At 36.0% G+C, this 120,414-nt stretch overlaps 9 protein-coding genes, 1 long non-coding RNA gene, 1 other non-coding gene and 1 pseudogene across 27 annotated transcripts; 6 read left to right on the forward strand and 6 right to left on the reverse strand.

Annotated features, from left to right (window-relative positions):
- Positions 1-15,802: 15,802 nt before the first annotated feature.
- LOC147507587 (uncharacterized) lies at positions 15,803-17,707 on the reverse strand. The gene is made up of 5 exons (XR_015216207.1): positions 17,398-17,707; positions 16,581-16,781; positions 16,420-16,482; positions 16,195-16,257; positions 15,803-16,105 (listed from the first exon to the last, which is right to left on the reverse strand). It is a non-coding gene; the product is annotated as an uncharacterized LOC147507587 (long non-coding RNA).
- An 80-nt stretch (positions 17,708-17,787) lies between these two features.
- On the reverse strand, positions 17,788-22,676 carry LOC147507588 (transcription factor PIF5-like). The gene is given in 8 exon segments (XM_086596338.1): positions 17,788-17,892; positions 18,289-18,582; positions 18,691-18,756; positions 19,121-19,178; positions 19,180-19,233; positions 19,550-19,728; positions 19,730-20,494; positions 21,885-22,676. Coding segments are annotated over 7 exon segments (1,269 nt in total). The 5' UTR covers positions 20,243-20,494; positions 21,885-22,676.
- A 7,277-nt stretch (positions 22,677-29,953) lies between these two features.
- LOC147507589 (uncharacterized) lies at positions 29,954-31,298 on the forward strand. Its single transcript, XM_086599058.1, has 5 exons — positions 29,954-30,168; positions 30,273-30,461; positions 30,566-30,917; positions 31,004-31,105; positions 31,190-31,298. Exons 3-5 carry the CDS (start codon positions 30,754-30,756, stop codon positions 31,263-31,265), a joined length of 342 nt encoding a protein of 113 aa, XP_086455184.1. The 5' UTR covers positions 29,954-30,168; positions 30,273-30,461; positions 30,566-30,753; the 3' UTR covers positions 31,266-31,298.
- A 2,467-nt stretch (positions 31,299-33,765) lies between these two features.
- Positions 33,766-35,776, reverse strand: LOC147507590 (cation/H(+) antiporter 15-like). The gene has a single exon (XM_086596339.1). It carries the CDS (start codon positions 35,774-35,776, stop codon positions 33,773-33,775), a length of 2,004 nt encoding a protein of 667 aa, XP_086452465.1. The 3' UTR covers positions 33,766-33,772.
- A 1,296-nt stretch (positions 35,777-37,072) lies between these two features.
- LOC147507591 (uncharacterized) lies at positions 37,073-41,341 on the forward strand. Of its 4 annotated transcripts, XM_086600310.1 has the most exons (9): positions 37,073-37,207; positions 37,386-37,445; positions 37,548-37,819; positions 37,910-38,567; positions 38,883-39,082; positions 39,183-39,427; positions 39,793-39,928; positions 40,007-40,589; positions 40,811-41,341. In XM_086600310.1, exons 2-8 carry the CDS (start codon positions 37,425-37,427, stop codon positions 40,482-40,484), a joined length of 2,010 nt encoding a protein of 669 aa, XP_086456436.1. In that variant the 5' UTR covers positions 37,073-37,207; positions 37,386-37,424; the 3' UTR covers positions 40,485-40,589; positions 40,811-41,341. The 4 variants fall into 4 exon arrangements, with proteins under 4 accessions (XP_086456436.1, XP_086456432.1, XP_086456435.1 ...); XM_086600306.1 differs by having other exon boundaries at positions 39,793-40,589; XM_086600309.1 differs by lacking the exon at positions 37,073-37,207 and adding an exon at positions 37,212-37,314 and having other exon boundaries at positions 39,793-40,589.
- Positions 41,342-43,324: 1,983 nt separating this feature from the next.
- On the forward strand, positions 43,325-47,376 carry LOC147507592 (Pentatricopeptide repeat (PPR-like) superfamily protein). The gene has a single exon (XM_086600311.1). The coding sequence runs from the start codon at positions 43,789-43,791 to the stop codon at positions 45,574-45,576; it is 1,788 nt and encodes a 595-aa protein (XP_086456437.1). The 5' UTR covers positions 43,325-43,788; the 3' UTR covers positions 45,577-47,376.
- On the reverse strand, positions 46,323-48,970 carry LOC147507593 (leucine-rich repeat extensin-like protein 5 pseudogene; annotated as a pseudogene). The gene has a single exon (XR_015217709.1). The product of XR_015217709.1 is annotated as a leucine-rich repeat extensin-like protein 5 pseudogene (transcript).
- A 1,770-nt stretch (positions 48,971-50,740) lies between these two features.
- On the reverse strand, positions 50,741-57,083 carry LOC147507594 (uncharacterized). Of its 6 annotated transcripts, none has more exons than XR_015217711.1 (6): positions 56,704-57,079; positions 54,383-54,499; positions 53,463-53,534; positions 51,957-52,149; positions 51,788-51,839; positions 50,741-51,042 (listed from the first exon to the last, which is right to left on the reverse strand). XR_015217711.1 is itself a non-coding variant. In XM_086600312.1 (4 exons), the coding sequence occupies exons 1-3, from the start codon at positions 57,009-57,011 to the stop codon at positions 53,480-53,482; spliced, it is 480 nt and encodes a 159-aa protein (XP_086456438.1). In that variant the 5' UTR covers positions 57,012-57,083; the 3' UTR covers positions 52,324-53,139; positions 53,463-53,479. The 6 variants fall into 6 exon arrangements, 1 of the variants encoding a protein (XP_086456438.1); XR_015217710.1 differs by having other exon boundaries at positions 51,776-51,839; XR_015217713.1 differs by lacking the exon at positions 56,704-57,079 and adding an exon at positions 54,581-55,010 and having other exon boundaries at positions 51,776-51,839.
- Positions 57,084-64,556: 7,473 nt separating this feature from the next.
- LOC147507595 (coatomer subunit beta'-1-like) lies at positions 64,557-81,763 on the reverse strand. Of its 6 annotated transcripts, none has more exons than XM_086600318.1 (26): positions 81,527-81,763; positions 81,314-81,334; positions 81,176-81,237; positions 81,030-81,084; positions 78,106-78,139; positions 77,710-78,032; positions 77,459-77,590; positions 77,237-77,385; positions 76,419-76,487; positions 75,194-75,344; positions 75,022-75,087; positions 73,928-74,116; positions 72,745-72,885; positions 72,576-72,650; positions 72,280-72,456; positions 72,085-72,176; positions 71,887-72,003; positions 70,751-70,865; positions 70,093-70,164; positions 68,712-68,908; positions 68,501-68,594; positions 68,204-68,310; positions 67,949-68,081; positions 67,462-67,597; positions 65,508-65,572; positions 64,557-64,941 (listed from the first exon to the last, which is right to left on the reverse strand). In XM_086600318.1, the coding sequence occupies exons 1-25, from the start codon at positions 81,527-81,529 to the stop codon at positions 65,553-65,555; spliced, it is 2,730 nt and encodes a 909-aa protein (XP_086456444.1). In that variant the 5' UTR covers positions 81,530-81,763; the 3' UTR covers positions 64,557-64,941; positions 65,508-65,552. The 6 variants fall into 6 exon arrangements, with proteins under 6 accessions (XP_086456444.1, XP_086456445.1, XP_086456441.1 ...); XM_086600319.1 differs by having other exon boundaries at positions 64,557-64,936; positions 81,527-81,753; XM_086600315.1 differs by having other exon boundaries at positions 67,420-67,597; positions 81,527-81,753.
- A 21,226-nt stretch (positions 81,764-102,989) lies between these two features.
- LOC147507596 (putative E3 ubiquitin-protein ligase RZFP34) lies at positions 102,990-108,982 on the forward strand. Of its 3 annotated transcripts, none has more exons than XM_086600323.1 (12): positions 102,990-103,135; positions 105,568-105,813; positions 105,896-105,983; positions 106,413-106,472; positions 106,613-106,645; positions 107,214-107,291; positions 107,407-107,450; positions 107,566-107,606; positions 107,714-107,796; positions 107,868-107,959; positions 108,047-108,158; positions 108,285-108,982. In XM_086600323.1, exons 2-12 carry the CDS (start codon positions 105,611-105,613, stop codon positions 108,396-108,398), a joined length of 948 nt encoding a protein of 315 aa, XP_086456449.1. In that variant the 5' UTR covers positions 102,990-103,135; positions 105,568-105,610; the 3' UTR covers positions 108,399-108,982. The 3 variants fall into 3 exon arrangements, with proteins under 3 accessions (XP_086456449.1, XP_086456448.1, XP_086456447.1); XM_086600322.1 differs by having other exon boundaries at positions 103,046-105,112; positions 105,200-105,813; XM_086600321.1 differs by having other exon boundaries at positions 103,046-105,813.
- A 329-nt stretch (positions 108,983-109,311) lies between these two features.
- On the forward strand, positions 109,312-109,385 carry TRNAR-UCG (transfer RNA arginine (anticodon UCG)). Its single transcript has one exon. It is a non-coding gene; the product is annotated as a tRNA-Arg (tRNA).
- A 621-nt stretch (positions 109,386-110,006) lies between these two features.
- LOC147507598 (berberine bridge enzyme-like 22) lies at positions 110,007-111,763 on the forward strand. The gene has a single exon (XM_086600320.1). It carries the CDS (start codon positions 110,123-110,125, stop codon positions 111,707-111,709), a length of 1,587 nt encoding a protein of 528 aa, XP_086456446.1. The 5' UTR covers positions 110,007-110,122; the 3' UTR covers positions 111,710-111,763.
- The last annotated feature ends 8,651 nt before the right edge of the window (positions 111,764-120,414 follow it).

Consider the following 120,414-nt stretch of genomic DNA (forward strand, 5'->3'; position numbering starts at 1 on the left):
TCAACAGTGAAAATCAATTCCTGATGAAGAGATTCTTCAGGTTGATTATATACAGGTAAAAATGCCAATCTTCCCATTTTTTCCCATTTTCGTTTTTGTGCCGTTATTTTGTTTTTCCTATTTTTTTGGACGTGTCGTTATTTTTATTTTTATTTTGTATTTCTTTTTCCACTCCCCTTGGAAATACCCCAAATTAATTTGAGAGATATTATTGGATTTAGGCAGTTATTGGAGTATGACAAATATTTATGTTAGTTATGGAGTATGGGAGTGTTTTTATGGGTATGTTCAAGATCACCCTTATTATTTTTATTATTTTTATTTATTTATTTATTTTTATGTTTTTTTTAGTTGGGTATCACCTCTCTCTATTTTAAAGTAGAGTACATCTAACGCGTGGATAGTCCTCTCCTAGGTGGCACTCTCTTAGGAGAGAGTGAAGCCCACGCGGATGTCTATTTAGAAGTTTCACACTTTCACAGTTTCATGCATAGTACAAAATATCGGGATATGGCAAAATATCGACTTCTGATTTATGGATATGTATCGTGGATATATCCCCCTGTGTGGGGATATATTACATTTTGGCATCTGTAAATATCGTGGATATATCGACAAATATCTACAGACTATGTGTGGGTATTTCTGACTGCAAATATCGTGGATATATCGCGATATATCGATAAATATCCACAAATATCAACAAATATCGACAAATATCTATATTTTCTTTAAATGTGGTCATTATAAAGGTTGAATTTGGTAAGTCCTTACATGTGTGAATAATGGAGAAGATTGTGATGGGTCGAGTTTTGACTGAGCTCGCTTTGGGACGAGCTGCCTACATATCAAGATTTTGTGATGAACTTGAATCAAGTCAGACATTGTTCCCCCCTTTCCTCTGCCAGCTCAAGTCCCTGTCTTGATGAGAATAAATGAGCTTTTAGACAGTGTATTTATAAGCGAGACTGATGCTACGACTTTAACTAACATTTACGTTGGCGTTTCTGCCGTTAAGTGTATGCATGTGCGCGAGTTGTCACCTCGTTCGGGCCGAGGTGTTATGTTGTAACGATCTATCATGAGTCACGGAGGTTATCACCTCGCGTTCTAGACAAGGTGCTATGTTATAACGATCTTCCATGAGTTTTCCGATTAAGTGTTGGACACGTGCATAATATATATAAATATATTATTCCCTCACAGTCATACTTTTAATATAAATTACTCTCTAATACTCAAAAATACACCTCAGAATTCCTACATATTACATTGACTTTTCATTATTTAACAATGAATCTTGAATTTTTTTTCTACATATTACAATACTTGTTGCACTTGCACTGAGCGTTCAATCATATAGCACATCTATTAGATCTTCTGTTGTGATTGAATCCATGATGAGAGCGTGAAGGCCTATAACCCTAATGTCCATAGATGCCTCGCCTATAGAGTCTATCCAACACTCTAACGTCTTCAGGAGACGACAAACACAACTCCAATCCACTTAATCAGTTGTCAATATGACGTGTTCAATTACACCACTTGCCAAAACTATGCTCCCACTAGTATCCTCCCCATCACTGCCATAAACCGCATCCATCATCTTGATCAGGCAATCTACAACATATTGTAGCCCTTTGGTTGAAGCCAGGATTTTACATCCTTCAATGGAGGTTGTTATTTGGGACAATAGGGGAAGCATAAATAAAACAGAATAGAATGGTCTTGGTTCGTCCTCACCCTTGATGGAAAGAAGGTACTTGAGAAGATCGAGCCTTTAGCATGAGGCAAAGGGTGATTCCGCCAAGTACTTCCCAACAAACAACACTGAATCAAGAAGATCCTCTCCTTTTCTATGATCATGATCCTTTGCCTCTTGCAAGAACTCTAGAACCTTACCCATCGTCTCGTTCAGACCATTGACCATCATTATTTCCATGCTTTTATCAATATAACTCTCATTGATTTCAGAGACGTTTTCTGCTGAGACCGATTTCATCATCTTTTACGTTGAGACTAATTTCATCATCTTTTCTTATGATGATTCCTTCAATATATGAATGAATCTTACCGGATCTTGTAAGCACACAAGAACAACTAACCCTAGCATTTCCAAAGAGATAAGAGATAAGAGAACGAAGATAACAATAAAACAGTCACTGAATACCAAAGACACGTGGCATCTTTAATTATTACAAAACTCAGGACGTGATATAGACCAACTAAGCAAAACCTAAACTACACGAGAGACAAAAAATCCTACAAAAATTAATATGCAGAGTTTCCTCTGTATTTTCGACATTTCATAAATTTAAATCTGTCATAACCTTCAAATCCAATAAAACTACACCCAACTACTAAAAAGAAATATCGATTAGCGAAGAACCCGGCTACTTAACCATCTCGACTAGTGCCAGTTAAGTCAAGTAACCAATCCTCGAATCAAAAAAATCCTACAAAAATTTCGGCAGAATTTCCTCTGTATTTTCAACATTTCATAAACTTAAATCCTGTCATAACTTGAAAATTCAATAAAACTGCACCCAACTACTAAAAGATATACTGATTCGTAGAACCGGCTACTTAACCATCTCGACTAGTACCAGTTAAGTCAAGTAACCAACCCTCAAATCAAAAGAAAACAATTTATACACAAACAAATCCCAGAAACCCTAATTTAGGTCTTATACAATACAAACTAACATACATACATCTCTACGTTATCATAACAACCTCAACAATATATATCACGTCTTCTACACTACTTATACATCAAAACCCATCTTCCAAAACAAAAGAGCACAAATATGATACAACTTCATCATAAAACAAATAAAATTGATCAAATACAATACCTTCTAGTCAGCGATTAGGTCTCCCTTTCTGTTTGTTTTGTTCTCCATCTGCGTTCCAACACGAGCGCACCCCCATGCAAAAACATATTACGAGGGGTAAGCATAAAGGCTGGTGTGAGTGATTTAGGGATAAGGCAGGTAGTTCCTCCCTCATAGGCATCGTAGTTCCTTATTACCCTTAACAAAATAATCAAAGTATCATATACGTGATTATACAAAATAACTATATTTAACTTTTCTTTTACCTTTACCCAAGTTAGTTTTTCATAGGGTGAGACCGCAGCCCGCACAAAGAGTTAGTAAGGTCACCCTCTTGCAAATCACAATTCAATCAAGTGAATATAACTAACACTTAAGACATTAAGTAACTTAACTATATCATCATATTTTATTTATAACATTGCGGACAAATATCCTTAGCCCACGACCCGATAGTCACTTCTACACACCACTTCGCGGATCGATACATATATCCGGGAATGACAATCTTTGGTGGGAATGAACATCGCCAAAGATTCCCGTGTACTTCCTCCTCTAGTGTACCTAGGGCCCGTTCTCGATTCCACTTCATAGAAGGTAGGTCGTTTCTTGGTCCTCATATTTGTCGTAGCGTTGTATGCATCTGTGCTTCCTTGGCAATGGCCTTGCATTTCTTGGCATACTTCGATTAAAGACAACCGGCTCCTCCTTCACTTGGCGTTTGCACCGCCAATGTCATCCTTTCCAACGCCTCATCATTACTCTTCTTCGGCGTTCCTCCGCCTCCCTCTTCTCCATCTCTGGATGCGCCCGTAGATTCGGCCAACTCGTCCTTCACCTTCTCCATTTCGCCACTCTCCAACTCAACGATCGTGCTATCTCGCTTCAACTTTTGATATAGTTGTCAACAAATGCATAATGACACATAACATCTAAGTTCAGATCGCTTTCATCAAAAAATAAATCAACACCTCCACGAACATCAAAGCTTACCAAGCATTGAGCGGATCCATCGCTCTTAGATTACGCCTTAAGCTCTTGGTGTCCATCTCCCCTCCTGTCCCCATCCAAGACTGAAGCGTCTAGGACCACGGCTTCAAGCGATCGGGGCCACCTTGAAGCTGCGATCTGTTTTCTTCCCGAGCACTTTCGTCCCCGGACCGCTCATCAGCGTAGACCAAGCGGCGATCCGGTTCGTCACCGAGGCGTGGTGTTACGCTTATTTACGCCTCCCTTGGTAAAAGCGGCTGCCTTCCCTTTCAAGAATGTGTCCATTCCAAAACCCGTGCTGCATCCACTCCCCTCCAAGGCGGGCATCCTCAAGTTCACCCCGCTTGGCGTTTCTCCGCTTTTTCCCCGGTTAAGCTCAAACTGAAGTTTGTACATCTAGCGACTTACAACAGCCACCTTAGCGCCCTCTCCCGAGGCAGGCCGCTTTCAAATTCGGCAATTTGAACTTCCGGGAACAAACTCCACCTCCTCCAGCTCAAAGCGGAGGCCCCTCCCTCCTATTCCCCGAGGAGCAGGCCCAAGAGTACCAGCCCCTCCTCTCCGGCTTTCGATTAAAGCGGAAATCATAATCCCCGACAACTCCGCGTCCCTCCAGTCGCCCGACGACCTCACAAATTCCACTTCAATTGCGGGGACGCTTTCTGAACTAGATGCCCCGCATCACCACGTTCTTTACCATCCTTTTCCTCTCCTCCTTGGTCACCCGGTTAGCCACCATCCTTTACAAAATCCGATATACAATACTTTTACGTTAACGTGATAGGGAAAAGAAAAGAAAAACATCGAGAATATTAAGCAAACAAATTATGTGCATCCGCCAAAAGTAGAAAAACAAAGCTTCTTTCCATAATTCGTAATACTTAATCTTGGGTGATTAATTGAACTATTCAAGGTCCAAACTCCAAACGGTGGCCCTTTAACATAAAACCACATAGCAAACATCCCCAACTAAAACCTCCCAAAAGATTTGAGTCTAGACTCTAGAGTAGTTATATGTTGTTTGTTTCAAGTAACAAGCATATTACAGTTAAATACTAATCATTTTCTAGCGTCGAGAATCATCTCCTAGATCGAAATCCTTGATTGCTATTGGATTTCCAATTTGTTTTAAACTTGACTAAAGGTTCTTGTTTTTTTTTTGCTAAATCTTAGTGATGTACACACTAACACACTAGATTGTCGACCCTAATGCATGGAGTTGCCTACTCCGGCTTCTCAAATTGGAAGAATGATTGATGGACAAAGGACTAATACTTAGAACTACTTTTCTTCCTAAACCACTTTAGTCTTTAGTCGACAAAATCAATTATAAACTTTGGATAAATTACGGGTTTGTTTCGATCATCTTCCCTCAATGAACTCATCAAAGATATCAATTTTAGAGAGAGAAAAGTTGTGAAGAAGGAAAAACTATATGACCATAAGAGCAACTATTCTGTGAGCACTAATGAAGTAATGAGTATATCTTCGAGGTATTGTGGATAAGACATTGCCTATATAGATAGAAACGAGGAGAGGAAAATATAGAATATCATCATTTTTGGCATGAAGTCACTTAATGCTTATTCATAGTTTGGCTTACAATCAAGAACCCTTATGGAATCAGCCCTCACCCCTACCTAAAAATAATATTAATAAATAAAAACAAACAAACAAATAATAATAATCATCATCGACTGAACACTATGTTCCAATTGCATCCCTCCAAAGATGACTACCTTGTAGGCATCATAGATCTGTGGGGCATAAAAATGAGAACATGTTGGTGCGCCTTGCCAACTCACTAAACTCTACGACAATTTGGGACTAAATACCCGGGCACTCCGTCTCGGACGAGGCCATCCAAAATATCCTTGGGGTTTCACAGGCCTAATTAGCAAGGAACGATATCCACATGGCTATGTACAAAAGAAAAATAACCAAATAATTCCTTTGCGGACATTGAAGAGCAAATACCAACTTAAGTAACTATTCAATTGACAAACTCAAAGGGCCATGATACTAAGTAGTAAGTACAGACCCTCATCGTCATGTGAGAACTCATGAGGTCTTGTGCCGGACTGAATTTGTCCGACTAAACTTCAGTCTTGGGGGGAACCTAACCAATGTCGGACTACACTCCGGTCTTCGTCCGGAACCTAACATTGTCGAACTAAACTCCTAGTGCAACGTCGGTTCGTCACCCTATCTATATTGGTCAAGGTGCCTTTCAAGCATACCCGAGGGGTATCATAGTTGCCCGATCTTAAAGATGAGCGGAAACCTAGCTCTATTACCGGTTTGTAAGGACCCACTCCATCACCATGTCGCCATTTTGGTAGGGGGCTGGATTATGTTAGGTAAATAACTAAATATGGGTCATGAGTCAAATTAAGTAGAGGCGGCGAAAAATAATAATAATGCTAATCGGTGATTGAAAGGAGAACATTGATCAAGCTTTCGGTGATTTAAAGTCAATCAACTTTCAACTCAACGAAATGCTTATACAATAGACCTCCTTTAAAACACATTTCACGATATAGTAATGCTCACAATTTCATCCGAAAACAAGTTATTCTAATCAATAATTATCGACACTTTTATTTGATGCTAAGCCATACCTTGGCAACACATTGAATATTCATCACCCGAGCATCCAATCTGGTCGTGTAGTCCTCTCGGCTTGTTCCTACCATTTTCGTTCCTACCATCAAAATTCGCAAGCTCTTGTGCGAGAGTGGAGAAGAAGGAGCTTTTGTGGCCATCAAAATTCGCAAGCTCGCGTGGGAGAGGTAGAGTAGCTCGTGTGGGAGAGGTAGAGTAGCTCGCGTGGGAGAGGAGGAGAGGAGGAGTAGCCTTTATTAATTTTGTTCGTCGGTTTGCAATTGTTCGTCGGTTTGCAATAATTCTCTCCTTTCAGCACCAATTATCTCCGATAATATCGGCATTAAAGCATATCGTCGATATTTCACGATATATCAACAAATATCGTCGATAAATATATTGGTATTTTTCCAAATTAGTATCGTGAAATTTATATATCCATCTCTGAAATCTCGATATTTATCGCGATATATCGCGATATTTTGTACTATGGTTTCATGTACCCTCTCTCAACTTCTCAAGTCTCAAACCCATCGTAATTCAATAAAAGTGCATTGCTTCTTTTTACTAGAGGTCGATGCACCTATTAATTAAACACTTGAATATTTATCTTGGAGCTCTTTGACTATACAAATTGCATCTGTTACAAATTCAACCACATTCTAACCATGAAGCCATTGTAGATAGAGAAATTTCATGACTATCTCTAATCTCTTTGATTTGCAACTGAGTTGTGTAGGTATGTGGGAAGCTTTGAAAAAAGATTATGCACATTTTATTACAGAAGATTTCCAATGTGTTTGATATGTAATGTAAAGACATATCTTATCATAATTATAATGTTTTTTTTGTGTGACGTGGTCTAAAGTTAAGAATTTTGATTTTGAAAGATGATTGAGAATTTGTTTAACAGAAATGAATAAAGTCTTGCCATCACGCAAAATATTTAAAAGATCCCCGCTATATGGCCAGCTAGAAAACCTTGTATATTTATTAAAGTTAAAACTGTAGTTTAGCTATGGTTAAGTTATGTGAACATGTGGCTAATTCTTATTAGAGCCACATATAATATAATGTAGAGAAAAAATGAGTTTTTTTTTCTTTCTCTTGTGTAAGGCACGCATGCGCTCGACTTTTGCCTGGCCAAGGGCGCGCCCGCGCCCCACCGTATTTCAACACGACTTCGACTGTTTTTGGAAACAATATAAATATAAAGTTTTTTCTGTAAAAACTTATCCTAACCAAAAGAAAGAAAGAGAGAGATTGTAAGAGAAAAATTTTTAGTGAGTTGAGTGTTCATTCTTGTGAGTGATCGAATTGAGAGCTCTTGTAATATATTACTCTGGACATCTAGTAAAGCTTGGAGCTTGCCAGTGTGGACGTAGGCAAATTGCTGAACCACGATATATCCTTGTTTTGTGGTTGGTTCTCTTTTGCATTATTATCTTTACTTTATATACTTGTTAAATTGTTAATGAGAAGTGTTGGGATAATACTTTGAGGGTGTTGAAGTCTTGTCTATAGAGAAAGATCAATCCTTGTGTAGGGTTGACCTATTTGTAGTGGATAACATTGTTTCTGCAATTGTTTATTCACAACAATTGGTATCAGAGCAGAGTATACGACCTAGGATTTTGAGTTTTGGTGAAGAACTATAGTCCTCAAAAATTGCGTAGACAAGGTGTTCAATAAAATTCCCGAGTGAGATTTTTTTTTTGGGTTATTGTGTGTGACTTGAAAAAAGGCTCCCAAGATATCAAATGCTAGATTTGAAGTAGAGAAGTCTGATAAAGAAGCAAAAGAAATGACGGCGAGGGTGATGTCGAATGAGATGACTTCCACAAGCAAGTGGAAAGGTAGTTTGAAGAAGCCTTTAAAACATGTACGGTGCTACAATTACAAGGAAAAGGGGCATTATCTATGTGATTTCCCTAGCCCGAAAAAGAGTAACAAGATGAGTGGTAAGTTTGAGAATGAGGATGTTAGTGAAGCAAGTCTTGCTTCCGGCTTCGATGGGGATGATGTAAGTCTTTCGGTGTCTACACAAGATGACCACATGATCCAAAAGTAGATTCTTGATTCCGGGTGTTCCTACCACATGTGTCCAAATAGGAAGTGGTTTGCTACCTATGAGAACTTGAGTGGAGGTTCCGTTTTGATAGGTAATGATGTTGTTTGTAAGACAGTAGGAATTGGAACTATACCGGTCAAGATGCATGATGGTGTAGTGAGGACTTTAACCGATGTAAGGCATGTTCCTGAGCTAATTAAAGAAGAACCTTATTTCTCTTAGTACCTTGGATTCCAAAAGCCACAAGTTTGTGGGAAATGGTGGAGTCCTAAAGATCCTTAGTGGCTTTTAGTCATTATGAAAGGTCAAAGACATGGAAACTTGTATACTTTGTTGGGTAGTACAGTGATAGGCGATGTAGCAATGGGTATATGTGGTGATGATTCTAAGTGCACAAGCAAGCAAGCACAAGATGATAGACATCCTGGATTATGTGCATACGGATGTTTGGGGACCCCTCTAGAGTGACTTCTAAGGGAGGTAACCGGTATTATGTCTCTTCCATCGATGATTATACACGCTATGTGTGAGTATATATCTTGAAGTCCAAGGATGAAGTTTTCAAGACATTTAAAAGGTAGAAAGCAATGGTTGAGAAACACACAGAAAGAAAGGTGAAGACTTTGAGGTCTGATAATGGTATTGAGTATACCTATGGTCCTTTCAAGGAGTTCTGTGCAACAGGGTATTACAAGACACTGGACAGTGAGGGGCACACCGCAACAGAATAGGTTAGCAGAAAGAATGAATCGCACGTTGCTTGAGAAAGCTAGGTGTTTGCTTTCCAATGCCAATCTTGGCAAAGAGTTATGGGCAGATGCAGTGGTCATGGCGTGTTAGTTGTATAATAGATCACCAGTTCCGACGATAGACTGCAAGACACCTTATGAGGTGTGGACAGGGAAACCAGCTAATTATGATATTTTGCGCGTGTTTGGATCTAGTGCTTACTACCACATGAGGGATAGTAAGTTTGATATTCTAAAGCCAAGAAAGCAATATTCTTGGGTTATGCAAAGGAAGGAAAGGGATACAGATTGTGGTGTCTTGAGAACCACAAGTTCTTGGTCAGTAGTGAGGTTACCTTTGATGAGACTTCGGTGTTACATTTTAGCAGGGCGGAGAAAGCTGGAAATAGTAGTGATTCTATAGAATCTCAAGTGATTGAGATGGAAGCGTCAGAGAATGCTATAGAGAGTGAGGTTCTTAATGAAAGAACTATTCAACAAGAAGTATAGCCAACCTGAGCAGCAAGCTTTGGCTATATCAAAGCCAAAGAGAAGTGTGAAACAAGTTATGAAGTATGGGCATGATAAGCCAGTGAAGCATTATGGTCAACCGGACTCGGTTGCCTATGCACTGAATATCGAGGGTGATGAACCAAACGACTTCGAAGAAGTTGTTAGAGATGGTCATTACAAATATTGGTCGGTGGATATGCATGAAATGGTGGAGGCTCGTGACAAGTTTTGTACTTGGGAATTTGTTTAATTGCCTACGGGCAAAAGGGTTTTTGGTTGTAGAAGGTTCTCTATGAAGTTGAGTTCCAACATTGGCTAGAGGTACTCCACAAATGGTGGAGGCTCATGCATTGTTGATTGATGCCTTTCGTAGGCATGACCCTTCATGGGCTTGATTGCTCTTTGTGAGCATGACTCTCTGTGAAGATGGCTTTTTGTGGGCACGACATACTCTTCGTGGGTGGCTCTTTGTGGGCAAGACACTCTTTGTGGGTGGCTCTTCATGAGCAAGACACTCTTTGTGGTGGCTCTTCACGGGCATAGCCCTTTGTGGGCATGGCCCTTCGGGTAGTTGACGGCGAGTTTCGGGACTAGTGTTTCTTGCTGGATGTGTTCGGCTCGGTTTTATGTGTTAAAACCTCACCGAGGTGGAGAATGTTGAGAAAAAAGGAGTTTTTTTTTCTTTCTCTCGTATGGCCGCGTTTATGTATGCCTGGACAAGGGCGTACCCGCGCTCCTCTCTTGGCAAACGATCAGGTCGTTAGGCGCGCACGCGCTCGACTTTTGCCTGGCCAAGGGCACACCCATGCCCCACCGTATTTTGGCACGACTTCAACTGTTTTCAAAAACAGTATAAATATAAAGTTTTTTCTGTAAAAACTTAACCTAACCAAAAGAAAGAAAGAGATAAATTAGTAAGAGAGAAATTCTTAGTGAGTTGAGTGTTCATTCTTTGTGAGTGAATTGAGAGCTCTTATAATCTGTTACTCTGGACATCTAGTAAAGCTTGAAACTCGCAGTGTAGACGTAGGCAAATTGCTGAACCACGATATATCCTTGTCTTGTACACTACACCATTTGGGCTATTTTGCAACCATTGGGATTTTTCATTACCAACACATATACATCCATTACTTAATGGACCAACATTTATTAACCGTTAGTAATACAAATATCCGTTGGTAAATACTATGTAACGTTTCTTATATTTTCTAACGCTTCTCAGATCGTTACTAAAGATAAACAAAATGGGAAAATAATTAAATTGTCAAAAACAAAAATTACTTTGCCCTAAAAATATAACGAAAACTTAAGCGGGAAATAATGAAAACTTAAGCGGGATTTTTTTTGCTCTAGCCGCTCATCTAAATCCCGATGCCCTAAAAAGGAGAAATCAATAACATGTGAATGAAAAGGAAAACAACAAGAAAAAAAGAGAAAACATTGGAGTGGTGTTGACGCGCCGGCCAAGGTTTCGATTCAGGTAAGTCGTCCTCTCTTCCTCTCTCTTCTATCCTCCCCTTTCAATAATTGATATGGGGTTCTAATTAAAAATTTATCTATGTTCAAGGTAAATTTACTCAGAGATTAAACAAGTTGTCGTTGCTTTTGTCATTCAATCTGCTCAAGGTAAATTTACTCATCAATTGTTTTTAAAAAAGTGGTGTTCTTGCTTATGTGTTGTGACTTGATTTACTTAGGCTATGTTTGGTTCGCAGAATTCTCTTTCAACAAGAAATTGCATTCCTGGAATCTGCTTAACCTAAATTTGATTTCCAAAAATTTGTTTTCCAACTGTTTTTTTCAAGTTTTCAACGATGAAAGCTATTTTTTTTTATTATAAAACTCATATGAGATGACAAGAGACTGAAGAAAAGAAAACAACTTCTATTCTATTTTTTAGGAAGTTGTTTTCACCCATTCTGAGGTACTTTGAGAATCCATTTTCCACTTTTCTGTTTTCCATGGTTCACCAAACACTCGTAAGATTTTAGATTCCATGAAAACATTTTCTTTTGCTCATCTTTCCGTGAACCAAACGCAGCCATAGTGTTAGATTGAAGTTTAGATATTTTGTCTTGTTTTAGAAAGCTAATAGATTCTCCAGAATATTCATCTTGAAATGACCAAGGAGAGGGAAAATAGAATTTTATGATTAGCTTCTCAAATTTGGAAAGAAACCATTCCAAATTCCACAATGTATTGGAATAAAAGAAACGAGAAAGAACATGAAATCTGTAAATTAAATGTGGTTGCGTCAGCCTTTCAAAATTATACTCATAACAAAAAGCGTGCCTAGGTCACAGCAGAACTCATAAACTAAAAGACCTTGCCTTCCCTGTTTGGTCTTAAAAAATGGTCATGTGGTGTTTCCCAAGTGTCTGCCAACACTTGAGAATCAAAGAAAGGACCATAAACAAACAAACGCCATAAGCAGCTAGGTTGCTCCATGATGAGAAACAAATAAAAGAAAGTGAGTCTTACGATAACAAAGATATTAAGTATCACCATTTTTGTTGAAGCAAGTAGTTTTGTTGAGTTTAAATCTGTATCATGTGCCTAAACGTATAGCCCACGTCCATGTCACAATGAAAGTCTCGCGAACAAATAAATGGTTACGACACAAGTTTTCTGTTTGACAAAAGCTTCAGAAAACAAGTAGTGATTTTAGCCTAGTCTAGCTCCCACACCTTGAATCTCGTATTGCAGACTTCAAAATGATGCAAAATCGTTCCATTCCAAAAACAAAACAACAACCAAAGCTCTTTCATGTAGGAAACCCAGGTGCCTTCAACAGATACCAGTTTGAAGGTAGACAAAAGGTGTTATCATTCAGATTTCAGACTTTATCAACATTTTGGAAAGTGCCCTTAAAATTTGAAGTACAAATTTCATGTAGGAAAGCTCAGCTAACTTGAACAGACGCGAGCTTGAAGATAGCCAATGCTTTCATCATTCGTAATGTGTATCAACATTTTGGTTGAACAGTAGCTAGACATACAGATATACTATTTAAATGGATCAGACCCTTTCCCTTTTCAACTGGTCTGCACTTCCCATTCATTTAAACCAAGATCAAGCTTTGAAACCGTTTGAAGCCAACCTCCACGAACCCATCAAGCTGATCCAGTTAATACAACTTTTCAAAATCAGATCCACTTTTCCTTCAGCCGAACCTTTGTTGTGCTTACCACACAACACAATGGAAGTAAAAAGAGAAAACAAATAAATAAACAAGTCCGATATAAGGGCTGCATCTCATGTTCAGAAAATGCTCGATCCTTTGTTAATAAAAACTGAAGATGCTTACGAATAAAAATGTCATTAGACATCGACAGGAAAAGTTGGGAAGGAAAGCTTACTAGGGATTGGGGAAACTGTTGATTTCAAGTTTCCAACCGTATTTAAGGCTTGCTACTTCGCTAGTATTAAGCTGAAGAAGCTAGAGAACAATGAGTGGAGATTAGACTTTTTTCGAGAACAATGATTGAAGAGGATGAAATTCTTTTTTTAATTAATTAATCGTGGGATATTTGAGTTTGAAGAGACCATGACTTAATGGACAGTTGGTTAGATCATGTTTTCTATTTTCTCGCTCCCGCCTATTATATCTGTCTGTTCCGAGGTATTCGAAAGATTAATTATCTCAATTGATGATGTACCTGAGATAACCGAAATTTATATTATATGCGTTACTGATGAACCGATATAACAAAATACTTTTCATCTCGGTCAAGAGTCAACCATGGTAGTATGTTAGTTGGTTTTGGCAAAAGCAGGTCTAAAAACCTATCAGGTGAGGTATCTTCTCGGTTTTGAGTACAACGGAGATAAAGCAAAATTTGGAACCGAGATAAAAACCCTTTTTTTTAGTAGTGATGAGTGTTTAAGTGTTATTTGTACATTTGCATATAATTGGATCCTTTACATCTTAAATCTTGTGTTTTCATATAATTAGGAGTAGCTTAATTGGTTTGAAAATGTCTGCTTTGAATTCTTAAAGGCCAATGCCTAATAAGCCTCAATGACCATGAAAAGGCCGTCATGTTGATTTTGAGGACAAAGCAATTGGAGAACTGCTGCGGACTCCGTTGGGAGGCACAAGGTAGAGGAGAACCGCCTGTACAAGGTGTTGATAGAGCCGCGACATCGCTATACTTGATTGCTTAGTTCCCTCTCCCCGACAGAACTCGACGACTCAATTGGCTGGTCTATCCTCCCGGGACTTCTTTATTCGTCAATATCTATACCCCCGTGACTTTCTTGCTCGAAAAGAGATTGCGGTGGAGCCTCAAAAGTTGCTATGAAAGGGCAGCGTGGCAAGCAGATATCTTGTTGGTTATTTATCCCATGGGACACCTCCCGCAACAACCCGCGAGGGAGTTCATCACCACCGGTGAGTCAACCTATCCTCGACTTTTCATTTCGAAACTCCGACCCTAATCGGGTGAAGGAGTCCTCCCGTCAATGGGCTACTAGGCTAGGAACATTATCTCTTCCTTGCTGTGAAAGCCACCTACGCCTTTGTGCAAAACAAACACTCTCGAGGGGCGAAATAAAGGGGCAGAAGGCTAAGCTCTTTTCATGGCAAAAATCCATGGAACCCTTCCAAACTTGTAGTTTCTCTACTTATGATGACGGCAAAGTGAGTTCTCATCAAGAAGGAGTGGAACACTCTCCGATTGATTAGACTACCTTATCCGCACGAAGAGTATCGAGAAAAGGTTTGGAACCCTGAGTTCTTCTAATTGCCACCCTGTTTATTCGTAACGCGCATTCGATCAGCTTCCTATGAAGCTGTACCTCAGAGGCACGGAACACGGCTTGAAGGCCGCTAAATGTAAATTTATATCCTTTCAGGAAGATTACAGATTTGATCCCAAGCTAGTAGACGAATTCAATTCAGACCCAAAGGTAGCTTCCTTCTTTGTCAATCTTTAATTGATTCTTGCTCATTGTAGCGTACTGTATCAGTGGCCCGCCCTTTACTTTGATCTTTCATTGCCGAGCATCAAGTCTTCTTTCTCTTTCTCGATCCTAGATCTCACACGAAGGCAGTCGAATCGGTCGTCTACGATCGTGAACGGGCCAAAGGATATCATCGGTCGCCACTATCCAAGCTCTCTCTTCGGTCTCCTAGGGCGTCTCGGTCTACTTGCCTCTTGGCGTGCTCCTACCTTTCCTTCTCGAGGAGTGGCTAGCTCAGTTCGTGAGTCTAGTTCTGTTGAGTAGTTCAGGAAGTCCTTTCGTAGGCTGATCTTCTTTAGTCAATAACTTCTTCCAATAGATCGAATTGGTGGAATAGGGTTGATGAGTAGCCTACCCTGACCTTCCTTAACGTTATTCCGATCCAGGCTCCTTTATCAGGCGATTCAGGTCTTATTTCGAATCACCACAAGAATCAAATTCTCCATCTAGTAGGAGGTTTTATCAAGCAAGGAATGCCCACTGAAGAGGGGATAAGCCCAGAAAACAGGTACAGAAAGATTTGACACACTGGGGAGAACGCAAGGCCGGCTTGCTTTAAGATGCTCCTCCGAGGCAAATCACTACTACAGAAAAGCTCATATACCACTGTTATTTACAGTGGTAAAAAGCCTTTAGCCACTATTTTCATACCGTGGTAACAACCACCGTGACAAATACTTCTAGCAAAACTGTGGGGAAAAGTACCTCTTATATACCACGGTTTTGACTAAAACCGTGGTATTAGGATTTCCAAACCGTGGTTAATAGTCTGAACAGTATGCTCTATTTGATGTGAACCGTGGGGAATAGTGATGCTAAATACGACGGTGGGATAAAAACCGTGGGGTATATAAACTGCTTATACCTCGGTTCTTACCAAACCGTGGTTTATAGTCATTTTAAAAAAAAATAAATAAAAAAACCCCTAATTATTTTATTCTAATCATATTCATTCAACCTGCAACCTGCCCATTTTCACCATATATGTCCACACTGGATTTAAAAACACATTGCTCAAATAAACAATTCATAGTGTAACTCGAACAAAAGAAATAAATTTAAACATCCAACACAGAGACATTGAATTGCTAAAAGAGTTTTGAACTTTTCCGAGTCATCAATAATGAAATAAACATCCAAATTTACTTGTTCTATCAAAATAATAATGACCTAACTTGTTCCATCAATCAAAAGAGCAATCTATTTGTTCTATCTAAAATATCAAAAAAATGGTGAGACCAAACACCAAACCTTAACTGGAATAGGTCAAAACCTAGCTAAGACACAATGCTTGGCTCAAACGCTCCATTATACTGGATGAATATAAGAATTTCAAGTCAAACAACATCAAGTTCCTCTTGTGTGTGTGTATCTTTGAGGGATAGATTTGTTATCTGCACGATCAAAGATCATAGAGTAATATAATAACTAAAAAATAAAGAGTAACACAAAATAGAGAATGCTAGTGTATGACGACTTATACCTTATTTTCAAAAGAATTATCTGAACAAGCTTCCATCAATTATTAAGAATTGTTTTCCTCTACCTACGGCATTAAAAACTAAGTCAGAAGTTTCTAATAAAAAATAGCAATTCTAGTGAGCTTTGTCCCCTTACATATAATCTAAGGAAAAACCAAAAAACTAATCAAGAGAAGACTTCTTCCATTCTTTTTCATATAAAATACTAGAAAGTTGCACTTTCTCACCTTCTGACCAGCACTGCACCTTCCACGCATTTCTAGCTTTGCATCACCAGTCTGCATGAGCACCTACAAAGTAGAGGGAGAAACAACACCAAAGTTCATTACAAGGAAACTAGATTAAGTCTAAAAGAGGTTTTAAGTCTAAAGAGATTTTCAGTGCGTACTCTGTAGCTATAGGATCGAGTCCCAGCACTCTCATAATCAGAATGAATGCTTATATAATCTATATATTGTCCCCTATATGTTTGCTGCCACAGTTCCCTTATAATCTTGTTTATTTCCTCCATCTTCATTGAGTGAAAACGCATTAACTGCTGAGCACTTAAACTCTTAAAAATGCACTCATGCACATAACACTCCCTCTCCTGAAAAAATCGTAACATTGGACAATTAGCATCTCTGCCCTTACGGCATTATTACACAAATAAATTTTCTAACAGTGGACCATTAAGAGGGTCCAGCTTCAGCAGAAAACATTTAGACCCAATCACACAAATTTACAACTTGTGTTGAAATCATACTACTCGCATTCTTCCACCCTTCTATTAAAACTTTAAAAAAAAAAGAAAAAAAAAAGAAAAAGGGAGAGGCAGAACTAAAGAAGAGAGTGGAGAGAGGTAGGAGAAGAAGAGAGTGGAGAGAGGCAGAACTGAAGAAGAGAGTGGAGAGAGGCAAAACTAAAGAAGAGAGTGGAGAGAGGTAGGAGAAGAAGAGAGTGGAGAGAGGCAGAACTGAAGAAGAGAGTGGAGAGAGGCAGAACTGAAGAAGAAGAGAGTGGAGAGAGGCAGGAGAAAAAAAAAAAAAAGTAGGAAAGGAGAAGTGAAGTGAAGAACAGAAGATGAGAGTGGAGAGAGGTTGGTGAAGAAAAAAAAAAAAAAAAATGGGAGAGGACTAGAGGAGAAGAAGTGAAGAACAGAAGAAGAGAGTGGAGAGAGGCTGGAGAAGAAAAGGAAAAAAAGAAGTAGGAGTGTAGGAACGTACCTTGAGAGTGGAGAGAAGACCTGGAGCGCGGGAGTGGAGGAGTGAGATAGTTGAAAGTGAGGAACAATCATCAGTAGAGCTCCCTTAGACATTACAACTAACCCAATGAACTGCTCCCATTCCTATTGAGCTCCCTTAGACATCATCAGTATGTCATCTAGCTTAGCCATCATCAGTATGTCATACAGCATATACTTACATTTTAACATAACTTAGGCATAAAACAAAAGAATATCTTGCATTTCTTTTGAAAGATACTAGAAAAATGTTATTCTGAAACAAAATGTTAAGTTTTCCCACACTTTAATTTTAGTTCGGATGCTCAAACCTGTGAAGAATGGTTGAAAAGAGGGTGACATGTCTTACCCAATTCTTTGCTTGGAGCATTATCTACAGAGGAGTGCCTCCATGGCAGGGTGCATCGCTCATGCTAGGCAGTCCTACCTTAGGACTCTGATGAGCTATTTGAGAACCATAGCCAAATGTATTCAATGACTGCAAGACAAATTGTCGACGATTCAGGCACTTGAAAAACTAAAACATAATATGTGATCATAATACAGGAATTCATATATGATAGTGATAACCCTGGTGTGCCCTTCAGTTCTTAGGCATGAGGCCTAGGCCTCCAGTGCCAACTATCAGGAACTCGCACACATCTCTCCCTGCAGGCTTTACTTCTAGGATGTATTTTCGAGATCAAATGGAAATGTCAAGCTTCCTGAGGTCCCAAATGTGAAGTTGGGGTATCAAGACTCTGCGATTGAAATTCTTCAAAAAATTTCGAGATACTAATAACCCCTTTCTTTTCCTTAATCTTTAAAGTAGTACAAGGGGCTAAAATATGAAAGTATACTCATATGGAATGAACCAGGGATAACAAGAAAGAACCTGAGGGGTTTGCATGTGATGGAAACCCATGTGATGAGCGTAGGAGAGGGAGAAATCGACATTCTCAGATCCCGCTCGAAAATTAACTCCATTTAATACTGAAGGGCAAGTTGGAGGTTGATTTAGTGAGAGAGCTGGAATAGTTTGATTAACTAATGGCAGCCTTGGTAATTGCATTGGACTGTGGATGGAAGGCATGGAATGATGTGTACCCATTCCCATACCCATTCGTGATATGTAGTGTTGGACACCTGGAAACATCATCGGCGCCATACCACTCCCCATCCACATCATCTGAAATACAGATACCAAATGTTAGTTAGCTCGATGCATTGCTTCTTAGTTTGCTCTAGGGCTTTCGTTATGCATTACACAAAAACGAAGCATTAGGGATCTTCCGACCTGAACTTGTAACTGAAGTGACTTCAAGTACTCTATAGCTTCATCTAGCATCGATGCTTTGTCTGACTGTATAATTGCCATTACTTTAGTAACAAAACAATAAATGGAAGAGTTGGCCAACGAAAGAGTATGAGACATAATATATATAATTTGCCATCTACAAGAAAACAAAATGCTTTTATGTGAATCATATCTGATCCCTAAATAAATTAAATACTGAGTTCACGATTAAGTTAAGTTCATGATACCGACCAGCTAAAATTATTTTGAACGATAAAAGATTTTAGTGGTTGATTTAAACAAACTTGATGCAACAAAGGTACATCACTATAGTTGACTCTGAAACTTAACAAACTATCGGTGAACCTTGCAATGTTGTGGGTTGTTTTGCTTTGCGAAAGTACAAAATGAGACAAGGCAAATGGCAAACCTTGTTACAATGAGGTATTAATTCTTGAAGTGCTATCATCTTCTCATTGATTCTCGTCCCTCCTCTGCATTAGTAAACAGTTCCCATAAGAAAGGTATATACATACACTAATGCTGGAAATGGTTATATTATGATTCTCACCCTCTCGACAGATTATGAACCTCAAAGAAGACGGCTTCTCGCGGGTGGATCCCGATCATGGAGGTGCCTTATTTGCATTGGCGGACTCAAACTCGGATCCTACATGATTATAACAATTACAATATTATAAACCAGTGATTGCGTTATGCAACATGCCGTAAAACAAAATATGGGAGAGATTAAAGAGTTCCCGACCTCGCTATGGTACTTTCGATTCATCGGCATCTCTTCCTTCCTTTTGTGACTATGAATGCTTGTCGATTGTGCTGTCTGTACCTATGAAACTACCCCCCAGATCCACCGAGAGGATGAAGTGATATTCGTCTCAAGAGTCTCAAGAAGCCCTCTCTCACTCGAGGAAACACCTTTCTAGTATCCTCCTTCACGGGACCTTGAAACATGCCTGTGGAACCAACCCCATTACTTGAAACCCGACTCAAATCAGTCTCATTTGGCGGTTGGTTGCTTTTGCCCGTGATGACTTGATCCAATTGTCATCACGGAAGACTTCGCCAAAGTCTCCTCCGCCACAAGGCCGGACCGACCCTCGATTCGACCATTTGATAAGCCATTTTCAGCTTTCAATGGCCTTGAAAAATGAGGAAAATTTCCTACTCTATCCAATCCCTCCAAACTAAGATCTTTCTGCGTTGCATCAGTAACTTTCGGTCTTGAAGAAGGTACTGAATTCTCTACAAAAAATGGATTCGTGGACTGTCTAAAGAGGGGCTGTTGTGGTCTTGTACTACTAGTGGTGAGAACATTGGTTTCTTCTGAAGCACCAAATTTGACATACTTCTCTCCTTCAAAATGCTTGATTGTCTTCTCTTTCTCAATTGGATGGGAGTTTGACAATTCGTATAAGAAATTGGAGCAAAACTCGGCATCTAATGAATCTTCAAGTGGGTATTGGATCCATGATGCAGTTTCATCTTCTTCAATTAAAGTACTCAAATTCATGTAAGAGTCACCATCCTTCATAGGATGAACATACTTCTTTTTTTGTTCTGAGTCATTATGCACTGAAATCTTTATGTTGCTTTGATTCTTTGCATAACAAGAAATGGGTGGTCCTCTTCTCTAGCTAGCCAAGCTCCTGCTTTCCATTTTCCTTTGTTGCTAGCTTCTCAAGCCTCATTTTCTTAGCAAAAGAAAAGATAAGTATTAAAACACCGCTTGATCTTCCTTTTCTAAAGAATGTCCCCTTTATCCAACCATAATACCTAGCAACTCCTTCATAAAAATATAAGAACAAAGAAAGTATGTATATTAGTATTTCATTAACATACTGAAAGATATGAAGGCCGGATTCATGCAAAAACAGTGAGAGCTTCATAGCTTTTCTCCAACTACTCAATACTAACACCACTTACAAATCAAGATTTCCACTACGTTATTAAAGCTACTAAAAAAAATTGATAAGACAAAATTAAGTGCATTAAAACAAATATAAACGTGTGACCCCCAGGTGAATCCCCCCTTTTTATTTTCTTAGTCCCGATCCCCCCACTTTGTTAACTCCTGCATGTATAAGTTAAGCATTAAGATGGTAGGTACAAAGTAATATTGTAATACTAGCAAGAGGGTCATACAAATTAGAATCACTATCCATTAGGTTGGGGATAACAAAAGTTGGGCTGAATAAGGAATGCATGTACTACACCCTTGTTTTACAAATCAAGCAACAGGAAGAAAAATACCATCCTCACTTCAAACAAAGTTTTTGTCAAGGAGACAACTTTGTAAGTAATCGAGTTCTACTATGAGAGAACTCTTCCCACAGAGCATCATTGCCAACTGAATTCTTTTCTAGAGTAGGACAACCATTAATTACTCCATGTGCTGGAAAACACTTATAGGTTAATGGTTAAAGAGTAAACCCTTTATCACTAAAATAAGGGTTAACTACATATCTGGTATCAATGTTGGCATGAGGATAAACTCCAAACCTACATGAAATAGTCACATGCTCCAAGGATGATGCTTAGATGACTATACAAAGAACTAGAGCTTAGCATAAACAAGCTAGGGCAACCCATTCACAAAAAATGTCATATATTCCATAAAACATGTACCAAAGAGCCTCTCTACTGACTCAAACATGTACCAATATGCAAATTGCAATAAATTATTCCTTTTTCCAAACCCTAGAGCGCGCAATTCAAGTGTATATCCACACTTTCTTTCAATTGTATGTGTGTTACGCGGATTCTCACAATTAACACTCTTTAATAGTATAATACATTCAGGATCGGCCACAGTGTTTTAGATTCGAGTGCTACTGAAAATTTATGTTCTCAAACAGAAATTTAACTAAGTACACAAGATTGTGGTAATATAAAATGAAACAAACCTGATCGAGGATCCCTTAATTGGCCTTTTAACCTAAACCAAATAATAGATAAGAATAGATTCGATTTTAGTACTTTTTAATAAGCAACCGAAACTCTTGTTCCAACTTTCTATCAAATTTACAATCTCTAGTGAAATTATATGATGTATCTCTACTGAACAATCAATCAAATAAAGACATCTATATATACAGCAACAGTTCTCGATGAAGAATTTCTTCAAACATTTCATACATACCGATGAATTCTAAGAACCTGAAATAATAGCTCACCTGAATGATTGGAATCCTGAAAAGTTCATCACCACTTCATCTTCTTTCACATCAATCTTCAAAAAGTGAACAAGGAAAGAAACCCAATCCCCAATTTCACTGTTTTAAGGAAAGCCCCCCCGCCCCAATACCGGATACCCAACTGATTAATTCCGTCGAAAATCACATCCCCAAAGGTGATTTCAGCAGTAACCTAAAATTCTTAGTTTTTTAACCTAATAAGTTGAAATCACATTAAATACTCCTGAAATCCTAACTCAACTATCCTTAAATTTCTTCTAAACCCTAAATAGCAGATGAAAACACACCGATGTTTCTGCAAAAAGAAAGGATCAAATGAGAACATGAAATAGAAGTTGAAAACGCGGTGTTGAATAATTTGGTGAAACCACCAAGTTAAGAACATGGTGGCTAGTTTACAACTACAGAAGTGAGAGAGAGAGAGTTGGAAGAGTGGGCTATAGGTGATAGAGAGATGACCAAGTTGAGCGCTAAGAGTGTTCTCTTAATTATATATTTTTTTTGTTCCCACGGTTGGGCCAAGATGGCTGAGATTTAGTTGTTTCCATTATATTGTGGAACGGGTCACAGTGGTAAATAAGAGTACTTATGTCACTGTTTCCGCAAAACGGTGGTAAGCAATAGTTCTTATGTCACTGTTTCCGCAAATTAGTGGTATATGATAGTTCCCAAAAGATTTTAAAACTTATACCGTGGCAATTTGTAATATACCACTGTTTTTGGCAAAACCGTGGGTATTGAATTGATACCAACCGTGGTATAAGTGCTTTTTTGTAGTAGCGAATACAATTGAGCAGCGGGTGATATACGACATATAGGACCAGCCCCCGTTTCTCCGTCGCTAAGGCCGAAATGTGGAAGGAAGGCGGTTGGCGTCTAAGTTTTCCCGGTAATCACTTGGCTTTCTTCCTTACTATATAGGGGTTCGATGCCTTCCGATAAGGTTTGTGTACCGAGATCCGGATGCAAGCTCTGGCCTTGTCGTTAATGGCTCGCTTTGAAAGACCCGTGGAGGCCTCGAGTAAGTGGCAGATAGTGCTACTATTCCCAAGCACCCGTGTTTAAATATCCATCAATAACATGGACCTCTTTTCCTTGCCTAAGGTAAGCTTTGCTTCTCAATAGCAAGCCCTCGTTACCAAAGCGATAACGGAGACTCTCTTTGAGGGAAAGAAATAATTTCTGTACTAAAGCTTTCACGCATAAAAAAAAATTAGTCCAATGCCTTAGTTTCACGCAAGCAAAGGAGAACAGGGAGGAACCAAGTCACGCAAGATCCAACCTCGCTTGGCTTATTCATCTTTGCCTTCGGCGAGGATACCCTAGTTCCAATCGTTTTAGGAAAGTCGGCATTCTTAGTTGAAAGGACTTATACCATGAACGGACTCTTTGCCTTGAGGCAATCGGTTCCTTGGCTTACTAATGATAATGACCACTTCGAGAAGAACCTATTTGAAAACAGTCTAATGCCACATCCGACTCAACAGCTCCTTCTTCCTTTTCTTCTTCATGTGCACAAGCCCTTCTTATATATGCAACCACTTATCTTCCTGGAGAAAGTAGCCCAAGTAAGGCAGCAAAGAGGAAGAAGAGGCTCGGACATTAAGTAAGTTGCTTTCACTAGCAGCCTTTATCCTTGCCCCCTATGTACTTGTAGGCTAAAATGGGGTAATCGGCTTGATGGAAATAGTATATGCCGTTCGCGATGCTAATGGAGGCAAATAGGATTCTCCTCCTTTTGATGGAATTCAATTTCATGTCGATGAATTGGCTTCAAGATAGGGATTACGCTTTCATGGGCGCAAAGCCCTTCCCCGCCCTTTACCTTTATTCCATCATCATTTATTCCCACGGAATTCCATCGAGAGACGAGCAACCCGGCATCGTGTTGAACATCTAGAGCCGGACCGAATGGGCAAGATGTCCGGCTCAAGTCCGGATCTCAACATCTCCCTCTTTTGTCTTTGTGGCGAGCACTATGGTTCTTTCCATAGTCCCGATATGCGGACGACTTCGACCTTGGGCTTAATCTCAAGGTCAATGGCTACATGAATTGCTCGAAACTTTAGGAATGGATCAGGGGTTACCGATCACTCATCCATTAGCGTATACTCTACAAAGCGTAAGAATCGAGGAGGAAAAGGGCAATAAAAAATGTAAAAGTCTTCTGCCCGAAAAAATGCGATATCGGGCTGCTCTGTCAACAAGAGCCTTTGTCTTGGTTCAATCCTTTGAGCTCTCCCTCATGCTTGCTTTGTGGTGCCTAGTCGATCAGTCAAAACTCATCAAGGCTCACCGATCTGGAAGTCAACCACTTTTTGTAAGTAAGAAAGCCTTTCGCTCATTGGTCGCCTTCGCTTCAAGTACTCTGGTGCACCATCAGAACAAAAGCACCTCTTGCCTAACGGCTAGAGCTATGCATAAGAATTTTTTCAAATGAAATCACATGAAAGAGCATTTCGAGAGGTCTCAATAGTAGATATTGACAACGAAAACTTTTCCAATTTCGTTCTCATTCTACCAAAGAAACTAGTATTTTGGACCTACCATAGAAAGGAAAGGGGATAATATAGTGCACTCTTCGTTTTCCTAGTCAAAGGATATCCTGCTCTGCAAACAACCCAAAAACTCTTTTTCTACCGAACATATCTCGAAGTAACATTTCCATCGACACTAGACAGACTATGGGTACCACAAAGCTCTAACCAGCCCCACCCTACCTCGTTGAAAGAAGATTTTCTTCATCCGATATTGATACCGACGCGAGCAAGGCGATGAAGTAAAGGTGTCGACGGATAGACGACTTTACTTAACCTTTTTGAGTCGATGGGACTTACCAACCTCTCAAAGGGTGGACTTCCTCGAGAAAGGCTTTCTCGCAACTAGAAAATGAGAATATGACCTTCCACCGAACGGGGTCGGCACGGAAAAAGCGATTTCACGCTTTAAAGATCGGTCCTGTCGAGAAAGTGTTCAATGCTAGGATAAGATAACCAAAGCGGGCATAGTTCCATGTAGTGAATTCTAGTAGTTTTTCTTGCAACTTCTATTGAAACCACTCCCTTTTTTGTGCTCTTTTCTTGACTAGATATCAAGATATCTCAAAGCTGCATTTCCTTTCACAGGCATAGGCTTAATGCTCAAAGAAAAGCATATGCAGAAGCGAAAGAACAGATTGACCCTCTACCAGAATAAGATCTCTAGGTTTACCAAATCCTTCTCAACAAAATGTCTTGTGAAAGATGGCATTAAGTCAGGTCAGGAATCTTGAACAGAAAGAAAGAGGTGGGTGATCCCTCCACTGGAAAGGAGACCTAAAAGTGATATCTATTATGCACAATGAAAGGTCAATTTTGATTCTCTACGACACAAGCCGATACTTGATCATCGACCAGAAATTTCCATTCTGTATCGATGACTTGTGAACAAGAATTTGTATAAAAAGTGTTTGAAGTGTATCCTGTTCCCAACTACTTAAGGTCACTGACTTTTTAGTCGATGTTACGTTCTATATATGAGACTTATAGCCTAATTTTTTTGCTGCCTAGTTTTGTTTTATTTTTTCGTCTTCTTCTTTGATCTATGGATTGTTGGTGGCAAGAATAATCTGATTTGGTAGAACCGTGGGTAGACACATAATGTGGCGTTAGCATCACAGGATTGTCTTTGTCTACGTTAGAGGTTTTTTTACTGTGTATAAGCATGTAGGCTATCTGGTTGTACCTTTTTTCCCTTCTCTTTTAACATGCCATTATGTTATCTTTAGAATGAGAAGGCAATCAACACCAACACATATATCTTAGCTTTCCCAATTTGTTATAACCAACTAATACACAATGGTGACATGTTTTAATTTACAGTAGATCTTTACGTAAGATATATTATTGATTGTGTTCTTTTAATTTTATATTTATATATTTTGGATTGATATATAATTGTTGTTATTATTGTTAGTATGGGATGTGCTTGCTTGAAGCAAAAAGAGTGCTACTTAGCCAAAATAATTTTTTTACTCGAATCTTTACTTTTTATATGGCCTTTCACTTTTGGGTTATATATGTTGTATCAATGTGCTTTCTTTGCATAGGACAGGGAATGTTAAGAACATATTGCTTTATCTTTTTTTTTTTTTTGCCGATTATTCTTCAATGATATGACATAAATTATAGGTATCGTATAATCAGGTCATTGACTAGTATGACTAAATGTGCCATTTCGTGGACTAATCTAGATAATTGGAACTTGAGTTGTTGAGTTCGGGATTGTTTGAGAACATCAAGGTTATCTTAGTAGTGTTCTTCATATGAAAACACTTGTGTCTGTTTGATAGTCGGATGATTGGAACTTATTTGCTTATTTTGTCTTAAATTTCTTAACTATAAACATGTTAGAAAGTGTTTTGTTTTATTGTAGAATGAGTGACCAAATTCAGAAAGCTTGGATGGACGAAAAAGATAGGAGGTCCACACTTTATGAAGATGGGGCTAGGGATTTTGTTTCATTTGCCAAAACAAAGTTGGGCGGGTCTGCTTGTCCTTGCCCATGTAAAAACTGTAGGAATAGGTTCCGACTAGAATATGATGTGGTCGAAGATCATTTGAACCTAAATGGTATAGATCTCTCATACCATGTATGGGTTTTACATGGTGAAAGACGCTCATAGACTTCGATGGAGCATCCGGTGGTGGGAAACATGGAAGAAAAAAACATCGAGGAAGATGGGCTTGGAATAGAGAACTTTGTTGATGCTTATATGGGCCATGGTATTGAAACAGGAGATATTGAACCACCATTTGTTCCTGAACCAGACTTGGGTAAAAGGTATCTTGACTACAAAAGAAAAGCGATAGAAAAATTGTACCCTTCTTGTGAGGGACCCGAGACGACACTTTCAACAGTTGTTGAACTTCATAATTTGAAAAAACAGTTTGGGTGGTCTGGAAATAGTGTGACAGCATTATTGTCCGTGTTGAGGAGATGGTTACCCAAAGAAAACACATTGCCAGTGAAGTATCCTGTAATGAAGCAAATGTTGAAAGACTTAGGGATGAAAGCCAAGTGCATTCATGTGTGCGAAAATAATTGTATGTTATACTGGAAACTTGATGAAGAATTGGAGCAGTGTTGTCATTGTAAAAAACCTAGATATAAAGTCCTAGCGGGCAAAGGAGGGAAGGTTTCAAAAGAGCCTAACAAAGTGTTGAGACACTTTCCTCTCATTCCGAGACTCCAGAGGTTGTATACAATACCATGGATAGCACGTGACATGACTTGGCATGCTAGATCAGAATCTTCGTGAGATTATATGAGGCATCCAGCTGATTCTGGGCAATGGAAAGTATGTAAAGAGAATTATAAAGAGTTTGCAGATGAGGAGCGCAATGTTTGGCTTGCTATTGCAACGGATGGATTTAATCCACGTGGAGTTCAATCTACCGGTTATAGTTGTTGGCCTGTTATCACGGTGCCTTATAATCTCCCACCATCATTATGTATGAAAGCAGAATTCCAAATGTTGTCTTTGTTAATTCCTGGGCTGAAGGCACCGAGTCAAGACATTGATGTTTTTCTCGAGCCACTGTATGATGAGTTGAAGCAGTTGTGGGATCATGGAGTGCCCGCTTATGACATGTATAAAAAGGAACATTTCACACTGAGAGCTATGTTGATGTGGGGGATTCACGACTTCCCTGCTTTTGGGAACTTATCCGGTTGTGTAACCCATGGATACAAAGCTTGTCCACGATGTGGTGACAACACTCCATCTCTTCATTTACCTGTCAGCAAGAAAATTGTTTATACTAACTATCGGCAGTTTCTTAGAAGTGATCACCCGTTTAGAGATGGGAAGTACTTGGGGCACAAGACAGTAGAAGATAATCTTCCTCCAGAACCGCTAAAAGGGGAAAAACTTCTACAACATTTAGATCGTATCAACTTTGTAACTTGGAAAGACAGTGATGGCAAGAGAAAAAGAGCTGATGTGAATGTCGATGATGCTGGTGATGGTGGTGAAGTTATTGCGGCATGGTATAAGAAGTCTATCTTTTTTGGTATGGGGTACTGGATAGACCACGAAGTCCGCCATGTTATTGATGTGATGCATACCGAGAAGAATGTTGCTGAACATTTACTAAACACGATCCTTTGCTTGAGTAAAACAAAAGATACTGTAAATGCACGGGAGGATATGAAGCTTCTTGGCATACATGTTGGGGCTTTGGATGCAAACTGATTTGAACACCGGGAGAACAGTTAAGCCACATGCTTCTTTTGTTTTGGATAAGAGTGAGAAAATGAATTTCTTAAAAACTTTGAAGTACTTAAAGCTCCCTTCGGGTTTTTCTTCTAACTTGAGCAACATTGTTAGTCTCAATCCACCTGATTTGCTAACAATGAAGTCACATGACTATCATGTCATCATAGAGTACTTGTTACCTGTATTGCTTCAACATGCCTTCCCAAAACACCGCGATTTAAAGAAAGTTATATACCAGATAAGCTTATTCTTTAATTTACTCTGTTCGAAGGTCTTGATCAGAAAAGATATTCAAGAAGCTAAGTACATGGTTGCCGAGGCATTGTGTGTGTTAGAGAAACACTTTCCACCATCCTTTTTTGATATAAGCATCCACCTTATGGTGCATCTAGCAGATGAGGCGTTGTTTTGTGGACCTACCCAAGATCGGTGGATGTATCCATTCGAACGGTAAATCACTTTTATTTCAATTGTCTTTGACTTTATTTGACGTGTATTTGAACTTAAAATTTACATATGCAAGTTTGGAATATTTCATTCCATTAGGTCGATGAAAGAGTGTAAAGACATTCCTAGCAACAAACGATATGTTGAAGACTCTATTGCAGAATCCTATCTTGTTGCTGAATCCGTTAGGTATGCCATGGAGTACATGTCCAATCCACGAGCCGGTAATCACAAATACAGTCAAGAAGTCTTTTTAGATGAAAATGGTGAGTATATAGTGATGAAGGGCCTATGCTAGATGGTAAGGATGTGTCATTATCCCTCATCAATTTGTACGATATCGCCGATGGGTGCTTTTTCGACTTGAAGTCAAAGAACGCGATACATTTTACAGGTCTGAATTCTTGACTATGTAGGCATGGAACATGTTGTGTTATTATGTAGATATACTTATATTAAAGCTTGAATGAATAAAATGCAGTGAGTATTGTGACTCGTTGCAATCTGGTTCACGTGCTAAAGGAAAACGGATTGCAAAAGCAGTAGAGATACAAACAAATTTCATTGATTGGTTATATAAAAGGTATTAATTCTTACAAAAACAATATAATTTAGAAATACTATGATAGTTCACTTACTAGTGATGTTTTTAAATTGTTTTCTTGTGTAATCTTGTTATAGTTGTTAGAGGACGATGCCAATTTAATTCTATGTTATGGCATTTAGTCAAAGGGCCAACTAAAGCTAAGACATACAAGAAGTACAGCGTCAATGGCTTTGTTTTCTCTCCCAAGTCTCATGATGATCTTTGTTACCACCCAAGACAAAGTGGTGTTTTTTATGAGGGCGATTTACTTTTTTTCGCAAGTAGGAAAGATAAGAATCCTATTGATGCGACAACGATGTGGTACGGGGTCATTAAACAGATAATTGAGGTAGACTATATCGACTTTCAAGAGGTGGTCTTTTATTGCGATTGGGTGAGGGTGGAGGACAAGACTAATGGCTGTAAAATTTGTCCAGACTCGGGCTTGGTGATGGTCAACCTCAACAAACTACAAGGTAATTTCTTACACTTTTACTCTTTCTTCTTTTAATCTTCTTGTTATCTAACTTCTAAGAGTGTTAAGCATGCATCTGTTCAACGAAAACCAATGAACAAACTGTGAAATACCCAGTAAGCGGATTTGGGCTAAATTTTATCTAATTTGTTGGGCTCAGACTTTATTGTTACGACCCACCCACCCAACTAAACCAAGGCATGAGCAATTCTACTGAAAAATGGTTACCCAGAACTCCCTCATTAGTGTGATCTCATTTTTACTGCAAAAAATATTGTTAATGTACACTTTCACGTATGAATTTGATTTTAATGTGAACTTGGTAAAATTTAACTCGAATTTTTGTTTATACTATTTTACCAGGATTTGAGAGGACGTTTACCCGCCAAGTCTGATTATGATGAGCTCTACCCTACTGCCCTCCTTATGAACGGAAAATGAGCTGAAGACTTGGACAAATTTAATGATCGGCACGAGTCGTTTAACGTTACACAAGGTCAGATACAATTTTCACCATCAGTTCAATATCAATTGCCTGTTAGACTCCCCAAAATACTTGATCAATTTGCTCATTTTGATGGATTTGATTTTGTCACATAGGAAAAATGTACCGATTGAGAATATCGAATGTGGGTACCTCGATGAGTTTCAATTTCAGAATTCAGGGCCATCATATGGTGTTGGTTGAAACCGAGTGATCTTACACTAATCAGCTCCTTATGAACGGAAAATGAGCTGAAGACTTGGACAAATTTAATGATCGGCACGAGTCGTTTAACGTTACACAAGGTCAGATACAATTTTCACCATCAGTTCAATATCAATTGCCTGTTAGACTCCCCAAAATACTTGATCAATTTGCTCATTTTGATGGATTTGATTTTGTCACATAGGAAAAATGTACCGATTGAGAATATCGAATGTGGGTACCTCGATGAGTTTCAATTTCAGAATTCAGGACCATCATATGGTGTTGGTTGAAACTGAGTGATCTTACACTAATCAGATCACTTTAGACTCCTTAGATGTACATATTGGCCAGTCTTATTCCGTTCTTGTCACAGCCAATCAACTCGACACTATGGACTACTTTATGGTAGCAAATCCAACACAATCAAATAGTAGTATCATTGGCGTAGGAGTGCTACATTATGCCAATTCTACAACCCCTACTTCTGGGCCATTGCCAGTTGGACCCAATCCAATGGATCGAGAGTTTTCAGTAAATCAAGCTAGATCAATCAGGTGAGACATTTTATTCTTCTACCTTCTGCTTTATTTTTCTGCCTTCTGCTTTATTCTTCATACGCTTTATTCTTCGCCTGTCACAGTTCAGCTGAAAGGTTTGATCCCCGGACAATTTCTTGGGAGAGTGTTCCTAGTATGAAGACAAGCAGGGGAGGCCATTCCGTGGCTGCTTTTAATGAAAAGATGTAAGTTCCTTAATTAGATAAATATGTTAAGTATTGGTTTGCATGTCCTCTTTGTTATAGTTATATTATGACCTTGGTTTGCAGTTGTGCACAATGGCGTAATTTCAGCTGTCGGACAATTGTAATTCAGCATAGTGTATCTTTGGGCAGATTGTATTGATTAAAGTCCAAATATCAGTGAACATGGCTATGAATGTGTGTGCTTGTTATGTTTACAAGTATTTAAACGCACACATTTACAATATTTTCATAGGCTTTGCTGTCTAGGGACCATATAATATATTCAGGAATCTGACAGTATATGATGAACAATTTGCACTGCAGATATGCCTTTGGGGGTTTTGACTGAACTAGAAATGTTTCAGAGGTCGAGGTATTGGATCCTCGCTTTGGCTCTTAGACAGATGGTGATTCGATGCATCAACCAATGGTATCTGCTGGAGCAGTTGTGATCGGTGAATCAATTTATGTAATTGGAGGGGTATAGTCAGGTTCAAACTTTATTGACACTGCAAGTTATAGCCATCAATTTCTTTTTTAAAACCTGTCTATCTGCCAAGCATCATCACAACCAGATCAATTTCTTGTCAGATGTTCTAGTGATGTTGGCTTACTTATCTCAACGGATCAAAAGGTAATCTTGTTGTACCATTTATTTGATCTTTCATAACTATTAAAGTCTAAGGAGCATGCTTTTCATGTTTTTATGGTGCTTTCGAGTTTGTCTCTGTTGTTCATCTTTTATCCTTTAGTACGAACACAAAATGCACCTTCAAATGCTTTTAGAATTAAATAATTTACCACCCAAAGCATATACCAATCAGAAAATAGTGTTACTCAAAGCATGGAGATGTTTACTAGCACATGATATTGTTCTCGATTGGCATTGCCCAAAGTAAATTCTTGTGATTATTGTTTTTTAATTGCAGGGTTCTCAATTTTAAAATGGAGCAGGAGGTGTACACAAAGGAGGAGATTGACTGGAGCTACATCGAATATCTATGAATCTAGTGTGACACTTGATTTCAGTTTAACTTAAGGAGTTTTCTTTCTTATGTGCAAATAAATTAAATTTAATGTGTTTCTCTAGGGAATGCAACTGAAGTCGCTGGTGACAATGCAACCTTGTCCATAATGCCACAACCAATGGCTGAGATTCAGAGGTAATCTCTGGGATTTACATAAACAGTTAGAAGATAGACTTCTTTATTTGAGATGCATAAGGTTTTCTCCCGTAAGCACTAGTTAGTTAGTAGTCAACGTCCAAAGTTTGGTTAAATATATGATCTCCTATATTGTTTTGTGACTCTTGTTTCTATGTAGGGTACTTATAATTTTCTGAGATGGTCTTTTTGTATTATGGGGACTTGAAGAAAGTAAGGGAATTCTTCTTATGGGTGGAAACATGCTGTCATAATCGAATGAAACAAAGAAAGTTACTTCTTCATGTTGGGCATGCCCCTTTGGAAGTAAAGTCATTGCTGGATATAGTAATGGAGAAGTATACCTTTGAAGTGTGCCACCACTTTCAAATCCAGGTGCAATAATATCAGCAAATAGGGAACTAACTTCGCCGCAAAATGTCCCTCTGTGTAAACTTTGCTATTTTACTTGGTTGGCGGGGCGGGGTGTTTAGAACATCTATGTTGTTCTTCATTACTTTTCGTTGTGGATGAATAGAAAGAATTTAATTGTTAGATCAAGTTATTGATGAATGGAAGAATTTAATTGATACATTGTAGATTGAAAAGGGTGCAGGTGGCCCCACATATAAAAGGGCCAGAAAAACCATTTTTTTTTAATAAATGAGAAATAATTAGTAACGGATAGGTAATCGTTAGGAATGTAAATAATATGTAACGGATAAGTAACCGTTAGTAATGGAAAATTAGTAACGGTTAGTAAATGTCAGAAACGGAAAATACCAACACTTTATCAGTTGCAAACAAATGTTGGGCGAAATTAATAAACGTTGGAAATGAATTGTAACGGTTTTTATATGTCACTGAAATTAATTTCAGTAACGTATATTATCCGTGACTAATTTTAGTAACGAAAAATAAACATGACTAATATCCGTTACTGTCGATTGTCATGCTTTTGTGTTAACGCAAGATAACCGTTACTAATATTTTTAGTGACGGATGCATATCCGTTACAAATCAATCCATATGGTGTAGTGGTAGTTGGTTCTCTTTTGCATTATTATATTTACTTTATATGCTTGTTAAATTGTTAATAAAAAGCGTTGAGATAGTATTTTGAGGGTGTTGAAGTCTTGTCTAGAGAGAATGATAAATTCTTGTATAGGGTTGATCTATTTGTAGTAGATAACGTTGTTTCCGGCAGTTGTTTATTCACAACATATAAAAAGACCATAACATACTAAATTTTCTGGGTTACCACCATAGTCGAAAAAATGTTTTATGGTGCACATTTTTTTTTTTTTATTATCCAAAATAATCAACGCATTCCATCAAGAACTCATATTATTATTATATTGGAATGTGGCTTTACAACATTCTAATCAGATCAGATAAATACATGCAATGATTATGTTAAACTAGACAAATACATACAATGACTGTGTTAACAAGAAAAAAACTAGAATACAAATGCAAATTAATCCTCAAAAGTTATCATTAAATTAGTATCTTCCACTACAACTTAGTAATTTCGTGATCTAGTTTCCATCTCGTCGTCTGGGAAAACTTGCTTTGAGCCTGCAGTTTGTGCTGTTTGTTGCTGCATTATCAAGATTGCTGCATTTCCTCCATAATTTGAGGTAGCAAATATGTCGCCAATAGTCCCTAGTTCTGAGCATTTGTCCCAATCTGTAAGTTCAAGGATAAGTGTTGAGTTTTCATCATGGCGTCTCCCCAGTAGTATCATTTCATATTTATCTCCCATTGCACCAATTACATTGATTACATCTAACCCATCGTTTACATCCTCCTGTATATACGTCACTCGATTACTGTATGTAGTTCTGAGCTTAAAATCTCTAACCGTCTCCTCATCAAGACTGCTCTCCAACTTTTTATTCAACAAATTACAACGCTCGAGTAATCGAATTACAATGACTTTAATGTTTGGGTGTTCTGACATTCTTTCCGCATATGCTAGTGCCTCGCGATCATCCGGACCGCCCAAGATTGCAACGTGATAAAATGACCAATTCTCTAAAACATTATTCTTAATGCTCCCAAGATGCCCCCGGTCAATGAGGATGCCAACTGAGCAAGGAGTATTTTCAAGAACATTCTTGTTGACTGTTCTTATCCCAAGGTTGACAAAGCCAGTATCCAATTCCTTGCGGAAAGGGAGTATTATGAGAGAAATAATTTTGTGGATAGCAAGCTTACATGCATCGTTGTGCATAGATGTGTAAGCTGTCACCGCAGTGTAGGACTGAACTGAAACTCTCCCTTTGTTGTTTTCTTCGTATGACTTGAACACATTGATGACTCTTTGGGATGTTGTAGTGGCAGAAGAGGACCATCTGTGCGAATTGTGGGAAATGAGTTGGGGAGTTTCATGGCCTACGATCTCTACAAAATGAATGACGCTTAAATTGAGGGGGCTAATTTTTGTGGGATTTGTGACCTTCATGAGATGGATTGTGGATAGTACATCCTGCTCATCGTGGATGCACGCAAGAACTCCAAGTTCAGTGTCGGGTTCAGAGTGTTGAATGGTCCTTCTGTTATGGAGCTTATATTTCATTGACAACTTGGAGAGATATCTTACTAGGGGTGCAGAAGCCCCTGTTATCACTAAAGATGACAAGACCAAGATTTGAAAGATTTCATAGTCAATCATCTCAGCTGGTTCCCACAACATATTGTAAATGGAAAGATCCATAAAGCCTTGAGCATTAATCGTTAGGCCGAGTAAGGTAGCATCCTTGTAGGACATGTTGTTGTAAAGAGCTGGTAAAAGTGCTCCTAAAAACTTTCCCGTGCAACTAACAAAAATAATAAAGAGAGCAAAGAGAGCTGTACGTAACTTTATGCCATATACACTCACCAGTAGCCCTGACTCTGTGTAGAACATTGGCATAACCATCCATTTAATGAAAAACTCAAGCCTGTCAACTAGAGCGGATCCTAGAGGTGGCCCTGGTGGTACAATTAGCCCAAAAATGAAGGGTCCGAACAAAATGTCAACATTAAGTTCATAACACATAAATGCTAACATCAGTACTGCCGCGCACACAACACACAGGTATCCCTCCTTTATTGTCTTTCCCTCTGGTATCTGCTTGATCATCCAATTTACTGCTGGTCGCAGTAAAAACACAATTACCATCACCACTATTCCTAAAGAAAGACACCCGTATAAAGATGCCTTTATGAAATTTCCATCACGTTGAGAGGCGGCAACACATGCCATTACTGCCAAATGAAATATACCACTGATCAATGATGAAGATAAGGCTAAGCGGCTGAACTCCGTGTTGAAAATATTGAGCTCAGCAAGAAAACAAGCAACGGAAGGGAATGTCGGCATGGATTCTACAACTCCAACCACTAGAAGATGGCGGTATAGCTTGTCGTCTACGAGCTTACTGCTTGATGATATAATGGCACAAGTAATCGATAATGCCAACGAAACTCCAATTACCAAAGTGCAAACGATTATTCCTTTTTTTCCTGTCCTTGTTATCATCATTGGGTTCACCTTAACTCCAATCAAGAAGATCTGAAAAATTAAACCAAAATATGCGTATATATCAAATGTATATATACTTGGAATGGGAAATATGTTCAGTAGACTTTGTCCGGAAATGTGATGCCCGCGATAATTTGAGCAATCGTTGTAGGTATGCCAAGAGGCTTAAGAAGAACCCAGGTGATGATCGACACAAATGAAGATATCAAGAGTTGAAATTCCAGTAGCGGGAAGGAGTATTTGAGATGATGCATAAAATTACTTATATTACCGAAGGACATGCTCCCAAAGATGTAGTCACATTCCTCTGTAATATATGGCTGGTAGGTGTACTCAGAAAATCCTGCCGCCATAGTTTCAGAGGAACCTCTCCGCTAGGCGCTAGCTATTTCTTCTTATGTCACGTAGTTGAAGGAACATAAAAACTCCTAATTAAGCTTCTTAGCTAGCCTGGCTTCCTAGCTATCTGTAGGGATACGAATAATAATAAATAAATAAAATCTAACCAACTGCAATCACCGGGCTATTATTGTCGTCGAGAGAATTTCTCCCTATAAAGGGTGTACCTGTATACTGTTTGTGACCTTATCTTCTTTCCCCACTCTATTCCTTACAAAAACATCGTGCCAGTTGGACTCCTAGTAATACTGTTCGTGGTAAATTAGATGAATCACCAATATGTATATGGCTTCTTGCGCAATAGAAAGTGACGACGTCGATGGAGTTAAATACTGCAATTAATTTTACTGTAGTAATAAGAGCATTCCCAATGCAAATCACTCGTATTCACCTCCACGTAGGCTTAATTTCCTCTTTTTTCTATCGTTTTGGTGAAAAGCAAAGTGAGGCTACCCAATTTAAAGGTGACTATTATTTTCGGATGGGATGTTTGATTCCGTCTGAATGTAAAAATCGAAAAAACGTAGCGGACGGAATGAAACATCCAGTCTGAAGTTTAAAAAAAACATGCGAAACGGAATAAAACATTCCGTCCGAAAAAAAACCGGAAAACGAAACGGAATAAAACATCCCGTCCGAAGTTTTCAACTAAGCTACTATCTCGGTCGCAAGTTTTATTCTCGTTTTGACTTAGTGAATAAGTCACCCCCATAATCATCTTTGCATTGGGCAAGGGTTTTTAAGCATATAGAGGTGAAAATTCTCAATTCCCCATCATATTGACTTGTATTGGGAATGCTCTAACAGTTCCCTTGGCTCTTTATGCCAACTTTGTACAAAAACGGACATCCCGAAATAGCGCGATATTTTCAAAGAAAAATTCCTCAGAAAATATTTTTACATATTTAATGGAAAACATTTCCAATGTGAATAAATTGTCAAACATTTGCATTTCCACAAGAAAATATTTTCCATTTTGGACAGAAAATACGCACAGTAATCAAATTGCCCAAAGTGGGAACTGTTTTGGTAAATGAACTTCTCCTTCTCCTCTAATTTTGAAAAACGACCTTCAATCCAACTGTAGTTGTTACTTTTAATGCATTGCAGTTCCAGTTGTGTTAAATTCTATCTCTGGAAGTAATTAAAATATGTGAGCTTGAGTAAATTCAAGTCTATTAGCTTGATTGGTTTTTCTTCTTTATAGGTAAATTGGATATAAGAGTCAGTTTTTATATAGGGAAGCATGAAGAGCAATGAACAAAAGGTAAACACAATCTTATTACAGTTCTAGTAGAACAAGTTCAATACTTGGAAATGATTTTTCGCAATATTTGTAATCGGTATATGCGTATATGTATTCCTGTAGATGCCAAGAATGGAGGATATTCTTAATCTTCCAGTGCAAGATCCTCCATGTGCAGAATTTTCTGCTGCTCACTTAAACTGGGTTAAAGTTGAAGGTGGTCGCCAAGGTGGCGATGACATTGCGCTAATCCCTTACAGTAGAGTGGAAAACTTTGTTAGGGGTGAATCTGCTAATTCAGAATGTCCTGCTAACTTCCGCATTGAATCGAGAAGAAAAAGATCTGAAGGGAGTGTTAGCAAGCCTAGAGTTGATGGCTATCTTGAATATACGCTGTATGCATTTGTGTATTGTTGATCCTGTGTGATTTCCATTACGTGTATACTCTTTCTGATCTCTTTGTTTGTTTGTTTGTTATTTTGTAGATATTGGTGTTCTTATGGTCCGGAAGACTATAGAGATAGTGAGGGTGATATTGGAGACGACACAAATAATAAGCCTGCATCAGGGAAGGGTAGCAGGCCAGGAAGGCGGCACATGATGAGAGGTTGCCTTTGCCATTTCACAGTGAAACGCTTATATACTCGTCCTCTACTTGCGCTCATTATCTACAATCAACAAAACCATGTAGATAAGACAGGGGTGCCATGTCATGGAGTACTTGATAGGGATGCCATGGGAACTAGAGCAATGTATGCTCCTCGGATCTCAGAGGAATTGCGCCAAAAAGTAATGTCTATGCTTTATGTTGGGATATCATTGGACAACATTATTCAGCATCACGTTGGGGAAGTAGAGAGGCATGGTGGGCCTAGCAGTCGTGATGATTTTCTTACTCGGAACGATGTTCGCAACATGGAAAGGGCAATTCGACAATCCATGTTTCAGCTGCATGCTGATGATGTATGTAGCGTACGTATGTGGGTGCAACGCCACCAGAAAAATGTTTTCTTCTTCCAGGATAAATCTGGTTCAGATTTTGTTTTGGGGATACAGACAGAGTGGCAGTTGCATCAGATGCTCCGTTATGGACACAACAGTTCTATTGCTTCTCATTCTTCTTTTGGCCTGAGCAAACTCAGGGTAACTTTTATAGCTTCTCTATGTAGTGTATCTCACTACTTGTTTCCTCATCTGCCATTATAGGCATTGACCACCATCAAGGTTTTAGGAAAGAGGCCTGTGAACTGGGAAACTTGCAGACCACCTAGTGTACAACTTAGTGACTGAAATCTTCTGATTGACCTAATGTTTCATTGCATGTCCTCTGCAAATGATTGAAGAAATATAACATCAGTTCTGTGTCACATTACGGATGGTTCTGTATTTACTATTTGTATACTTCTTCCTTGGATAGATTGTTATACAATGCCTGATGCTGTGTTTTTCTGCTGACAGTATCCATTATGTACTTTATTAGTTTTTGACTCCTACCAGAATGCAATCCCAGTTGCATGGATTATTGCATCTAGTTCTGGTGGTCAGAATATCCGTATGTGGATGGGGTCCCTTGTTGAAAGAATCAGATCCAAGGAACCTGGATGGAGACTCCATGCGTTTTTAATGGATGATCCATCTTTCGAGATTTCTGTCATCAGGTACTTGATAGTGTCCTTCCAGATTTTTTTTTTTTTTTTTTTTTTTTTAATTACTGAAATGGTTGTACAAGGTTCCTGAGATAAAGATCTTAATCTGCAGAGATATTTTCCGATGTCGGGTCCTATTATGCCTTTGGTGTATTCGCCATGCTTGGATAAGAAACCTGATAAAAAGTTGCTGCAACTTTGATGTGCAACTAGAGATGTTTAAACACCTTGGGCGCATCTTATACTGTGCAAAGAATGATCCATGTAGTCTGGATGCCGTTTTAGAATTTACTGAAATTTTTATTGATCAGTCTACATTTATGGATTATTTTAAAGGCCAATGGCTACCAAAAATAGGTACTGACCTAATCGCGTGCAAGTGCTGATTCTGTGTATGTTGATATTTTCCGTTTGAGTTGTTTGATATACTTTTCTGTACACATGAGGGCATTTCCAAATTCTAACCATAAATGGTACATGATATGTAAAAAGGATGGTTAGCTGTTTAGGTGAAAAATCGAAAGAAGAGAAGGTTAGCGTGAAGTTGTTGTAAGTGAACAAGTCATAGATCACAGACGTGCATTTTGCATTATAGTCAAAACAGAGAATAGGCTGTGCTGGGAATTGTGGTGTCTTCTACTTTGGTGCGCAGTCAAAAACCATTAATTGTGTTTTGCTTCATGTAGTAATCTGATTTTCTTTCTTGCTTTCTTATTGGACAGTGATGTGGATTAGTACAATGAGGACTCTTCCTGTGGCAAATCTAGAAATCATTGCTGCAATTGAGTCTTATCACTTCAGATTGGAATCCAAATTATTCAATGAGCTACACGCTGGATCCTGGCTAAGAGTTGACTGGTTGGTCCATTCTTTGACCTCCGAATTCCACGCTTTGTACTGGTTTGATCTGTATTCTGAAGAAACTGGGTGCTTCAGGAACATGAGGGAGTGTCCAACTAACTCCTGGTATCGAGCGTTGCACATCCCAGACATGGATGTTATATTTGATGACCAAGAACTCCGGGTTGTGAAGATTATCTCTCAATCCAACAGGACTCTGGCATATACTGTCTGGAACCCTGGTTCGGAATTTTCACTATGTGATTGCACATGGTCCAGGTTGGGAAACCTCTGTAAGCATGTGATTAAAGTGGGCATCTTGTGTAGAAATCGGCAGTTAGTAAGGCCATCATTTGCAGCTCAGATTTATCATCAGACATTGCTTAGCCTTTTGAATAACCCTCCAGATGATCCTATAGTTCTCGATCACGGCATCTTACATGCTACACGCATGCAACAAGACATCAAGGGGTTGGAAGATTTATCTAACAGTGGCTTACTCCAGCCTTTAGCGCCTCTTCAGGCAGGTGATAATGTTGCAGATAATCTTATGAACCTACCAAATTTCAGCTGATATGTGGTCTGTGTGTAAAGGCGTTTGTTACGGCTGTCATCTTTGCCTAGACTGTAATGTTTGGGATTCAACTCAGATGACGCATCTCTCTTCTAGATTTTAAAGGTTAGTGGCTTTTAAGAAAAGTTTGGAGGACATTGTCTTAGGTTCTGGCAGCACTTAAAAATAATTTTTTGTTTTAAGTTTATATCCATGCCTCCAACCTGTATGGTTATTGAATCTTCAGCTGTGGCACTGCTGCTCAGTGAAATTACATCGAATGTATTTCTAGTTATCTTCACATCATCTACTTAATAACTTGGACTGTTTTTCTCTGATTTTCTCAGTGGTGATCCAATTGATTGAATCTTGATGGCTTACAAGGTCAGTTTCAATAAGTTGCTGGATTTATCTTGAAAGCTGCAAGACAAGATTGCAAGCATATCCTTCCTCAAGAGCATCTGTTGAAGAACCATGTTCAAAAGTTCTCTTTGGCAAGACTATAACAGTATTCTCCTCCTTCACTCTTTCATACATATAAGCTGGGCAAATAGTTCCAGTTGTCTGGTACAAAGCTGGTATCAGATCATTACTTTTGAAAACAGTAAGAAATCAGCTAAAGTGTGAACCTTTGTAAGTATATCTGAGTTCACCCACCCCCTGGGAATTAGAACGTATTTTCAACCCATTTTCTGTGTCCATTGTCAACTTGACTAATCTATCAGCTGTCTGTATCTGGGGCCTGAGAAGTGATATAGGTTGTCAGTTTCCAAATTGGGGGAACTATACTTCGCTATTTTGCTAAAGGCAGCTGTGGAAGTTTGTTGTTCATGGTGTGGTATATATGGAAATTATATTGTGTGGGCTGGTTTTAAAAATGGTTCTGAGATTTTAGCCAGTTTTGTGAAAATCACCCACTGGACATCAGTAGTTTGCTCCAGAAGGCATGTATGCGGCGTCACCTGTTACTTGGCCGTTAGATGTTAGTTTTCTGTTACTTTTTACAGAAAATGTAAATATAAAATGAGTGTTTCTACAGCAACTCACACTTTTGAACCGAATTTGTGAACACACTGACTGGCAAGCAGAGAGACCTTGATTTTCAGTACTTCTTTGACCAATACACACGCACCCCCTGCCTGATGAGTGCCACGTCAGTGTGTTCACAAATTCGGTTCAAAAGATTCGGTTGCTATAGAATTTTGGATATAAAATTTGTATGAAAGAGAGACAATCAATTAGATTGTTGTAGAACGCATCATACTTCATCATACCATACGCAGTATATAAGATGCGCTGTTCTAAAAGTAGTTAGGACTTGGGACTTGGGACTTGGGACTTGGGACACATACAATGGTTATCTTCATAGTTTCGTCTACAAAAATTTCAGTATATACAAAATTACGACCAACCACTGTGACTGAAAACATTTCATCCTCAATATTTTTTTATGTGTAGTTTTGTTGAAACGTGAAATATCTATCCTCTTTCTCAAACAGTTCACGCCACGCGCAATGAAAAAAAAAATTCTGAAACTATATTAGTAATAGCATCATCAACGCGCTATATTTTTTTTAACACCTCAGCGTTTTCAGTCGACCAAAATTTCTAAAAACTAGCCAAGTACCAAGGCATTTGGACAAAATTTGGGGTTTTTATTTTGGACTGGAATAGTTGTCTCGTTTCAAATTAATATTTTTTATTTTTTGGGCCCAACAGTAGAAAAGCCCAACTATACAAAATCGAGCCATTTAAATTTTTTATTAAAAAAAAAAGAAAAAAATGATGAACTACAAAATTTGTCCCGTCCCACTCTTAGACAGGACAATTTGTCCCGTACGACTCATTTCTATTTTTTTTAGTATTTTGGTTTGGAATTTAACAATTGTTAGAATAAAAACAGTGTTTTGGTATCGCGTTGGGGGTCAAAATTGCCAAATTCATTTCCATAAATCCAAATCATTTAAATTTTTAAATGTAAAAATTTACACTCTAAAAAAAAGTTTCCAATGGGGTGTAAAAAAAAATGATGAACTCCAAATTTAAACATTTCGGACGTCGGCAAGAAATGGCCCCACTTAAAAAGAAATTCGGACGTCACTTAAACTCACGTCTGTTTTATTTATTTTTAGAATTGTAACGTTTGCGACGGGTAAAGACCGTCATTTATTGGTTGGCCCAGTTTTAATAAACTTCGGACGTTACTCAAAGTGACGTGCGGTTTTTTTTTTTTTTGTTAAACCCCTTACGACGGACTTTGACAGTCGGTTTTTCACAGTTTTTTAATTTTACAAACTCTTAAACTTTGTTGCATTGGAAACCATTTTGGATGTGGAAACTATTAATGTGTAAGAGGGGTCATAAAATCCTAATGGCATTTTTTATATGGTGTATATATACACTCTCCATTGGAGATGCCCTGACATTAGAAATGAGATTTGGCAATACGTTGATGATGCTCTAAGCATCTGAAATATCAGAAGATGACCGCAATCAAAATTGAAAATAATTAATTCACTGGTATGGGAAAACAAGTAAAAAATATCATAAATGTATTTATTGTTGTGACATTCCAATTATAGTACAAAAATATCGCAATATATTACGATATATATCTATATTTCAGCAAAGGATAAGTAAATATCGCAATATATTTAAAGATATTTACAACTACAAATATTGGTGATATTTCAACGATATTATTGATATTTTAAAATATATTACGATATTTTTTTATAATAATTTTATTTAATATTTATTATTATATTTCAAATAAATATAAATGATATATCAAAAATATCTACAATATCTATGATATTTGTTGATATTTTAGATATATTTATGATATTTGCATATAAAACAATATCAAATATCTCCGGAATATATCACGATACATATCCATAAATCAGAAATCGATATTTTGGTATATATCCTGATATTTTTTATGATTCGAATATCTCATTTCTCACATTGATATACACAGATTACTGCCTCCCCAAGTTTCCATGCTAACACTTCACTCACACTGCCCCAAAATGTATTCTCCTCCTCAAATCACTCTCTCTTCATTATCCACCACTTCACTCACACTCTCTCCCATCACCATCCTCAAAACCCACCTTCACCACCACACAATGAACAACTGCAAACCCAATCATTTATTTCCAACATCTGTAACTTAGTCCAACAATCATACCACCACCAACACCTTCACTTAACATCATCATTTAAGCACAAGCCTCTTTATTTACAACTCAATCCTTGTCTTATAACACCAGAACAAGCTGTTACTATTTTCGCTTCATTGTTTACCCATGCTGGTTCTATGGTAGCTTTAAGTTTTTTCTACTGGGCTGTTTCTTTACCTGAGTTTCGATACTTTATGCGTTTTTACATAATACCAACTACTTGTTTTATTGATTCTGGTAATTTAGAAAGAGCTCATGAAGTAATGAGGTGTTTAGTTGAGAGTTTTGCGGAAATTGGGAAAGTTAATGATGCTGTTAACCTTGTTATTGATATGGGTAATCAAGGTTTGGTTCCTAATGTTCATACTTTGAATTATATTCTTGGGGTTTTGGTAGAATTGGGTCTGGTTCATTTAGGTGAATATGCGTTTGATGAAATGTGTAAGAGAGGTGTTTCTCCTAATTCTTGTAGTTTTAACGTAATGATTGGTGGGCATTGTAGAGCCGGAAGTGGAGTTTCGGAGGTTGAAAGATGGTTGAAGGCGATGTTCGAGAAAGGCTATTTTTTGGATAATGTGGAGTGTACTTTGGTTGTTGATTTTTTCTGTAAGATGGGTTGTGCTGGTAAGGTGTTTGGGCTTTTTGAGAAGATGGTTGAGAAAGGGTATCCACCTAATGTGATCAACTACACTGCTTTCGTGAATGGGCTGTGCAAGCGGGGTAGTATTAAGCAAGCTTTTGAAGTCTTAGAGGAAATAGTAAGGAAAGGTTGGAAACCAAATGTTTATACGCATACGGCATTGATCGATGGGCTTTGCAAGAAAGGATGGACAGAGAAGGCATTTAGGCTATTTCTGAAGCTTGTACGAAGTGATAGTTACAAACCTAATGTGCATACATACACTGCGATGATCAGTGGTTATTGCAAGGAGAACAAGATGAACCGGGCTGAGATGTTGCTAACGAGAATGCAGGAACAGGGATTAGTTCCTAATACCAATACCTATACTACGCTAATTGACGGGCATTGTAAAACTGGGAATCTTGATCGAGCACATAAGCTGATGGATCAAATGGTAAAAGAAGGCTGCTCTCCCAATATATGTACATACAATACAATTGTTGATGGACTGTGCAAAAAGGGAAGAGTTCAGGAGGCTTACAGGCTGCTTCAGATGGGCTTTGGACATGGATTGAGTGCTGATCGATTCACCTACACGATTCTCATATCCGAGTACTGCAGGCGCTCCGATACTAAACAAGCCATTGTCTTGTTCAATAAGATGCTCAAAACTGGATGCCAGCCGGATATGCATACTTACACCACCTTAATTGCAGCGTTTTGTAAGCAAAGAAAAATGAAAGACAGTGAACAGCTCTTTCAGGATGCTGTCAAGCAGGGCTTGGCTCCAACTAAGCAAACTTATACATCCTTGATATGTGGGTATTGCAAGGATAGAAATGCTGACGCTGCATTGAAAGTCTTCGAGAAGATGGGCGAGCATGGTTGTTTAGCTGATTCAGTTACATATGGTGCTTTGATAAGTGGGCTTTGTAAGGAGTCACAGTTGGAGAAAGCTCGAAAGCTTTATGATTCAATGATAAACAAGGGATGTTCCCCCTGTGAGGTCACACGGCTGACACTAGCTTATGAATATTGCAGCAAGGATGACTCCATCACAGCCATAGCTATCTTGGATAGATTAGAGAAGAAGCATTGGATTCGAACAGTCAATACATTGGTTAGAAAGCTTTGCAGTGATGGCAAAGTTGAAATTGCATCTCTTTTCTTTAACAAATTGTTGGACAAAGACCCAAATGTGGATCATGTAACCTTTACAGCGTTCACAACTGCCTGCTATGACAGCCATAAGTATTCAGTTGCATCTAATCTGTCTGGAAGGATTTCTGAAGGGAGCACTTAGCAACAACCGCTGTTTCCTATGTGTGAATGAGATGAATTTTCTGGGGCAAGAAGGATACATGAACTTTATATTGTCGATAAACGTCTCCTTTGAGAAGGATTTGGCTCAAGAAGATACCTTGCAAAATCATTAATATCTTCAGTGGTTGTCTTGGGAAGGATCAGGGATCTTAAAAAAGGATAATCTTCAGAAGAGAGGTAAAATTATAATAAATTCATGTGTCATGTGTGGGAGAGAAAGTCCAATCTGCTCCGTCTCTGGGAATTTCTGTACTGGCAAAGAGATCTCAACGCACCCTTCGGACAGGCCACTCTCAAGCATCTATTGCTCAATTTGAAGTCTCACAATCTGTTGACAATTCTGTACTTCTTTGTTGTGGAGTTTATGGATTGAAAGAATGAGCATACTGCAACACGCTGGAATGATCTATTTTTGAGACGGCTCTTATTTAGGTATGCATCAATCTCCCAATAATTAAATATCTAACTAACTGATTTTTGACAGAAATGTATCTTTTAGTATATCAAAGATTTTAAGTTGTACTTCCTAATTTATTCATAGTTTTCATACACACTTAACCGAAACTTCATCATAACACATGAAGTAAGAGTTTTTTCTTCATTGCAACATGAGATAAAGACCCATAATGCGCTGGGCATTCTTGCATTCTTGCACTCTTTCGTTGTTTGTTTTTCAGTAGTATAAACATAAATGATCAACTTTGGAATGAAGTTGGAAAGTAAGTATGATATAACCATTCGATCTCATTTCTAGACATGCATTTTCTGCAACCTACACTTTATCTCTACCATTTTATTAACAACTGCTTATCTGAATAACAAATCAAATAAATAACCTTCTATCTCATTCATGCTTCTCTTCTCTTCTTTTACTTGTACCTCAAGTCTCCATTTGTAGACACTATCTTTCTTCATCCAGAGGATTGTGCATGGAGAATTGACAAGGTGGTAAAGAAGAAACAAAGAGGAGAATCCCTGGTGGACAAATTTAATGGAAATCTTTCGTTTTCATGCTACATCTGAGCTAAAAGAATCAATAGAATGGAGGTGGGGGAGGAGATGCGTAGGGTACACTGAAAATTGGGGGCAATGGGCCCTCATAGATTGGTGTAGGTGGTGGAGGTGATGAAGGAGGAGGTTCACAATGTATTGGAGGTGAAGGTGACGGTGGGGGTGGAGAATGATACCTACTTGGCGGCGTTGGAGGAGGTGGTGATGCATAGTGAATTGGAGGTGTTGGTTGGGGTGGGGAAGGCGGGGGTGGTGAGTTATGTACAATTGGTGGTGGCGGCGGTGAACTGTATATTGGTGGTGGTGGTGGTGGTGGTGAGAGTGGAGGTGGCGGGGGTGGTGAATTACGTAGAATTGGTGGTGGCGAATGGTAAACAGGCGGAGGCGGAGAATTGTACATTGGTGGTGGTGGCGGAGAATTGTACATTGGTGGTGGTGGTGGTGAGGGTGATGGAGGTGTCCAGTTGTGAACTGGTGGTGGTGGAGAGGGTTCTTCACATGGTGGAGGGGACAGAACTGGAGGCGGTGGAGATGGCTCTTCACATGGTGGAGGGGACCGAACTGGAGGCGGTGGAGATGGCTCTTCACATGGTGGAGGGGACTGAACTGGAGGCAGTGGTGGAGGTGGACTAAAATAAGTTTGCACAGGTGGTGGTGGCGAATGCGGAGGTGGAGGTGGTGGACTTGAATAATGTTGCACAGGTGGTGGTGGTGGAGAATATAAGGGTGGAGGTGGTGGAGATGGAACCCGATAAATGGGAGCTGGTGATGGAGGTAGTGAGGAAGGCGGTGGAGGTGGAGGTGGAGGGATGGGATGGTGGTGGTGGTGACAAATAGACAGGCGGTGGAGGTGGAGGTGGAGGTGGAGGTGAAGGGGATGGTGGTGGTGGTGACAAATAGACAGGTGGTGGAGGTGGAGGTGAAGGGGATGGTGGTGGAGGTGACAAATAGACAGGCGGTGGAGGCGGAGGTGAGTAAATTGACGGTGGTGGTGGTGACAAATAGACAGGCGGTGGAGGTGGAGGTGGGTAATTTGATGGTGATGGCAATGAAGGAGGTGACAGAGGTGGAGGTGAGTAAATTGGTGCTGGTGGTGGAGATAATGAGCCAACAGGCGGAGTGGGCGATACTGAGATTGGAGGTGAAGGTGGAGAAGGAGCTGAAGTAGCACATTTGAATGAATTACAATCAACAGGATGAGATGAAAACCCCTTGCATTGCTTGGCTGATCTTTGTGCTGGCCTACCAGGCAAGCAATTCTTTCTATCATCAAATTCAGACAGACGCAAACACACTGGAGGCTCACCAGTAAAAAAGTTATATGAGTATGTGAAATTCTGCAAATTTGGCAGCAAACAAATACTTGAAGGAATGGTTCCAGAGAGCATATTATTAGCCACATTCAACTGCTCCAAGCTAACCATCTCTCCAATTGTATCCGGCAATGGCCCCATTAACTGATTGAAACTCACATCCAACACTGTAAGATTCGTCAACAAACCAATCTCCTCTGGGAAACACGACCTTAGCCCATTGTTCATCAATATGATTTCATTCAAAGTACCTGCCATGTTGCCCAAACTTGCAGGCAAACATCCGTGAAACTTATTGTTTGCTAGAACAATAACAGATACAGGCGAGTTTCCAAAATTACTTGGAAGATCAAACGCAAACTGATTATTATTGATAAAAATGGCATCCAAATCTTTATCAAACAACTCACTGGGAACACTCCCTTCAAATTCATTAAACCTCAAATCCAAAAACTTCAAAGATGGTAACTGAAGAACCACTCCAGGAAATCTCCCAGCAAAACGATTATTACTAAGATCCAACTCAAATAACAGTTTCAATTTCTCAAATTTGTGAGGGACAGTACCACAAAAACGATTGGAATTGATATGAAACAATGCAAGATCAACAAGCAAACCTAATTCTTCAGGCAAGTACCCGGCGATATCGCCATGATTTAGATCAATACCAGCTACAGTTTGGATTGTTGAATCATCAGTTGCATTAGTGCAGAACACGCCTGTGTAAGAACAAACATCAGATCCGACCCAGTTTCCAGTTTGATTCAATGGATCAGAAATGATGGCTTGTTTCCAAGCTTGTAATGCAATATAAGCATTCTTGATTCTTGGGTTCTCAAAAACAAGTGAAGGGTCTGTAGAAACATTCTCTCCCCTGTCACCAAACTCATCTCTGTAGTATAAAAGTTGTCTATGACGAATGTACTTCACTTGTGCATCAGTGAGATCACTTGTGCTAGAAGTGAAAGTTTCCTGGGAAGAAATACAAGTAAGAAATATGGTCAAGTAAAGAAAGAAGAAGGTTTGCAGATAAAGATGGCTTCTCTTCATCTCACACTGAACATTGACAAGCTTTGAGAAGTCTCCTTATTTTTTCTTCTTACACTTGCCTCTTTTGATGCAAAAGTGTGTGTGAATGTATGAAGAAAGAAATGCGATGTTGGGATTGAGGGATTTGAGACTTTGAGATGAGGGTTTTGTAGGGCTTTGAGGAAGAGGCAATAAACATCACATACAGCTACAAACCAGCTAAAGCATTACCTCACACCCAAAAAAACTCGGTTCATTTCTTTACTATATTATATTTCTAATTATGATGACTTTATTCTAGTCTTGAAACTAGTTCTCACCCAACAAAACAAGCTAGAGTTTAGAATAAATATTTATAATAATTGTCATTTAGTTTGTTACAGATGGAATTGAGGCAAGGCTGGAAGACAGAGAGATTAACAAAACAAAAGAGAATTTTGAATGAGAGCGGAAAAATAAAATTGTGGGACCCATCTTCTTTTTCTAGGACAGAAAACATGAAAGAATTACATGTGAGTGGGGTCAACGTGTCACGTCGTGCACGGCTGGATAGTAGGCGCAGAGGTCACTTTTTGGTGCACCGCGTCCCGTGAGTTGGAATGTGTTGTGACACGTCAGCAGCTTAGATTTTTCGTCGACATTGAGTCAAGAAGCTTTACACCCTTGGATAGATGTTAGTGATGACATCTAGAAAATTGTATGGTATGAAAGAAAGGAGGATGAGATGCTAAGGTTTTCGCTTTCTCTTTAGCTTGCAGCATGCTAAACGCGTTTTTGTTTTGCAATCATGGGTTGACTAGTAAAATTCGAATAAAACTTGGATGATCCCTTTATCTTTTGCCACTCGGCTTTCTGTTAGCTCAAAAGCAATATTCTCAATTTTGATAAATTCTTTGTTTTCTTTTTCTTTGTGGGTTTAATATTTTGAAACCACTACTTTTCTTGTTAAAAAAAATGACTTGAAAGTTTTACTTCTTGTTAAAAAAAAATGACTTGAAAGTTGAAACTCATCAGTCAGCATAGTACAAATGCCCATTTTTTTTATTGGCTTTTGAAAAATCACTTGTCTGGAATTTAGTTCGCTGAAATTTGGTCTGCATCAATAATTCTTTGCATGATTTGTATTTTTCTGACCACCCATTCCTTGACTGTTAACTTCCCATCAAAAAAATAAGTCACTGTTTTAACCACACGGACAGATGTAAGTTCAAATATTTAGGGCAAAGTTCGGCCGACATTCCAATACAAACCAACATGGGTAGCGCCTGAGCACATATACTGTCAGTTGAGTTACGCTGTCCCAGAGTTTGCTGTCTACCTATCCAAAATAGATCACAACCGCTTATATAATGTCTCGAGATTTACACACAAAAATATCAGTGTGTATTTGAGTATTTCAATTCAAACCGACAGTGCTTGCTTTAACAAATTTTCAGGACAGCAAAACCGGACTCCAGCCCGTGCTTGCTTTAACAATTTTTCTGGAATTTTGTATTGTTTTATCCTCTTTCAGTTTGATCTTGATGTCATGGCATAAACCAAAATTATAGTTGGCGGAAACAAACAACATTTCCTGATAAATTATGGCATTTCCTGGCATCATCAACTATTCAAATAAGTGAGTTTCCTTTATTAGTCCGATACTCCGATCAAATCACCTGATGCTTATTGATTAACTGTGTGAAATCAAGAAAAGGAGGGAAAATAATCTAATTTACATTAATTTGTAACAATATCTAAACAAATAAATAACAATAAAACAAATTTGCCAGCCAAAAAAGCATAAAGAAATACAAAAATAATAAAATGGAATATGCTAACCCTGAATTGATCCCTAACACAATAATACTCAGAAGTCGCCCTCCTGGAAAAATGACATACTTGAAAAACAAAAGGAAAAACAATTTAAATAAAATAAAATAAAAGGGGGAGAAAGAAGCTTCCAAGCATCTGCTATGAACAAATTGAAGCTGGAAAATTTTATTAATACATGCTTCTTTATAAAAGAATCAGTATACACGCCTCTAATGCCACCAACTAAACAGATGGTCCTGGTAAAGTCTTCGTGGCCTCCCGAGAGTGGACAACCAAACCTGATATAAAAGCAATAAAGGAGAAAAAAGAAATAAATTAAACCATGAAGAACCTGTAGTAAACATGTATTGATTTTAGCTTTGCCTAAGGGTGGAATTTGAGCCGAGGGCTCGGAGCTCGGCTTGGGCTTGGCTAGCAAATAAATTTCTTCGTTTACTTATATGAGCCGAGCTCGAGCTCAAATAAAAGCTCGTGTAACAAATGAGCTTGATGAATTTCGTTTAGTTCAAATAGCATATCTATAGTGTAAAATAACAGAATGGCTCTCGTTTAACTATATATTTCGAGCTCAATTTAAAGCTCGTGTAATTAGCGAGACGAGTTTGAGCATGGTAAAGCTCGGCTTGTTTAGCTCGAATTCCACCCTTAGCTTTGCCACACGAGATTTGAAAGAGAGTCAGAATGGCACTAAAAATTTGCCAACCAGAAACCATTTTTCCATTGTTGCGTAATCACAGTTAGAATCAAGGGTTCCATGGTTGGGATGAATTTAAAGGAAACACAATAAATAAGGGATTCAACAGAAAACCCTGCTTGTTTGCAGTGCAGAATTATGCTCCTTAGTTGTAACTAAAACAAAGTAGTTCTAAGCAGGGGGGACAGCTGTCATTCATATATGTGCTTTCACCACCAAAAACACTATCATCTTAGCTGCAACAACTTTCAAATTTAAATGACATCAAACTTATGAATGCATTGGATGCTAGGATGATAGAGATTTTCGAGGTGCACCATCTCTGAGACCTTGCTAGGAAGATAGGAGCGCGCCATTAAAGCAGCCTCAGGTATCCGGTTGCTGCAGAATATAACTCCAGTATGACTAATATTCGCTCCAGTATGACTAAATAGTCATGAAGAACAATAGATTTAAATGAACAAACTTGTTTCGGATATACAGGATGGTAACATTTACCTCTCTATCAATAACTGGAGCCACTATTCCAATCTACCAAGCATGAAAAGACAAAGGAACGCAACATTGTTCTTCCCATGCTCCTTCGCAAGAGATGCCAGATTCGTTATTCCTTCTACATCTCCAAGAGCAGAATAGAGAAGCACAAACCATTCAAGTCTGTTGCATGAAAGCATTTCTCAGCCATATCCAACTGCATCAGGGTAAATGCTTGAATTAGATTTTCACTTTTGAGGAAACAAAAGAACTATAACCATAGGTGCCAGAAGCGTGAATTAAGACAGCACAAATATTAACTTATAAAAAAACAGGATAGAAAGAAAAAAAGGGGTATCACATTTAGGTTTATTTCAGGTGATCATTTCAATTTTGAATAAAGATCTTCTTTGATCATTTTAATAGTCTCAATTGACATAAAAGATTACCATTTGACATGTAATCATGCCACAGGAGGGGTAGAACCATGGTTGTCTACTCATGTATCCTACTGTCTACCGGTTTGCATTTTTAGGGTATTGTGTGGTATATGAGTTGGTGGTGGATGTGCATATACAGAAGTATAAAACACCTCTGAGATAATGAAATAGATCAAAAAACATATTATCTCCATCAAATATAGGATCATGTACAGATAGATCAACTTTATTTAACTTTATACACAAGTAACATTGGTGCCTTAAGCTGTAACGTGTATAACAATAGGTGTGGTGCTTATATTGGAATCATGTGGGAATCACTAGTTTTGTAATTGGGATACGCTAGTTTTGTAATTTTTTGTATTTAAGAATCATATGGGAATGTAGTTAGCTATTCTTAACTCCTTGCTAAGTGCTACCTATCCTGATAGTAACAATTTATTGGGAACGAAACATAAGTGTTGTGGACCAAAAAAAACAGGTGTGGTGGTGCTTATACTTGCATAAAAATAAAATCTACAAGTATGTCTGATATTCTGTTCACTTTTTACTTGCATAAAAATAAAATCTACTAGTATGTCTGATATTCTGTTCACTTTTTTTCTTCATTTTTCGGAAAATCTCACAGGGTATGCATAAAACCAATGAAGTCAAAATAAGAAGCACCAAGACTTTGTTCTTAATATTCACTTTTAACCTTCTCATCAACACCATCATCCATTCAAAGCAAGAAACAAACAATACTCACAACTATGGCACGTCCTTAACTGATCATAAAAAACAAAAATACACCATAAAAACTTTAAAATTTCTACAATCTCTCACATGCTAAACTCTAACAAGAATAGTTTAAGTTCAATTCCCTTTACCAATCAAAAATTGGAAGAACTTCAAACACAAACAGCATCTCGCTTCTTTTTTAACAGAATGCAAATAGCCACATACGGTCTTTTGAATGATATCCAGAGATCAAATTTTTAGAAAGATTAAAACCAGTATCTCCGTGTCAAAGGAAGAGTGAGTGTGTGTGTGTGTGTGTGGGTGGGGCGGGTGGGGTGGGATCAAAAGATATAACCAAGTAAGCAAATACCTTTCAAATGGACATAGCTAATTCTCCCAACTGCTTCCATCTGGATTCACTCTGTAATTCTGTAGCGATTTCCTAGAAAGGCAGGAGAGAAACAGGTTGAGCACGAGATTATGAACATCATGCTAAACAGGAATAAGAATAAGCTTAAGATTTCATTGCTATAGTGACACAAAAGTCTAGAACTGTAGTAAAGGGATTTCGCTGACTCCTGATGCATAGTGCAACGTTGGTTGTTACAGCGAGCTGACACCTTAAAAACATAAAAGATATTTTTTCTATTTCAACAACGGCATAGGTTTCACACCAGAGGGAGCCGATAAGCAATCCCTTTAGAGGTGCACTGTGCTGTGGTTCTCACACAAGTTAAATCGCTGTGCGGCTCCCATGCACAAAGAGCCATAGACCAACTATACAGATATGTAGGTACACTGTTTAACCACATTGTACCAGCAGAACAAAATTTGTATTTGTATACAGCGCAATACTTTTTAACTAGGTTACATTGACACCGGGACACGGATAAGTACCAGCAAAATATCAAAATTGAGATAAATTACATGCAATATTTGTATACATCCGCAATTTTTTCAAAATTGGCGTGTCCATTGTTTTTAACCATTGTCAAAGTACGATTATTTTTTGTGTTTTGAAACATTTCAGGCATATAGCTCAAAAGGCTTACAAGATACTAAAGCTCTTGATAAAGGTAGCTTAATGGCAGTCCCCAAAAAAGGAAAAACAGAAAGTGACTACACAATGCTAATTAGTTTGACATTGGTCAAAGCAGAACTCATTGCATTGACGATTTTTTTTAAATTGGTGAAGATAAACAAGTATATAACGAAGTTGAACACATCATATAATTCTTCCCCTTAACAGACACACGGAATACTGTCCAACAGATAAATTATGCAACATACCTATTATGTTGCTCCTTGGGAATTGTTGGCAAAATTTCATTTGCCTGCTCAATGTCCCCATGAATTACAAGAGTTTTGTACTCAATCAAGCTAAGAAGTAGGGTGTATCCCATAACACTGCAACAAAAGATAATTCAAGTCCTCAGCAATCTATAACTAAACTTACAACCACCAGGAAATCACAAAGAGAACACTCACTTGAACTCCTTATTTATAAGATAAACGCAACTCTGATTGGCAAGATATCCCAACAAGTACATTGGCCGATCCAAGTGAAACATTGTGGTAACTTGCAAGGTTACAATAAAGATCAAGATGACTCGTTATAACAAACTGTAAGTGGGTTGGACCACTTAGGTCTGCCCACATGGATTAAGGATCCATCCCCAATATAAGCTACTCCCTGGATCGTAGGATCGTAGTCCTACTAGATAGAATAGAATCTATCTTGAATCTCTTGTTACGCAAGAGTCGTGGGAATTAGCTAGTTGCCTGTTTGGTTTTATATACCTTACGTAGGTATTAGAAACACAACAAGTAGAAGAAAAAAAGAACAAAACAAGCTATCTCAAATTCTTACTCTCTTCTTTCTCTATTCACCAAGGAGTGGAGTTTAAGGTGTGGATTCAAAGGATTGTTACTAGAATCAACCCTTTGAATCCACACCTTAAACCCCACTCCTTGGTGAATGGAGAAAGAAGAGAGTAAGAATTTGAGATAGCTTGTTTTGTTCTTTTTCTTCTACTTGTTGTGTTTCTAATACCTACGTAAAGTATATAAAACCAAACAGGCAAATAGCTAACTCCCACGACTCTTGCGTAACAAGAGATTCAAAATAGATTCTATTCTATCTAGTAGGACTACGATCCTACGATCCAGGGAGTAGCTTATATTGGGGATGGATCCTTAATCTGTGTGGGCGGACCTAAGTGGTCCAACCCACTTACATCTCTCACTCACCCACATAGGACAAATCTTAATATCTCTCAATATCTCTATTACTCATCTTTGCATACAAGGAATAAGGTGTGCGACCTCACGAGAAAAATAAAGAGCAACAAGAGCAATATTATTAAGTTTTCACCCAACTAATAAAAACGCATCACCCATAAGCATCTCATATATGCCTTAGACATTGTTGATTACACTGGAATCAGCACTCTTAATCCCTCGTATAAAGCAGTGCTACATCCCCTCCTTATTTTGTACTAGTGACATATTAAAAATATAGTCGTGGTGTATCTCGTATATGCCTTAGACATTGTTGATTACACTGGAATCAACACTCTTAATCCCTCGTATAAAGCAGTGCTACATCCCCTCCTTGTTTTGTACTCATGACATTAAAAATATAGTCGCGGGCCCGCTATGAATCACAAAATATGATGTAATATCAAAAAACTATTTCCTAAGTATTAATACTAGTTCAATTATATTCAGTCGTTTTCCTAGAAATGCCCCGGTAAGTATCGTCGTACTTAGGAAGCATACTAAAGTAGCGTCACCAAATATTCTTTTCATGACATAACCTTAGGTTAAGAAAGGCATACTATAGGAAAAAGTTTTAATTATCCTAGTGGCTCACCCAACAATGAAGAAGGGATTCATTCATTGTTCTCACTATCTGTCGGCAAAGCACATACAGTATGTTATGTATGCTATGGCATTATCCCACTAAAATGGGTATGTCACTTGCAAAACTGTAACACCATACAAATCTTTGTCTAGTCCCTAAACAAGCGCCTAGCTTGAGTTTTATCCCAGTCACTCTCTAGCGCTTGTTAAGAAAAAACACTCATATTCGGCTTAACTACAAGCTACATAAAATTGTGGATAAATTTTATGTTCGACCTTTGTTTTATAAGGTCTCATCTTAGTTCTAACTAAGACGACATTCAAGAATTTTAAAAAATATTCTTTTCGCTCTTCTAGTGCCAAAAATATAGATATCTCATCTTGCTCGCTTTCCAAGTGCCAAGGTGAATCACCCATGTGACTAGGTCGATTCAAGCCCGGTGACAAAAACAAATCAAGAATGTGTAATTAAAAGAATATTCCAAAAAATCTGAATTAATGAAATATACCATGGTGGAGACTTGAAATTGAAAGGTTACACCGATGCAGAACAATCCTACTCAAGAGACAAGGCTAGTAACAACTCTCAAGGTTATCATTCTTTATATTCGGGTTTCTTCCCCTAGGACTAAGGTATGTTCTATAACTCGAATAGCATGTTAATGTATTATTTAACACAAACAAACTAATTTTCTTAGTTTACAGGACAAACAAACATGCAATCCCAAGACCAATATAAAGCCTACCTCACCAGTTCATTACCATAAGGATCTCCATTACCGTTAGTTGCACACAACTGGCCAAAGTTTTCAAGAGTCTGTTGTTGCGGATAACCATCTTGTCGAACCACACCAGTAGGAAGATTCGAAGGCGCTGAGTTAGGCCTATAGTGAATAGCTTGAGGTATAACAGTTTCATATATATATATATATATAGTAGGCATGTGCTTAACAGTCAATTGTTGTTGTTCAATCCACTCTTCGAAAGCCTCAACATGTCCTGCTCTTTCAACAACATTAACGATTATCGGTGCCGAACTTATTGTACGCTCCATAAAAGGTTTGACGAAAGCTTGTCAAGGAGCAGTAATTCCAACTTGGTTCAAAAAATCAGTATATATGTGAAGGAAAAGAAGAGTGGTTATGGTCTGTATTGGGCCTTTTCGATACAAGACTGAGCCTGTAGGGTACTGCTGATGAGTGATGACCAAGTGTGGACCTGATTGGGACTGAATGGGGCTGGACGTAGCTAGTTGTGGCCTGAGCATGAACTGTTGGGTGCTGGTACTGACTTGTTTGGGGTCTGGGCTGGGCTGCCACGGGCTGAACGTAGCCTGTACTGGCCTGGTACATGCCTGGAATCACGTTGACATGTTGGTAACATACTACAAAATATTAGGATATAGGTATTTATCGATACTCAATTTCTCGATATCTTTATATATATATATTATAGCTCTACCCTCTTCAATTGAGAAAGCGTTTCTAAGGTGTCCACGTGTCATGACTAATTAAGAAAAAGTAGGAGATAAAATAGAAAACAAATATTTATCTTTATCCGTAGATATATATTATAGTTATATCTTCACCGATCTATTTTTTGGAGCACTCGCAAATACTTTAGTTTTTTCTAAACTCTATTATTAATTATAAAAAAGTTGAATATAAATAAGGAAACAATCCCAAGAGTTTCACAGAGTCTCTAATTTTTCCTAAACACTATAGCTAATTACGAAAAAAACAACCCCATCTATAATTTCACAGAGTCTCCAACTTTTCATAAACAATATAGCTAATTAAGGGAAAAAAAAATGAGACAAAAAATTAAATTGCTAAAAACAATAGTTTTAACCGAATACGATTTTCCTAAAACCCTTTCGATTTGATGCGTCGTCCACTGTGGGATTTAGACATTTATTCATGGTTAAGAATTCCAAAAATCACAATTCTGACCACAAATAGGGATCGTAGCGCTGGTGTAGAAGAGATGAACAGGAAGCTGATAGATATGACAGAATTTTCGTTTAGGAACACTTCTGTAACAAGGAATGAATGGGCTATAAAGCTAGCAAAGTGGGCTAATTCTGATGGCCCTAAACAGTTTTATTTGTACTGCCCTAGGGATATTTTACCTATTTTAATATAATGTATGAAGGTTTTATAAAAAAAAATACATAATCTAGTTCACAAGTCTACAATAATTCAACAAATTGTTAACTTCCTAAAATGTTATAAGTTTATGTAATATTATATATAATGTTATATAGACTTATAAAATATTAACATTGAAAATAAAAAATTACATTGTTTTTTTTTTTTTTTTTTTTAAGTGAAAATTTTATTGATAATGAGTTTTACAAATAATTAGGACAAGCGTGCAACAAACTGCATTGCGCCGCAAGTCCTTTATGAATTTGTGTTTTTTGTTTTTTTTTTGGGTTGAGGTCTGACTGTTTGTTTAAAAATTGAGAGTGAAGTAAAGTAAGGAGAGCATACGAGTTTGTTATGGGTGATTAGAATTATATAAACTGACCGGTTGGGCTTTAGGCCTTTGGCTATTTATTTTAGTCTCATCAACCCATCAAATATTCAAAGACACATTTGTCCATCTTTAATAATTTTGAACTTAAAATAAATGATAAATGATAATTTTGTAAGGGCAAAAAGAGAAGTAAAAAAAAATTGGTTTATTAGAATGTTTTTTATTAGTTTTTTTTTTTTCATACTATTTTTTTTGTTGATAATATTCTTACTATAGTTGTAAAAAATTTGGGGGTGCGATAGTGAAAGTTTGCTAAAAACATTAGGAGTGCAAGTCCTTATAATTTGAAGATTTTTCTAGTCAGTTATGTGGTAGTGGAACTTTTCTAATCTCAGGGGTGCGACCGCCCCCACACGCACCCCCTTATATTCATCTATGGGGTGCAAGTTTCTAGGGCTGGTAATGGGTTGGATCGGTCCGGATATATGTAAATCCAAAACAGATCCACTTTTCAACCATACAGACCCAGAATCGGACCGGACCCGAATGGATATTTGAGTTAGAGAACCAAAACCGAACCGAAAACTTTTTTTTAATTCCGGATCCGATCCGTTCTGAACCAATAAGCTCAATTTCAACCCGGTGAACTGAGTTTTTTATAATTGGATCATAATTTTTGTTATATAAATATTAAATAATTTTTTTTGCTAAACACAAAAAACAAAGTACACAAATCCAAAAGGCATAATGAATGATTTGAAATCCAAATTTGTAAGAGAGGCCGATTTTCCTTTAGATATAAACCATATTTTTATTATGTAAAAAACATATCGTAATATTACATATGTATTTTGAAACTTTAAATATTGCAATGTTGCAAAAGGTAATAGAAATATATAGTGGAGGAAAATTAGGAAGAATAAGACTAAAATTTTTAATCGGATCAGGCCCATAACGGTTCGGTACATACTTAATCCAGAACCAATCCAATAAGAGTCCGGTTCTGATTTTCAAAACCCAAAACCGGTCTAATATGCTAACTATCTATTCCAAACCCGCTTTTATTGGTTCGAACCGGATCGGTATCGGTTCATCTTGACCCATTGCTAGCCCTACAAGTTCGGATCAAATGACACGGATACTAGAATCGTGACATACTCAAACTTTACGTTTTCGATAAAAATCTTCCCGTTTCTTTAGGAAAACTAATCAATGTTTAACAACTCAATCTCAACAGAAAAGAAGTTAAAATGGGGCAATCAAAATCCCTTTAACTTAAGGACCAAAACAATTGTGTAACGTAAGCACACCTTCTCTTATTGTAAACAACCATATCTTTTCAGATATACTCTTTTCGTGTTTCACTCATACTCCAATATGGGAAAAACTACTAGTTCTCCAACCACTGAATCTAGTGAAGTTGTTGAAGTTAATAGTATTGATGCTAATGAAGAGTTTCTCCAATCTTTTCCACCTGGATATCGCTTTGCTCCTCGTGATGACGAGCTCATAGAGCACTATCTTATGAACAAGCTCTCCAATCTCAACCTGCTACCAATCAATAACATTAAAGATGTAAATATTTACAAGCACAATCCTCAGGATTTGACAGGTATTTTATACTAGTTTTATCGAGTTAAATCAGTAGAAGTAAGTCTATGTTACCTTCTAGATCCTTTTTTCAGTTAAAGCACTCCCTTTACAATAATTAATTTCCATTGCAACTCACTTATTAGTATGAACTTTCAGAACTTCATAGATAATAGTTGCTTAGGTTAGTTATATATGTTATTTGACTTTATCACACTAAAAAAGGTTTATTTTTCTTAACAAATGTGTTTTGTTATTGTTGTTATGCTATTGTTCAAACTTTATACGAATGCGGTTTATATAGCTTTACCTTAAATGTTGTGTCAATTTTGGTGGAAGGTTTATACACTACCATGAATTTTAGAAGTCTTATTTTTCATGCAACTTTCTTTATTCTTAGTCTTTCAATGATCCATAGATCTTTACAAGAGATATGGTGATGGAGAGAAACAATGGTACTTCTTCACACCTAGGGATCGCAAATATCTAAATGGAAGCCATCCGAATCGCGCAGCTGGCAATGGATATTGGAAGGCCACTGGAGCTAGGGGTGGGAATTTGGCCCTAACGACCCTAACCCGGCCCTGACCGACCCGACCCTAAGCCCTATAAAGCCCTCACAACTAAAGCCCTCACAGAGTTTAGGGCCGGGCCGGCCTGGCCCTAATGCCTTCTAGGGTAGGGCTAGGGCTAAGATTCTAAAACATAGGCCCGACCCTAACCAAGCCCTAACCGGTCTTGTTTCACACTTTCACTATAAACACACATACTATAATTGTCCAACTCTTTGTTAAATATTTTCAATTAAAATAACATTGTCCTTTGTAATTTATCACTTACACCCAATGGTACTTTCAATAACTTGTCTTATATAATAAAACTTGTCAACTTAATGTACCATGAAGAACAATGAGCACTAGCCTAATAAAAATAAAACTTTATTCCTTTGATCATCAAGTCAAAGTCCATAACTTATTATTCTCAATTTCTTTTCTCACTTATTTCTTATAAATTATATTTTTATTCACATCCAAGCCAAGTCTAAAACTAAAGATTTCCTTCCACACCATTAAAAGCAAAATACTGAGGAAGACATTTGTAACATAGAAACCAAAAAACAACCTTTGTCAGAAAAATGACATTTGTAATCTCAAACCTTTCTCCATCACTTGTTCAAAAGCCAATATTTTCATTTCTATATACAAAGCTTGAATCACTTTTAAATTAGAAGAAAGGTAATATTATATTTGTTTGAATCTATTATAGAAATAATTTATGATATTACAAATAGTTTAACAACTTCCATGACCCTTAACCAAAACTATTATGTTTCTTCTTTATATCTATTACTTCTTCCTTTAAAATGATAATATAATTATTTGTCTATGTATTTCAATTTAAAATGTAATTTTAGTGAGGTTTGAGTACAAGGAAGAACAAATTCCGAACTCTCGATGTACTTGAGTTCATTAGATTGTGGATGTGCATTTTAAATTTTGGACTTATACAGATTATTACTAGATTGGTTGGACTTTGAGTTTGTAGATTATTGTACATTTTTGTAATATAAATGAGTTTTAAACTGATGTAGAAAAAAAAAAAAAAAAAAAAAAAAAATATATATATATATATATATATATATATATATATATATATATATATAAAGGCTTTTTAGGGCGGACCTATATATATATAGGTCCCGCCCTAAAGCCTTTTAAAGAGGGCTTAGGGTAGGGTAAGGGCTTGAGGTTTAGACTTGTGACCCGCCCGACCGACCCGCCCTATTTGATTTTTAGGGGGCCGACCCAATTCTAATATTTGAAGGGCTTTAAATGTTTAGGGCCGGGCTAGCCCGACCCGGCCCATTGCCCACCCCTAACTGGAGCTGACAAAGATATCACAACAACTAATACCAAAGATGCCAAAAAAATAGGAGGAAAGAGGAAAGTTTTGGTCTTTTATGTAGGGAAGGCCCCTAAAGGAGCTAAAACAAAGTGGATCATGCACGAGTACAGAGTAGATAATGAGATTCCTCGGAGTAGAGCAGGATTACATGACATGAGGGTAGTAAGACAAATAATTTTTTATCTTTGTTTAATTTTTTTTTGCTCACTCTCAAAGAAAGCAATTCACTTCACTATTCTCATTTTTCACATTTTTTTAATTTAATATTATGGGATGATCCTACTTCAAGAAGAATCTTGGGTCTGGATTCATTATTGTACCCGAACTTCACTGCCTGAGGAAGATCTCCTGGACTAGCAAGGAAGTATACGGTCTAATTCCCAGGCCTACATAACGACTTCTAACAAAAGAATCTTATTTATACTTAACTTCCTAAACAAATATATCTAATAAGAATCCTATTAATACTAAACTTCTAATGACATAATAAAACCTAAACAAACCTATATATAAAAAAAACTCACGATCCTACTAACACAAAACAAAAAACAAAGGTAAACTTTCAGTTTTTTCTTTTAGTCTGATTTACATTAGTTTTACATATATAACTGAGTTTTTTTTTCTTTTTTTCATTGCATGCAATAGAAGATATTCAATCAAGGCTTCAAAAAGAGTTAACAAAAATGGATAAGGTAAACAATTTCTTTTCCAGTATCTTATTTAATAATTTTGTTGATTTCTCTTTTATGATTCAACTGATGATAATATTAAAGTTTAAACACATGAGATATTACCGTCTTTTAATTCAAAATTATATTGAACTATATTGAACTTAAGACCTGTATTAGTGTAACAACCACTCACTATTAACTGTTCTTGGAACCCCTCTTACCCCTCCTCTTTATAATTCTTCTCGAGTTGAAGCTATTATTAATGAAATTATTGGGAGAGACAACACGACAATTATTGATGAAATTATATGAAATATAAGAGCAGACCAAAGGAGAACATATCAACTTTCAAATCATCCATATGATTAAAAATTTATTTTAAAGGGGAAAGGTGTGTGTGTATAAGGTACGGTATAGTATATATATGTAACTAGAGTATAAGAAAATGCATGTTTTTATATCAAAATTATGTAATGCTGGAACCAAGTTTAGTCGTATATATATACCTGCACTTATTCACTATAGCCCACTTTGACACACATTTGGTATCCTCCTACAAAGCCTACAAAACATGTATACTATATAAACTAATGTAATTTTTAAAATGCAGCTCATGGAGTATGAAACCAAACACAAAATTTCACTCAAGACAGCGTTGAGAGAAATTCTAATCAAGGAAAAAATTCAGGAAGAACCAGTTTACATATCAAAGATTGAAAACAACCGATACACTGCAGATGTCATAATAGATTTGCCGATAATGAGAGAAATCTTCAAAAATCCAAATTATCCTGTAAGCCAATCATTTTCGGGGACGTATCAAACTAAGAAAGTGGACTCAGAAAATGCGGTGGTAGGAAACACTATCCGCTTTCTACAACAGATATACAAATTTGAGGTTTTAGACGTCAACCACAAAGAAGTCATTACTAAACGTGAAGAGCTGCATGAAGCAAATACTAGAGAAAAACAAGTTCATCAAGATATTGAAAACTTGAGAAAAGAAAATGCCTATTTGAAGTCAATAAATGAAGCATTGCTTATAGGAGGACCAAATTGGGATATGGACTACCTAAGCATCCCAAATAATTCATCAGATTTGGATGAAGATTAACGTAGTGTTTTTCAAGCTGAATTATATATTGGATTATCCATCAAATTTATATTTTTGTTTTTTCAATTTGAATTATCTATAGTTCATCATAACTTAATGAAATATTTATTTTAGGACATATACCCATATCAGCACATTGTCTATTAAAAAAACAACATTTGCAGTTGCAGTTACATAGGCTATGGCCTTCGGTAATTTTATTAGCCGTGCGCTTACTTTAACAATTTTTCTGGAATTTTGTATTGTTTTATCCTCTTTCAGTTTGATCCATGGCCCAAAATATCGCCGAGATATCCGATATCTCGCCGATATATCTCGGTAAATTGGTACACCGATATCGATATTTCCGACATATATCCACCGAATATTGAACCCCTTTTTTTCCGAGATATATCGGAATTTCCGATATGAAAGTTTATATCGCCGATATAATCGATATTTCCGAGATAATCGATATATATCAATTGACTTTTTGACCAATTATTTATTGAAATTTCCGAAATATCCGAGATATATCGACAAGATATCCGAGATATCCGAAATATATCGATGAGATATCCGATATTTTAGAAACTTTGGACTGGTCACCAAAAAAACCGAGATATCCGATATATCTCGGTTTTTGGGAACACCGATATATTAACCGATATCGAAATTTTGGGCCTTGGTTTGATCCTTGTCATGGCATAAACCGAAATTATAGTTTGCAGAAACAAAGGATAAGTTATAGCATTTCCTGACATCATCATTATTCAAATAAATAAGTTTCCTTGATTAGTCCGATACTCTGACCAAATCCCCCCGATGGTTATTAACTAACTAAAAGAAATCAAGAAAAGGAGGGAAAATAATCTCATTTACATTAATTTGTAACAGTATCTAAACAAATAAATAACAATAAAACAAAATTGCCAGCCTAAAAAGCATAAAGAAATACAAAAAGAAATAAAAGGAATACGCTAAACCTGAATTCCTAACACAATAATACTCAGATGTCCCACTCCTAGAAAAATGACATACTAGAAAAACAAAAGGAAAAACAATTTAAATAAAATAAAGGGGTTGTAAGAAGCTTCCAAGCATCTGCCATGAACAAATTGACGATGGAAAATGTTATTAATACATGCTTCTTTATAAAAGAAATCAGTATACACGCTTCTAAAGCCACCAACTAAACAGATGGTTCTGGTAAACTCTGGCCTCCCGAGAGTGGACAACCTAACCTGAAATAAAAGCAAATAAAAGAGAAAAAAGAAATAAATTAAACCATGAAGAACCTGTAGTAAACATGTATTGCTTTTAGCTTTGCCCTAAGATGCAAATAAACACACGTGGTTTGAAAGAGAGTCAGAAAGGCACTAAAAATTTGCCCACCGTAATCACAGTTAGAACCAAGTCCACGGTTGGGATGAATTCAAAGGAAACACAATGAATAAGGGATTGAACAGAAAACCCTGCTTGTTTGCAGAGCAGAATTATGATCCTTAGTTGTAACTAAAACAAAGTTGTTCTAAGGAGGGGGGACAGTTGTCATTCATATATGTGCTTCCACCACCAAAAAATCTACCATCTTAGCTGCAACAACTTTCAAATTCAAATGACATCAAACTTATGAATGTATTGGATGCTAGGATGATAGAGATTTTCAAGGTGCATCACCTACAAACGCAACCATAGCCTTGGACCAGTTTCAGTATAGAAGGACCAAAGTTTTGTTCCCATTTGCAGGGTAACCAAGCACAGCCAAAGTGACATTGAGTTTATTTTCGCTCAAGGGTTTAGCTATTACCTTGAGATGGTGTATAACAGCTGCAGCTGATTGTATTAATGGAACCTACTGATGAGGCGTAAGCACTGCAACCACAATTAAAGGAAATGTAATCAAACTTCTTGAAACCATCTTCTGGGTTCACCTAGTATTTTCCAAGATTCATAGTAAAAGTTAATAAGAACTAAAAAAAACGGAAACTGAAAGATACTCAAAATTATACTAGTTGATTTCATTTTTCGACATTATTTTAACAGTACAGAATTTCAGAGACCCCAAAACCCCATCCTGCAGGGCCGAGAATGGTCTCATAGCATATAAACAGCAAACATGCTAGCTCCCAGCTCCTCACCTTCCTCCTCAACGTAATGCATTCATTGGCCATGAAGTCACAGTCAAGGGCTTGCGACCAAACAAGAACTTTGGTCTTCCAGCAGAAAATTTGTTAAACCCACTTAACCGTTGAATGTAAGTCTACAACCGTTCCCCCTTCTTTTAAGGCACATAATCTATCATAATTTTAATCCATAAACTGTTAAACCACAGCTCAATCCCCCCACAGTAGAGGTAGGAATTCATCCCAAGACCTTTGGGTCCAACCCCAAAGATTTGACCAGCAGGCCACTTGACGCCTTTAGAATGGCAAGGTCCAAAGGCAAGTGACGAATCCAAGGAACTGAATCAGTAATGAACTTCTATTATGCAGACTAAGCAATTTACAGTTCTAAGGCTAGAGTATGTATTTACCGATAAAAAAAAAGGCTAGCGTATGTATTTAAATTAGTCATAAACAAAACATAGAAATCAAGCTGTTGACAATCAAGTGAAATTGTTCAATGAAGAAAATTCTCTCAATTGCATGCATACTCGTGTTTGTCAAAGTGTCCACCCATGAGAATCCAATAATAACTAAGTGCAAGTCAGTAAGTACTAACGGAAGTGATGACAATATAAAACTATTAACATAATTAAGATAAACGAGAGGAACGAGAGTAATTTTAAATTGGTGGGCATCAGGAGTTTCAGACTAGCCAAGGTGATCATATTGGCTTAGGCACTTATCGTCAGGTGGTCAACAAAGTAACCAAAATCATTGTATTTCTCTCAAAGTAGCTTGAAAAACAAAAAACTTCCATGTACTAATGTCCCAAATTGAATGTCGAATAAACTGGCAGATTGGTGTAATCGCAGGCTTTTAGGAGAAAATAAAGATGATGGGCAATTCTATCGTTCTTTTCACTAAGGTGTTCCTCTTTCTCATTATTAATGTAGACCATTGGCTAATGAGAACAGCTTCTCCACGTCATCCAAATATTGAACTGTCATATTTTCTAACTTTCAATTTTTATTAAATGTTAAATACTACATTTTTCACTGAATTTTATTGCATTATACCCTCAGAGAATCGATGGTACCCCAAAATTTGTGAATGCAGTGTCAAAGATGTAGAAGGAGCTCAAGATCATCCAGCTTGAATATTTTTACTATTTACAATATAAAGTGCAAGTCTAGGACTAGTGTTGCTTATTGGGTTATTGGTGGTTTTTTCTATTTTGCTCATTTGATCACTATGTTACATGGACATGTGATATTTACAAATAATCCATGTCAAATACGTATCCACATGTCCGTGTCGGACACGACACGGACACATATTGATATACCTAAAAAAATTATATTTTATCGTGTCAGACACTTTGTATCCTGTGTCGGATAAGGACACATGTATCCGTGTCAATGTAACATAGTTTAAAAGGCCACCTAGCTCTAACCCTTCTTGATTGGCTTATAAAAAACTAATTCAACTATACCAATCCAAGGTAGGGAGCTAGAGAAAAGAAAAAGGATATGTGACAGAAATCACATGAAAGTCAGTTCAGAGAAAAACATTAATCACCAGAGACAAAATTTGGAATTTTCACACTTCCCCAACCAAATGCTTTTTAGGCTGACGGAGTTCCTTCATGATTCGTACCATACTCTTCATCTGCCTCGCTGCCATTAACAAGAACGCCTCCATCTGTAGAATCAGCATCCACCTCAACAGGTTCTTCTTGGCCCTCCTCAACAGTTTCTTCTGCGCCTTCTTCTTCTCCACTCTCTTCAATCACCTGGAAAGATAATAAACAAAGTCATAAACAGTAAATATCTGCAACCATAAAAGGAAAACGGCAAAAAGAGCCACAACACGTGGACATATAGGAAAGATGAATCCACCTGGAAAAGAAAAAAAATGCTTAATATACAACATGAAGAAAGGCATTAATATAACTATATATTTGAATGTACACTCTCGGAGAATAATTAAAAATATATATAAAAAACAAAGAATTGCCACTGTTACAAATAAACACATTAGGCAAAGCCTTTCCATTTTATTCAAGGTGGCTGCCAGAGGGGAGGAGGGCAGGGCATATCAATATGCTAAGAATCGTAACAAATCAACTGAAAAAATATTATACCTCGTGACTCGAATCCCCATTTTCAAGAGGTGCCTCCTCATCCTCAATCTGCATGCTTTTGAAAGCCTCCACTAGGTTGATTTTGGATTTTTCAGATAAGTTTACGTATTCATCAGCAGGAGGATAAATGCCCCTGCAAAATCAATTGTGACTATGAAGATCTCACCAAATCATGTACTATAGTAACTTGGTCTGTGCAGCAGTGTGTTTTCTCAAATTACAAGAAATGTCCCTATTTCCACGCTAGGTTCTTACCTCTGTTCCGAAATTTTAGATTCAACCGCAAGAGCAACTTGCCAATCTTCAAACAAATTGGGATATTCCGCAGGATCTGCCAAAGATTCTGCAGCTTTTTGGTTTATCTGTACACCAAGTAATGGAGATAGAAAGTCAAAAGAGGCTTACACCAAGTAATGGAGATAGAAAGGGAAAACAAGGATCCAACTCAAGACAACCAAAAGTCAGAAAAGCGAGCTAAACAGAATCAAGATCTCTAAAAAATACATCTGATTCTTCCTAGCAAACAAACAAGACCTTCTCACAGCATTTTACCTTATTGAGATCATTTCTCCAAATTGATACTATCTCTGAGACCTTGCTAGGAAGATAGGAGCGCGCCATTAAAGCAGCCTCAGGTATCCGGTTGCTGCAGAATATAACTCCAGTATGAATAATATTCGCTCCAGTATGACTAAATAGTCATGAAGAACAATAGATTTAAATGAACAAACTTGTTTCGGATCTACAGGATGGTAACATTCACCTCTCTATCAATAACTGGAGGCACTCTTCCAATTTACCAAGCATGAAAAGACAAAGGAACGCAACATTGTTCTTCCCATGCTCCTTAGCAAGAGATGCCAAATTCGTTATTCCTTCTGCGTCTCCAAGAGCAGAATAGAGAAGCAACAAACCACTCAAGTCTGTTGCGTGAAGTAAGCATTTCTCAGCCATATCCAACTGCATCAGGGTAAAAGCTTGAATTAGATTTTCACTTTTGAGGAAACAAAAGAACTATAACCATAGGTGCCAGAAGCGTGAATTAAGACAGCACAAATATTAGCTTATAAAAAAACAGGATAGAAAGAAAAAGAGGGTATCATATTTAGGTTTATTTCAGGTGATCAATTCAATTTTGAATAAAGATCTTCTTTGATCATTTTAATAGTCTCAATTGACATAAAAGATTACCATTTGACATGTAATCATGCCACAGGATGGGTAGAACCATAGTTGTCTACTAATGTATCCTACTGTCTACCGGTTTGCATTTTTTAGTGTATTGTGTAGTATATGAGTTGGTGGTGGATGTGCATATATAGAAGTATAAAACACATCTGAGATAATGAAATAGATCATAAAACATATTATCTCCATCAAATATAGGATCATGTACAGATAGACCAACTTTATTTAACTTTATACACAAGTAACATTGGTGCCTTAAGCTGTAACGTGTATAACAATAGGTGTGGTGCTTATATTGGAATCATGTGGGAATCACTAGTTTTGTAATTGGGATAGATATGCTAGTTTTGTAATTTTTTGTATTTAAGAATCATATGGGAATGTAGTTAGCTATTCTTAACTCCTTGTTGGGAACGAAATATAAGTATTGTGGACCAAAAAAAAACAGGTGTGGTGGTGCTTATACTTGCATAAAAATAAAATCTACAAGTATGTCTGATATTCTGGACCAATAAAACCAATGTAGTCAAAATAAGAAGCACCAAGACTTTGTTCTTAATATTCAAAAATAAAATCCTTTCATAGCAAGAAACAAACAATACTCACAACTATGACACGTCCTTAACTGATCATAAAAAACAAAAATACACCATAAAAACTTTAAAATTTCTACAATATATCAACATACTAAACTCTAACAAGAATAGTTTAAGTTCAATTCCCTTTACCGATCAAAAATTGGAAGAACTTCAAACACACACAACATCTTGCTTCTTTTTTAACAGAATGCAAATAGCCACATACGGTCTTTTGAATGATATCCGGAGATCAAATTTTTAGAAAGATTAAAACCAGAATCTCCGTGTCAAAGGAAGAGTGTGTGTGTGTGTGTGTGTGTGTGTGTGTGTGTGTGTGTGTGTGTGGGGTCAAAAAGATATAACCAAGTAAGGAAATACCTTTCCAATGGACATAGCTAATTCTCCCAACTGCTTCCATCTGGATTCACTCTGTATTTCTGTAGCAATTTCCTAGAAAGGCAGGAGAGAAACAGGTTGAGCATGAGATTAGGAACATCATGCTAAACAGGAATAAGAATAAGCTTAAGATTTCATTGCTATAGTGACACTAAAGTCTAGAACTGTAGTAAAGGGATTTCGCTGACTCCTGATGCATAGTGCAACGTTGGTCAACTGGTTGTTACAGTGGACACCTTAAAAACATAAAGGATATTTTTTCTATTTCGAAAATATAGCCATATAGGTATCTCTTAAACTCTTTAGAATAAGACCAAGGAAAAAATCAAACTAAGCATATCAAACACATAAGCTTAAGGCTAATGCTATAGGGACACTTAATTTGCAGAATTGTGTAATCAAAGGAGACGCCAGTATTATTGCCCAGGCCTCTAAGAACAAAAGAACTGTGGGGACACTTATTGCCAGGCTCCCAGGAAACAATTTGATGACTAGCACCTACCTAAGGGCTGGGATAGTCATTAGAGCATGCTGGATTGCTGCTAGCAAATGAGATCCCCTATAAGACGCCTAACTGTAGCTTCACTTGATTTCCAGGTCTCCAGTAAAATATTAATTATTAAAGATCTATAAAATTTACCTGTGCAACATCTAATCTCCCAAGCTGAATGGCTAGATCGAATCTGTAATTGGGATCTGTGGCTACTTCCAATGCAGCCTCCAACATATCTCGAGATTCCAAGAAGCGTGCCACACTAGCAAGTACACCGAATTGCTCCATTAGATATAACACAAGGTAAAGAAATAAGACTGCACTTCAAAAAAGAAAATTTGAAATGCAAATGACAAGTCAAAAACGTAGTATGACCGAACAGATCCTGCATCTGTCTGGAACATAATGACTGATTGCACATAAATCACCAGATCTGAGCACAGGGCAATAAGGAGATACACATCAGGGTAGCAGCCAGTGCAAAGGTTATTTGCTACCCTAGTGTCAAAACCAATTCTTGGTCAATAAAGAAGTGGATTACACTAATCAGCCCCAGATCGCTCTGGGTTTCCTCAACTGAAGCCTGCAAGCTTCAATCAGACGTTGCTAATAACATCAATTTTGGCCGGTTTGCAAGGGACATTACATAAAAAATCTACTAATCTTGCATAACCAATGACTAAATTGTACTGATATGGTGATTATTAGAAAAACTTCAATTAGAGCTTCCCAGTACTACAATTTTTTCACTGCTATCTGCATTCTGGATGAAAAATTAAGAAAATTTGAAATCAAACATTAATGAGATGCATGTTTAGAGATATTTTCAACAACAGCACAGGTTTAACACAAGAGGGAGCCGATAAGCAATCCCTTTAGAGGTGCACCGTGCAGTGGTTCTCACACAAGCTAAATCGCTGTGCGGCTCGCATGTGCAAAGAGCCATAGACCAACCATACAGATATGTAGGTATACTGCTTAACCATTGTCAAAGTACAATTATTTTGTGTTTTGAAACATTTCAGGCATATAGCTCAAAAGGCTTACAAGATACTAAAGCTCTTGATAAAGGTAGCTTAATGGCAGTCCCCAAAAAAGGAAAAACAGAAAGTGACTACACAATGCTAATTAGTTTGGCATTGGTCAAAGCAGAACTCGTTGCATTGACGATTTTTTTTAAATTGCTTAAGACAAACAATTATATAACGAAGTTGAACACATCATATAATTCTTCCCCTTTACAGACACGGAATACTGTTCAACAGATAAATTATGCAACATACCTATTATGGTGCTCCTTGGGAATTGTTGGCAAAATTTCATTTGCCCGCTCAATGTCCCCACGAATTACAAGAGTTTTGTACTCAATCAAGCTAAGAAGTAGGGTGTATCCCATAACACTGCAACAAAAGATAATTCAAGTCCTCAGCAATATATAACTAAACTTACAACCACCAGGAAATCACAAAGAGAACACTCACTTGAACTCCTTATCTATAAGATAAACGCGACTCTGATTGGCAAGATATCCCAACAAGTACATTGGCCGATCCAAGTGAAACATTGTGGTAACCTGCAAGTGTACAATAAAGATCCAGATGACTCGTTATAACAAACAAACTCTTTTTCTTAGTTTACAGGACAAACAAACATGCAATCACCAATATAAAGCCCACCTCACCACCAACACAGTAGTTAAGTCGCCAAGAGGAATTATTGTAGATAAAACAGTCCCCGACCCATATTCCAGTTCGAACTCGCTCATTTGTTTCATGTAGGAGCTCAAAAGCATCTTCAACACCCTCCTCATCCACCGGCTTTCCACTATCTAAATAGGACAAAACAATGTCCCTCTGACAAATCATGTACCAAATTCAGTTTCTATATGAAAAGTATGTCTCATTCTTATAAATGAGGGTTGAACCGTCATCAAACTCTTCAAACACAAGCAGAGAGAGGAGAGAGTCCTTACACTGTACTTCAGGATGTAGAAGGATGTGTCGCTAGCAATAGCCACTAAGTCACCACTATCGGCCCAATAAAGGTTCTGATATAGAAAAGACATCAAAATATTTTCACTCCATCTCTCTAAAAAAAAGCAAATTTAACCAAGCAATGGACTTAGCTAGCTTCATACTTACTTTGACATTAACATCAATTCTGCGAATCAACCTGCATTCAGCCCAATCATAGAAACAAATGAAGTCATTTGAGCACATTGCAAGTAAGGTTCCTCCAAAGATACGCTCAGCAGAAAATGTTGGCCGTACAATCTTCTTTTCCTGAAACATAAAAGATCTATTCAAATCCATTAATGATCCAAGAAAAAGTAGATTTAACAAAGAAATCATAACGAGTATGGAGAATTTTGATTTCAATTCAAGAATACAATCCAAGGTTGTATTCATCCATGTTATCAGAGGCCAATAGATGAACAAATAGTTAGTAAATTGCAACAAAGCAAGATCACAGTTATATTTATAGTGGAGTACAGATGGGTAGCGCCATCATGGATGAGTACCATACTGCCTCTTGCACCCTCATCAAAATCGTCTGCTTCAGATATGAACTTGTTAAACACCTTTTTTTGGATCGGTGAACAATTGAACTAAACAAGAGCCATTCTCACTATGTAACAGTCCCTTCAGCAGAAAGTAACTAGTGGGAGGGGGTAACAAAATAAAAGAACCATTCATCCCAGTCCCAGTCCCATTTTTCAGTCCCAGTCCCAAAAGTTCAAAAGTCACATCAAAAGCCGTCTGGGGATTCTTAGGTCAATGCAGTGACAGCCAGTAAACAAGCCACACAAAGAAAGTGTGACATTCTATAGCTAAAACGAAATCTTTTCCATACTGATTACAACTTTTGAGACTAAAGCAAGTAATGCAACTCCTTTACAATTGTGATATTTACTTTCCTAGTTGATATAAGTGAATAAAATTGGTACTTGTTCATTGATGCTTAAAAACTTAAGAAGATATATACTACGGAAGACCTTAGAAGCCATGTGCTCAATCCAGTATCCTTGTAAAGTTGTAATTATGTTCCATAGTCCATTGTAATAAGTTGATAAGATCCAGTCTTATCAATATAAAGTGAAGCGAGGAGTCCTGAACACAAACAACCCACCCCTGCATGATTGTAAAATGACCTTACGGGTAACTAACTTGTAAAATGGAGGGCTACATAATTTTTATCCAATATGTCCACACAAAGTTTAAGTCCAAAGTTTAATTTTATCCAATATGATCCAGTCTTTACAAACATCATTTTTAAAACCCCCCTTAGCAGACAAGATAATTATAACTGTGGTAAAATGCAAACCTGGAAAGTTTTACTGAAGAGTTTGATCCTTGATGTACTTTCTCTGACAGCATATTCTCCATCTGACGACCAAACAAACTCCAAGCCAGAACCAAAAGATCGGTTTCTCCAGGCTAGAGCTGTATATATAATGTACTCTCCATCCCCACAAACAACAACAAATCTTCCATTTGGATTATGCTTTAAGCTCTAAAAACACAAGGAAAGGAATAAAAATGGTGAAGAAAGTCAAAAGTTATTCACAAAGAAACCCTACTTGGTAGTTCTAGTGTGACATGTTCACAGCACGTTCAGTAACTACAGATGCTTAAGAAAAGATAAAAACAGCCAAGATATACATTTATATATGGGTCTATTATATAAAGACACATTCTTGTTCAAACCAATGCATATTTTATTTGTACTGAACCGACTTTAAAGGCTGTATTTCTCAGAACTTTAGTATACCTTAAAAACAAAAACAAAAAATAGATAGGTAAAGTGTCTTCAGTTCACTGACCGCAATAGTTTTTTCACGTGCGACTGTTGAGAGGGGGGGGGGGGGGGGGAGTCTACGTTATTTTAAGGTTTGTTCTGTTCCTAGAACAAATATGAGAAAGAGTGGTGTTTTTTCCATGGGTTGTGGATAACACAGGACTCTCTAACTAAGCTAAACCCCAATTACGATGAATAACAGTAAGGTTTTCCAGACGAACAAGTCAACTGGGAAATGGGTCCTAACAGGATTGTGTAAGGCAATGCCATTTTCAATTCAAAATAATTGAGAAAGGCACTCCAAAATTAGTTAGCAATGCCCTTTTTAATTCTAGGGCAGTAAGATAAATTCCTTGGTGTTCAACAAGATTGCAAAGGACGCACCATGCATGGTAAATAAGCCATATGCACTAAAACAGTGATCTCTTTAAACACCCTTTTAAACATTTCAGTATTTCTTTCATTTCAGATATATGCTATTTGGGTCCTAAGAACAACTGCACGAAATACGACGACTGCTAAAACTGGGAACTGCTAATATCAACATACTAAAAAGTTTGCTCGGCAAAGTGAAAAAGAAATTCAAACTAACGCAAAATATATACAGAAGTCCATCCGACCTGAGGGTAAAGATCACAGCTCCCTAACTCTTTCACAGCCAAAGGTAATCTTTCTCCATCAGTAACCTGTGAAATAAAAAGAACAAACCTACCTTGTTAACTTAAGCAGAAAAATCTTAACAGCTCCAACCAAGCAGTGATGGACAAGATCAGGGCAAGTAGTCAATCAAACCTCAAAATCAGCTCCCACACTTTTGATGTTAACAGTTTGAATTTCATTATGCTTAGCCCATATGATTTTCCCACTACTATCCATACTAGCAACAGGTACTTCACGACCAATTTTAATCATAATGGTTCCTTCATCATATCCAATAGCAACCCTGTTGAGTATGGGGGAAGAAAAACAATCAGGTACAGACATACAGTTTGTTAAAAGGATATACAGTTATACTGAAAGAAGATACGTCATGGATATCGTTTGAATAATATATATATATATATATATATATTTCACCAAATTCAAATTAAAATGGCAATTCTACTTCATAAAACATTCTTCAAGACATGTGACCGCAAGCAAATGCCAACAAAAAGTTCAAAACCACAAGAGAATAGGTATCTTCTACATCTTAATTATTCATCTTTATGCATCTCTTCTTATCTTGGATTTTATTTCAGAATCAAAAAAAGCAGAAGGATAATTTCAAACACCCCAATTACATTAACCTTAATTTAGAGGTGGCAATGGGTCATGTTATCCGTCTTCATAGACGATGACACTTCTTTCTAACATTCTTCAAGACATGTGGGTTGAGAATAGGATCATGGGTTGAAAGAGCGGAAGGATAATTTCAAACACCCCAACCCATTTGATAAACAAGTTAAGGTTGTCCAACCCAAACCCAACCCGCCAAGTTAACGAGTTACCCGACCCATGACCCATTAAGCTAGCTGGTCAAACTCGGATCGGGTTAACAGATAACCTGTTAGTAAATTTTAATTTTTGCAAACATAAACTGATAAACAACAATATATTAAGTCTGGATTTATTAAAAAGACGTGCTTAATTGTTACACATCATGATACTACGAATAATTAAACTCTTTTGTTTTAGGTTTAGTTGGGATTATGATATCTAAAAAATTAGGAAACATATCTTAAAATAGGTCATACGGGTCACGGGTTGACGACCCAACCCATTAGACCCGGGTTAACATATGTGACCCTAATCCAACCCATTTATTTGACGGTTGGGTGGGTCAACCCTTAAATGACCCAAAAGCTTTTTTTTCCAACCCGAACCCACTAATTTCGTGTCGGGTTCGCAAGTTGTGTACAAAATTGCCACCCCTACCTTATTTGACCATGATGAACTAAGTTCATCAAAATCTGTGAGCCAATCAATTATTCTTATTTTTCCTAATTTTAAGCCCACAAAGAAACAACATACTTACCGCCGTGAACCTCTCATGTATGCAACAGCCCATACTCGTTCAAGACCATAATTCAGTGTGTTTTCAAGCCTGTAAATAAAATGACACGTCCAGAATCAGCTCATACTGTCATACATCAACAGGAAACCAAAACAAAATTATAATTATAAATAAATAAAAGTCAAAAAGGATCGTATATCAAGTATCTCAGAATTATACTTTATCCTCTTTTTTATCTATGTAGATAAATTTACCAACACTTAGAGAAAATAAAAAAATGACAGCAAAGGAGATGCATGACACCATTGTAAAAATAAACAGAACAAGTTAAATTTGAAAGAATTCCATGAAATTGGTCTAGCCATGCTAAAAAAACAACAAAAATGCCATCCAAACAAAGCTACCTGACAAAGTTTTCGTACAACCCATTAATACAGGAGAGAGGATAAAGAGGGCAAAATGGAGTATGCTGGTCCAGAATTCAGGTAACTGATAACCTTTTGTCATTTCAATCTAATTAGCCATTTCTACTTGTAACAACTTCTTTTTCTTGAAGTTGTGCTCATTGAAGAAAAATAATAAATAAGAGGAATGCTCGATTCGTTTGTTGTTGTTTTTTTTCCAGTTTTCCCTTCTCTTGTATCTACAGGTTTCCTCAAGGTACTTTGTTCACTTAATGAAGTTCTATCTTTAAAAAATGATATATTAGATTGACTTTATGCAAATAAAAGATCCATATGAAAATTTTGGCAATTTCAGTCAAAAAGACTTCTACATCGGAGTACCTATAAACCAGCAAAACTGAAGAAAAAATAAATAACAAAAAATATTGCATATACCTGTAAGTGGTTGCATGCCAAATTCGAACAGTCCCATCCTCAGAACCTGTGATAATTATAGGAAGTTCGGGATGGAAACAAACTGCTGAAACATTGTGTGTATGGCCTTCTAGTGTCTGAACACAACTTTTGGTTTGGTAGTCCCACACCTGTTTTCCATCCAGTTTATCAGCAGCAAGTTTTAAATTATACGGTTAAATTTAGGCAGATCGGGAGCCAAACCTTAGCAGTATGATCATCAGAACCAGTAATGAGATACGGCCTATCCCCGCCCGTGAAGTAATCAACACAGTTCACCCCTTTCATATGTGCATCTAAGGTAAAATTTGGGTCGGGTGATCCAAGATTCCAAATCTAAACCATAAGAATCCATTAGATAGCCAATAGAGACTCGCATAAATATATATTCCAGACTTAACAAGATAAAATGTTACAGCTCAAAACATGCTACTATAATGAAAAGTTTAGAATACCTTGATAGTGCGATCAAGAGACGCACTTGCAAAAGTGTTGGTGTCTTTCGGATTAAAGGTTACATGCATCACATAGTGTGAATGTCCTTCAAAAATCTGAGTGCACATCCAACCTTTATCCCAATCCCAGAGCCTAATAAGCATGTCATCAGACGCAGACAATACATATGGAAGTGTCGGATGGACCGCAATACATCTGATGTAGTCCGTGTGTGCTTCAAATACTACTTTATCCATCGTATTGTAATTATACACACGGATAAACATATCATCAGATCCAGCAACAACCCATTGCTTTCTCGCGATAAATTTCGAGGAACGCACTGCAAACCCATCATAAATTCTAAATATCCACAAGCTGTAAAATGTGAAAATGAGACAAATAAAGTGACATACCTGGTAACTCCGTGACCTCAAATTTCACAATTGTCTGGAATAATAACAACAGTTTAAATTTATCAACGCCTAGAATATATCTAAAAATGAAATATTCACTGGATTGGACCTTATATTAAGTAAAAGCTAATATTTTAGATCTTAAGGAGAAAATGTGTGCGGAGAATTCTGACAGCTCAAAAAGGACTGCACAAGTGTACAACACTGGTTATCTTGCAGGACTAAGACTTGTCAAAAAAATAATAATAATAAATAAACAAAGATCATCTCAACTGGTCAAATATCCATTATGAAAGAAACACTGAGCATGTCACAGAGAGATGGTTTTGGACTTGTACTATTAGAACAACAAACTAAAGAACAAGACGTGAGGATTACCACTAAGAAATAGCTTCCTATGAAATCTCACTGAAAAGAACAAAGACCCAAAAGAGACTAGAGTGACAACAGAAGACTCAAAACAAGCTAAGAATCCAAAAAAACCAATCGCAAAGAATTCAAAGATCATGTGGTCAAACCGTCTTCGTTGCTTAGGCATTTATGCCTAGGGCAGAAAATTTTCTTTCCACATTCAGTCATGAGGAAAGACCTCAGACTTTCCCACACGTACCATAGGCTTTCTTGTGAAAAGCAAACATCTAGGGCCAACTACTTAAGGGCAGCAAATAACATTCTTCTATCTATTTTACATGTGGCCCTCCGTCTAAAAAGATTAGACATTTATCTGCACCTGCATTTACCAGTTTACTGTCCTAGCCACTAAAAAACTTGACAAAAACACATTCACTACCTTTTCTCACTCTGTACTCACACAAACACTCTATCCATTAGAAGAAAAGGTGCTTTCTGTTCCATAGACAAGGGATCTCTCAAACTTGGATGAGTCTTTTGCTAGTGACTTGGGCATTTATAATATTGCCAATAAAAAGTTGATCTTGGGTTCATGAATTTGAATTTTGAAGGGAAATATGTCTCGTAAACTGATAGACAATCATCTTTTAAAGTAAGAGAGTTTATAAAAGTAGAGATATTATATATGATTAACAAAGGGGAACGGAATACATGTGTAGGATAATATATCCTACAAAACAAACAGAAAAGAAAACACAACTCCCATATGAATGTCCACTAGCTTGGAAAGTTTATCAATTGAAAAATGTCCCATAGATCATTCTTGGGTTATTTCAGATCAACGGCTTTCCCTCATTGTTGGGTTATCCTATTTCAACAACAAAGCCTGTTAAGAAAAATAGTTTAATCGAAGTTGCTTGCTAAACTATACTTACAATAGAACATAGTTTTACCTTTTAACACGGTTTCTAGATCCATCACCTTTTTTAGCAATAAGATTTTAATGGGCATGCAAATTATAACGAACCAAGATAGGAGCCTACATGCATCTGCAGGCAGGGGCGGATCTATAGGTTGGCTGACCGGGGCTACAGCCACCCCAACTTCCCGGAAAAGAAATATATATATATACACGAAGTCATGACCCAGACTGCTAGTAAAAAAAAAAAAAAAAAATCCCTGACTCGTTTCTCACAAGTCACCATCCACTTTATCGAAAAAAAAAAAAAAAACGAGTCACCATCCTAGCCCAGTGGCCCACGAGTGGGGCCCACGTTTCTCTCTCTTTTTTTTTTTTTTTTTTGCTAACAAGAAAATAAATGGTTCGCACAAATGCTGAAATGCTTCCACTGAGAGTTGAACTTAGTGGCCCACGAGTGGCCCATGTTTCTCACAATTACAAAAAGTAAAACTGAAAAAAAAAAAAAAAAAAAAAAAAAGGTCGAAACAGAAAACAAAATAGCACTTTATTCTTGACTTCTTGTCTTCTTCCGCCATTCCAGTTCCGCTCCAATTCCGCGCAGTTCCGCCAACCCAATCCATTTATCATTTTATTCTCTATTCATTATCTAAGGTAAATTGTTTTGCATTATGCCTATATTTTTATTTCGTTTTTGTTTTCCAATTTTCAAATACTAATGTGTTCTCTACTTGACTACTTGACTTATTGCCTTGTTAACTTGTAGTTTATGTTGGAGTATTAGATTGTCATTTAATATTTGGTCTTATTTAATTAGTTGAACATTATTGTAGTTATTATTGTGACATTTTTTTTCGTTTTTTAGTATAGAGCAAACTATTGATTACAAAATTATTATGATTTATTTTAGGTAAGAATGTCTGAACATCAAGCTCGTAAGAAAAATGAAAACCATGTTTTCCTTCTTTAAACCCAAATATGTCACCTCGGGAAATGATGTAACTTCTACATCTAGTCTTGAAATTTCAAAACTAGATAGAGATGGACAACCTCTTTCACAAGTTCAAGTTGTTGAAATTGAACAAGTTCACTAGTGTGATGCTAAGATGCTATGTTATTCTTGCACATTACTTTGTTATGTTTGTCTAGGCCTATAGTGAAAACACTCTTTTGTTCATTTTGGATAAGGTAATAAAAGCGATAACTCTTTTGTTTATCAATGCTAGCTAATTATGAACTCAAATAGATATTCAGATAATTTTCCATAGACATTGATTATTGGTTTCTAAAAAAATCTTTAAAGGTTAACTCCATGGCAGCCCCCCTGATCTAAAATCCTAGCTCCGCCCCTGTCTGCAGGGACAATAAGACATCCCTAACTAGGTTGGAAAACAACAAAATCTACATTGTTATACATTTATATTGGTTTGTACAATTTTTCAAAGTTGAAGAATCTTTACTTTACAAGTACTATTCATTTGATCTATGAAACAGCCTCTGCCTAAAGACTTGAATACAGATTGACCGAGTACTCCTACACACATTCCGGATGTAATTCCTATTCCATCGCATGAAATAAAATCTCTAGATTAAACAGGTTCAGCTCAAAAATCAAATTTATTACCTACTACACGAAATAAAAACAATAAGTTACCTGTGTCTGGTAGTTAAAGATGCAAACAGTTCCTGAATAAAGACTTGCAAGAAGCCTGTACAAAAAAAAATCCAAATGCACAAATTACAATCTACAAATTCACATTCACAACTGAATTACAACAAAAAAATGTAATTGAATGTTACCATGGTTCGGTCGGATGCAGATCAACAGATTTGACTCTCTCCGATCTTTGCGCAAGTTTTCTCTGAGAAAAAAAAACTCTCGTTAGCACATTGAACTTTAAGATCTAATCAATAAAAAAACAAAATGATCGTAACTACCTTGATTTCAAGTCTTAGAGGCTGTTGACAATCGCGGTAAACACAAAAAAACAAATCAAACAATATAACAATCAGAAAAATAGATCATAAACGTAACAGATCTCAACATAAGATTAAGATTCAATGTACATTAGTGTATAATAAAGAAATTGTATCAAATCTAATCAGATCTAGGAATTGAAATAAATTTAAATCGAGAAGAAAAAAAAAAACCATTTTGGGTGATGATGAAACAGCGAGAGTGAGATTTGATTGATGGAAAAGTTAAATATATATATAAATCTTAGAGATCGTAGAAATTGGGAAGTCGGGAAAGGAAGAGTTGTGTGTGATTCAATTCTGTCGCATCAGAAGAGAAGCGAGCGAGATTGGAGGGGAGGAGTTTGTTGAGGTGTTTTGCGTTTTGTTTGTTTATAATTCGATCATATTACGATTTCGCCACTGAGGGTCGTCGTTGGGCTTGGGTATTTATTCGGCCTTTTAAAGGCGATGGTATATCAAACAAAACCCACGCTGATTCAGATGGGCCGAGATTGGTTTGTAAAGCTCCCTAACGCAAGGCTTTCTCGCTTCAGGTCCATGGGCTTAAGTAATAATGGAGAGGATGGTTTTACTAGTGATTATTAGGTCTTAGTGATTGAGGACTAGCAAAACAAACTTTTGATATATTTGGGCAATTAAAGAGTGCATGTTTATTGCAATAGTTTCAATATTATGAACGGTTCGGTTCTTAGTGTTGTAAGTAAGGGTGGAATTTGACCTAAACGAGCTGAGCTTTACCAATTACCATGCTCAAACTCGACTCATTAATTACATGAGCTTTAAATTGAGCTCAAGCTCAACTCATATAGTTAAACAAGCGAGCTTGAGCCGAGCTTAAACGAGCAGAGCCCGAGTGGCTCTGTTATTTTACACTATAAATATGTTATTTGAGCTAAACGAGTTGAGCTTTATCAAGCTCGTTTGTTACAAGAGCTTTAATTTGAACTCGAGCTCGGCTCATATAGTTAAACGAGCGAGCTCCAAGCTACTCGGCTTGAATTCCACCTTTAGTTGTAAAAACCAATAACTATTCAATTTTACGGTCCCAGTTTTGATTCCGATTTTTTGCGGTTTTTAAAATTGTGGAACCATACCCATAATCATCAGTTCCTAGCGGGTATTTCCGGTTCCGTTTTTCATTTCGGTTATTAAGAGATTCACTATTTACACACATTTTTTATTGGTCTTATTAAAAAATGTATACTAAAAACACAAAAATACCGCACGAACGAGTTATTTTTTAAATATTGATATAAATAATTATGTCATTTAATAATAAGTTAAATAAAACCATATATTTAAGATTGTAAGCTATATTTTTATATTATTTATAACATTAAATACTATGAAAACTACATCTTATACTAATAAATCAAATTTAGTAATATATAAATGAATGGTTTTGAGTTTTGATTATTTATTTAAATATTTTTTATGTTAAAAGTAAGATAATGTTCAGTTCCGATTCTGGTCCGATTTTTTTGTTTAAAAAACCACTCAGTTTCGGTTCTATATGGTCCGATTTTTTTAGTACCCATTTTTAAACGGTTCCTAAAAATAGGAATCAGAACTATAATTTTTTCTACAATTTCGATTTTGATTCCGGTTAAACGGGTACCATCAACACCCTTAATCTAGCCAATGGGTTTGTATTACAAATAGATTTGTTGTTTAATGTTTTTTTTTTTAGTTAAGTTAGGGATTAACAATCCCTCACCTGTTGTATTGATTAAGAAATTCTGACATAGTTTTTCCCTTGAGCGTCCTCTTCCATAATATTATAAAGGGACTAATCAAGGGGTGGAACAAAGGAGAAATAACTTATATTTTGTGCATTATGTGCCGGGCTAATAGAAGCTAAATAATCTACTGCCCTGTTCATCTTTCTTGTTACATGATTGAAGGAGATGTACTCAAAAAGGATACTCAAACTTTGAATGGCAGTGACTAGGTCTAGGCAGTACCAAAGGGGATTCTCTTGCTTGTTAATGGCTTTAACTGCCCTTAATGAATCTTATGTAACTTCTACTTCCAAAAGCCCCTCTCGGAGGCATCTTTGTCGTTTAATGTTTTCCTGGTTAGTAAGAGTGAAAAACTTGAACATATGGAGTCTTATTAAACTACACTCTTTGTGGACTACTTTTATAAATATAAGGGAAATTATAGTACGTGTAATACATAACACAGTTAGGGCAGGAATCGGTCGGGTTTGACCCGAATCCAACCTGACCGAATCCGAATAGTTTGGGTTCGGGTCGATTTTCATATATATTTATTTATTTGGGTCAAGTTTGAATTCGGGTCGGGTTCGAATATATTTTTTGGGCTTTTTAATATTTTTAGTGTTATCCAATCGGGTTCAGGTCGGATTAGGATATAAGATTTCGGTTTTATTCGGATTCGGGTTCATATATTGTCAAACTATTTGGGTTCGAATTCGGATATAACCATATCCGACCGACCGAACCTTACCCGTTCCCTGCCCTAAACACAATGTGTTACACTGAGAGTGCAACACCATCCAATGGAAAGGCACCACCTGGATTTTTACCTATACAATTGGATAAATAGGTAAAAAAAAAGAGAAAAAAATATGAAACATCTTCGCTCTACCACCTCCACAATGTCTTCCTCCTCGCTATCTTCTTCTACTTCATTCATGAAAAATCAATTATTAATTGGTAGAAAATGTATTGATTTTCTTTTATAACATGGGGCGTTATTATTTTATTTTTTAACGAAGTTGATGCACCTCTTTTCTGTGACTATGTAGTATGTTCGATTCCTTAATTAATTCTATTTTGAGGATACCCATAATCCCATATATGCACTAACTACTGCACATATACTCATAGTTCTATCTATATATACTAAAAATATGGTGCTGGGTTTAAGATGTTTCGAGTAATCGGTGGGATTTTTTTATTTTTGATTTTTATGAATTTGTAATCACCCATGGTCCATGGATAATGAATTGAATGATTAGAGTTTGTACTTCATAGTGCCTTTATTTATCATAAATTATTGGGTTAGTTAGTCCCCCCCCCCCCTATTAGTTGCAATTAGTATTACCTCTCTATTTTCAAAAATGTTACCCCCCCCCCCCAATATGTAAGATCCAATGGTAATTGTTCTACCCCCACAAATGTGGCCCAATAAAAGCTCAAATCAATACAAATCTACGCTCAGAGCCCATGCTCAAAACTTATCTATAAAAAGCTCAAAGTAATGTTTCTTCATGTGAAAAAAAAACTTCATATCGTAGCCGTTGGATCTTCTAAAGTAACACAATATGTTACACTACCAAGTAACATGACCCAATTGTATTTGGCGCATGAGGACATATGTGACCTTGAAACCACCCCAGCCAATTCCCAAAAGAAAAAAGTGGCTGACGTACCATCATTACTTCGTCAACCAGCCCACCATCACGACAAACCCCAACAATTTCATGACCAAAATCGCCACCCTCCACCAGTTTCAAGACCAACACGAACACTCTCTCATTATCTATCCCCCCCCCCCCCCCTAAAAAAATATCATTAAAACACAAAATCGACCAAATTAGAACAAATTGCTTCGAATTTATGCCCAAACGCATGATTTGAAACACCCAAACTCATAAATTGTGCTAGTGGTGGTGGGTGACTAGTGGTGGTTGATACCAAGAGGAGGTAGATAATATTTTGAGAAATAAAAGAAACAAATTATGAACAAAAGATGAAGAAGAGAAAAATACCTTTAGATATATATTATAGCCTTGGCTCTATTTTTCAAGACTTCACATAGTCTCAAATTTTTTGTAAACTCTAATACTAATTACGAAAAAAATGCATGATTTCCAAATCTTTAGATATATATTATAGATATATCCTCACCAATCTATTTTTTAGAGCATTGACAGAGACTTAAGTTTTTTCTAAACTCTATTACTAATTACGAAAAAATATGATATATAAATAAATAAACAATCTCATATAGAGTTTCACAGAGTCTCCAACTTTTCCTAAACAATATAGCTAATTAAAAAAAAAAAACAGGGACAAAAAACTAAATTGCTAAAAACAACTAGTCATTTGGCCCCGCCTATGGCCGGACTTGCTACATAGATAGTTAATGACTCAAAAGCTTAAAGTCTACTTGAATAAATAATATATGTATATTGATAGCTAGTGATTCATTGCTTATAATATATGTATACTTTGTTTGAAGGGTTTATGTTTTTCTAATTTTTTTTAAAGGGTTTTATTTCTAGTTTTGGGTTATTATTGTTCCTGTTACAATAAGTTGTCAGGTTGCCGATTAAGGAGTATAGGACCTAGTAGCACCTTTTGGTGAATGCTTGTGTCGCGGGTTTTCTCTAGACCTAAAGATTGGGAGTTGCACTGATCCCATCAATTATTGTTCAAATATTGTTGGTTCTAGCAACATGACATTTTGGCCAGAGCCTATATATTCCAGAGGATTCAGCGATAGATACATTTACCGAGTCCACATATTCACCAAGATTTAAAGCATTGAGCTCAAAATCAGATGGCCATCAAACAATGTGCAACATTAGCTAAAAGGTTGAGCTTCAACAACCAAGTTAAGCAAGCTACTCAGTAATCAGTAAATCATACTAAAAGAAAACCTGTAGCAAAATATGAGACAATGGGTTGAACACAACCAATTCAAAAAATATAGGTAAAACAACACCACTGTAAGAATGTTTCTATAACCACCATGGAAATATAGCCAACATAAAATATGATATGTTCGTTGAACAGCCGACTAAAAGACTCCAGTGAAATTGACTACTAATATATGTTGCGTATTAGAAAGACAATTGACAAAGTATGTTTGGTGTAGTAAGCTTCATCACAAATAGTTAAAATGAAAGACAATGACCGAAGAGTGAGTTTAATGTAGGTATATTATCCCTTGGAACAACAAAAATATATAATAAAAGTAGCTTTCAACATATAACTTGAGCATTTTTTTGTATGTCTGCAACGTAAATTTTTTGGCGCACTTCGTTGTATATGCTAGGAGTCCATTGATAAGTCAATCACAATTTGTCCTGCAATAAGAATAATTTTAAGCGTTAGTTATTTATTATTTCAATATTTTATTTATGACCATTATTGAATGAGTAAATTACCTGAATTCCTAGACATTATTTATTGGCATTTGGTTCTTCATCTTCTTGTTTGATTTTAATGCGCTGTTTTTCAAGATAGTAATAGAATATGTGAGATGTATACCAAAACGTAGCAAAAACATTTTACAGGCAAAACTAAGATAAACCTATGCAAATGTTCCCTAATAGATATATATATTAATATAAAATAATAACACTACAATTTTAACAAGACAATATCCAGAGGCGAGTACCAATTTAAACTAACTAATATAATAATATTTTCTACTATGTATTTTATTTTTCCCAAACAATGTGTTCATTCCACTTCTTTCTTTATAGTTGTTGGCTTGTTGGCTTCAGTACTGCCAAAGAAACTTGAAGCTTCCTTCAATGTCATGTCTTGCAGCAATCAGTGGCCAATGCCACCCGTATCAGGTTTCAACTTCTCTCCATTTTGAAGAGAAATCGATCAATTACAGAGTATCTCCAACATGCCAAGTCCTTGGCTGATTCCCACTTCGAACCAACCAACCAAAGCAATTGACTTTGAAAATAGACAACTACGATAAAATCCCCCACATTCAAATTTTCTTCAAATAGACCTAATAGAAAAACAAAGCAATTAAAAAAATTCATTGTAGATCTATATACCAATCAAGTCACTACCAACAATGCACATCAATCTTCACATCTCTTTTATAAAGAAGCAAGTTCAACACTACCACACAACATGTACATATAATCGTAAAAATCCATGTGAGAAAACAATAAGTTGAAGAGACTGCCTATACCATGTTAGAATATAACATAACATAAAAATGTGAATAATCTTGGAACAATGCTAAGCAAGTGCACACACTTGCTCGATATATTATCATCCTCATGCATCATCAGTATCTTGTTTTTCCTTCAATATTGTAGACTGACTATTTTTGTCAAGCTCTTGTGTGTAACAAAACTGATTCCAATTTAGATTTAAATGAGAAGTCATAAACTAATTAATATAAAGGATATATATGCAAAAATCAGAATATAGACTATGCATACATTAAAGAAAGAAACACAAATGTCTTTATATGTCTATATTTGGCAAGTAAATATAGACAAAACATTGTATTTATGTAAACCAAATAAATTGTGTTACGTTGTAATTCACTGGGATATATTTCATATTGGGAAATTCTATTGTAAATGATGTTCATAACTACATATGTTTAGACACTAAATTTTGCTATTGCCCGAAATAATCCAAGGAATGCTTCAATGCATCATGTACTTGAAGCGACTTAGAAAAATACTGCAAAACCATATGTCATTCTGGGATATGACATGCAATACAACCACTACTAATAATGCCATGATTTACATACTAATTGTCCAGTTTTGTTGTTGTTGTTTTTGTTTGTTTGTTTTTTTTTTGTTCAATTTGAAGAAATAAAATAGAATAATGTCATAGCAAATGTTCCTCCATTTGAAATCCTAACAAAACTCTTTGACACAATTGTATAAAGACTTCATATATATCACTAAATAGTGGAGTTTTAAAATGGTCTCAATTACAAAATAATAAGATAATAATAATAATATAATTATAGAAAGATTTGATATGTGATATAATTCCAATGGTCGCGAACATGAAATATAGTGATTACTGATGGCATGCCAAGTATTTCTTAGCGTTACAGACTCTCAATTGCTAGACAACAGCTTTTTATAAAAACAGTTTGAGTAGTCTTTGCTGGCCAAAAATTCCTCAACTTTAAAGTCAGGATGATCCATCTCATATATTTGACCTGAAAATTTATAGTTGAAGAAATCAATAATTTGAGTTTTTCACCGCTTTGAGGGTATCAATGTATCATCTCAACATTAACAAAAAGTAATATAAAATAGAAGAACAAAGGGCTGAAACCCTATTGCAAAGACAAACTTTTGGAAAAAGATATATGACAACCAAATAAATAGGAAAGAAAAAAAAAAGTTTAAGAAAAAGTAAAAGAAAAGGGAACCGGGTGGTATCCCCTCATCTTCAATACTAACCAAATATAAGGATGGGTGTTCACCCCAAAGTGTTCCCGGACTGCATGCATACATCCGTAAGTAACTTAGTGCAACATGGCAAATTTCATTGAGAGGAATCAGCAAAGAAAAGAAAAAGGGTCTGAATGTGTATTTGAGAGATTGTAATGAGGAGTGTCCACATGAATGGGCATGCGGTCCTCTTTTATATTTTGTCGAGAGTTTGGATTGCTCCACGTACCTAAGTGGAACGAAATATCATGATACTGTTGAAAGGACCATCAGTCCAACAAATTCAACAATATTGTTATTATATATTTTGCCTATTTGTCAAACATTTGTTAGCTTTTACCTTTCTCAATATGAAGAATAAATGTATAAATACAGAAATATGCAACGTACTTAGGTCCTATTAACACTTGTATCAACATAGAATTTTTTTTCACAAACGATACAATGTACTATGCCCGATTTCACAAAAATAGCAACTTTTGGGTTGTCGGTTAAGTGATGATGTGTCATTGTTTTTTCATTTTCGTTTTATTTGTATTTTCTACTTGGCATGCCACATCAGCATTTTCTACCAACTCAGCATTGCCAACTCAGCACTGCCAACTCAACATTTTCGTTTTTTTTTTTTAAGTGACTGAAAAATAAATTAATAATTTGTTTGAATTAATAAATATATAAAAAAGAATAAATTAATAATTATATAATAATAATAAAATAATTATATAAATAATAAAGAAATATATATATATAATATATTATTTTATTTATTATATATATTTGAAAATTATCAAAAAACTATAAAAAATAATAAAAAACATATTGTCACACCCCGAATTTCACGGTAAATTCGGAAAAACATTATTTGTCCCGACTCTTTCGATCTCCGAGGTGTGACGACTCTCAACTCCCAAAACCCATAAACAGAGTTTAAATATCGGATAATAAAAACCAATAAAAATTTTAACTTAAACAAAAGTCTTCTTCATGACAAAGATTCACAAATAAGATTAGGTTACAACTCTCCTTTCAATAACTCTTTAATAAAATTTACAAATGAAAAATACAAAAACATTGTCTCAGACCGAAAAGGGAAAACAAAACAAATCCCGAGATGCAACGATTTGGAAACCACAAGCAAAGCAGCCTAACCTTCTTCAACACTAAACTGTCAAAACTTATCAACTATGTTCATTGAATGAACACACCCGATAAACAAACATGCAAATAGGGATTATAAAAATCTTTGGTGTGAGTAGCTCTAAAAAACAACATATACTTATACAAATATACATACTCCATCTGGTTAGTTCCTCCACCGAGGCTTTAACTTTTAACGACTAATACAACATCCTTAAGTACAATAATCTAGGCAGTGTAGTTCCTCCACCGAGGCCTTTAACTTCCCACTAACCCCACCACAAACTATAATGCGATCATAAATAAGGCATGTAGTTCCTCCATCGAGGTTTTAGGTTCTAACTAAACAAATAACCAAACAAACATATTATATAATGCATTCTCATTTCATGCTCAATCACGAGTGGGTCGTCTCGCCCAAGTAATTAGTTTGACCCACCCTACGCAAAACCATATATAATCATCTATCTACATATACATCATTAACAAACATATTACCATAATTATATTAATTAAGGTTTTCTTTGCGTGTCCCTAAAATCACGTCAGATCTATGTCTTACCTAGTTTTCGCTACTACAATCGCGAACCCAACTTAACATGTACATCCACATGTCTCCCCTTACATAATGAACCACTTCGAATGGCGGGATGCCGCGACACCGTAAATCCTCACACGGAAGCAATTATGTAAAGTAACGCCACTATTCGCGAAAAAATATTATGCGATCATCGTTCTATTTTTCTTAACGGAATAATCAAACCACTATTCGATTTACGCCAGAGGAGGGCCGAAGGCCATTCAAATTTTAACCGAACGCCCGGAAGGGGCCAAATAGGGCCAATCACACGCGTTGTGGTTCGGGTTAGGATTTTCGTTCGTAATTTATTCGGTGTCATACATTTATGACTCATAAGCATTCCACTATATCACGTGCAGGTCAATTACCTTATTGCACTAAACCACAATATATAGAAATATCTCAGTTACCTCATAACCATTGTCATTCTTTCACGTGCCAATATATTATTGCACTACACCACACTCCCGTGGGCAAATATTCACCAATACTTTATTAGCATCTCACATATAAAAATAATGGAGTGTATATACATTTCTCCAAGATATGACATTAATATAACTATCCCAGCATATTATATCATGTCACAATGCTTCAACGTATCGTATACATTTTTATTATAATGTATTAGGAATATAATATCTCTTAACATCTCAATATTGTCAAAATACACAACATCAATGTCAAATCCTTCTTAGATAATGACAACCAAATATATATTTTCCACAAAGATTTTGTTACTATATGTGTCCATATAATATACACATAAAACGAAGCACAAATAAACAAATCCAGCGATCCACAATCAAAGCCCAATATGCTTTTACACACTATCACGTCAAATCTAAATTAGATAATTTACCAACCAAGTTATACAATATCCGACAAGATTTTTATTACTATATATATATCCATATAAACAAACATATGAAAACTGGAAAAGTCAACATTTCGGTCCAACGGTCAAAGGTCAACACCTCATGGTCAAGGTCAAACTCAACATGTCATGGTCAAAGTCAAAACTGTCATCGTCAAAGTCAAAGGTTTCCATGGTCAAAGGTGAAAGTCAACCGCCCATGGTCAAAGTCAAAGTCAACCGTCAAAGTCAACGGTCGATGGTCAAAGTTGCCAAAGTCAAAGTCAAACTGTCGTTTTTGTTCGATAGGTTCATTCATAGCCATGGTTCATGGCTAAGCGACACATGGCTCGTGGGTTTCACGACCACGTGACCCCGTTCTATTTAACCGCCAAGCCCAAACCTTAGAACCCGAAAGTCTAAAAGTCCACTTATTTATTTAATTGGATCTATTTTAAGTCCTATTTCGCATAATATTAAACGGGCCCAAAACTTTATACCGAATCGCCCAAACGGTTAAAGTGGTTCGGTCCCAAAAAATAATTGGATTTGGCCCAAAAATAAAACAAAGAGAATGGCCCAACATAACTAATGTGGTCGAAAATTAAACCGAAATTTTCGCCCAACTACCATCAAATTTCGCCACATAAAGTTAGAGCTTTTGGCCCAACATACAAAACAAGGTAAGGCCCAAACCGAAACCAACCAAGGTTTAGGCCCAAGTAGCAAGTGGATTTACGATTCTTCTTCTCCAACATTTCTCTCCTCCACCACCACCAAAATCGACCGCCACAATCGGCCACCATCCCTCATTTCATCAAATCGGTTTTGACACAAATAAAAAACCAACAAACTTTAATAAACACCAAATCCTCAAATCAATAAATCAAACAATCACCAAAACTAGATCTACAAAATGTCGACCTCCATTAAAGCTTGTTACAAGCTTATATCACACTACCATTCATCAAACCCATTATCCATTATTAATAGTCAATTTTTGGAGGAAAATTCCGAAGCTTCCAACATCAACCCAACTACCACCATTCATCAACCCCAAACAACAATAACCAAAATCGTTCAAGGCAAAGAAAAAGAAAGACAAAAAACGAAATATAAATTCGGCGCCATTACGCCGCTTCCCCGAAGCTTTGGCGATTATGCGGCTAACACCCAAAACAGTTCATAACAACAACTACACTAGTATTTACGCTCAAAGCCCACGCCGCCATATCGAAGCTTTTTATTTGAGTTCATAGTATATTTGTTTAACTAAGTTTTAACAAAATTTAAAAAACGTCGAATAAAAAAAACAATATAATGAAAAAGATACAAAAAAAATAGAATTATAATAATCGAAAACGATAAATCCGGTGATATAGCAAAAATATACTCACTTTTATGAAAATTTCGACGAATCCTTATTTCAAGGCCCAACGCTTTATATCCATTTTTAATTATTCTATTCTCCGGGGAATTATTTTTAGAAAAAGTGTTTATATACTTGGGTCCCAAACCCAAGCCCAAACTTCGGGCCCAAAAATATATAGTCCGGTCCCAATTTAATTTTGAAAATAAATAAATAAATAATTAATAAATAGATAAAAATGTATTTTATATATATAAAAATATATAATTTTATTTATTATATATATTTGAAAATTATAAAAAAAAAACTATAAATAATAATAAAAAAAAAAATATTATTTATATATTTATTTGTTTATATATATTTTTTTATATTATAATTTTTTTTTTATCATTTTCAAATATATATAATAAATAAAATTATATATTTTATATATATATATATATTTATTTATATTATAATATATTTTTATAATTTTCAAATATATATAATAAATAAAATTATATATTTTTTATTATTATTTATAGTTTTTTGATAATTTTCAAATATATATAATAAATAAAATAATATATTATTTATATAATTATTTTATTATTATTATATATTTATTAATTTATTCTTTTTTATATATTTTTTAATTCAAACAAAATTATTAATTTATTTTTCAGTCACTTAAAAAAAAAAAAAAAATGTTGAGTTAAAAATGTTGAGTTGGCAATGTTGAGGTGGAAATGCTGAGTTGGTAGAAAATGCTGATGTGGCATGCCAAGTAGAAAATACAAATAAAACGAAAATGAAAAAACAATGACACATCATCATTTAACTGACGAAACCTAACAGATTGCTATTTTTGTGAAATCGGGCATAGTACATTATATCATTTGTGAAAAAAAAAATTATGTTGATACAAGTGTTAATAGGACCTAAGTACGTTGCATATTTATGTATTTAAACCAATAATAAATTATGAAAAACCATCAAATAAGGTTTTGCAATATTGATTGTTCAGCTTAAATACTATAAATGAATGTTAGATTACTTTCTATAGGAAACTCATTAGAATTTTTCTAACACTCAATTAAAACACCTCTAAAATGTGCAGAAAACATGCCTACATCTACCAGCCTAAAAATCCTACAAAAATCTAAAACTAACTGAAAAAGTGGTTTAAAGTAAGGAACGAGAATCTTTCGGAGCATCGTGCTTGGAAGTTCTAACATGTTCATCTACGTCAATAGTAGAATAACAAACCATGTTGCATTTCTCGTTTGGGCAAATGGTGTACTTAGGATGCTCATCCCTAATGTGGCTGTAGAGACCATTGATAGTCACACTTCTTTGTACAATTTTCTTTCTTGCAATGAATACTACCCAGTTGCAGTTTCTTTGCTTCTCGTTTTCGCAACTTACTTGGCTTACCCATCATTCAGCAAATATGCCTGCAAAGGGAATGATCCGTAAAAATATAAAACAAATAGATTAAACAAACACATAAGGCAGCAACCATACACGAGAAAATAGAAAACAATTCTATAACATCACCTGCCATTGTTCTCAGAGAATATTCGTATCTTCTGAGAGGAAAAAAATAAGAAGTATTAGATGAAATTAAAACCTTGACAACAAGAGATATAATAAACATTTAAAGGATGGTAACTAATGATGGAGCATCACTACATGAACAACCCACCGTCAATCAAAGATCCCAAACCTTGGAAACAATTAAACTCTATATTTGTTGATCCAAAACCCTAATAAATATCTCTTAGTTTATATTAGATCATGAAAGAAATTGTATGTTCTTTCTCAAACTCAACGTTTTCAACAAAAGTATAGCTATTATAGTAAACAAACTAACTTAGACATCAAGAAAAACAAAAGATCATCAAAGTTTATAATCAAGTAAACAAAGACCTAAACAATTAATAAGAAACCCTAAAATGATGAATATAAACCCTAACATGATTCTAATTCGAGATTGTTATACTTGTATAAAGATACTTGAGTGCTGAGCAGTGAGAGAGAGAGAGAAGAAATAGAGACCGGATGATTATTTATACCAACCTTGTAATAGAGAGCCAAAAAGTTTGTTTGGTATCACGTGGTCTGGTACGGAACCAATTTGAGAATCGTGCGGTATAATTTTGACATGTGTAATATTGAACGGTATGTATAACACCCCGTTTATTTTCTTTATATTTTCCCCTATTTATTAGGGTTTAAAAAGTAATAATAATATTTAAAAATAAAATATAAATAAAAAAATAAAATATAAAGATAAAGATAAAATATGATAAGATAAAAATGTGGGAGAGTTAGAAGGGTTTGGTTACAACCGAACTCTCCCTTTTGTTAGTATTTTTGGGGTTTTTGAAATAAAAAAAAAAAAAAACACATAGAGAGATAGCTATTGCTTAAGAGTGCTTGAAAGAGAAAGGGGCGGAGGAAGACAACACCTTGACGTCAGTTTTCGAGTTCGCCGGATTTCGAGTTTGTTACGTAAACAAACATTTTCGCTTTTCGATTAATTTCGGTGAATAGTCTAAATCTTTTCTTTACAACTTTATTTGATTGATGAGCATATAACTTCTTTTAGTTATTTACTTAATTTATTAATTGAAATTTTGGGATGAAAATTTATTAATTTGATCAAAAGAGATAAATGGCGTACTGAGTTACTGACTCAAGGTTTACTTCTGCTATATCTAGATATTCGTGGGTATGTTGTTGTAGCCATGGGTGTTCTGTAGGCTATTGGTTGCTTTGAAATATTTTATTATATATGTGAGAAGTTTAAATTTCTTTTGTAAGGCTTCGACTATAGTTACTGTTGGAACTATTAATGAATTGTATAAGTGGTAATGATTGATATGAATGCTATGTATGAGATGGCTACAGGTGCAAACCTTACCGAATACTATTTCAATTAATGTTATGTGATCATGAGTATAAATGATTTATTGATGTACATGTATTTTATCCCGTTCCATGAATTTATTCAATGTCGTCTCTTTTGTTTTGACACACCATATGGTAGAATGGCGCTGGTGAAGTTGTGAGTAATCATTCTACCAATTTCTTGTGGATTTTGAAATTTGAAATATTGGATTTACATATATCATTTGCCTTTACCTATATATGGTTGGTTGTCCGCTTGAATCAAACGTGGTCGAGGTGGAGATGGTATTTGAATCAATGAATATTGCTTAGTTGGTTTAATTGTTTGAGTTCATACATATATTGATTTCATGAAACTAAAAACTATAACACTTATACTTATGTCCTGTTTTTAAGGGTGGAATTTGAAGGGGGCTTGGATTGGGTTTTTGGGTTTTCGTTTCGTTTCGGCTCGAGCTCGAGCTCAAATAAAAGCTCGTATAACAAATGAGCTTGATGAAGCTCGGCTCGTTTAGTTCAAATGGCATATTTATAGTGTAAAATAACCGAGGGCTCGGAGCTCGGCTTGGGCTTGGCTCGTTTAAGCTCGGCTCGAGCTCACTCGTTTAACTATATGAGCCGAGCTCGAGCTCAATTTAAAGCTCGTGTAATTAGCGAGCCGAGCTTGAGCATTGTAAAGCTCGGCTTGTTTAGCTCGAATTCCACCCTTACCTGTTTTGGAGCTGATTTTCTTATATTTCGAGTTTAAGTTAGATTTTCCTCTAAACACGAAAAAGTAAGGTCTGAAAGTCTGCTTTCCAACCCAATTGACCTCGTTGCATTTTGAGGTATGTGGAGATAGATATAATGTCTAGAAGTTTGGTTGACAGAAAACAGCGCGTCAGAAATCAGTTTTTATGCACTGTGTTCAAATCTAGTTTTAAAATAGTTAGGGTGAGAGTTAGAATTTTTATAAAACATAAAAGAGTAAGATCTGGAAGTCTGATTTCTATTCCAATTGGCCTCATTGCATTCGAAGGCCCGTGGAATTAATTATGGTGTCTAGAAGTTTGACTGGCAGAAAACAGTGCGTCAGAAATCAGTTTCTGCGCACTGCATGTGTTCGAGCTTAGTTTTCTAACATTTAGAATGAGATTGAGTATTTTTGTAAGTCAATATTAACTTCGAGTTTTATGAAATAAATTAACAAAAAGGAAAATGGGGTTGATTCTCAATAGCCCCAATGTGGGTGTTTTTCTGAGTATCCCACGATCCTCAATTGAATCGTGTGATGCAAGATTAGAGAACTGTGGTGAAGATGGGAATGGGATGATAATGTGATCGGGGGTTGAACCGGTATGTTGTTGCCTACGTATCTTCTTATTTCTAGAAGAATCAAACCTTATTACACGTAGTTCATAAAAACGAATTTCTATGGTTTATATAGGAGAAATTTTGTGAATTTCTTTCCCTCTTCGGACTCTGCTTTCCTATTATACTAGATTTTGAACCCGGGCATACGCCCGGGATCTATTAAATATTTTGTGTTCTGAAAAGGCTTTATAAAATGTCTTACACAAATTTTCGAATCAGAATATATTTTTATTGAAAATAAATCGAAATATGTTAATGAGCAGTGATTATGGTGCATAAGTACTTAGAAACTAAGAGGTCAAATTGAGATAGCATCTTCACTTTATGGTTTAGGATATTAATCCATAATTTTCAAATAAAATTATCTTAAACTCGATCTAGCTTGTATAATAGTTTTTTTAGATTTATGGTGATTTAGCAGCAAATTTTCGAATCAAAATATATTTTTATTGAAAATAAACCGAAATACGTTAATGAGCAGCGATTATGGTGCATAAGTACTTGGAAACTAAGGGATCAAATTGAGATAGCCGAGCAGCGATTATGGTGTATAAGTATTTGGAAACTAAGGGATCAAATTGAGATAGCCTCTTCACTTTGTGGTTTAGGATATTAATCCGTAATTTTCAAATGAAATTATCTTAAACTCGATCTAGCTTGTATAATAGTTTTATTAGATTTATGGTGATTTAACGGTAAATTGGTTTATACTAATGTGTACAAATCACTAAAAAACAGATTGATTGTTTCCATATCCTCAAAGAATACACTACTCCCACTTGAAAAGATTCATCACATGAACGTGTCCACTTAACGGGTGTCGTTATATTAAATTATTCTAAAAAATATTAGCAACTATGCATAGCTATGAGATATGAAAATTATATTAATTTTGTACCACTCTCTAAAAAGGAAGCATCAAACCTTGATAAAACTCATTGACTTTCTTTTTCATTGTTAGTTTTAACAATAGAAGTTTGATTGAAGTTTTTGAGAATGTCCAATTTGGTGAAGATAATATTGAAGCTACTTGAATAGCAAGGCATTCCCAATCACAATAAAAGAAGTATGATAAACACTACTTAAAATGCAAAACTATATTTGTCGAGACATTTATTCCCCCTACATATAATACAAATATATTTTAGGGTTATTAGTTGAATGCATTTGCATCAAGTTTATGATTTTTCATTAATTATTCTTTGAGGTTAGTTTAATGTAACGTTGCATCCAGGTTTCCCAATTCTCATTAATTATTCTTTGAGGTTAGTTCAATGCGGTTGCATCAAGTTTCGATTTCCATAAATTATTATTTAAGGTTAGGTCTGCAATTGCATCCATTTTATGATATCCGGTTACTTATTCATTAAGGTTAATTCAAGACAATTGCATCCATTTTTGATGCTTCGTTAATTAGTATTTGAGATTAGTTTATTGCATTTGCATCCGAGGTTCTAATCTCTCGTTAATTACTCTTTGAGGTTAGTTCAATACATGCATCGTGTTTAGATTTCATTGTTAATTGTTTTCTAGGTTAGTTCGATAGTTTACAATTTCTATACGGTTTGCATACATGTAAGAGTGTTTTTTTTAACTCACTTTCATTTTGGGTTCCTAATTACTCGTAATTACTCATGTGAGAAGGCTAAAAAAAGGACATTTATGCTTTGAGGTCAGTGCGATGCAGTTACATTCGACTTTCGATTTCCAGTTAACTATTTTTTGAGGATATTTCAATGCATTTGCATCCAATTTCTGATTTTCCGTTAGTTAATATATTATTTTAGTTTAATGCATTTGCATCTAGTTTTTGGTTTTCTATTAATTATTCTTTGAGGTTAGTTTAATGCAGTTGCATCTAGTTTTTGATTTTCTATTAATTATTCTTTGAGGTTAGTTCAATGCGGTTGCAATTTCGAATTTATGTTAATTGTTATTTGAGGTTAGTTCAATGCATTTGCATCAAGTTTTTGATTTCCGTTAATTATTTTTGAGGTTAGTTCAATGCAGTTTACATCAAATTTATAATTTTCCGATAATTATTCATTTAGGTTAGTTCATAAGTGTAGTTTCATCCATTTTTCAATGTTTTTAGTTAATTAGTCTTTGAGATTAGTTCATTGCATTTGGATTCAGGTTTCGATTTCCGTTAATAACTATTTAAGGTTAGTTCAATACATCCGCATCTAGTCTCCGATTATTTATGTTTTGAGGTTAGTTCGATGCAATTATATCCGGTTTTCGATTTCCGATTAATTATTTTTGAGATTATTTCAATGCATTTGCATTTAGTTTCGATTTCCCACCAATTATTCTATGAGGTTAGTTTAATGCAGTTGCATTCGGTTTTTATTTTATGTTAATTATTTTTGAGTTTAGTTCAATGCATTTCAGATCCGGTTTCGATTTCTCGGCCCATTAATTATTATCTGATGTTTGTTTGATGTATTTGCATACCGTTTCCGATTTCCGTTAAATATTTTTCAAGGATTTGCATACAATTTCTAATTTCCCTTTAGTTATTATCTGACGTTAGTTTAATGCAATTGCACCCAGTTTTCAATTTCTAGTTAATTACTTTTTTAGTTTAGTTTATTGCATTTGCATAAAGTTTCCAATTTCCGTTAATTACTCTTTGAGCTCGGTTATGCATTTGAATCCAATTTCGATTTTTTTTAATTATCCAATGTGGTGTATAATACCAACTTCTACTCGATCCATCTCAGAGTGTCCTTGCAAACATGACATAAAAAGTAAATTATGTTTGATTTACTATGTGGGATCATTGCCCCCGATTTCCCATTAATTATTCTTTAAATTATGCATGACTTACTATGTAAAATCTTCAAAGATTATCTACTTAACGGGTGTTGTTATATTAATTATTTTAAAAATATTTGCAAATATGCAAAACTATTATATATTAATATTATATTGATCACTCAACCAAATTTCTTATAACATTGAAAACCTCATTCTTCATTAAAAAAATAACTCATGTACCTTTAATAAAACCCTTCAACTTCATTTTGTTGTTTAATAATAGAAGTTTGATTGAAGTTTTATTGAGATTGCCTAATAAGGTGAAGTTCATATATATTGAAGCTACTTGAATAACAAAGAGTTCCAAATCATAATGAAAGAGATAAGGTAAACATCATTTTAAATGCAAAACTATACTTATCGAGACATTCCCACAACATATAATCCAACTATGTTTTGAGGTTAGTTCAATGCATTTGGTTGATTTCGTTATTTATATTTTGAGGTTAGTTCAATACAGCTTGCATCCAATTTCCCCCAATTAGTATTTATTTTTTTGAGATGGTTCAATCTGATTTGCATCAATTTCTGATTTCGTTAATTATTCTTTTCAATTAGTTCAATACATTTGCATCCAATTTCCAATTCCCTGTTAATTGTTCTTTGAGGTCAATTCAATGCATTTGCATCCAGTTTCTGATTTCTCATTAATTATTCTGTGAGATTAGTTTAATGCATTTGCATCCAGTTTCTGATTTCTCGTTTACTATTTGATAAAGTTACATTTGCATCTAGTTTCCAATTTCTCATTAATTATTGTTTGAGATTAGTTCAATGAATTTGCATCCAGATTCCTATTTTCCATTAATTATTTCTTGAGGTTAGTTCAATACATTTGCATCCAGTTTATTTTTTGAGATTAGCTCAGTGCAGTTCCATCCGGTTTCCGATTTCCCATTAATTATTTTTTAATATTAGTTCCACGCATTTGCATCATGTTTCCAATTAATAATTAATTTTTCTTTAATGTTAATTCAATGATTGCAAACCTATTAATTTAATATTTGAGGGTTAGCTCAATGCATTTTGCATCCAATTTTCGATTTGCCGACAATTATTTTTTTATATTAGTTTGATGCATTTGCATCTAAGTTTTGATTTTTCAAGTTAATTATTCTTTGAGGTTAGTTTAATACGGTTGTATCCATATATATTACAATTTTCTATTAATTACTCTTTTAAGATTAGTTTAATGTTTGCATTTGTATCCAGGTTCGATTTTCCGTTAAATATTATTTGAGGTTAATCGATACATTTGCATCCAGTTTTAGGTTTCCCATTAATTGTTTTTTACGTTAGTTTCATTCAGTATTATATATATTTTAAAATATTTGTCATTATTGTTTTGCGGTTTGTTTTTTTTTTTTTCCATTTTCTATTATATATTTTGTGATGTTATTTTTTGTATAATTGTTTTTAACTATGTTTTGAGGCCCCCTGTTAGGATATATTCAAATAATTCGGTGTTTTATCGTAGACACTAAAATTGTATGATTTGTAGTAGGGAATTAGTTTATACAAATTACATATTTTTTAGCAATTTTTTTTATTTGATCAAATATATAAGAATTGGAACACTAAAAGTGTTTGATTCATAATAGAAAATTACCTTTTACAAATCACTTATTTTTTAGCAATTTTTAAAAATATTTGTCATTATTGCTTTGCCGTTATTTTTTTTTTTTCATTTTCTATTATATATTTTGTGATATTATTTTTTTGTATAATTGTTTTTAATTATGTTTTGAGGCCGTGTTAAGAATATATTGAAATAAATTCGGTGTTTTATCATGACACTAAAATTGTATGATTTGTAATAAGGAATTTTACAAATTACATTTTTTTTATTTGATCAAATATATAAGAATTTGAACACTAAAAGTGTTTGATTTATAATAGAAAATTACCTTTTTACAAATCACCTATTTTTTTAGCAATTTTTTTATTTGATCAAATATGTAAAAATTGGAAATACACTCAAACTCTCCAAATATAATAATTAAATACACTCAAACTCCCAAGAGGTTTCTATGTACAGCTATTTCCTATCTCCCCACATGGGAGGCGGTTCATATTAGAAATGCCACATGAAAAAAAAAATCTCAATTAGAGGTCTCTGCTTTAGTATATAGATAGTAGAAATCTACTCTCTTTAAAAGTCTGCATCTTATCTAATGTAAGTTTCCTCCTAAGTTATGATACCCCTTCTTACAGGGGAAAGTTATCCCAAGAGGTAACTCCCAAGATATATGCTCTTAAAGATTCCTTTCTTATAGTGAGAACTATCTTCTTGTGTTTCATTTTGTTCAGAAATTATGTATATCAGTTCCTAATGACTTTTAGAACATTCCTGCTCAGAGGCCGGTTCATCATCTGTCTGGTATATGCTACTAAAGTCATCTGACAGGGACGAGTTTACTTATCCTCATAACTGATACGATATTCCTGAGTTCGTAATGTCAGGCTATTTCCCATCCACGTATCATCCAGACAATAACGGAAAATCCCCCCTACACCCACCTTTAATTTGGGTTGTAGTCTCACAACAATGCACCATCCATTTCCAAGAAATACATCAGTCATCAGCAGAAGAACCGAAGCTCCTTATCCACTGTTAGACGGAGATAAAGAAAGAAACATATTTGAATGTAGGAAAATGTACGCCAATTTCTCACAGATTGAATGTGCCCAGCATCTCGAGCAGCATGGCTACCCTGCATCTAGTATCTTGAACAAAGAAAAATGTTTAGCAATAACTAGCATTATGAAAAACCCAGTTTGCTCAATTTTAAACTTAGTCAAGTCAACTCAAATTAGTGAAGATTTTCCTGAATTTGGAATTACTAACTAAAAACTCATCTTCAACTAATGTCAAATGGCACAACAAAACTAATAGATAAAACTATTACTGACCAAAATTTTAAAGCAAAAAGGGTTGTTGGATTCCGTATGAAGAAATGTAAGACAAGTGAGAGACGTTTCTTACATCCCGTCTACTGTGGTTCTGAAATCTGAAGCGAGACAGAACGTTGGATTCTAGCCGGGTCTTCACAACAATGTAACTCTCGATGTAGCATCGTTACATTTTGTAATGTCTCAACGTTACCTTTGCAGTGGATAACTCCTTTTGGCTCAATATGGTCGCTTTGACCATCTTATCTCCAAAGTGACAATGCACTGACAATGCACCAACTAGATTAGTATGGTGCACAACGAGACAATGACCACAATTGGATAATTGATCCTAAAAAGCCACACTCTACACTTATCTGTATGGAGATTCCCGCAAGCCGTGTTGCTTTGTCAACTTTGACATCCAAGGTGGGGAAGACAGCTTGACACGGCAGTAAAATATCTCTCTGGAGTTACATCTGTCATCGATATGATCCAAAACTTTAGTCCTTCTCATTAAATAATAATAATTCATTCATTCAATTCAACGGAAAAGACTTGGGTCCCACCGAACTCTATCGAAATTCTATACGCCTATATAAACAACTTGCGTTCGAAAAACAGACATCTCATTTCATTTCACATTTGTCGCGTGAACGAACAGAAGACAGAAGGCGAAAGCGAAGTTGTCAAAAGTTTCATCTCTCCTGATCGAAGTTCGTCTAATTTACAACTTCTCTCCCTTGAACAATTCATATCATACATATTCTCGTGATTAAATCGTTTATTTCATATTGGTTTGTTTAGGTACTCTTTATTATTATTATTATCATAATGGATCTGAGTCTAGTTGTTGGAATTACTGCTGATGTCTTTTGTTTGACAATTGAGATAAGTGATCTAAGCTTTTATGTTGAACTTTTGTGTTAGATAGAGCTCGAGTGAGATCATTTCAATATTTGTCAGTTGGTAGATTATTATGTGCTCTGGATTTGATGTAAGGAGATGTTATGTGAGTTTGGCAATACGTTGCTTTGTTTGGACTTGCTGTGTGATATGATTGCATTGTTTTTATCTCTTGTTTTGAATTATTTATGGTTTTGGGGGGATACGACCAGTTTAGAATAGGCAGATTTTTTTGTTGTGGATTTGGATGTGATCTATATGTAGGATTGACACTAGTCTTGCTTAGGACAATCGAGTCTTTGGAATTAACTCGGGGCTGTTGGTGATTTGAGACTTATTCATTTCCCCTCTTCCGTTTGATGAAATCGATAGTCAAGTGCACTACTGTGGATCTGTGATAAATACACCTTTATTTTTTCATGAACTTGGGAAGTAGTGCATTGTCATTGATGTCTTGGAAAGTTGCCACGCGTCCGTCTAATAATGTATTTTGTAGTTTTTGGTTGATGTCTTGGTCTTGGTTGCGTTATGATGTACTTGAGATTGGTATGCTAGATGCCAACTGACAAGTCCTTGACTTGTTGGAGGAAGCAGAAGAACATGAACAGGGTGTATTTTAGAAATCTGTAAAATTGTTCTCACTGGTATTGGTACCTACGTCTATACTCTACTTATGGGGTTTCTGATGTATGGATGGGAGAATATTGTGTTCTTCTTTTGGAAGAACCCCTATCAATCAATGAGTATAGAAGTATAATAAAACCTGGTTAACTATTGACTGGAATTTATTTATTCTATATCTTGATTGATTGCTTTTTGAACACAACAAAGATATCTTTGTCGTTGAGAGGTGCTGCTAAAGTTTGTCCTTGTAACTGAGTGCAGTCTGATTTCAGTGGAGATCTGAAAGTAAAAGGTTAAAGTTGCACCGTAAAGGTTTGGAGATAGTGCTGAACTTTACAAAACACTAATCCTGTTTAAAGGTAATTACTTTAAGATTCGACTTTATAGGAAATGCTATACTGGATGGAAGATGAGTTTGAAGTTGTTTACATGAGCTGAGAAGTGACAAAGAAACATTATGGGGAAGCTTGCATGTAATATTTTGGTAATATTCATCTTTATTTCTCCTACTGAACTAACAGAAATAAAACTGAGTCTACTAACAGATATAATGATAATGATCTAAAGACAAACGACGACAGGAGGCACGCTGCATACAAATTTTGTTTGAGGACAACATCAAAGTAATCTATCAAAATGTAGGGAGTTTGACGTGACAGTTTGTATTTTGATATCTTGGACTTTCTACTCTTTCGATTGGAAAACTAAGTCTATTAAAGCTTTTGATATAATGCATATCGTATTTGGATGTTTGGAAAATTTTCCTCGCCTATCATCATTAATGGTCTTCTCTTCCCTCAAGGTAAGTGGTACTACAGGATAGTTAAACTTCTCATGCAGGTCCGTCCATCCTGAGCTGGAGCATTCCAAGATCCATAAAATTCTTCACAAATTCTTCACAAATTGACTAGGACTAACTTGTTAGATTATATATATGGTGATAAATCGCCTATAAATTGAACTAGGAGAGGTGTTAAGAAAAAAGGTGAAGTGTGAGAATAATTTTGACTTCGGAGGAGGCTTCAAATTGGATACAAGAGCCTGGTGCGTGGGTTGGGATGGAAGTTAAGTATGTTATTACGAATCTCGTGTGAGGGGAAAACCAGAAGCAGAACTGGGGTAGGCTCAGTTTGTTTTACTGGTCTGAATGGACGACTGAAATAGTAAACGCTATCCCCTTCAACTTCTTCCCTTTTCTCATTTATTTCCGCGCCTGCGCTTGATATTGTTATTTATTGATTTTACCATAGGTTGAAGTGAAGTATATGAATGAAGTACACTTTAGTACCATCCAGTTATGCGACTTCTTCAAGGATTCAAGTGATCATGCACAACTATTGCTTACTATTCCCAGATGGAGAATCAGAGTCTTCAATTGCTGCATTATATTTTTATAATGGAGTTCTTGTAGCTCTGCTTGTTCTGATGAATCTTCTGTTGGAGTTATGCTGATTGGAGCTGTTCAACATATCTAGGATTATGTTCTTGCTGATTTCAATTCGTCTTCAGCACTGTAGAAGAAAGCAACAATGTGATGCAGTGTTTGCCTGCTTTGATAGGCAACTGAGTGTGCTCTTATGAGTTTTAGACTAGTTGTGCTAACATGCAACTTTTCCAGGTGTTTAAGTTTTGTGCCAGCATTCCAGTAGGCACCAAAGTTCATGTTTTTGATGGGGAAAAGTTTGGTCAATAATTTCATGTCTCTTGGAGCTGATGAACCTGAAGAGATAAATGGAAATCATAAGGAAAGTGCAGTCACATCATCATGTTCTCAGCAGTCCAATATAAGTAGCTTATTAGCAGAAACTAGGGATGATGATGTCAATACGACAGAAAGGCTAAATCAAGGATTCATGCAGTATGGGTATGCATGTTTATTAATAGTTTTTATTATTATACTTGTTTTCTGAATAACTTTATTAATGCACATCATCTGCCTCAAGCAGATGTTCACATTACCGACGAAGGTGCCGAATTAGAGCACCATGCTGCAATGAGATTTTTGACTGTCGTCATTGTCATAATGAGGCAAAGGTGAGTTCTTATCATATTCTCTAGTTTTCTCCAAACATCCCATGCTTAGCACTTTATTTTTTAGATTTCCCTGATTAAGGCTATTAAAGGTTGATGTCTGTTATTATTTTGTATATGCCTGTGCAATAGGAGATTTTGTTTTTCTAAGAATCTTTTGTGGCGTATTCCTTTGTAGCGGAATATGTCTTCATAAGGTATCTGTTTCCTGATCTTGAAAAACATAACATATTGCTGGCCCCTTTACTTGAAGTTAAGTAAAAGTTTGGGTGGGGAATTGTTCATATGGCCCAAGGACCAAGCACATTATGATGTGATGAACTGATGAAGTCAAAGTGTCAGATGATAGTGATGGTGGGGACATGGGACATACATAGTATGTAGTCATTCGAAAATACTTATAGATTTACTAAAGTGTGTTGTATTGTGCAGAACAATATAAATGTTGAAAGGAAGCTTAGACATGACCTTCCACGCCATGAAGTTCAACAGGTAAAACCCTTTGCCTCTATATTTCTTTTGTCTGTTTAGTGCTAAGCCTCCCTTCCTTCCCTCTCTTATTAAACTTTTTATAAATGCAACTGACTATAATATCTCAGTAGTCATAATCCAATAATGTCTCTCTTTTTCAGGTCATTTGTTCACTTTGTGGCACTGAACAAGAGGTGAGGTTCAATTATTCTTGTTGCCACTAGCATAAGCAGTATGATGTTGTGTATTGTCTTTAGTGAACAATTGAACGTAGAAATTTTGGTCAGTGTTTGAAAATCTGTCATGATCTGTGTGACTTGTGTAGCAATTACTAACTTGGCTTTCATCAGAAATCAGGATAGTTGACCTTAGGCTTCAGGGTAGAAGGATCATGAAATCTATTCTACAGTCCTCTTTGGATATGCACATTATGGCTGCTGTTAACTAGTCCTTATCACTTGTCAGTGCATCTAGAGGAAGTCCCCAGCAGAAGCAGGCGTGCTCTGTTTCTGAATAACAAAAAATATTTCTTTTGGCCATGTGGTCATCTACTCCTTTTCCTTCCATGGGTTTCAAAATTGTCCTTTGCGGATATTAAAAGTCTTGTGCTGTCACCAAGTTACACAGAACTACAGAAGCAGAGTCCTTTTTTGTTTCACTTCCTTTTCTCTTTTCTGTTCAACATGACTCACTGTATATGAACGTTAGTTTCTCTGTAAAGTTTAAATAGATTTACACTGATTTTGCTACTGCTTTTAGCAGGTCGGGCAAGTTTGCGTCAACTGCGGTGTTTGTATGGGTAAATACTTCTGCAAAACTTGCAAATTCTATGATGACGATGTAAGTCACTAGACCGTAGCTCAGGCCCATCGAGGCCTCCTTATGATTATTTACATCCCTATCCTTGTGTAAAACACTGTAATTCATCCAATTCTTTTATTATGTCAATTTGCAGACATCAAGAAGTCAGTACCACTGTAACGGCTGTGGGATTTGCAGGTATATCTTGATTTAAAGCCAACAATTTGGTTTCCTGATTGCTAATTTCTCTGATTTTTATGAGATTGGAAACTTCAATGGTTTGTCTTTGTAACTCATATTAAAATGGTTTCAGAATTGGAGGGCGTGAGAATTTTTTCCACTGCTACAAGTGTGGTAAGATTTTATGGTTTTTCTTGAATTTATTTCATGCATCAAGTGATGCCTGGTCATTGTTTGACAATAAACCTAATATAACTGACTCGATATATTTGGTTGTCAAGGTTGTTGTTACTCGGTGCATCTAAGGAATAGTCATCCTTGTGTAGAAGGGGCAATGCATCATGATTGCCCAGTTTGCTTTGAGGTAAAAAATACTTAATACACCACTAGATTATGTAAATTTGGACATTTAAAGATTTAATTTGGGATTTGCAGTATCTATTCGAGTCGAGAAATGATATAACTGTCATGCCATGTGGACATACCATTCACATGAACTGCTTAAAGGAGATGCGGCAACACTTGCAGTGAGTGTTTTGTCGATCAATTTAACTTTTGCTTTCTATTTTGCTTGGAAAAAGTCGTTCTGGATTGTTTATCTGATAATCACACAGGTATGCCTGCCCTCTTTGCTCCAAATCTGTCTGTGATATGTCCAAGGTGTGGGAGAAGCTTGACATGGAAATTGCCGCGACACCAATGCCTGAATCATATCACGATAAAAAGGTTTGGCCATCTCTCTTTCACTTGTCTTACATGGTTCTTAAAATGGCTCATGTGTATTTTTTTCTTTTGTTAAATTGATATTTCTTCAGCTTGTAAGTAGTTTTAATTGAAAGCATGTTAATATAGGTTTGGATTTTGTGCAACGACTGTGGAGCAACCTCAGAAGTTCAGTTTCATGTGGTGGCTCAGAAATGCCTGAGTTGCAATTCCTATAATACTCGTCAAACCAGAGGCTTTTAATTCAAGATGACTGATTTCTCAGTTGCTTTCTCTATCGTTCATTTTGTTCTCTGGAGTTTGACCTCCTCTTTGAAGTAGGAGAGGAGACGGCAGCTATTTGACCAAAAAAAAAAAGGAGACAGCAGCTGTGAATCCTTGTTTACCTTCTAGTATAAAACATGTTGCTGGTGGAGGGTTACAATATTTTCATGTTCAGCTTGTTTCAGTTCAAATTGGAGTCTGCTTTCAAATGATTCATGACCTCCACCGTTTTCCCCTGTCCCCTTACATTTTAACTTTTAAGAGAAGATGCCAGAGAGATGCAGAAAGGTTAATATTGTTGGTTCCTTCCATTAAAATAGCTCCGGAGGCTGTATTCATACTTTGCTCCTAAGTCCTAACTTAGCACGTGTTGGGCATGTCAATTGTGATAGTATTGCGTCCTCATGTGGTCACACCTTGGAATGGTATCAGTAAGTGTTGCTGTTGTAACGCTAGCGTATGCATGTGCAGTGTTCTTTGTACTTGGTTTGTGTATCACACCATTTTCTGTTGCTTGGATCAGTGGAAATAAATAACATATTTATTCTTGACGCTGTGTCAAACAATTTCTTTTATAGTTTAATTGAGAGAGTTCACGACTTGACGGTGTTCAGAAGTCGGGGACTAAAAATAAGGAATGAATTAAAAAGAATAGGGAAACATTAACATTTAGGAGTAGGTATTAACTATCAATTATGAATCACTGGTACGCAAAACCTTGTCAAAATGGGACTCTAGAAAGTAGAAATATACTTACCTGAGTAGGATGACATGCAGTTATCAGACGGCAAGTGCACTAGTGACTTTATCAGTCTCCCTTTTTTAATATCTTTCCAACATTCATATGTCAAAACTGTTTAAGTAGTAACTTATGACAAACAAACCATCAAATGACCGCATAGCGCAGTGGATTAGCGCGTTTGACTTCGAATCAAAAGGTCGTGGGTTCGACTCCCACTGTGGTCGTTTGCGCGCGCATATTTTTTGTTTTTTATTTTGTTGCATTTTGCAAGAAAAGAAATGATCGAATGGAGAAGTGATAAAATTGAGCTTATGTGAAAAGAATCTCTCAAACTAGAATTCCATTTTAAGCTCATTCCTTACTCCTTAGTCTTTGTTTTATGTGTGTACACTCTGGTGTCTGGTCGCACATGTCTTTTGTTTTTTCTTCTGTTACATTTTGCAATTTTGCAAATAAAAAAATGATCGAGTGGAGAAGTGATAACATGCCGCTTATGGCGGAGGAGAATCACTTCAGCTACAATTTCTTATTGACCTGATTTTAACTCTTTCTTCCATTTGTTTTTTATCCAGTATAGTTCCAATGAAAAGTTAAAGTTTGTCAGTTCTACTTCGAAATTTTCACTCATCATTCTAAAAGATTTGATAAATAGTGTACAATATAATAAGAATTCTGCCGATTTGAGAAGATGCCAGTAGTCAGCAGACAATCCAATTGAAGCAAACGAACAACTTATTATTATTGAATTGAATACTATAGCAAATTAGCAATGCATGTTAGTTATGTGTGTATATATAAATATATATTTGAAGGTGACTCCGGGGTGATTAGGAACCACTCGAAGGGCCACGTTTAGCGAAAAAAACAAAGGAAAGAAAAATAAATAGATATCTATATTTCGAGAGCAAATCCATAATCCATTCAACCATCTTCAACTCAACAGTAGAACTGAATTAGAAACATGGTCCCAATCTCAGCAATATTTCTCACACTGCTTCCTGTTGTTTCCTTGATTTTAGTTTCATTTTTGAGCAGTAGTACTTCAAGTTCGACAGATGAAAGCTTTTTTCATTGTTTGAATGCCTCACAGCAAATATATTCCCCTAACACAACTTCTTACTCGTCTCTCTTGTCCTCATATCATGAAAACATTAGAACTTCATCCTTCAGAGCCCCAAAGCCTTTTGTCATAGTTACACCAAATCTTGAATCTGAAATCCAAGCTGCTCTTCTTTGTAGTAAGAAGCATGGCTTCAAGATTAGAATAAGAAGTGGTGGTCATGACTATGAAGGCCTTTCTACTACATCTAATGTCCCTTTTATTATAATTGATCTCGTGAACTTTCGAAAAATCACAATAGATATGGACGATGAAACTGCATGGATTCAAGCTGGTGCTACTCTTGGTGAAGTCTATTATGCAATTGCAAATAGAAGTAGTGTTCATGCTTTCCCTGCTGGGATTTGTCCTACTGTTGGTGTTGGTGGACATATTAGTGGAGGAGGGTTTGGTACTATGTTAAGAAAGTACGGGCTTGCATCCGATAATGTGGTCGACGCTTACTTGATGGATGTAAATGGAAAAATTCTTAATAGAAAATCCATGGGGGAGGATTTGTTTTGGGCCATTAGAGGAGGGGGTGGTGCAAGTTTTGGAATAATTCTCTCATGGAAAATCAAGTTAGTTAATGTCCCACCAAAAGTGACTGTTTTCACAATTGGGAAAACTTTAGACCAAGGCGCAACTAAACTTCTAGAAAAGTGGCAACACGTTGCATATAAGCTTGATGCAAATCTTTTTATTAGAGCGTTAGTACAAATTGTGCATGGGAAGAAAGGTGAGAAAAATATCCGAATTTCATTTAATTCTTTGTTTCTTGGAAGCATTCAAGAACTCATCCCACTAATGAAAACCAGCTTCCCTGAATTGGGTCTAGTGTCTGAAGATTGTATAGAAATGAGTTGGATCAAATCTACCCTCTATTTTGGTTTTTATGGAGCTCGAAATGGTGACCCTATAGATATTTTACTGAATAGAACACACAGTGATAAGAGTTTCTTCAAGGGTAAATCTGATTTTGTTAAGGAACCTATATCGGAAAATGTATTTGAAGGGATATGGAAAATGTTTCTTGATGAAGAGATAGCATTTATGATCATGGATCCTTATGGTGGTAAAATGAGCAAAATTTCAGAATCTGAAACATCTTTTCCACATAGGGCAGATTATTTATATAACATACAATACTTGGTGAAGTGGGAAAGAGAAGGACATGGGTCAGCCAAGAAACATGTTGAATGGTTGAGAAAGCTTTACATGTACATGAGTGCGCATGTTTCCCACTCTCCAAGGGTGGCATATCTTAACTATAGGGATCTTGATTTGGGTAAAGATGTGGCTGTTGGCAATATTAGCTACATAAAAGCTAAGGTTTGGGGCGAGAAGTATTTCAATAAAAACTTCAATAGGTTGGCATTGGTGAAGGGAATGGTTGATCCAGATAACTTCTTCAAAAATGAGCAGAGTATTCCACCTCTTTCAGCGTGAGGTCAGCTAAATCATAGTGATCGACATTTGCAATATAATATTGTTTGTGAAAAATTGAGAAGAGTTGTTGTGGAGCATTTAAATTTTTGTCATTTTAATACAAAAAGTCATTTCTGGCGGCCTGGATACATGAGGCCACAATAATGAAAATTTTGGAAAACTTCGACACAGAAAAAATTTAATTAGTTCGTGGTTCCTAATTTCAACAGATATCCCAAAGTTTTGCAAAATTCTATTGTCATTTTTTCCTACGACATTCAGCCCCTTCGCGTGTGATGCCTAATACAGCTAGTTCAAAGTTAATTATCTTGTCAAATTTCGTAGCTTACAAACTAAGAGGCAATATTCCTTACATCCATACCTGACCTCTCTGGGGGCAAACCAGGAAGCCCGAGTGTTCCTAGGAACGGTCCTTCGCTCTGATTTTTGGAGCAGGGACAAAACTGCTACCAATTCATTACTCACAGAATAAAGCAATCAGAGTATTAGACACAACTGGTCGTCGCTTATCTGCAACCATTATATCTGATTGGCGAAAAAGAATTCCATTGGATGCTGCAAGGGTGCACGTGAGGCTAACCAACACAGCTTCACACATTTTGCTTTCGATACTTTTGAATTTTTAGCACTAGAAACAGTTGAACTCATCAGGAGGTTGTATAAAGTAATGGAGACCAATGTGATGACAATTGACAACTGGGTCTAATGAGTATGTTTTCAGGCCGGAGGATATGATTTATTGTTCAGAAAGGGCTAGCAATGTAACTTGTAGTGCGCGCGCTTGTCTACTGCCACTTTTGTATGATTTTTTTTTCCGATAATCAGTCAATATATTTGTGGTTGAAAAAAAACCAAAAACTTTTAAATGAAGGGAGGGAAAAAAATGCAAAGTATAATAATGATGACAAACAATACTTGTAATTCAACAAATGCCCCATGGTCTTACATGTTGATAAAAAACTAAAAACTAATAGGTGTTGAGTTTGTCTTTATGCCAAAGAATGATCGGGAAACTGTATGTTTTGAATAAAGTGATCCATGACTAAAAAACGTCATTTTAGAGCACAAACCATTTCACCGTCCAACGTTATAGACATACAACTCGTTATTAGGAACCTCAATCTCTAAGAGAACTCAAGACTGAAATTATTCATAAAAAAAATGCATCAATAATAAAAGAATCACACCATTATGCAGCATCATCGCATCAGTCAATTAACACCAGGCAGGATATCCACCAGAGCGAATCCATTGCAATTCGTACACGGTGGATTTTCAGTTCCAGTTATCATAATCACACGTAACTGACAAAGTGGACATCTTAGCAATACTAACTTTGCCACTTCATAGATATTAGGGTCATGGATGATTTGATGAGCATTCAAATATTCCTCCAAGTAGCCAAATTGTTCATATAATTCTCTCTCAACAATGTACGCTTCACTCCCACTTCTTTTATAATAACATTCACCAGTCTAATAAGAACCACAAGAAAAAATGCCCTTAATTCAAGACAAATTAAAAAAATATGTTAAATGCTAAATCATATAGAAAACAACAATTAGAGGCTGCTCGATTGTCAAAAATCATGCTACGCGTGATTGCATTATTTCAAGGGTTAACTAGTATTATTCCCAATGGGGGTGTAAAAACCGGATCCACTTAAAAGTGGAAATTTTAAACCCTAAATATAAAATAGATGAGCTAGTCTGAAAATAAAACGCCTGGACTTAAAATAGGATTTCCTCTCACTAGATGGAAACACGTTTGAAAGCTTTTATTTTTCTCTCTCCCCCCCAAATACACAGTTTAAAAAAACTTTGGTCAGAGTGTGTGGTATTTATGAGATAATACTAGTTAGCCTTTATTTCAATGCAAATGCAAATTAACGCTATCCAATGCAATTAGATAATTGAAATAGATGGAAAATTGGTTTAAAAAATCTTATTAGAAGGGCTTTATTTCAATGCAAATCAAATTAACGCTAAAATGCAATTAGAGGGAAAAGGGGTGGTTTAGGAGGGCTAGAAACAAAAGGTGGTTTCTAACAAAATTCTAAAATAAATCCGGGATGCACGTGCCAACTAGTAAAGTTGGTAAAACCTTTGGGTGATGGTACTAGTATAGTTTGTGATTCCGAACGAAACTTCGGAATTCGGCCCAAAATTTTGGTTTTTCAAAAAACCATAATTCTGAATATATAGTCGAAATATTCTAAATTCCAAAATCATTTGAAATTCCAAATGTAATAGGGGTCGAAATTTAATGAATTTCAGTTTTTGGTTTTGTCGGAATTCTGAGAATTCTGAAATTCCGAACTATGGGTACTAGAGGTTTGGGATTCGAGCATGCCTCATCAATGAGTTACTTATCTCGTTTAAAAAACAGGTTTGCCAATAAAAAAAATCCGGGGGGATTACAATAATATTCTTTAGCCTGACAGTGGAAAATTACCAAAAACAAGATTTAACTTTACCAAATCAAAATAAAATCTAGCTCTAAAAGCGAGAAGTTAGAGCGTTCCAGATTTAACCACAATTATTTATTGAAAAATTGTAGTAAGCAATGTTATATATTGTGAGTGCATACTATGTCTACTAAGTCTAAGTATAGCGGATAGTATGCACTATGCAAATTCATCTGTGCAATATGCAAAGACTACTATGTCTACTACCTATGTGAAGTTGTCTTTACTTTGTTATCCTTAGAGCATCTTTAGGAGTGATATCAATCTAGCATCAAACACCAAATTTCCAACAATTTGATGTTTTTTCAACTTCAGGAGAGTCACATGTTGATGAAAACACCAAACCAAACATCAAATCGACCAATATTTGGTTCCAGATTTGGTGCTGTATCAAATCACTTACGCGGTTTTGCCAACATTGCGTGGGCTTGGGCTTCTAATTGGGCTTATATGGCGCGGTTTTCAGTGCCAGAGATTGGAAAAAAAAAAAAAAAAAAAGTTTATGTGCGATACATGGCGCGGTTTTTTCAAAACCGCGTAGGCTTGGGCCTGTCAATTGGGCTTTAGTGGTGCGGTTTTGGAAAAACCGTGTGGGTTATATGACGCGGTTTATCCAAAATCGCATAGTTTGATATCGAAAATTTGATGTTACTCTTAAAGTTGTTTGGTGTATTTTTGGTTTGGTGTTTTTTTAGTTCAAAATTTTTGTGTTTTTTTGGTAGCTCTCCTAAAGATGCTCTTATATATATTGTTATCCTTACTTTGTTATCATTATATATATATTAAAGCTCCCATAAATGGTATTTTTTGAGCTCTATTAAAATTTCACGTCATCTCCTATTATAATCAGAATTTATTCCCTATTTAAAATAAAAATTCTAACATTTATAATTAAAACGGGAATACTTTTCCTAATAAAATGGAAATCACACTTCTAAATTAAGTCAACTATTAAAACGTGATCCTCTCATACTTTAAAAAAATGGGTTTTTAAAGTTTAATTAAAACAATTTGTTAGGAAATTAAAACTAATTAGCAACTAAAATGTGAATCATTTCCCCCAATTAAAACGATTAATTATAAATTTTCTATATTAAAGCTCCCACAAATGTATTTTTCGAGCTTCCTTAATCAACGTCACCAACTTAAAACGGGATTTAAGAAACCAATTTAAAATGGAAATCTAACTCCTATTAAAATGGGAATTCTTCCTTTCTATTTGAAAGAAAAATTCTATAACTTCTAATTAAAACAATAATATTTCTTCTATTAAAATGAGAATCACACTTTTAAATTAAGTCAACTTTTATAATGGAATCTCCCCCCAAATTAAAAACAGACTTTTTAAAGAACAATTAAAACAATTTGTAAGGAAATTCAACTAAGAGATACGATTTTTTTTTTAAAATTCTACATCATCGCCTATTAAAACGGAAATTCTTTTCCATATTGAAAAAGGAAATTTTAGCAATTCTAAACTAAAAAGGGAATCATTCTCCCACTAAAATTAGAATCACAATTCTAAATAATTATGTCAACAATTACAACATAATCTCTCCCCAATTAAAAATGGATTTTTAAAGGACAATTAAAATGATTTTGTCAAGAAATTGTACGTATATGTTCTTGAGCAAGGTTTTTAATATTAAAGCTCCCACAAATTTTTCTAGCTCTCTTAAAATTCTACATCATCAACTCCTATTAAAACGGACATTCCTCTCCTAATGAAAAAAGAAATTCTAGCACTTCTAATTAAAACGAGAATATTTCTCCTATTATAATGGGAATTCCTCCCTTATTGATAAAGAAAAATCTAGCACTTCGAATTAAAACGGAAATCATTCTTCTATTAAAAACGGGAATCACACTTCTAAATTAAAACGGAATCCCTATCCCAATTAAAAAATAGGTTTTTAAAACCTAATTAAAACAATTGGTTGAGAAATTAAAACTGGTTTTTAAGACTTGATTAAAATAATTTGTTAGGAAATTAAAATTGGTTAGCGATGAAAACAGAAATCATGATTCATTAGCAATTTTCTATATGTATAGTTATGATTGTTGAGCAAGTTTTAAAAAGAACTGGTGCATATGCACGGGTCAATCTAGCACGGGTCAATCTACTTTATAGTATTAATATTAAGGCTTCCACAAGGGATATTTTTCTAGTTCTCTTAAAATTCCATATCATCAACTTAATAATCCAACTTAAAACGGGAAACACTTCTCCTTTTAGAAACCAACCTAAAACGGGACTCTCTTTTGTTCTCACAAAATGTATTTTTGAATTCTATTACCTCATATTAAAATTGGAATTCCTCTCCCTATTAAAAGGAAAATTATAGCACTTTTATTTAAAACAATAATTTTTTTTCTAATTAAAACGGGACTCCTTTTTTTATTAAAATAGTATTTTCATCAATTAAAAATGAGTTTTTAAAGCCCAATTAAAATGATTGTTAGAAAGTTAAAACGTGGTTTCAACTAAAACAATATTTTTAATTTTTTTCCAATTCAAATGATTGTCATGAAATTTGTATATTCTTGAGCAAGTTTCAAAAGAGCCGGTGCGTATACACGGGCTCACATGCTAGTTTTAATATTAAAACTCCCACAAAGGGTATTTTTCGAGCTTTATTAAAATTCCACATCATCTCCCTCCTCTATTAGAAAAACGTGGTTTCAACTAAAACAATTTTTTTTTTCCCAATTCAAATTATTGTCATGAAATTTGTATATTCTTGAGCAAGTTTCAAAAGAGCCGGTGCGTATACACGGGCCCACATGCTAGTTTTAATATTAAAACTCCCACAAAGGGTATTTTTGAGCTCTATTAAAATTCTACATCATATCCCTCTATTAGAAAAAAAAAATTATAGCACTTCTAATTAAAACAAAAATCCTTCTCTTATTAAAACGGAATCACACATCTAAATTAAGTCAACTATTAAAACGAGACCCTATCCCAATTAAAAAACGGGCTTTTAAAACTTAATTAAAATAATTTGTTAGGAAATTAAAACAGGTTAGAGCAAAAATAGAAATCACAATTTGTTAAAAAAATTATATACGTATAGTTATGATTATTGAACAAATTTTCAAAAAAATTGGTGCGTATGCACGGGCCTACAAGCTAGTATTAAGTAATATGAAAATATACTGGAGTTAGATATGATAACCATTTTCTTGATGGAAGTAATTGTATTTTAATAGAAATATAATTTGCTTTCTTGATGGAAGTAATTGTATTTTAATAGAAATATAATTTGCCTAAATTAGAGGATCACATCGAGAGGAGTAAAGTGTTGATCTCCATGTTGACAGTGTGCATTAACTAAACGTCTCCTCTCAAGCCTTTTATACCCGTCTTTAGGATGAACTCTTGGAAGTAAAGTATTTGCTTACACATAATTAGCAATTTAACATATTAACTAAATTTGTTCCAATATATTTTTAGAACCAAATTTGCGCAACGGTTTATTAGTTTGACTACATTAAGAATTGTTCCTTTAGTAACAATTTTAAGAGTTTTATTGTATACAGAAATAAAATGTTACTAATTATTATTATTATTATTATTTTGAAGACTAAGCTAGGGTGGACATGGCCCTCACCTGTTTTACTAAGAAAACTTAGTGTACAAGCCTATTAGTCTTCTCCTCTTTTACAATGGTATCACTTTCAAGATCAACAAGAGGCACAAAATACTAAGAAAACTTAGTGTACAAGCCTATTTCCCAACATCCACCTTAAAATCAACTAGGCACAAAATACACAATAGGCTCTTCCCAACATCCACCTAAAAATGCTAGGTGATCACCTAAGTGATTAGTTTCCCTAAATACATGAAGGAAAGTAATGACCACAAAGTCAGTACAAAGTATCACTAATTATTTTTAAATAAAGACTTGAGCGAAATTAGGTTGATGTGGCCTCATATTAACCCAAAAGGGGCTCCCTAAACTTTAATATACAAAAGATTATACGACAATCAAAGTTGTGGTGATTTTCAATGAGAACTATTATCCTCGTATATTGTGAATTGTAAAACCTATAACTCATTCTAATGCATCACAAATTTCCTACACCACCTAGAACTAGGGATGAATGGGCCCCACTTAGAAGAAACGAATTGTGTAAGCCCCACTTAGAAGAAACGAATTTAATGACGATTGATTACTTAATTATTTCTATGGAGATAATGCTCAAGGTGGAGTAGGATGTCATTTAAAAAGAGAAAATAAATAAATTGGGTTTGAAAAAAAAGAATACCTCCCAAAAGCTATTTTTTTATATTAGAGGTAATTATAATAAAAAGATAACTTTTATATATATATAAAATTTTGTTTTTACATTGGCCCGCCCTAGATTCACGCAGATTAAGAAAATGGAAACAAATAAGCAAATAAACCAAGCAAAAAAAAGATGGAAACAAAAAAGGATGTTTTCGCATCCACCATGTATCTTCTTTGAACTTTTTATTTGGCTAGAAGTTTGTTTGAGAAGATGATAATCCTCGCAAAATTTCATCATTTTAATTTATCAGAACATAATATAAGTTTGTTTGAAGATTTATAACCTTGCCAAAAGAAACTATATTACAAAACGAAAACACTGAATAGTTGGGTAGCTAATTCAAAACTTGAAGATGTTGGCAAGGCCGAATAGAACTTTATACCAAAACCTCATTTGCGTGATTAAGCTAAGTGGGTAAGAACTTATCAGTATGCACAAATCGTATATAGAAACAATCCTATATAATATGAAAAATGAACAACTGAACATGCAACATAATCTGGAGCGTACGTTGTGCTTCAACAAATATATATTAGACCTCTCCAATACTATAAATACAATTAACAAGATGTCTAACCAATAAAAATGATATATTTGAAAAATTGAAGTAGAATAGTGAAAAACAAATTAAACAATATATTGGTTTTCAAAGGTATAATACTTACCTCTAAGTTGAGAAAGCGTTCCAGTCCATTTTGCCTGGCGATGAATGAGATGTAACAAGGAACATTGATATTGAAGATGCGAGCATGGTGTGAACTGGAGATGGTATTCCTCACATAACTTTGGCGATAAGAAGCCATTATATATATATTCTGTAATGAATCTCACTCCCTAGCTCCTTTTGTCTCGTGGATTTGAGGCATGGCATTGAACTTATATTAAGTTTGTATATCCGGCTAAGGTAAAAGGAATATTGCAATTTTGCATTATCTTTGTTCCCAATTTTAGAGCTGATCAATCCTATAATTTGTTGAGATTCATGTATACATAAATATGCAATAATGTATTTAATTAATACTATATTTGTAATTTTACAAATCAATGCTACTCTTTTCTCAAAAGAATACTAGACTTCCTTGTTTCTCATACCCAATTATTTCATTGTTTTGAAAGAATTCATTCACCAACCTCTGCCAATAACATATATATGGTATATCTCTCCGTTTTCCTCATAGTCTATATATATATATATACTCTATAGTAGTTATGTACGTGCAACAGTTGTGTACTAGTTTTGTTGGATAATTCACCGAGATAAAGTTGTTTCTTTTTACACGAGCTTCTAGTTCAATTGGTTGTGTATCCCTCTCCTCATGGAAGAGGTTGCAAGTTCGAATCCTACTAAGTGTTGGTTGGGATTTATTTATTGTGTAATTATGTGATGGGCCTTTGGGCCAAGTGAGCCTTCGGGCTAGAGACAAAGTGCTGCTACGATCGGTGGACCGAGGAGTGAAAGCAAGTCTTCATGGACAAGGTGGAGCCGGTAGGGGTGGAACTTGGGCGGGTTGAGGCCTAACCTGAGCCCAACCCAAGTTTCAAGTGTTTCAATCCGATCCCAGGACCAAGCCCTAGTCGGTCTTTAAATTTTTAGCCCAAACCCAAATCGGGTTGGTTGGGTTGGGTCGGCTTAGTCAAGTTTATTGGGTTTCAATGTTAAAACAGTGAAGAACTCAATGCCTTTTCACTGTTAAATAAATAAATTAAAAGACAAATAACATCGAAATTCAATATTCTAACTAAATAAGAGGAATTTGATTATTTGAAAGAGAAACTAACCTAATTGATTCAATTATTCTCTTTAAAATTGATATTTTCAATCTTATTTTTTATAAAAATAAAACTTATAAAGGAAACAATATAACAGAATAGAAAGAATGAAATATATACGTACATATATGTAAACGGGCTTGGGTTTTTCGGTTATTTAATATTCTAATCC

Source organism: Coptis chinensis, chromosome 3 (genome assembly GCF_015680905.1).
Source record: "Coptis chinensis isolate HL-2020 chromosome 3, ASM1568090v1, whole genome shotgun sequence".
NCBI classification, from domain to species: Eukaryota; Viridiplantae; Streptophyta; class Magnoliopsida; order Ranunculales; family Ranunculaceae; genus Coptis; species Coptis chinensis.

Excerpts from the sequence above, each read along its gene's own strand:
- LOC147507589 (XM_086599058.1), top strand. The coding sequence starts at position 30,754 with ATGGACTACTTTATGGTAGCAAATCCAACACAATCAAATAGTAGTATC. Across the intron at positions 30,918-31,003 it reads AATCAAGCTAGATCAATCAG|TTCAGCTGAAAGGTTTGATC; the intron begins GTGAGACATTTT and ends CGCCTGTCACAG. Across the intron at positions 31,106-31,189 it reads GCTGCTTTTAATGAAAAGAT|TTGTGCACAATGGCGTAATT; the intron begins GTAAGTTCCTTA and ends CTTGGTTTGCAG.
- LOC147507590 (XM_086596339.1), bottom strand. The coding sequence starts at position 35,776 with ATGATAACAAGGACAGGAAAAAAAGGAATAATCGTTTGCACTTTGGTA.
- LOC147507591 (XM_086600306.1), top strand. The coding sequence starts at position 37,425 with ATGAAGAGCAATGAACAAAAG. Across the intron at positions 37,820-37,909 it reads GGCTATCTTGAATATACGCT|ATATTGGTGTTCTTATGGTC; the intron begins GTATGCATTTGT and ends GTTATTTTGTAG. Across the intron at positions 38,568-38,882 it reads TTGGCCTGAGCAAACTCAGG|TATCCATTATGTACTTTATT; the intron begins GTAACTTTTATA and ends TTCTGCTGACAG.
- LOC147507592 (XM_086600311.1), top strand. The coding sequence starts at position 43,789 with ATGGTAGCTTTAAGTTTTTTCTACTGGGCTGTTTCTTTACCTGAGTTT.
- LOC147507594 (XM_086600312.1), bottom strand. The coding sequence starts at position 57,011 with ATGGAGCGTACAATAAGTTCGGCACCGATAATCGTTAATGTTGTTGAA. Across the intron at positions 54,500-56,703 it reads TATGGTAATGAACTGGTGAG|TGTTATGGGATACACCCTAC; the intron begins GTAGGCTTTATA and ends CTTTTGTTGCAG. Across the intron at positions 53,535-54,382 it reads CCCAAGGAGCAACATAATAG|GAAATCGCTACAGAATTACA; the intron begins GTATGTTGCATA and ends CTGCCTTTCTAG.
- LOC147507595 (XM_086600315.1), bottom strand. Across the intron at positions 77,591-77,709 it reads CTCTTGATCGCACTATCAAG|ATTTGGAATCTTGGATCACC; the intron begins GTATTCTAAACT and ends CTTATGGTTTAG. Across the intron at positions 68,909-70,092 it reads TAGCTATGTCCATTGGAAAG|TTGGATATGGCTGAGAAATG; the intron begins GTATTTCCTTAC and ends ACCCTGATGCAG.
- LOC147507596 (XM_086600323.1), top strand. The coding sequence starts at position 105,611 with ATGTTTTTGATGGGGAAAAGTTTGGTCAATAATTTCATGTCTCTTGGA. Across the intron at positions 107,292-107,406 it reads GCAAATTCTATGATGACGAT|ACATCAAGAAGTCAGTACCA; the intron begins GTAAGTCACTAG and ends GTCAATTTGCAG. Across the intron at positions 107,451-107,565 it reads AACGGCTGTGGGATTTGCAG|AATTGGAGGGCGTGAGAATT; the intron begins GTATATCTTGAT and ends AAATGGTTTCAG.
- LOC147507598 (XM_086600320.1), top strand. The coding sequence starts at position 110,123 with ATGGTCCCAATCTCAGCAATATTTCTCACACTGCTTCCTGTTGTTTCC.